Source organism: Haemorhous mexicanus, chromosome 6, assembly GCF_027477595.1.
Source record: "Haemorhous mexicanus isolate bHaeMex1 chromosome 6, bHaeMex1.pri, whole genome shotgun sequence".
Taxonomy (NCBI): domain Eukaryota; kingdom Metazoa; phylum Chordata; class Aves; order Passeriformes; family Fringillidae; genus Haemorhous; species Haemorhous mexicanus.
In genome coordinates this window covers 34,227,178-34,371,356 of record NC_082346.1, presented here as the reverse complement: position 1 = coordinate 34,371,356, position 144,179 = coordinate 34,227,178, and the positions used below count along the sequence as shown (strand labels likewise).

The 144,179-nt window shown below is 37.3% G+C and overlaps 3 protein-coding genes and 1 long non-coding RNA gene across 5 annotated transcripts in view; 2 read left to right on the top strand and 2 right to left on the bottom strand.

Moving 5' to 3' along the window:
- Positions 1-41,959, top strand: part of SPRED1 (sprouty related EVH1 domain containing 1) — a 58,019-nt gene extending 16,060 nt beyond the window's left edge. Inside the window, exons 2-6 of the mRNA XM_059849802.1 lie at positions 18,327-18,501; positions 25,993-26,161; positions 27,422-27,471; positions 35,444-35,602; positions 40,192-41,959. Coding sequence (XP_059705785.1) covers positions 18,327-18,501; positions 25,993-26,161; positions 27,422-27,471; positions 35,444-35,602; positions 40,192-40,851 — 1,213 coding nt within the window. The 3' untranslated portion in view covers positions 40,852-41,959. The remainder of the gene's footprint in view (positions 1-18,326; positions 18,502-25,992; positions 26,162-27,421; positions 27,472-35,443; positions 35,603-40,191) is intronic.
- Positions 41,960-64,703: 22,744 nt separating this feature from the next.
- LOC132329102 (uncharacterized) lies at positions 64,704-68,881 on the bottom strand. 2 transcript variants are annotated; one of them, XR_009486962.1, is made up of 3 exons: positions 68,769-68,881; positions 67,640-67,808; positions 64,704-65,101 (listed from the first exon to the last, which is right to left on the bottom strand). It is a non-coding gene; the product is annotated as an uncharacterized LOC132329102 (long non-coding RNA). The 2 variants fall into 2 exon arrangements; XR_009486961.1 differs by having other exon boundaries at positions 68,612-68,834.
- On the top strand, positions 68,872-86,208 carry FAM98B (family with sequence similarity 98 member B). Its single transcript, XM_059849801.1, has 8 exons — positions 68,872-69,027; positions 69,763-69,911; positions 70,739-70,873; positions 71,572-71,750; positions 78,351-78,431; positions 78,814-78,930; positions 81,273-81,440; positions 82,928-86,208. Exons 1-8 carry the CDS (start codon positions 68,963-68,965, stop codon positions 83,315-83,317), a joined length of 1,284 nt encoding a protein of 427 aa, XP_059705784.1. The 5' UTR covers positions 68,872-68,962; the 3' UTR covers positions 83,318-86,208.
- A 917-nt stretch (positions 86,209-87,125) lies between these two features.
- Positions 87,126-125,078, bottom strand: RASGRP1 (RAS guanyl releasing protein 1). The gene is made up of 17 exons (XM_059849800.1): positions 124,689-125,078; positions 122,276-122,445; positions 109,242-109,347; positions 107,067-107,129; positions 105,834-105,965; positions 104,615-104,768; positions 101,335-101,508; positions 100,491-100,607; positions 98,526-98,801; positions 97,257-97,337; positions 96,516-96,620; positions 95,415-95,524; positions 94,623-94,767; positions 93,896-93,932; positions 93,168-93,314; positions 91,576-91,949; positions 87,126-90,217 (listed from the first exon to the last, which is right to left on the bottom strand). The coding sequence occupies exons 1-17, from the start codon at positions 124,718-124,720 to the stop codon at positions 90,083-90,085; spliced, it is 2,358 nt and encodes a 785-aa protein (XP_059705783.1). The 5' UTR covers positions 124,721-125,078; the 3' UTR covers positions 87,126-90,082.
- Between the last annotated feature and the right edge of the window lie 19,101 nt (positions 125,079-144,179).

Genomic DNA, 144,179 nt, shown 5'->3' with positions numbered 1-144,179 from the left:
AATGTTTCATTCTGCAACTGCTACAGGATGGGCAAGTAACCATCCTCATACGAGACAAAAATATAACTCCATTAGTCAGCTGGCGTGGGTTGTTGAAGCAAAAATGCAGGCAGTATTTTCTCCTGATGGAGAAAAATCCATCACATCCTATTAAAGTTGCCATTAGCTGACTATGGGGCAATGTACATTTCCTGAATTCATGATTGCCTGTTCTCCTTACTTTGATGGCTGTCTACTTTAAAACTTGTAATTTAGTCAAACTATTATAGGATCATGTTACATCTCTGGGGTTAATTTTATTTGACATATAATGTATCTGGGAAAAACTCTTAAGAAATAATGATGTTTGATGCTAACTGAACTTCAATTTTCCTAAATTATTGTACTGTGAATTAGAGAACCTCATTCCTAAAGAGGTTCCATGAGATTTCTCAAATCTATATTACCCTATAGGACTTCTAAGATCTAGTATTTAAACTTTTTGCTGTTAAACACAGACTTTTAAGTTTCTAGCAAAGATGGCATTGAGGAAGAAGGTTGTGATTTTTTTGTTGGGGTTGTTTGGATTTTTTTTTTACAGCTGTCTTCTGAAGGTTGAAATTGTGATAGGCTAGTGGCATCTCTGACATTCCCTTGCCAGTCAATATTCATTATGAAGTTTAAGTGAGGGAAAGTTATAATCCTTCAACATTTTTACATTAACATTTGAACTCTTTAAGGTTTTTGGATGTTTAATCTTCATAATGTGAAGTTATGGCCCAAAGCAGAACCAAGAAAATAAAAAGGTGCCGTCTTTTCCTAGCTGCTTATCAATGAAAAGAAAATTGTTTTTCTTTTGTATTGTGGAAGTGTGACTCTTCCAGCATATCTAGAGCAGTGTTTCAATAGAGGACAATGCATATGTGGTCAGTGTTCTTCTTAGTTTGGTGCTTAGGGATTTTGTTAAAATCCCTTATTTCTTTAATTGTTTATGGTTTTTTTTTTTTAATGTAATGTGGACAGAGGGAAATGTACAATCTCTTAAATTGAGAGGGATGAATATTTAACCTTAACAGGAAGATTGAATGGTTTTTTACAATAGCACTTCTGGTATTAGTGTATCAAATGTCATAGATCATTGGTGGCAGGTTACAGGTGCATTAACACCTATGAGTTAAAGGCAGACTATTATGCAGTGTGACCCATGCTGTGACCTATGCTGAGTGACCCATGTCTGTTTTCACGTTGTGTAGGATATTGATGAAGAAATGATGCAATGGAAAACTGTGGTTTAGTTTTGGTGTTTATTGCAGTAATATTTCAATATAGGCAGATCCTGGATGTATCTCCAGCTACTTGACCGTCCTTTGGTGGTTTTGATGTTTATTTAGGGCAGGTAATTGGCAGCACCTTCTGCAGCTTCAGTTTTGCTCCCTTCTCCCTTAAGTAAGGCAACTTCTTGTTCTCAGTAAGCTGTCTATGTGGTAGTAAGGGACTTAAGAACATAGCAGTGAGCAGAAAAGTTAAATAGGAAAATTAGATGACTGTGTTGTTATACAGATGTAATGACTCTACTAGTTGAATTAAGCTAAACAGGAAAAATTACATAGCTCCAGCTGAGAGAACTATTTTCTGTCGAGTCACTTGTTGCATGTTCATGTATGTTGCGTACCCTAAAACCTAGCGTAAAAATGTTGACAAAATTTTGTACTCATTTACAGAAGAACTTGGTTGCTGGGCTAAAAGGTGTTGTAAAATGCAATTATTAATTTATTAGATTGAAAATAAAACCTCTGTAAAAGTAATTTTTAACTTCCCAGGAAAGAACTTGAGCAGGATCCTCTTTCAGTGTATTTGATCAGACAATTCTAATTTTACCAGAGTTGAACACAGGTTTCATGGATGTAAAGGCTGGGCCCTTCTGGGAATCCTATCAGCTCTTCAGTGAGGGTAGTGGAATATCTCCTCAGGTGCTGTGTCTTGGAGTGGTTTTGCTACTGGATTTTTGCAACTTGGTATTTAAAAAAACTTCTATGCTTTCCCTTCGTGAAAGGAAGATCCATTTTCACTTTATTTCTGATTGGCCTGGTTTTGTCTAGCAGCTTCCAGGCAGCCATAGAGGTTTCAGAGTCTAACTTTTCTCTCTAGTCTCACTCTCCAGTAGTGGGCTTATCCTCTGCATGCATTGCTCATCAAACAGGCACTGTTTTTTCTTCAGTACAGTAATTTTCTTTATGTCAAAGCCTTCTGCATGCTAAACAATACCTCAGTCTTTGGTTTTTCTCCAGACCACTTGAAGTTGCATGTAGGCAGCTAGATAGAAGCCTGAGCGTGCTTCTGTGAGTATGGGCAGGGCTGCTCTTACCCTTGAAGTAATATTTTCTGTACTTCCTACTTGTTACATTAGGCATAGATGTAGTAGCTGCTCTCTGTGAACACAATAGGCGTGTGGACACTGGTGTCTGGAGGCTCTCGCTCTTACCTGTTTATCTTCAGATTGGCTTGGTAGGAAGCTTGTTTTGCCTCTTACGAATTGAGAGAGATTGCCATATGGTCTGGTATAGTTCATGTACACAACTGTGATCCAGTAGAGGAAAGGCAAACTCCCAACCCCCCTACTGCTGTTTCAGAAAGGAACAGACAGGAGGAAGTAGGAGTGAGAACAGATTTCTGGATAGATTGGTAGGCAGTGGGGTGAATTCTTAGCACTTCCCACCAGAAGTCTATTCTAATAAGCGTCGGGTTTTAACTGTGTGTATGCTGCTGAGGAAGCTGGAATACGAGTATGAAGAGTGAATGCATAAATAGACTTAAAGGGATAATTTCAATTTAAAATGATAAAAGTGTTTCTTTCATATCTGAAACAAGGCTGTGGTGCTCTCAGCCTCTAGCTGGGTGAAGTTAATCATGGCTTGAATTTTTTGGGGTTTTTTTTGTTTTTTTTTGTTTGTTTGTTTGTTTGTTTTGTTTTTAACTTGCATTTTTTTCAAACTCTACATTCAACTGAATGTATGCACTACTGGCTTTATCTAGAAAACGCTGCTGTAGCAGTATCCTGACTGAATGAGACTTTCCTAGGGTTCACACCTAGAAAGTACGTGTATAAATAGATCGAAAGTGATTGAAATATGCCAAATGCAAAAGAAATTTTTTTCTTGGTTTTTGGGCCCCTTAAAAAGCAAAGGGGTAATGTTATTTGTTCCCAGAGTGTACAGGAGGAACAAATGGATTTTTATGTTGGACAAATGGCTAGGATTCTGGTCATCAGTTTCAGTCTGATTTAAATCTTTAATGCTTTACTGAGTTAAAGTAGTAAACAAGTAGTAAACAGGTAGTCTATTTAGAATTTTAAAAAATTGTGTAGACTATAGAGCAACTTCTGTGGCTTTCCTGTGGATAAAATATTGTTTTATACATACATGTGTCCCCCAAAATGAATATTTTAGATAAGTCTTTAAAAACCTACGCAAACCTGCATTTCTAATGATGAGGTATAGTTTTGAGCTGCCAATGAAAGGCATAGTTGACATTCACAGCCTTGGCCCTAGACATAAGGGGCACATGACTGAAGGTAATTTGAGGCACTGATCCATCAGAGCAATCTTTTTGGGAGGATGGGTTTTCTGTTTTGGTTGCACAACTAGTTTTCTTTACAGTTATACACTGATTTACTGTTAACACAAAGGAGGTAGGAAAATTGTATCCCAAGACTGGAGAAGAAAGGGGTAGGAGTTCAGGCTGGATTTAGTTGCAGAGGTTTAGCTGTTTTCTCATTATCCCATAAAAGCAAATAATTTTTGCTGTAGACCTACAGATGCTGAATCACTGATAGAGCTCTGCATTTATGGCTGCTCAGACATCTCCTATGAATAACATCTTGCAATTAATAAGGAATTCAAAAAGTGAGAGATCGACGTAGCATTTATGTGCTATGCATAGTACAGTGTACTCCTGTCACAAAACCATTCAATGGAGCATCACCCTTTAATTTGTCTCCTGGAGATGCATCGTCTGTCTGTGTCAAAATGCTTACATGAGTGCAGTCTTTTCTTTTGAGTGCCAGTTTACAGGAACCCAGTGTTCAAGTTTTGAATGTGTGGATTTTGTATTATTTCCTGGCATTCTCAGCAAATGCTGAATAACTTCTTATAAGTAATGATCCTTATTAAAGGATGAATAGCTGCAAAAGTTGTAGAGTTTTCATGTTTGGGGCTTTTTTTTTTTATCTTGTTCCTCTTTTGTAGAGAGGAGATTTGTATTTCCTCTCCCTTATGTGCTTGGCATAATAATGCAGGAGCACAAGCAAAGGGGGGGAAAATGTTAACAAGCAAGAGTGGTTTATGATGCCAGCAGTACTATGGTTGGAAAATGTGTTTTACTAATAAATTGACTAATCTCAATTTAAAGTATCTCTTTAGCAAGTAGTTAGCAGCATAGTCACTTCATCAGGTTTTTTTTCCTTTATTGTGAATAAATGGTTTATAGCAGAAAAGGTTCAGTTGCCAAGTAAATTTTTCTAAGTTGTTTTTAACGGCTACTTTTCTATTGTAAAACCTTTTCTAGGTAATATTTCCACTGGTGACTATGCATCAGTGAAGATGAAGTGATGAATCACTTCAGGCAAATCACATTTGTTTGCTGTATATTAAACTTCTTCCAAACAGAGGCTGCTATAATTCCTTTCCAGTGAAAAGATCCAGACTGAATATTCCTAATCCTTCCTGAGATTTAGGGTAGTTTGCATTCAGACTTCTAAATTCATACAGTGTGACTACTATCACACTGTATGAATTTAGAATTTACTAATTAGTGCTAATGTATTGTAAAATTATTGGTTTATTAGTATAAAAATTTGGCCATATGTGTTGTATCAATGTTTTAATGTGCAGAAAGGTAGTACTCATTTCTTTTATATCTGCACTGGAAATGGTAGGTTTTGCATGGATTAATGATACACAGATTTAAAGCTACATGCAGGTTATATGTGCTTTTAAATACATCGCATCTTTTTGTGATGTATTCTCAATTGTATTTCTTGAAAATTGTTGTTTCTCTCACTACATTAAGGGATAAACTTTTCAGTGTTCAGAATACCTATTTTCTGTGCTACCAGAGCTAATCCTTTTGCACCTTCTGGAATCAAGGGTGCTTTCCCTTTGTGTATTCAGTCATTACATAAAGGGAGTGGTTTGATTTGTTAGCATATAAACTGGGCTTAACTAACACAAGGAGGGGCAAAACCTCTCACAGTAAAAATTGAGAGAAAGAACTTTTTTTCCATTACTCTTTTTACATGTTTGGTCCTCATAATTTCTCACATATGAAGCCAAAAAAACTTCATAATTAGATTTTCTCTTTATGTTTATACTGCAGAAAAAGGTCAAATGTACCAAACTTTGTGACTTAAATCCTGGGTGTTCATATTGTTAATTGTGTCCTAATCTCAAAATACATATATGTAATGTAGATAAGCAGGCAAGCTCCAACTGGGCTGTAATTTACTGATCAAGGCTGGATAATTGTTCTGGATTGAAGATGCTCTTTCTTCTGGATTATTCTTGATTCACATCAGGTTTCCCAATGTTGATCACTGGAAAGCTGCAGAAGTGGTGGAGAAAGTGCATGTAGAAATAAATGATCAGGGCAAGAGAAGGATGGAGAGTGCTTCTGGCAGCAGTGCCAGATCACATTACTTTAAAGGGCTTAGAACAATAATTGTAGTGTAGGTATGCAAGTTGCCTTGGATTTATTAGGTGGAGATCATGTAGATCTGTCAGTAGCTTTGTGCTCTCTCACAAGTCTCTGTTAAAGGACCTCCTGAGATCATGCTTCAGAGAATAGTTTCAGAAAAGATTAAAAGAAATCTGATTGCTCTGCATTTTCAACTGTCTCTGCTTACTCATTGGAAATACTTCTTAAAACCATTCTGTCCACTTCTTCATGATGTTTACCAGTTTTCCACCTGTTAAAACTGTTAATATGGTATAGATTTTGATACAATAACTTGTATTTGCTGGATATTACTTAATGAATATACAACTGAGAATGAAAAAATTCTATCTTACTCTTGGTTTTTTAATTGGAACCAATCCAACCATTTTTTTCCTAACTTAAATTTGGCTGCAAGATTTTATACTGCCCATTTAGTCCAGAAAAAAAACCAACCCAGTGTATTATAGAAAGCCATATCATAACAATTGCATGTCAAACAATGATGTGTGCATTGTGATTATGCTTGTCATTGATGAAGGGCACCTAGTTTTTCCCCATGTGTCTGCTTCTTGTTTGGGAAAAGGAGATACTGTTTCCTTTCTCTTTCCTACTTCTGCATCCCTTATTTTTCCTCTCCTTTTTTTTTCCTCTCCTTTTTTTTCCTTCTCCTTTTTTTCCCCTCTCCTTTTTTTTCTCCACTACTGTTATTTACTTGACAGCAGACAATCTATACAAACCATATTTTTCCCCTCAGTCTTTTAATGTCACTGACTTTTGAAACATCTGTTACTTCACTTTGGTTACTTGACTTCTGGCATTTTAGCTCTGTCTTTTTCCCCTTAAGTAACACTTTAGGCAATCTTTTTTTTGTTTGTTTGTTTCTTGGGGGTTTTTTTGGTGCTTCCTAAAGAAACAACTGTGTCAGCTGTTTTTTGTTTGGTTTTTTTAATCATCTTTTTATGTAGAATAGGCAATATTAGGTTTTTACTCAGTCTTCTGTGAAAATGCCTTGTATAGATGGTTGTATTGAGTACTGGGCACACAACACTTCCCAGTCAACACAGGGGTGAAGAAAACAAGGATGAGCTACAAGGATTTAGCTACCTAATGGTATCTAAAAGTAGAGTGACAGTTTTAAAATTCTTCTACTCAAATAATCGCTTCTCTCTATCAGTATTACTATTTCTAAGAATTTACTGACTAAAAACGTCTTTTATCCATTCCTCCTGATATTACTGAACTTATAGGGAAATGAATCTCTCTAGGAATTGCTGCATGACTAGAGAAGAGTCTTTCTTCTCTTCCAACTCAATTTAATTTATTGATATTTGAGCAACCAAATTTAAGAAGCAGAGCCCTCACAACCACTGTTTTACATCCTGTATGTAAAGCTCATATGTGATAAATGCATTCCTAATACTGAGTTTTGAGCAAAATGTACAGAATTCTGTCAGATGAACATCTGTGATGCAGCTGCTACTTGAAGCCTAAATTCCTAAAGAGTGAACATTTTAGCTCAAAATTTAGAGTTTGTTAGCACCACCAAAGCAGTTACTTGTAATATGCTGTTGGACTTTAAACTTTGCTTTTCAGCATGCATAATAAAGTGTTGATTGCTTTTCTTCATCTAATAAAACAGTTAATGACTTCTCCTGCCTTATTTGAGTTACTTGGACAGTATCCTTGCAGATAAAGGTACTCAAAATTCGTTGTTGTTTATAGTAAAGGAAAATTATTTGTAATCATCACTGTTTTGATAGTAGACCCTGTCCTTGGAATATAAATATAGAAGGTCCTTCTGTTGCTGCCGTAAGAGCAAAGATCTGTAACAAAACACATGGGTACTAACGAAAGAGCCAAATTGAAATTCTTGAGTTTGATCTTCTCTACCTACACCTATTTGTCTGTTCTACGAGTTTAATTTCTCCTTATTTTCTGAATATATAATGTCTTCGGTCTCTCTAAGCGGAGATACTTAATTTTCTGGTTGTATTTCTTCAATTATGTAGCCATGATTAATTTCCAGTACTGTTAAATACAAAGACACAAATATTTTTGGAATGGCTTCATGTATATCTCATTAATTTAGTAAGGTTTTTTTAGGTTTGTACTTTAGCCTATATTTTATAAGCTATTACACTTTATTTTGTATATTAAAAGGGGGAAATGCCACTTAAAACATTTTTACAGTGGATATCAATCAGCTTTGTCTAGTAAAGCTGTGCAACACTGATTTCAGAGCTGCAACAGAAAAAAAAACCTGCTTAACTGTTCCTATGTGATGTTTCTGTTTCATAGATTGACTGTAGCTAAAAGGCTGTTGTTTCACTCCTTGCTTGGATTCTACTGTCTAAAAGCTGTTTTGAGCTTGCATTGTCTGCAATGTTGCACTTGCTTTCTTGGTGCTCTAATCATGTATTTTGTGCAGTTTGATTTAGCTGTCTCCATCACCTTTTTCAGAATTTCTTCCTTAGGGTGAAGTTCCACCCTAATTTATCATAGAATGATTTGCAATCAAAGGGAGCCCAGAGGTCATCTAGAGGAAGATTTGGGCAGGGGCATCTTCCACTAGACCAGGTTGCTCAAAGCCCCATCCAAGACACCCTTGAAGACTTCCAGAAATGGAGCATTCACCACTTTTGTGGGAAACCTGTTCCTGCGCCTCTTCACACTCACAGTAAAGAACTTCTCCCTAATATCTAAGCCTATCCTTCATCAGTTTAAGGCCATTATCCTTCTAATGGTATTAACGGTTTTAAAAGTCCAAAAAAGAAACAAGGAGATGTGATTATAACACTAAATTATCTCATTATCTCATCATTTCTGTTGTAAACCCTTTGTTTAGGGTTCTGTTGTTGCCAAAACAAGGAAAATGTATCTGGTGGGTCCCCTTTAAGTTGCTGAATAGACAGAGATTCAGTGATTATTGTAGGAGTTCTCATGACTATCATTTATAAGTGTGAATTTGTTCTTATTTTGGTTTATTGCATATTTGATGAAGAAGAAGAATGCGTGTGTAGTCCTTACTCTTTTTCTATGCAGTTGCTAACAAGTTTCTAAACTTTTCTTCTGGAAAAGCAGCAAGTAATGAAACTTAAATAATCTTCATTTTGAACTCAGAGGCCTCACAGTGCCTTATTATTGCTTGTCTCTGTGTTTATATTCATACACGACCCATGTATTCATTACAGGCAGCTTTTTGTAGAAACTTGTGAAGAATAATATTTTAGCAGTAATTGGAATGGGGAATGTAGTAAACCAAGGCTTAATTATTTTTTGGGATGTGCTGTTAAAATTCCTATGTTCTCCCCTTAGGGCCCATGGGTCACCTATTTCTATACTTAGAATGCTGGTTAGACTGCTTATTATTACTGAGATTATCAAACATAATAATACAATTATATAATGGCTATCTAAGTTACATTATTCATGTGGATGTTTGACAAATATAAAGGGCATACCATTGAAACATGTTGTATAATCTTACTAATTTTTTTTTCTGGAATGACGGACTATCATAATAGAAGTATTTGCATTTGTCTTTCACTTGTTTATTTCTGTTTACTTCCTGTCTCTGAAATATTCATGGTTTGTTAAAACTACAGAAAGGACTGGTTCAAGCCATGAAATGCGGTGCTGTGTAACAAGGGAATGGTAACTTCTTTTTTTTTGGTCAGTGAACATATGCCTTTAAAAAGGTTCTTTAAGTTCATAAGCTACTTTCTTTTTTACTTTGACTTTGGTGTTGTTAAGCGTCTTGTAGTTTGGTTTGAATCTTTCTGTTTTGTTAGTGCAGACATTAATGATTTATCCATTTGTGTATGTTTGAAATGTCCTTTTGGATGTTTACTGTTTTTTTATTACGTTAAAAGGAGAAATTTAGCATTAGGGATTTTCTTAGAATATAATTACTTTGCAAGATCACTTACATTTATATCATGTGGTTCAAGTCCTTGAAAAGCCACGTCAATGTAAATGTTAAGACAAGCTTTAGATTTAACAGTATCAATGAATGATGCCACAGTTTCAATTTGCATGGGTTTAACCACATGAACGCTTCTTGTATACAATATTCATTAGCAATCTCACAGCTCAGCAAGGCTGTTTGACTATTTTTATAAGTGTGGATATGCTTTATTTGGTTCCAGGTTCTGTTCCTTTTCTGTGCAGGCTGAATGGGAAATGCGTGCCAGAAATGACCTGTACCTTTTAGAAATTTCTTTTAATGTGATAAGAATAAAATTTAGATTTTGTGCTTGCCTACCTAATATCAAGGATTATTTTAGGTGAGTAAGCTTAGTAGGTCTGATGCTTTTTTCTTCCATAATGCATTGCCAGAAGTTCAAGAGTATGTAGCAGTTCACCCCATAAGCTCTGTACACCTACAAGCAGCTCTGAGCTTCACTGGGTGATGCTCATTACAGATGCTCTGTGGCCCAAAGGGTCTGTAGTCTAGGATGACCTGACAGAAATTCAGGCAAGGTAAATACAAAAAATATGTGATGATGTTTTCTGACCTGTTTGTGAAAGTATAACAGCTTTGTCCTTTATTTTTGCTGTATAAATTCTTAGGTGGAGGAAAATAATAGCTATCTGAGCATTTGTGGAGTTCTATTCCTAAATACAACAAGCAGTGGGACAGGTGCTTGTTTGAAAATAATATACTTATTGTACCTTAAGTGAGGTGCTTATTGTACCTTAGTCTGTGGAACCTTAGGGTAGTTAAAATTGTTTATAAGGAATGTGTTAGTTACCTTCATCTTATTTTAGTGGTCTAGAACTTTATTTTAAAATGGCTAGTTGATTAATGTATTCACATCTGTTAACAGGGTTTCCAGTCCTGAAATCCATAACCTCAGTGGCTAGATGACCAGCTTTGACAATGAGAGTGATCCAATTGCACTTGCATACTTCATACTTTGACTTTGTGAGCATATAAGACTGGAAGACAATGGCTGTGAGAGAAGAGAGACTTCTGACCTGTTCAGATACAAATATTACCTAAAATCTTTCCATAAATTGTTTTCCTAGATTATACTATTCCCAAGAAAATGAGAAGTGCAACTGAATCTGCAAGCTTCACTTTAAAAAAAAATCTAGACTGGATGGTGTTGTCTGATGAAATTTACTGGAAGTGTCAAGTTGTCTTAGTTTCAGTGGAATCTGCCTTAGGCTGCAGACTTGTGCTTGTTTGCTAAGGAGCTCAAGAAAATGAAAAGCTTGTGTTCCATCATTTCTTAAGATGTTTCTTTGTTTTTGCAAGGTTGGAAAGAAATGCTAACTTTTCTCACTAAAAGCACCCAAACTAAACCTCTTTCTCTTGTTTTATTTGTGGGCTTTTCCATCTTTTTCTTCACATTTTCATGGTAAGCAAATCAGAATTAATACATGGCATCAGTACCCAATAGCTTGGTAAGAAACAAGTAATGATTTCACAGAATTAAAAGAGGGTACAGACAGTTCTGTACTATAAATGGAATTAAGAGATTCCTGTGGATCTTCAGAAATTCTGAGATAAGGAAGAAGCAAAAACTATGAGAATATATGCAGAGAAGGGAAGACAGGCTAGAATAGCAAGTGGATATTTCTGTAGTTATGGCTGTTAGCATTTAAAAATGAGGCAAATTTGGGGTTTTTTTCCAGAAAACCCATTAAACTTAGAGGGTACATGAGTACCAGGATCTGACCACTTGAATTATGTTACCCATCTGACTAAAACTGGATGGAATTTAATCCAGAAGTCCTTGGTACCAGCAGTCCTCTGTTGTGAACAGGCAGCTGTGGAAGTGATCAAAAAGCATCTTCCATGTCCAGCTTATCTCATAAACTACTACAAAGGGAAATTACATATTATATGCTATTTATTTAGTTCTGCTGCATGGTGTCCAGAACCTGTAGAGCTGTCTTCAAATGCTACCTTGAGTCTTTTTAATTTTTGTGGGGAAGGGTAGAAAGAAAAATAAGTTTTTTGGGGTTTTTTATTTGATTGTGCATTTTATATTAGATGCCATTTTCTAACTAATATGCCTTGACCAGATGGTGTTAGAGAACTCTTTCTATTATGAAAATTTAGGCCTTCAGAAGGCAGTTTCTTTAAAAGGAGTAGAATCCAAGTGTGTGTTTATCTTTAGTGTGATAAATATTACTTTATTTAACCAACCCTCATAGATGACATACAGAAGTAATAGAAACTAGCTACAATTATCAAAGAAGAGAAAATGCTGGGGAACAGAGCTAAAATGTTTTCATTCAAATGTCAAATACGTACTTTATAAGTAATTTTGATGGGTTTCAAATCTTAACAGCTTCTCCATTCTTCCTATGTTCTTGTGCTTTGCAAAAGAGTTTACAGCTGCAGCCTTTCTTCCTTGCAGCGTTGATTACTTTACATGGACATAAATCTTAAATTGTCTGTATTCAAATAGGAACACTATAACCCCATTCCTACTTTTAATTTTTTTAAAATTATTCTTATATTGTGTCCAAAAGAACACTTCCTGACAGCAATATAGTATTTTGACACTTGTTCATTTGTGTCTCATTTTCTCTTTTGAATTGTAAGTGCACTGTTAAACAGCTTGTTTTATGAACCTCTTCTACTAAATAATAATTGTAATAATGTATTTTTGGCTCTTTCAGGATACCAGTTATCCTTTTGTAATACTGTTTCCCATGTAGCTTTTTCCTTTTGCCATTTTGGGTTCAAGCTATTTTGCTTGATAGCTCAGGTTTCTGTACATATAATTTCTTCTTGTTGTTTTCTTTTGGTTTTTGGGGTTTGTTATTTGAGCAGAAATGTTCCATTCAGGTTTTTTGACAAAATCCAAAGGTCTTCAGTAAATCAGTGTGGTTACCAATATCCTAATTGTAACAGCATTTGTCTGTAGTTCCTTCTAGAAATCCATGTCTTTCTTTGCTAAACCCCTCAAAGAAATAAACTTCCCAGGCATAGTAGCCATGCACATTTGCTGTTTGTTGTGAGGAATACCTCTTGCCTCTTTTTAAAGAGAAAATCTGATAAGTCTTGCATTCTAGCAGCAGAGTTTGGTGTATATTCTGATTTGTTGATATAATTTTGAGAGGAGAAAGGTAACAGACATTTTAAGCAAAGCCTCATTTAGTAGCTGTTATTATGGCAATATCCTCTTCATTAAAAAATAAGAACATATGCTGTCATACATTTTCTTGATGTAAATTATGTCTTCTTTAGCACTTGTGCTACTTCTGCATCTCCTTCTGTTTTAGGTAAGTCATTAATATTTTGTGCCAGTGGCACTCATTCTCTAAGCCTTTAGTAACAAAGGGTTTATAACATCAGCAGTGTACTGATAAGGTCATCTGGTATTGGTGACATGATTTTTCTTTCTATATTGAGTCAATGCTCAAAAAATGCTATCTGCAAGTAAAACAGACTTTAGCGTAGTGGTCTGACAGTACCTTTTGGTACATGGACATGCATGTACTCATGAGCACTTCTCTATCTGGGAATCATAAAGTATTCTGCTAAGCTGTTTGGATAATAAGAACCATAAAAAGCCAATGTATGCTCTTTTGGTAAGGCTACAAACACAAAAGTATATTGCACCAGAAGTTGGAGGGAGTAAAGTATGTGTGTAAAGTGCCAGTCAAAGGTAAAGAGCCTTGATCCATGACCATTTCACATTTGGAGGCCAGCCTGAAGCTGTTACGTGGGTGCCAGCAAAGATAGTGCAATTTCATAGCAGAGTGTGTCATGATTTTTCAGAATGCCTTTTTTTTTTTTCCCCTTAGCCTTGTCAGAAGTGTTTAAATAGCAGTTTGCACAGTGACAACTCTTGCTTCAAAGTATCATGAATTCTTCTAAATTAACCCATATATTTATGGATTAGATTTATGAAGTTGTATTTTATTGAAATTGCTGTGCTTTGAAATATGATATTAAAGAAAAGAAAGAATAATTGAGCTTGGAGGGCATCTCCGGTTGTCATCTTCCCTGCTGCTCAAGGAAGGGTCACCTAAATCTGCTTACCTGGGACTGTGTCCAGGTGGATTTTGGAACTCTTCAAGGATGGTGACTCCACAGTTTCTCTGAATAACCTGTGTCAGTACTCGGTTATCCTCACAGTGAAGAAGTGGCTGCCGATGTTCAAAGGGAACTCCCTGTGTTTCAGTTTGTGTCTGTTGTCACTGGTGCTCTCACTGGGCACCACTGAAAAGAGCCTCTGTCTATCCTCTTTGCACCCTCCCTTTAGCTATTTGTATACACTAATACCCACAAGTATTTTCTTCTTCCGCCTAAGATGTCCCAGCTCTCTCAGCCTTCCCTCATGTGATGGATGCTTCTGTCTCTTAATAGTTTTTGTTGCGCTCTGCTGGGCCCACTCCAAGGTCCATGTCTCTTGTGTACTGGGAAACCCAGCACTGGACAAAGCTCTCCAGATGTAGCCTCAGTAGGGCTGACTAGAGACAGAGGATCAGCCTCTGTGACCTGCTGGTGAAATTGTTGGCCTCCTTTGTCCCAAGGACATGTTTTTGGCTTGTGTTAAGCTTGGTGTCCATATGAAGCTTGAGGTCCTTTTCTTCAAATCTGCTTTCCAACTTCGAAAGAAATTTTCATTCTAAATATTTTTACCAAAGCTGAAAGAGTCAGTTTCTCTTATGGTTCAGTTTATACTTCCACTTGCAGATTTAGGTTTCTCGATGGTAATGGTAGTAGCTGTACAGTACTAAAAAAAAAGAATTTGCGATTACAATACAATTGTTTTAAGCAACATTTCTGAAATCACTTTTGTTTTTCAGTCCTATATTAAACTGTGCAAAATGCAGTACAAGTAGAAGAATGTCAATGTTTAATATGAATTAGGAGAGAAAAGATTTGCAGACTGTTGAAACTAGGTTAAAATATATGTAAAGCAACAAGATGGCTGCTTCCCCACTATCCAAACATCTCTTCCCCTTTTTTACAATTGTGTTTATTCCCCAGCCACCAAAAGCAGGTTTGTTCCTTAGTTGTTGAGCTGAAGGTCCCAGCCTGTCTTGGCCACTGATGTGTCTCCTGCACTTACACAACAGTTTAGTCATCCAGCTTATAAATCAGTTTGGGCCTGAGCATTGCAGTGATATAAACACACAAGGATTGTAGGTCATATCTTTCCTCTTCTCTTTCCTGTCCACTTATGGTTTATAACCTTTTGATTTTGCCCCTAATGCTTTCTTAGGCTGCTTAATTCACCCCACTTCAGATTTTGATTTTGGTATAAGAATAATCTTCATTTGATTATATTTTTAGAATGAAACTTCACACAACATATTTATTATGCTATCTTAAAATTGCTTTGTTTCAGGTTTACTAGCTGTTGCACTCACATACTGTACTCCTCAGTAAGTCTTCATTGCTAGAGGGAGAAAACAGTGTAGATAACCTTTTTTTTTCTCTTTCTCCTTTATTCCAAATTATAATTCCCTTTAATCACATTAGAATACCATACTCTTATCTCCTACCTGAGGCACTCAGTTGTTAGAGAGATCTGTTTCCTTATTAAAAAGTAAGGACATCTTTTACTAAAAAGTAAAAGATCTTGGATTCCAGTCCTTGTCCCCAGTCTTACTGATTCTCAGGACTGACTTTAAGAAAGCAGCATGCTCCTTTGTCCAGAATACCATTTCCTCTAAACCTTGCTCTGCCTCAAGAATTTCCAGTGGCCACAACCAAAACCGGCGAATCTCAGGAAAGGTTGGCTGTACAGTAGCTTTGGACCTGCTGTTGCAATGCTGCCTTCATGCTCCATTTCACTCTCTTGTGGTAGCTCTGGTAAAGGTTTTGTAAGAGCAATGCTCAACTGATTGCCGTGTTTGTTTGGTTTTTCCTTTGTTCGGGTATTCCTGATAAAGCTGCTAAACATGCAAGAGTAGGTAAAAACCTTAGGCTGTGTTAGGAAAACACTAGAGCCTCCTCTGCCCTTTTTTCGACTGCTAAGGTATACCAGCAGTTTAACAAATCGTTCTAAAGTTCCCAGGAGTAGATGGGGCTATAATGCTTACAGATAAGAGACTTCAAAGTGCTTTTGTGGTGCCAGTAGTGTGACATGCAGATCCTGTTTTGTTTGCAGAGGATTTTGGAAATGGGAATCATTTATAGGTCCTGCCGCTGCATTCTGGTCAATTGCAAACCAGCTTGTGGTGTTGTTAAAAATAGCTATTGTTACCAATTGTGAGTTCCATTCAAATATAAAAAAATACTTAAAAACAACCACCAACAGAAACATAAAACTAAAAATCTTTTTGTAGAGTTAGGCATTTTTACAAGTACAGAATTTGTCCTGTTAGTCTACAGGATGGTTATATGGAAAAACTGGCTTGTTTCAATTTAAAAGATTGTTCATTAAATATTACCTTCTGGGGAATTTTATTTTGGACTAATGCAGTGGATTTGATAGTAGTTTCTAAAATATTTGAAAGGGTAAATGTTTAAAACATTCTTTTGGAATATATGGAAAGCAAATCAAAATATTGTTAACTAGACCAGACTAAGCATCTCATTATAGTATAGGGGGAAAAACTCACCACTGACAGAGAATTCTATTGAATGGAAGTAGCTTAAGCCTCTGTCTTTGCTTCTTAGCAGTTCTTGGAAAGAAAATGTATATGGAGTGTGAACTTCCATTTTAAGAAAAAATTAATATTGTAGGTTTTTCTCAGGTAGCCTAAGGGAAGTTCTCCTTAACTGAATTCTAGCTGCAGTTGGTTGATATACAAATAAAAGCTCTAATATTCAGATTTGCAGCCAGATTTTATAGAGTGAAAACCTTAAAAGCTAAATTTGTGGTTCACTTAAATTGAGAATACAAAGATAGTTTTTAGGCTTAACCAATTGTTGCATCCTATTTCTTATTGGTTTAGAGGGGAGTCCTGGTGTCCTCAGTTTCTGTCAGAAGAGGCTCCTCTGAGAGGAATGAGATGAAAGACTACCTATGTATGAAGTGCATAACTACAGTCTGACCTTAGCTCTGAGTGAAACACAGTGATAGAGACCAGTGAATGAATGATTCAACTTTCAGTAATAATATTCATCATTAAGATGTAGCCAGTTGTGTTTGCAGATACTGAAATTGTGATAGATGCATACCATGAAGGACTGGATTTTTCTTTATTTGTCTGCTGTGTTTGAGTACTTTACTAAAAGATGTTGGCAAAGAAATGGTGAGCAATATTGACTGAACCATCATTTTAACTATGAGATTTAGAGAGAGGAGGGGGCTTTGCTCAGAGGCAGCGAACTAAATACAGCTGCTTACAAGATAAAAATTTATAGTCTTGTAAAATTTTCCATTCTACAAACTGGTATGTACTTAGGCTTTCCATGCTTGCAGCAAAATTCTTATATATATGTGTGTGTTTGTGTGTATATATATATATGCACACAAATGAATCATATTTATGAATCATACATGTGTGTGAGAATGTAACATATTAATTATGCAAAAAAGCCTACCTTTGTTATTTTTGGGATTTTCAGGGGGGTGTTGAAAAGAAAGCAGTGATCTTTTAAAAGTGCAACAGCTTCATGAATAGTTCTATCTCAAATATAGAAGGAACTTTGATTTCTTCTAATATTTCTTCTTCAGCCCTTAAGTTTGGCATCACTGGTGCTAAGTGGCATAAATACTTAAACCCTCAATGAGGAATATGTTGCAAAAAGATAACACCTTATTTTAAGGTGTAGGGATGTTCAGTCATCAACTGCTACATTCATCCAGTAAACTGTACTTCAAATATAGCCTCTTATCCTTGGCAAGCCATGGGGTTTTCCAAGTGATGTAGTGGCAAATACGTAACCAAAACTAAAAGTTTTCATTTAATTTAAAAGAAAAAACTTAAAGTAAAGAAAGAGGGAAATGGCCAAAACCTCTTTTTCCAATACTCTCGAGTCTGGCTTTTAAGTAATGACATGGTAATAATTTGTTTATTTTATAAAAATACTAAATGATGGAAAAATATGTTAGATTGTAAAATTAAAGTAATTTTACACACGATGCAAATACAGGAGAGAAGTGGCAAGTAGACACTGCATATGTGGATCTTAAGTAGTTGTAACTGGTTCTGTTTCCAAACCCCACCATGTGTGTCCTGACCTACCCTTGCAAAGAACGAATTATATGCATGGGGAGGAGGGATGGATGAAGGGAAGCAGAGTTTCTGGCTAGAAGCCTGTTCTTGTTTAGATTTCAGTGACAGAAGGCCTGACCTCTTTCTGTTTTCTTATTCCCTTTTCTGTGCGATTTCATGATGGCTGACTGGCTTCATGATTAGTCTAAAATAAATCAGGAGTTGATTCGTATTCTCTTTCCTGCCCTTTAGCTAGATCATTGAGTGTAAAGTTTTTTGGACGAATATGAGTTTTGATTTGGCAACTATCTTCTCTGGTTAAGCCTCTTTTCAAAAGATCATGACCTCTGAGAAGTCCTTATGAAGGCACAAAAATACAGAGGCTGGTCTTAAATTGTTTTATTCTAGGTGATGCTTGTGGAGAGACAGTGCTAATTATTATGATCTTGGTTGTGGGTTTGTTGGTTTTGTTTTGTTTTTTACTAGGCTTAGGTTTTACTAGACTTTTTAGGTTTATGGAAAACTAATGACTTCTTTTGCTTCTCTTTCAGTAATAGTTATGCACGAGTGCGAGCTGTGGTGATGACCCGGGATGACTCAAGTGGTGGATGGTTACCACTTGGAGGGGGTGGACTAAGCTGTGTCACAGTCTTCAAAGTCATTCCCCAGGAAGAAAATAGCTGTGCTGATTTTCTTATCCATGGAGAACGACTCAGGGATAAAACGGTAATAATTTTTATCTATTTAATGATTATACTAAAACTATATTGGACATAGGTATAGATGCTTGCTTATTATTGCCTATGGATTACAAGTAAATTTATAGTCTCAGTCTAATGCTGCTGCTGAACTTCTCTATACCAATGATTGTGTACCAAAAGAGCCAGTTATTTTATTTGATTTTGATTCTGCTTTTTTGGAATCAAGCGCATTGATTTTTATATTTTTGTTTTAGGAACTTTCCATCCATTTTGGGAAAAATTTAGCTATGAATTTTTCTTCCAATGAAAGATCAGAGTTAAATCTTGTTTCTATACCAGTGATACTGCATTTAGAGGAGTGTTGGAAATGAGAATTTTATTAAGAACAGGAACCAGGTGGAATTGCTCAGTAGTGATTTGGTTAGCTGTGGAATATGGCTATGACAAAAAGAAGCCATTTTAGATGAGAACAGCTTCATATTGAAAGACATCATGAAGTTGACAGGTCCAATAATTGACCTGGTTTGATGAATACATAGACAGTATTCATTCATCAGCTACCTTACATAAAATACCAGTAATAAATGTCTCTTAAGAGGCATCTTGAAAATCAGCCTCCCAAAAGGAAAATTGGTGCCGGATCTCAGCCATTTCTACATGCAGACCTAAGGAAGACAAAATGGGCTTACTAAGGATTGCTTGGTTTACTTGTATGGCGAACAGATTTCTGAATGGGGCTGTGTTTTACTGTGGAAACAAAGAGAAGTAGAGAAGGCACAAAAGCTCCATCTTAATGACATTTTTCAATAATTTATTATTTTCAGCAAATGAACGTTGACTCCTCTGTAAGCTTAAAAGATAGAATTACTTCTTACACTGTACTGTTGACCCTTCCTCAAGCACACCAGTTTCTCCCCTGAGGCAGGACTGCTGAGTTTTCTGCCTTGACTGTGACTATTGTAGGAAGAGAGCATATAAATAGAAATTCTGCTGACTCAGTTGTTTCAGTGGGGCGTAGCGCAATTAGCAGAGTACCCTGTGTTCCCGCACAGCTACGTGCACCTGCAGTTCCTTCCTCACTGTGCAGTAGTTCCCTTCAGAACTTTTTTTAGCCTTGTTGAGGCTTTTTTTGAGAAGCTTAATTGCATTTATAGATACTTGATAATTTTTTCTTAATTCTTAATACTTGGAATATTCACAGATTGCCTTAAGAATAATAAAATGCTCTGAAGTAAAGACTGGTTTAATGTTTTGCCTGCACGCATATAAAAATGTCCAGTCATCAGTGTCCTGATCTGTTTGCAGTGTCCTCTCTCCCATTTCCCCTAGGCAAGACTTGTTTTGTTTCCCCTTCTGGTGGAAGGTTTTAAATGTTTCTCCTCCTCTTCCTGTGTAAAATCAAGCTCATGTTAGCATGAATATTTTTTCCAAACCTTTATTGTCTTGAACAGTTTGTTTTGTTTTTGGCTTTTTGGTGTGTGTGTCCCATCCTGTGTCCATCTGTCTTCCTTGTACTTGTCCCCCAAATGTGACCTAACAAGATTGTAATCTTGTTGTAGTTATGGGAAGTTGCTGTTGGAAGTCAGCCTCTCAAAAACACGGGATAAAATGTGGAAGAGGTGCAGCTAGGATGAGCATCTCTCCTGTGTATATTGAATAAAGCTCAGGGAACGAACAAATGTAAATTTAGGGTGTGGAGAAGAACACTGGAGAACCAGTAATTAATTGATAACTGAATGAAAGTCACTGTGTATTCATGTATTTCTACTGACTTCAGTTAATGCAATTATAAGCAACAGCAAATGTGTAATGAATTAATGACCAAGTTGTATGGAATGCAACACGACCCCACTTGGCACAGAAGGAACAAGATCCTACACCAAGAAATGTGATGACAAAATTAGGTCATGGCGCTTATTTATAAGGGCAGAAGATAGCAGGCACTGAAAAAGAAATTCTGTTGGACACGTCACTGATTCTAAAACTGTTCTGATCATTATGCCTTCAATATGGTTAATGGTTTTACATTCATTCTTAGGATATTCCTGTGGATTCACTGTTCAAGCACAAATTTTAACCTTTTCTTTAATGAAGCCAAACAAGTGGGGTTTTAGTCCAAATAGAAGTGACTGGTGACTATTATATTTCATAATAATTATATATGTTAATTAATTAATAATCTACTGTAATATCTACATGGTCACTTGGACCATGGTTTCCATTTCACTAAACCTTTTGCCAGGTACACACAGCGGTTTCTGAAAATACTTCTATGGATTAAAAGAGAGAGTCATTTTTTATAAATCAATTTCCCCATATTCTCTAAAGTCACATTACATGTTGCTAAAATACCTTTCTAATCAAGATTATATCTTGATTTTCTCTGGCCAATAAGTCTCTTCTTTTGTGAACTGACTTAGCTTCCAGAAAAGGTGCAGAAATTCCCTTATCCTGGAAACCTAGAGTGTGGAACTTGGAACATTTTTCTGTGGCCTGGGGAAGCATAGGTTTTGAAATATCTTAGGTTATAGAAAATAAATGGAGTTCAGATCTATAGCTTTTACCTAAGATAAATAGGAGTCATAATGCCAGTATAACTGTTTAACCAATGTGTCAGTAGAAGGGTGAAATTCTCTCCAAACCAGCTTGAAATCCATAGGTGAGGTATTTACTGGAGGTATCTTCCAGATGCCTATTAAATGGTTATACTGAAGAGGAATTAGTTTTAGTTGCTGCTTCTCACACTACATTGCAGTTCCATTCCATTGTGCCAGATATTTCCATGTATTTTATAGGCTATGCAGGCATTTAATTATAAAAATAGATATCAGTCTGTAAGTCAGCTGTATTCTGGAATGAACATCAAAATATTGAAGATGCTTGTTGGAGGGGGCTTGTCTTGTTTCCTTTTAGACATGAGAGACAGGTCAACTTCAGACTACATGCAGACTTCCATAATTTTTGTGCAGTACACAGCTATTTAAAACATCTTGTGGCGTTCACAAAAAGCATCCTAGTTATCTGAGAAGAAAATCAAAGTGGTGGCTCCATTGAATTAATTTGAGAGAGAATGCTCCACACTAGTTTGCTCAGGTTGTTTAGATTTGTGTCGGAATGTAAGGGTATTTCATGAAGACTTTTCCCATAATTACACATTTCCCACTTGATTATAATCACCTTCCTAGATCAGGCTCCAGCCAGTCTGCTTGGAACAATTGCACTCCCTCAGAACCTGGTCAGATCTGCTGTTCTCTCTTTCTGTGTTTACAGTAGCTCTCTTCTATCTCAGTGGCTATGCACATATTTGGCTCAAACTTACTGGTTTTTAGGCTTTGGTGAATTTTACCTTCTTGAATGCAAAGTCTAATAGACTTCTGTGGTTTATTCTCCAGACTTTTGCCATGCAAGTTTTTATCAAAGGAGGAAAAAAAATATTACTAGTATCTTTTAGATCATGAATCAGGAGTAACAAAGTTTAAAATCTTTCCTTTGAATAAAAACTAATTATGTAAAGGGAGAGACAAAGCTAAAACTGAATAGAAATACCTTTCTCTTCTAAAAATATGCTTTTTACAAACTTAAATATTTACTTTTTAAATTGTGTTTGAAGTTTGAGGGAAGCTTTATTCTGATGGGCTGTAGTACAGCCCAGTACATCATCTTCTTCTTTGAACTGAATCAAAAGTATGCATAGAATAATTATGTCATACGGTTACTGTGGCACTGGGTTCGTATACTCTGTAGCATGAATATACTCAGGTCATGCTGCTTGTTCCCAGGAGTAAAGCAGAATAGGCATTGAGGAACTATGTGCTTATATGTTTGTAGGTTTGGGTTGGATTGAGAAACAGTGAACCTATCTTAAATGTGCTCTTGTAGGCTTTGAAAGTACAGCTAGAAAACAGTAAAATAGTATCTAGGATCTCAAAATGTTCCATTATTGGGTCTGTTACCAAGATAGAAATTTGCATCAAATGCAAAAGTTTTGTTAGGTTTTTTGGTTTTTTTTCTGAAATAAGCTCTAAATGATGATGTCATATCTTCAATACTCATTTCTGTTTAAAAATATTTGGGTTTTAAGTGCTGAAGTAGAAAATTTTTGACTCTGGGGATTGATCTTGTCTACGTAAGCCAAAGAGATTTTATTACCTTTAAAGATTTAGTTTTTAGAGGTGAGAAAAGAAATATTAGGCAAGCAAGTATTTTTGAGTAGCAGTGAATTCGTTAGTGTTACATTTAATGACATCTAGATATTAAAAGGAGCTTTTTTATTAAATAACAGGAGACATAGAACATAAATAGGGCTCTATATTTATGCTCTGAGAATTTAAATTTTGGTCATATGGATCTGATTTTCTTCTGTCTTGAGTCTGATGATTCTGCAACATTTTCCATGAAGTGCCTAGGTAGATGTTTCATATTGGTATGGAAGTCTTATATTGAAGTCTCCAAATGAAGAAAACCTTCAGAACAGTAACCCATGGGGTGTTTTTTGAAATGAAACTTAGTTAAGCTGTAGGCATTTTATTTACAATTTTTCAGGCCTTTGCTGTGCTTATCCCTGGAGATCCTGGGGAAGGTCTACTTAAAAAGGTTTGGGAGTGCATGTTTTGGATAACGATGTGGAAGAGTATGTGACCTTCACCTGTGATGTGGAGAGTTCTGAACCATAGCAAAGCGCACTAAAAATAATTGGAGTTTTGGATTATATCTGCATTCAAAAAGCTTGGTTTCCGTTTCCAGGCCTTGGAGAATATGTGTATGAGGATACTTCCTCCCTAGGCCCCATGATAGCTTACATGCTTGAGCATAAGGTAGCCTTTGGCAAAATTAAGTTTTACAATTTAAAAATTCACTATTGCTGCAAAGCATAGAAGTGTTTCAGGGAGAGAAAAATGCTTCTGGGGATGGTTGGGATGATTTTTAATTTGAATTGCATTTTTTGTATTTCTGAATGTAACAAATACTATTTAAGTGCTGGATGTTTATAAATTTGTGTCCCACTGCTAATTGAAACCTTTAGCTTTTCAGCTTTCTCTCAGGTAGGGCAGGAATCAAGTCTTGCTTAATTTTAGTGCACCATATTTTTCCCTTCTCAGTGCCTTTTCACTGATATCCTCTGTGTTAAGCAGTTTGTTTTCATACAGGTTTAGATGGGAAAAATCAGTGTCACTCCCTCTAATGTGTTGTTTCCTTGAATCAAGTTGGAAACAATTACAGTGTTGGATGGGATGTTTACTTGTTTTGTTAATCAAAGCTTGTTATATCATATGTGAGGGTTGGAAGTAGGGGGGTGAGTGTTGTTTTTTGGACTGGAGGGAGTTGGTTTGGGAATTTTCTAGTTTGGTTTGTGTCTTTGAAAACTGTAGCTTCTACTCCGTGAAGTTTTTATCTCTAGTGGTAACATTTTTATTAGGTATGAATTTTCAGTATGAAGTAATCTGGATTAATCCCTTGGGCACCAGAAATTCATTGTGATGCTATAAAATCAAGCTTACAGTACTTTTTGTTGATGTTTTGGATGACACAGCCCATAAAATAGACTGTGAAAATAGTTGGTGTTAATGTATTAGAGATTTCCCCTAAAGAGCTCTCAGATCTAGAAAAGGCAGTGGTGTGAGAAGCCTTCCTTTTTAACTGCTCTTTGAAAGAGGAAGCAAGTTTAAAATCATCCAGAGGAACAAAGAACAACTATTTGATGCACCTTTGAACTGCAGAATAATCCTTTTTTACTTCCTGCAACAACTTTTCCCATAGACCTACAGCAAACAGATTCCTTTTTATGTTTTCTTCTAAGCAGTTGTACCTACATATTGTTGACCATTTAGGGAGATCTGAGTGGAGAAACAAAAAATTACATTAATGCTGAAAGAGTTTATATGTGCAGATAGATTATTATCCTTCTAGAGGCAGAGGTAAAAGGCCTCTTTTGAGAGGAGATGATTACTGGTGGGTTGTAGGGGGAGTAAATAATGAAGTGCAAGGGAAAAAACCCATTTGCCTTTGTAATAATTAGACAATGAAAGGAGAAGAGGAACACAAAGAATACATAGGAGTAACCCAAATACAGAAATATATTTATATTTATTTAAGTTTGAGGGGTTTTCTCAGTTGTTTGTACTTAAACTAATTTTACCATATCCTGTGAGGAATTTTCTTTTTTTTTTTTTAAAGCCACATATGTAACAAAAAATGAAAAAATTCTAGATGTACATCAATGAAATGATAGAATATTGAAATTCCTCATTCATCTCTCAGTCAGTGTAGGCCTCCATCATCAAATACCAATACAGAGAGACACATCTTGCGGGGAGCTTTATCGTACTACAATGGGAGCAGATCTATGTATCTCCCTCCATACTTTCTTGTTCCCATTGGATTTTTTTTAATCAATAAACACTCAGTGCAACAATGTTGCTTAAAATAATTTTTACCAGTAAAATAAATATGCAAATATATTTTTAAAACCAGTCTGTTTAAAGGGGAAATGATAAGGCTTTCCAGTACCTAAAGGGAGCCTGCAAAAAAAGCTGTATAGGGATTATTTAACAGAGAATATAGTTAAGACAAGACAAGGCAGAATGGCTTTGAATTTAAAGGGGGTGGATTTAAATTAGATACTAGGAAAAAATTTTTTACTGTGAAGGTGGTAAGGCACTGGAACAGGTGGCCCAGAAGAGTAGTGAATGTTCCATTCCTAGAAGTGTTCAAGGTCATTTTCGATAGAGCTGTGAGCAACCTGGTCTAGTGGAAGGTGTCCCTGCCCATGTCAGGGGAGTTGGAACTGGATGCCCTTTGAGGTTTCTTTGGACACAAACCATTTTATGATTCAATGTGAAGACTGTGACTTTGCTTTAGAACTGAATGTAAATGTATACCTCTAATGATTTTGTAGCCAAATACTTCTGTTAATAATTTCCAGTTACTGTTTTTTAATAGCTGTACATGAGCTACAAATGTATTTTTGTCTAGGTGCAGGCACTAGTACACTCATAAAGATTTTAGGTTTTATTAATCTCATTTTTAAAAGAATTCTCTTGTATGACTTTCACTTGTCTAGTAGCCTTTCTGAGAGAAATCTGAAAATCTGCCTGAAAGCAGCATGAAGTTAGTCTCATGCTAAAAGATTTTGTAGCTCTCAGTGATACAGTAAAATTTGATATCAGCACACATAATGATTTTTGGGGGGATGTGACCTGTTTCATTTGTTGAACATCTGCCAAGTCTGTACAGGTTGTTGCAGGTATGAGATACTTTTATGGGTATTAGATTTTTGAACAAGAAGGTTGACTCAGTAAACAAATAGCGTCTTAAACCCATACCATTTATCAGCAACTGATAGTGAATAATTTGGCCATAACAGAAATGAAGTTCAAATTACATCCTTGTAGCAGAAAGAAATTTGAAAAGAGACCTCTATGATGTATGTTTTAGGTATTTCACAAAGACTACCCTTTGTTCTCAAATTTGATATATTGGTCATTGATATCTTTTCCTTCTGTTTTCTTTCTGAAAGGTGGTCTTGGAATGCACATTAAAGAAAGACCTTGTTTACAACAAAGTTACTCCTACTTTTTACCACTGGAAGATTGATGACAAAAAGTTTGGCCTCACATTTCAGAGTCCTGCTGATGCAAGAGCATTTGATAGAGGTATTCGGAGAGCAGTAGAGGATATTTCTCAAGGTACATAATTCAGGTGAAAGACTTGGTGGGGTGGATGAATATTGAGTCTTTACTAGAAAAGATGTCAAAGCACTTTGTATAACATTTACATTGACAGCATTTAAGGATGTGGAGTAAACTATAGTATATTGGGATTTTAACAGTTTTTGAAATAGTACTTCTGGCATTTCTAAAGTGCCGTTCATTCAAATATCTTAAATTGTTTCACAAACACTAATAAGGTAATTTCCTGAAACATCCCTACATAATAAAGCATTGCCTCTTTCTTTTAGACATGAAGAAATGGAGGAAGCTGGAGTGTAATATTCTCTCACTTGGATCTTAGAAGCTTTTTGCAACTCCTGTGTTCTTGTAGGATAAGCTGGGAAGTTGAATAATTTGTGACCTATTGAGTTCTCTTTTTATCTGCACATACTTTCAGTTAATAGTTTTATTTTTTACTAACAGCTGAGTTAGTAGTAGTTCTGCATACAGCGTGGTTCTGAGGACAGGTTTTTTTAGGAACAGAAGAAGAATTTACTCAGATAGCAATATGGCCCACTCTGGAATGAAGTTCCAGAGCTTCATTGAATTAATGGAAACCAGTGAGCAAACTGACAGATATCATCAAGCCTAGATTCTGAGCTGAAAATATGATAAATGTATTGCTGGATTGAGACAGGGAGGGAAGAGAACATGTGTCTATTGAATTGAAAGAATGTCTCTTTCAGGCTTGTAAAAAGTAACTTTAGGGATTTTATGTGTGTTATCCTAGTAATGAAGGGAAATGCTTTTTGACATACTCTAATGACTGCTTTGGAATTTTGTTGATATGATCCATATCCCTTCAAGACAAATATTTAGAGAACATGAGAGTACTTTTTTTCTCTTAAGGTCTCACACTTTCAATTTCTGCTGATTTATAGCATGTGCATTCATGCCAACCAAATGTGTCTGCCTTTAATTTTCAAATTGCTACATTAAAAGGAATATACTCCCTTGCTTCTGACTGCTGATAACACTTTGGAAATGCTTTTATAAGGAAGGTGGGAACAAGAGAGAGGAGTGTTGTTAGGAATACTCAGTATAGAAAATGCAGTGTAGAAATAAATGATGCTGACTAAGTCAACTTGAAATGCAGTGATCTATAGGTTAAAACTGTAAACAAGAATATTTATATAATCATCACTGGATATTGAGAGATGATGTGGATAGCTAGAAGCAGTAAGTGGTAAATATGAAGAAAATAACCTTGTCTACTTTTTTTTTCTTTATATGAAGGTTATCCACCCTCCCAAAATGATGTTGAAGTGGCAGAAGACTGCTTTCAAGTGAGTAAATTTTTTAATTAATTGTGCATTTTTTCATTTACAAATGTACTGAAGAGATTTTGCTGTCATTACTGAGAATAAGCAAAATAAGAGCAATAGCAAAATTCAGTTTAATGAAATAAGTTCTAGAAGAATTATCTAGAAGACTTATAGTATTATCTGTCCTAAACAAAGTAGTTATTATTTAATCCATAGGTTTATTAAGTATCCTGAGTTTAATTTTTAAGTTCAGTGTGTGTTCAAGTTATATGTCCTCTTTGATCTTATTGAAATAAGAAATATTCTTTTGGGAAACAGAAAATAGAGGAATGAAGACTCTTTCTACTTGTACATCCTGTTTGTTTCCTTAGATTTCCCTTTACAGTGATAGAACTCTTCTAATATCAAATGGTTAGAGTTGAAAAGATGCTGAGACAATGGTTGAGAGGATCTAGTCTAAACAAAGACAGAAGTTCAGACAATTTTTAAAAACACACAGAAGATAAAGTAGTCACTTGTTGAGATTCAAGTTTTTATTGATCATTTTTTTGCATCTTCAATTTCTGTAGGTCATAATAGCTTAAGAGATAAAAATTTATGTCCAACCATACTTCACAGTTACAGTGCTTTATAAGTATACCATATCATATACCACAAGTAAGGTAACACTGATGCATAGCACTGCCTGGCAATATCCAAGAATCATGTAATTAAAAAGCCAGTAGAAAAAAAACATTATGGATGGATATATAGATTAGATATAGATACAGATATAGATACACACACATGCAGAGTAAATAACTAGAAGTGAGTAAGTCCTACTTGTGTCTATGTATGCTTGTCATTTTTCCTATCTTATTTATGGTTTTAGGGAAAGCTGTGTCTTCATTCACACATATATTCAGTTTTCAGAGTGCAGAAATTTAAATTAATATGAAGATGGCAAAGAAACAAGTTGACTCAGGGGTCTTAATGACTATTCAGAAAAATAGTGTTGCTAAGTGAGTTCTTCTGGGAAGGAGTCTTGTCACTTATGCAATAATAAATCCTGTATCAGTGTAAATAGATCCAGTGTAGAACCTCTAGAATACAAAATCAAGAAAATTAGCAGCTGTCTTTGAAGATATGATAGGAGACTGAGAGTTAAGTATTTAGAAAGAATACTGCAATGCAGTGGCAATACAGAAGTCTCCTGATATCTTTTCATGTTATGGCAGAAGAAATGTATTACTTTGTATAAGTGTTGGCTGTGTAACCACCTGTTGTTCTTTACTTGCAGTGCTTTATTTTAAGGCACTTGAAAGTAAAATTGCTATGAATATTTGATATTTCAGATTTAAAAAAGAAACTATATTTTTACAGGGTGAAGGAAATATGTGCCAAAGTTAATGCAGTCCTTAATCAGCTCTTAAAAGACTTGCTTAAACATGCTTTGTTTCAAGGATTAATAATTGAACAGTTTCTACAGGCCTAATGAGATTAGAACAAACCAATTACCTCTGATTTTGCTGCCTAGTTATTACATTTCTATATAAGGATGCCAAAATTGAGGAAAATGTCGGAGATTCATTATAGTTACAAATTTGTTACTGGGAAAGTGGAGAAAAGTGTATTTACAACATCTATTCTATTCTATACATGTGAATATCAATACACCACCTATTTACATATGTAAATATATGTTTACTTTATATCCCATTTTAAAAAATATATATATGTATTTTTTTAAATGCCTTTAGACCAGATTTTATATGTATAAATACACACCATATATATATATTAAAGGGACAAACAACTTTGTGTGGTACAAACTGCTGGCTGAACTATCTTGTACGTTCTAGACAGGAAAACATACTTAATGACTTCATCACAATAGACATTGTTTAACTCTGGATTTGTGCTGTGGATAGATGTCCTGTTTTCTAAAAACAAAAAAGCAAAAAAGCTAGCCAATGTCTCTTACCATATCTCTGCACAGCAGAGTAAAATAAGTGATACTGATACTAGCATTTATCAGAAGGAAGGGGGAAAAAAAAAGAAATGCAGGGAAAACTGAATCAACCCTGGTTTAGCTATGCTTCATCTAAACCGGATTTATGTATCAATAATGAAGTTATAATTGCAGGCTTATGAAGATGCGTGTAGAAAAGCTATACCATTTTAGTTACAGACATCAGGTCTAGTCTCCAAGAATACCTTTGAAATACCAAGTAGTCCACATTCTCTTTCAAATTATTAATTCCTTCCCCTTCCAAGATTGACACTCTGATAAGTGACACTGGATACCCCAGGGTCCTTTTAACTTGATGCATAAGACCATCATTCTTTAAAGAGAATGTATTGAATATTTGAAGAGTCATGTTGGCTTGTTCCCCACTTTTTGCCACTTCTACGTAGTTTAAAAGGCTTAATGGTTTTTTTGTTTACCTGTTTATTTTATAAGCCCTTTTCCAAAGTCTCCATTAGTATTTTTGAGTGTGTTTTGGAGTATATCTATGCAAGGGCATTTTGGAGTGTGGATAGAATATTAAAGAGTAGTTTTTCCTGTACTGTTCTAGTCATCTTACACAGCAGGAATCCTATATTTAGTGTACATTTGAATTATAAATATAGTATTTGGTTTGTACATAAATTTTATTAATAGTGGCTTGTTTTTGTTGTTTGGGGTTTTTTTTAATGAAGATGACTAGATGATGAAGAAAGCTAAACATGTTTCATAAGTTATTTTACTGGCTGGTTATATTTGGTGCTACAGAGAGCAAATAAAATGATCCAAAAAAGATAAAAAATTATCATCTCAGTGTGAAATCTCAGTGCTTCCTTGGAATAAGTATTATCACAATTTATGGAAGTAGTTAGCAGAAATAGTGATTGTCCAAAAGTTGTATGTGCATATCTTAAATGTAGATTCAAAAACTGAACTCATCTTGTGCCTTCTAGGCTAGCAATTGGCTTGCTATGTTATACCTAGGTTCACTAAATTTCTGATTTTTTTAATTTACATTTTGTAAATAAAATCTCCCAGAGAAAGCATTCCTTTTGCTGAAGATCAAATTTATCATTTTAAGAAGACATAGCGTCCTTATAGTTTCTTTAGCCTCTCTATTGTTTACAAATAATGTTAAAATCCTAATATTAAAAGAATATTATCACGTAAGGGTTTTCATGGTTGCTTAAATTATTGCAATTATTTTTGGTTGTTTATTTAACTTATTCCATGAAAATTGTTCATATCATCAAATAAGCCCTAGTCTTACCAGGTTCATTTCAAACAGAAATACACAAATGAGTTAAGGCAGAGCTGACTTCCTATAATGTTGGTAAATGGAACCTGGAGAAGTATATGTACTTACATGGAAATATACATTGGGAATTTGTTCTGTTAGAAAGTTTAGATGGTTTTGGTATAAAATTTTGCATTTTGAATGTAGGAGCAGCTTGTGTAAGTCAGTTTGCTTGTTTGTTAACATAATGGCTCTGGTTATTTTCCTCTACCAAATATAAACTTATTGCTCTAAAATTCACCTAGTGTATCTGAAAAAAAAACAAATTTTTTTTTTTTCTTTTGAAGTAAATTTAAAATAAATCTAGAGCTCATCCATTTAAGATTATTTTTGTGGGAGTTTTGGATCCTGTAATGTATAAGTCTTGCTTTTGTGAACTGAAAAATAGAGTAGTTGAGCTTTAATTTCTTTCAGTTTTTGTTGATTCAGCCATATTGGTGTTATTTATAGGCTACCAACACATTTTAACAGTTTGAAGTAATAAGAATTGGATCACTTATGCTTTTGAGTTTCTTACTACTGGCAGAAGAAACTGTAGACTGATAAATTGTAAGCAGAAAATAAAAAGTTTGCCTTGTTCTTTCAGAAGTAAGTACACTGGACTTTTGGTTAATAGTAAGAAGGAAAGGCCTGAAACTTACATGCATCTTAAGTGGTTTTGGTGCAGGCAGGGAAGACATTAATTGTTCGTGTGCTGCTCTGTAAATACACTATTTTGTGACCTCTTCATAAGGGCCTTCATGGACCACTCAATATACTTTGTCTCTAACAAAATGTTTGCAGAAGTTTTATTTTATAAAAATAACATTATGGCTTTTAAGAAAATGTGAAAAAATTTACCCTTGATGCACTGAATTGTTTTATGGATAAAACAATACTACCTGGTAAAACACTAAAGATTAGAAATATTTAGTGCAGATAATAAATTGCTTACTAGAAGTAATATTAATTCATATTATCAATTTCAAATAAATATTAATATAGTGTGCTAAACCATTTTGGTTTATTAAGCTTTTTTTGTTGGAGTTGTATATAAAAAACGGGAGGAATTTTTTTTTCCTCTCACCTGTATTCCTAGCAGCCTCTTTATATGTAGTGTTCTCTATATATTCAGGTAGAAAAGCCTTTGAAGAAAGAGACATGTCAAATATCTTTTTTTTTTTTAGTTTAAACTGTATGAAATATTTAGAGTAATCTAGGTAATATTTCAACCTATGTCAGAAACACATACCTGAAAATAATAGAGCTGCTTTGCCAAATATATTGCTCCATCAGTCTCAGAAATAGCCAAAGCAGAAGGAAGTCATTCAGATGTTTTTGAAACCTGTATAATTTATTCAGAATTGAAAAATTAAGGAAAAAGCATTAAAACATTTCTTGTGCTGTAGCATCAAACAGCAGATTTTCGGGCCTCATGGGAAGTAAATGCAAGAACTGGGATGCAGCGGAAATGTGGTTTCTCATCCATCCTTCTGTGTAATCATTAAACTTACTTAGAGGAGAACATTTTTAACAATGTCTGCAGAACAATGTTGAAGTCTCTCCCAGACTTAACTCTGGCAAACTGGGAGAAGTAAGGAGAGAAAATTTGAAGAACAAGAGAAGCTCAGTCTGGTTTTCATTTTCTCTACAGCTGTCATCTGGCTTTGAATTCTGCTGGAGAGCTACAGCTGGAGTCATTTTATTGCTTTACCCAGCATCCTTTTGCTTGTGCGCACAGAAATGTTTTAGTAGTCTTGGAAAAAAATTCAGAGTATCTCTTAGCAACCATAGGACAGTAATTATTATACCAGCAGCTGGGAGCAAACCAGATTTCCGTTGTGCATTAAAAACTGGCGTAGGTTACTTTACAGATGATACTGAATAACCTATGCCAGTACTGTACTTTGCAGGCTGTGGTTAAAGAATATTGAATGTGGGCGGTGTAATTGCTTTGGACAGTAGAAAAGGAGAATGTGTGCATCTGTGTTAGCGTGTCATACTCTGTATATTTGTTCTGTATATGTTCTTGTGGAAAACTTTATATGTTTGCTTCTTACTTAAATGCATTTTCAACACAATACCATTTTTGTTTCTAGGGCTTTCTACTTCAGACTGTCAGTGTTTCCATTATAAATGTGGGTTTTCAGATGTTTCTGACCTTGTAATTAAACATCACACTGGAGCAGGAAGTTGTCCAAGGAAAAGGTTTTTGATACTAATAAACGTGGTTTGTCTGTATCAAAACTGCAGTTTAATTAAAAGCAGAGAGTTCAGCATGTTCATCTTGCATTTCTGTATTTCAGCATAGTGAATATTTATGGGCTAAAGGACTGACACGATAGCTTTTTATTTTAATACCAGAAGTTAGTCTGTGTCCACTTACCTGTAGGGTATAGGATGGTAAGCTGAGCATTGTGCTTTCAGAAATGCTGTCTGGCGAGTTCTTGCCTTACAAAAGGTCACCTGCTTTTTTCTCTGTCTACTGCCACACTGAAATTTGTCCTTGAAGTCAGTTAGTTTGAATTGTGGTATCTGTGTTGGAATTTTCTAAAAGCATTCTTTGATAATTGCTGTGTATAGGGCATGAAGGTTTGCTTTAAGATTAAGGTTTGGGTTTCGTGCATCATCTGGCACTGCTAGTTAGCACAGTAAGAGGTGATCTGTGTCTGTGTCCTTCATTAGACTGAGCCTTCCTTGACTGCCAAGGGGAGTACTTGTGTGTGCCTGTGTGAGCATGTGCACGTGTCCTTTTCGCTCTATAGTGTAGACAGTTTCTTTTTAAAGAAGAAAGGTGTGAATCACCTGCAGGGACAGGAAATAATGCAGGCTCCTGCAAATCTCAGCTAGGGATAAAAACAGGCTTTTGGGTAGTATGTGTTTTTTCCCTGGGAAGGAAGGAGTAGAAGTTTTTGCAGCTTGCTCCCTTCTTCCTAGACCACTCAAGTTTATAGCCAGAGGAAGGGGAAAGGGGTAAGGGGATGCTTATCAATGTAGTTTCTGTAAAATGGCTTTTGGCTCTTAGCTTAAATGCTTGTAGTAATTTTAAACATTGCTCAGACCAAAAATGGTTATTCCTCATTGAATACAGCTCTTCTGTAGTTTGAGCCACTGTTTTGGAAGCATTTTATGTCATTGGGCAATGTATCTGCAGGAGTACCTCCTGCTATGAAGATGTTTGCTATTGCACTAATATTTGATCCTTTTTGCTGTTAAAATAAATATACATATATGAAGTCTAATTCTTTTAGTCATTCCAATATTTCTTTTATACTCGTTTTCCAACAATGTTTGATCAGAAAATTTAATTTTGACAATAACAGGGTCAATTACTTTGTGGTGGTGTCATGCTTAAGGATCTGCCAATAGTACTTTTTGGTGTTTTGCCTGTCTTCAAAATTTTTCAGGGGGACTTTACCGTGATTGAATCAGATTTTGTCTTTCTTGGGGTGTATGCTCTGTAGTATTAATTACACTGATCATGAATTAATTACTAAATTTAATGTTTTCCCACATGGTGCTTCTGAAACAATATATATAAATTTAGTGATGTGATGATTTTCTTTCTCCTACAAAATCAGCTACAGACCAGCTACTTCAAACTATCTAGATCTCTTAGAACTTGATACATTAGGCTTTTATGTATGTGAGGTACTAATGTAATCCTATAATAAGTTCCTTCAGTACTTTGATAAGTGAAAACTAACGATTCTGAGTCAATATTTAACCTGTGAAAACCTTAGGTTTGCCTCTGCCTCAGTATTTTTCTGTAGTATTCTTATTCTTTTCCTCTAAATGTTTTCTTGATGCATACAAATCCTCATAATAAAGCTGAAACATTCTCATTGCTGGAAGCTGGATGATGCCAGAATTTTCTCAGTGCTATCCATGATGACAGCCAGTTAACTTTACAGCATCCCTCAATGCAAACAAAACATACAGTACATTTTTGGCAGCTCAAGGGAACTTATATCAAAATGCTGTGCTGTATCCTAAGTATGTCCCAGTCAGTCAAGCTTAAAGAATGAGAACTGTTCATTTTTCAATTCATTTCAGAAACTGAATCATCTTACAAGCCAGTATTCCACACAAACATACTTCCTCTTCCTTCTTTCGAATAGCACAGGTCCTGCAGCTATCTCTTCATGTTTTGCTTCAGAGTCTCACTTGTATCAAATTGCCTGATACAACTTTAATTGCAAAATGACAGTCATCTATGTTTAATGCACACTTGCTGCAATTAGATATTTTTATTGAGCCAGTATAGGTTAAATTCTTTTTTCTTCCAGCTGATTTTGCTTTTAATTTATTAAAATACCTGAATAGCTTCTGCCTTATTAAATAGTCTCAGATTTTTTTTTTCCTCCAGTTGTGTTTTTGTAAATACTGGCAGCCTCGTGGGTAGTTAGAAAAAACATTGTCTCAGAGACAGGTTAATCTCTATTTCCTTAAAGAAGTCTGATTTTGCAACTGTATTTCAAAGGCACGTATCTCTAGTGCCCAAGTTGTGTACTGTCTGCAGAGAAATTCTGTATTTGCAAAGGCTGACTCAAAATAAAGAAAATACTTGCTTACTTCTAAATGCTCTAAAAAATGTCCATTTAAGAATACTGGTGTTAATAGATACCTCTAACACATTATATGGAATTACATTTATGTATGAACTTGTTTGGTTTGTTGTTTTTATATAAATGCAAAAATCATTTCAAGGAAGTTCTTATGTGTTCTAGACGGCTCAAGAAAATACATCAGGTTCACTAATGAAAGATCACCTTTTTCAACATGAAACTGTGGTAACCAGTGAAACTTACAACAGTGCAAATTTAAGGCCTTCAACATTTGAGGATTTCAACACCAGGAGAGCCTGTTTTCCTAGCCAACCTAACCAGGTAAGAATACCAATAAAAGAAGCAGTCCTTACTTTGCTTGCTGTAATAAGGGCACAGTATGTAGTTTCTGACAAGAAATCATTGTGTTCCAAGTCCATATACTTTCCACTTCTTGAGATTTTCAATATAAACTTTGCAGCTGAAATATTATAGCATTATTATGGCAGAGGTAAAGCTTTGTGAAGATATTTACCTATCATTGTAGTGCACCAGACTGCATGAAAAAATATTTAATTTCTTTGAAGTCTGTTTTTTGTATTGCAGATTTCAGTATCTGCAGCCTTAAAAAGCTGTTTAATTTTTTTCAAAAAATGTTAATTGGACATTAGCCCAATCTTAGTTACATGTCTATTAATACTGTTTTGCTTAGAAATATTGAAAAGTATTCAGCCATTGGTACAGCTATATAGCACTATACTTTTTTTTTTTTTTCTAAAGCTAAAAAAATCTGACAAATTTTTTAGCCTGTAGAAGTAGTTTAGGTAAGTTGGATTACAGTTAATTTGATGGTCTTATATCTAGAACCAAAGACATGGGAAGCTTTTAGAATATGCTGAATAACAGATGTCAAAGCAGAATGCAGGTTCAAAAGTAGTTCTGAAGACTTATCAAAAATAATTCTGCTGCTTGTAATAAAGCTTTTTAGTAGCTTCAGTTATTTTTGCAGAGAAAAATAGGATTGTACTTAAGTCTTATATCAGCTACTCTTAATCTGCTTTATTGGGCAAAAGAAGCAAGCAGTGCTATCTTGAGAATTAAGAAGCTTGAAATTATTAATTTTTTATCTTTAATCATTGATCTACTCCAATTATCTCTTTGTGTACGTCACCTCTTTTTCTTTTTTTTTTTTTTTTTTTTTTTTTTTTTTTTTTTTGTTAAGGTACATGTTTAACTTTTGTTTCTGTTAAGGCACATATTTTTCCCTCTTCCTATTTACTTGCAAAGAGAATTGTAAATATTTTTTAGAATAGAATGGATTGGTGATTAGGTTATTGCAGCTAAAATTTAATGGCTAAAGTACCCAGTGATATATGTCCTGTTAGTCTTCCTTGCATTGTAAAGAAAAGTGCAGTAGCTTGAAATGCCATTATATTTTAAAAGCATGTATTAAATTGACTACTGAGAAAGTAATAATTTACATTGTGTTAAACTGATTAATCTGTGTCTGTCTGATAGAAATTAAATAGAAATTTCTTTCAAATGACAATGTTAGAATTCAGTTCTTGAAAAGTGAAGTTACGGGGGATTCCATGAAAATTTAAGTAGGTATTCTTTAAAATATTCTCCTATTGTAGCACCACCTGCAAGCAACAGACACACTCTGCTTTTTGCATCGTCTTGTGGTACACACATTTAGAACATAAACAGGTCACCACAACTTCACATTCTGTATGTGCACACACTGCATTGGCTCTGCTAAACTACATGCATGTGACCAGGTGGCACTGCAGTTATCTTAAGCTAATTACTGGGTTTATTTCAACTTTGTGTAAATAAGTTTGAACACTCTTACTTAAGAGTATGCTCATAAGTTGAATAGCTCAAGAAATTATTAATGACAATTCAGATTTTTCCTGTGATATTTTGACTGTTAGTGAAAAATACTCAAGTCCTTCAGCTTTCCAGCTTCTAATACATGGGTGTATGTTAAACTTAGTACTTTGCGATGATGTAGGCAGCTGCCGGTGTCTTCATACTGAGAAACTGCAAGATGAGCAAAATCAGGTGTAATTCTTTGAGGAGAAGCAGCAAAGGCCACAGTACCAAGGAAGTGACTGTGCCTTGTTTAAAGGTGCACCCCTTCAAGTAAGGTGCGATACTTGTGGGTTCAGTTACATCAACAAAAATTTTCTGGTTAATTTCTGGTTGGCTAATCATGTTCAGAATCAGATTCTCTGTGGAATTTCAGTTTCCTGTAACATTGTTCCTCCCTTCCTGCTTCAGCTTCACATAGATGACATTTGTATTGAGTTTTAGTTTTGGCTATTTAGAGGACTGAGTGCATTATTCTCATTAAATTTTGCTGCTTTTTGTACCTATGTGAATTTGGATTGTGAATTGTTCAAAAGTTTTCATGTACTTCATGCATTCATATAGGACCCATTGAATACCCAATGAGTAAGCTCTTTCCAGTGTTTCTTTAGTTTGCTTATTTTTCAGCATGTTCTGCTCAAAAAATATTTCTTAATATCAGTGCCTTAAAGAATGTAGTGATGCCTTATTTGTAACATGCCAGTTAAGCATTTTTAGATACTGGACACTCAAGACATGAAAAAAATAAATGAGTTCTCTGTATGTGGTGTGTTCTGCTCAAACAAATAAAAAGCCTTCAAAGGCTAAGGAGAGGTCAAATTCTACCATTGTTAGTATTTGTAGCGATCTTTAATGGCTATTAGCTGTCTGGGCAATGGGAAGTTGAGGGTTTTTGTATTGAGGATTCAGGGTTTTTTTCTTCTAAACAATGGGTTTTGTTTACTGTCTTAAAGTGCATGCATAATATTCTATGTGGACGGCAGGGTAAGGATCCTTTATGCCTGTAACATATGGAATTCTAATAACTTTTATGGCTTTTTTTCTTAAATAAATTTATGCTGTAAAATGTTGAAATAAACCCGTTAGCCATAGTTAGTTATTTTGGCTAACCAATAGATTCTTGCTCTTGTTTGAAAACAGAATAAGGCTGAGAAGCAGTCTGCTTTTATAAGCAAAAGGGAAGCCTAACTGCTTGTATAGGAGCCTGGGGAAGTATGGAAGAGAAGCAATGGTAGCTGAATAGGGTATAACCTTTTTTCTCCCTGTATCCTTGAAACCTTGTGGAAGTTCAACTATGTGGCTTGGAGCCAAGGAAAAAAAAAATTGTTCTTGTTAGCATACTCCAATTGAATGTCCCAGGGCAAAGCATCACTAATTACAGCTCTGTACTCATCACACAAGGATTGTTGAGCAGGGAAGTGATAGTTAGAGCAGGCTACAGATATTCTTACATAATCAGAAGACAGCATATTTTAAGAAGCTCTTCCTTCCTCTTTTCCAGCTGCCTTCCCTTTTCCCTTCTCTGTCTCCTACCCCAAAATCAGGACATGCAGACTTCAGCACAGTAGGACTATAGATGCATGCAAAGTGACATAGAAGTGTTTTAACCTAAAACATCATCTTCAGTAGTTTCAGACACTGCAACAGATTAGGAACATGCAGTTCAGTTGTTGTACTTGACTATGAAATGGTGACACACTAATTCTCATTAATTTGAGTATTAATAAGATAAACCCCTCTCAAAGCAACAGTACTGATGTCAAAGATTATTCCCAAGTAATTCATGATTCTGGAAGAATTTGTAAGACTAACAGGTTAGAGTGGGGAGGGGTATTTTGTCTTTTCTGAGAAAGGGTTTACAGGCTGTGCACCTAGACAGAGAAAAAGGCAGAATTTGACTTGAAGCCCACTCATAATCTGACTCTGATTATAATAGCCCTACAGTGCAGGAAAATAATTGTCTGCCTGTAAGGTAGAAATACTGGGGCTTTACTGAGACCCTTGCTTTTTTGCTGCACTGCCTGCTATTTTCAGGAGCTACTTTTATACATATGTGCTAAATTTTTATCCTGTAATTATTTGCACCTTTTCTTGCAAGTGACTTGTTATGTGATTTCAGTAACATTTAATGGCTATTCACTACCTTACACTTAGATATCTAAGGCCTGCAGTATTTCAGTTTGGATGATTCTCTGAATTTTGTCATCTTTGTGAACTTTTTCATGTCCCCACATCCTTTCATTGTAAGGCAGAATAAACAAGAACTCTCACCTTATTTCTGTGATGGTTTTGTATGTATTTAGCACATTCCTTATTACTTACCTTTTGAAGTAAAAGGTCTTGAATTATGGTCAGTTCATTACAAATTGAGAATTTAAGAAGGACTTAGGTCTTTGCCTGCTGGTGTCCTAAACCAATCAATGTAAGTACTATATATTATCTAAGGAGAGACACATTCAGAAGAGGCTGTTATTGATTGATCATCATACTGAATGTTCTTCATACTGCAAAATCCTTATCTAGAACACAGCCCTGATAATTAGTTACCAGTATTCAGTACTCTTCTTATGAATTGGAGAGAGTTTGAAAACTCAGAGCAAGAGTTAGGGAAAGCATCTCCTGGATAACACAATAGTGAATGTAGCAGGGAGTTAGTCCTAAAGCAGCAGATCATCACATGAAATCAGCACATAAGGCATAATTAGTTTGTGGAATTGGTTTCCACTTTAAGATGTTAACACTCTAATTTTGAGCATAATTCACAGAGCAGCATCAAGTTTTATGTGGATACCAAAACAACCAAAGCTCTTATGAGGCACTAAAAATTCAGGAAAGAATACTGAAGCTCATAGACCTAATACCCTGCAGAGGACTCATTATTGTGGGGATGTTTGTAAATTTTAGTAGTGAGAAAATAATCTGAATTTTTTTATCCTCAGGCAGCAAAAGAAAAAGTCATGGTTTTTTAGTTTTCTAAACTAAGTTTTACATTGTAGGTGGACATAAATTTGGGACTTCACCATAGTAAACTTCTCTTGCTTTGCCTTACTTTTCAGGTCCCACTGAAGTCAATCAGACACGTTAGTTTTCAGGACGAAGATGAAATTGTCAGAATAAACCCTCGTGACATTTTGATACGTCGTTATGCAGACTACAGGCATCCTGACATGTGGAAGAATGACCTGGAGAGGGATGATGCGGACTCAAATATACCATTTTCTAAATCAGACAGTAAAAAATCTGACTATTTATACCCATGTGGAGATGGAACTAAGTTGAATTCCCTAAAAGACTCAAAGAGTTCTGTGGTATTTAAAACTCAGCCTTCCTCATCAAAATTTAAAAACTCAAAAAGAAGAAAAGAGGATGGTGAGCGCTCCCGCTGTATATACTGCCAGGAAAGGTTTAATCATGAAGATAATGGCAGAGGAAAATGTCAAGATGCGCCAGATCCTATTAAAAGATGTATCTACCAAGTTAGTTGCATGCTTTGCGCAGAGAGCATGCTGTATCACTGCATGTCAGACTCTGAAGGAGATTTCTCTGATCCTTGCTCGTGTGACACTAGTGATGACAAGTTCTGCTTACGCTGGTTAGCACTGGTGGCACTCTCGTTCATTGCTCCATGTATGTGCTGCTACCTCCCCTTGAGAGCATGCCATCACTGCGGTGAGGTGTGTGGGTGCTGTGGAGGCAAGCATAAAGCTGCGGGATGAATCAGTCTTGTGCCAAACAGAGCTGAAAATCTTTGTTTCCAGGAAGCATCTAACTTGGATTTGTGGAAGCTTTTTGGCAAGCTGAAGGGAATCTTCTTTCACGTAAGAGATGCTTGATGTGGAGGAAGCAACGAGACTTGTCAGACCTTGGCATTTTACAAGTGCTAGCCACGCCTAACTATTTCCTTTGAGTGCGTGGCATTTGTTGCAAGTTGTGAAGGAGATTTTGCGAAGGAAAGCCTGTTCTTATTATTGGCTATAAAATGAGCATATAAACTATGATTATACTAAAAGGGATTAACTTTTGCCACTTTGTACATTCATGGTTTAGGTGAGGGGGCTCTTTTAAAAGGATTAAAACTTATCTGAGGGGAAATTTTAACTAAAAGTGCACTAGTGACAGTTGATTTAAGATTAAGAAAAGTTAATACTCAGCAAATGAGAAATGAAACTGATTTTAAGTGCAACTAAATCACTTATTAATAGTTTTTTGGAAGCAACTTTATGTATAAATAACAAATGTTTATATTTAACTAAATGTGTAAGGTACGAATTATTACTTGTTAAACTTTCCTTCCCTCCGATATAGTAGGTATGGACCATATCTACTGTCACATTCCATGGTAGTATTTTAAATAGTTAATTTAGTTGCATTTTTATTCCAGATGGACAAATTGATATTTTCAGTCCTGGTTCCCTTCAGCTACAGTTTGTGTTGAGTTGTATCCATGCATTCTGATAATCTAAAAACCTTTAAAATATTAATTATTCTAGTCTTGAGTGACCAATATTTTTTTTGTTAAGCACAGATGTAATTGTCTAAAATGTTCTTGTTAGAACATAACATTTATTTTTATATATAAATGACTTTGATTTCAACATAATAGCAAAAAGGATGTTGTTTCTGTTGTTCAACCAGCAAGTTGTTTTCTTTTGGGGTATCCTCCAAAAATACTTTCTTGCATATTCAAATGTTCATTAAGCAAAGGTACATTAAGGCAGTTGTAACAAATTGTCACCAGTGTTCTTGTTTATCCTTCTGTTAAACTAGGATCCTGTTCAGCTGTTTATCAAGTACTATGATTAAAACAAAAGATTAATAACAAAAGTGAAATTGTTTTCATTATTTTGAACCACAACTTTTTCTAATTTGAAATGGGCAAGAACAAAAGTACTGTGTGTTTTGTTCAGAAAGAGCAACAAAAGACTTAGCTTGAGAAATAAATTACAGCCCAGGCAAAACTGAGTGAACTTCTTAATTGGGGAAATTTGAAGGCAGGGCTGGGGAGGGAGGCTGGAGAGTGTGTGTGTATGTATGTGTATGAGTGCTGGTATATTGTGTATGGTATTTCTTATGGTTTTGTACTTAGTAAGTCTAACTTTCAGGTAAGAATTAATCAATTAACCCACAGAGAATTTTTAAAAGCATGACATGTTGTGCTGTGTTATGAAATAAGAATCATTTACTTCCTATTAAAAACATGTAAAACACTAAAAACCAGTCATAATTCATTAGCAAAGGTGCCTGTTTGACATCTTGGCTGGAATGGGTCAAATTGTCTTTAGTATACCATTGTTCTTAAACACAGAACCAAATAATTTCATTTTAAAAATGCGTTACTTTTCTCACTTACATGCATTTTTTCAATATGTTTTGTGTAAATTTTTTTCTGCACGTTATCTGGCCCCTTAATTTTCCTTTGTAGCCCAGAAGTAAAATAAGCAAATGTATATAACTATCTGTCTGTAAAATACTTTTTAAAAGAAAACATTTATATTTATATTACAGCTTGACTTGACCACCTTGTGTACATAGATCATCTCCAAGTATTATTTCACATTGAAAAAGATGACAAATATCTTGATAACTATAGAAGTTATGGAAGAGCTTCTAGTTTTGTATTAATAGTTGATTGGATGGCTGAAGTCCAAGAATATGACACGGTAGCAGCAGTCTTGGGTTTTTACTGTTTATGTATTTGAAAGCTGCTACTCTGGTTGATTTTCATGCTTCACACATTTTCAGCTAAACTTGGTTGCCTAGAATAGACTGTTAACTTTAAAAACAACTTTCATTAAAAAATGGTGATGTTTTTCTAGTGAATGAGAGGAAATTAATATTTGTAAGTGCTAAGTTCCTAATTCAAGGTGGAGAGGTATGAACAACCTAAGAAAAGAACTTGCTGGCTGTATAAGAAAATGCTATATAATCATACTGTATATATACTTCAGAAAGAAATTAGTTTTAGCAATTTCCTCTGAGCACTATACAACATAGTGAAACTTCTGGTCCTGTACTGTATTTTATATGACACATATACTTTAATATTTTTACTAAATGTGTGCATTAATATTTTCACCTTGCATTTAACCACTTTGCTGCTAAAATGTTTTCACCTTTTGCTTTTCTCTTTGAAGACTTGTATCATCTAAAAATGGTTACTGAATGGGCCCATGCTTCTTTGTTCCTGTTGTGCAGCAAGTGTCAGCCAGCTTGCCTGGTTTGAGAGACCAAACAAACGCAAAGATCCGAGGTTGCATAAGGATTGGTTTTAGTAGCATGCACATGTACTTTTTTTCTGGTGCTAGGGATCTTACCCACTGTTACATTTAGGAGATGAGCAGTGGCAGGTAGACATCCAGTAAACCCATTCCAGAACAGCTTGTTGCATCCGTACATCTCCTGGTTTTGGCGGCACATAACATTCATTCTATCTCTTCTGAAATACTTTCTTGCATTTGGAAATAGAGAAATTTCTTCCCCAGTCCGTAATCCTTGCCCTTAACATCCGAGCTGTAGTTTTTCAGGCATGTAGTAGCAGAGCTTTGTGTTGCTTGGAGGGGACCCGAGCTTTTGGAAACAGTCACTGAATATTAAGTTCCTCGCTCGCTGAAAGCCTCAGCTACCGTGAAAATTGTTTCCCCTTGAAAGAGGGGAAGTTAAGGGAGCGCGGCGCTCGGGCACCATCTACTGGGGGAAAGCTCGGCGGCCTTCAGGCACCGCTCCTGATGTCATCGCAGTTAACGGGCTATCCGTGCACGGCTTAAGGTACACGATTAGGTTATGCTTTAGCCATGAATTTACAGAATACTCACTTGCAATCTGACTGCTTTAGCTCACCATGCCTCTTAAGTTTCATTATTAATACTGAAGTAAAAATCCTTTAACCGTATATTTTGTCAGGTTTAAATTTGTTGTGATGGCCTGTTACAGGAGCGTAAGAACCAGGAATGAAATGAAAATTCTTTTAATTGTGTCACTGGGCTTCTAAGAAAGGGGGTTTATTATTATGATTATTTTATTTATTTCCCCTCTTGAAGTTCTTCCCACATCAAAGTGATGGAGTTTTGATGGTCATGCAGAGGGAATTTGGCCTTTTGTGATACAAATCAAGTTGTGAGTATGCACAGGTAGGTGAGTGTGTGCTCTCACACATGAAATTCAGTAGCTGTGAAGGATACACCTACAGCTGTGTGCATGGTTAAAGCAATATCTAATGATAATATACAATTATTATGGTAACTGTTTAGTAAACAGCATGACATCATAAAACTCTTCAAGAGAAGAAGTTTTAGAAGAGATGTTTCAGTCTTAACCAATGCAGTTTCCTCTAGAGAAGCAAATGTATTTTGACGAATGCCTTACTTGTGCATGCTGGAATATAACATTCCCATTTTGGATGACTTCTCCTTGGAATTATATGTTTGTGTGTACCTGGAGGGTAATGTTGAACGCTTATGTAAATAATGCCCAGGTTTAAATTAGACTTTAAATCTTTACCAAGCTTATGGCACAATGTGCAGCCAGAACAGCTATACATTCATATTAGTAAAATGAAAATCAGGATCACCGGCTGGAAAAAAAAGCCAAGAACTTGAAAAAGTTGCCTTATAGTACTATTAGTCCAGCAGCTGGGTGGATAAAGCTTGTTTACTTTGGTGCATTTACAAATATAAAGAGGGGTTGAGGGGGATGTTGGATTTTCATTTTGTTTTTTTTTTTTTCTTCTGAAAGTTCCCCTTAATTACAAAAATTGTGGTTAAAGAAATCAAAGCATTTGGTGAAAAAGCAGCCTTCATGTTTAAAGCTGTGGTATAAGCTGTACATGGTTTTCCTTCTTTTGCTTGGTGCCATTTGCTTTTCACCCTAATGACCTCAAAGTGCCTCATGTGTATATTGTTTCCATTAAACCTCAACTGCTATTTGTGTCTACTAAATGATGTATAATTTAATTACTCATCCCATAGGTGTTTGCATAAAGAAAATGAATATAGCTTGTTACTTTGAGTATATAATGTAAATATGTCTTTAAGTTTGTAACTGGTTTGTTACATCATATCCTTCTAAGTTGCCGAAGTAGATAACACCATACAAACCGTTTCAATGTTTTTCCTGTAATTACCTGATTAAAACTATCTTGAAATGAAAAAAATATGTTATTCCATTCTGTGTTGGTGTTGCTTAGAACAGTGCACATGAAATAAATTGTTGCAGCTCAAGAAGCGAATAAAAAGAAGTAAATACTGGTATTACCTTCAAACTCCAGCATCTTTGATTGTAGGAACCATTTTTAAGAGTTGCTATAATGTTTTAAAGAAAAATGGGCTTATACCAGTTTACTTTGTATGCACAGCAGTACTTGTCATTGACATCATGCTGAGGAGGTCAAGATTCCTTTATATAAAACATATTTATCTGAATTCCCACTTGAACCCACTACAAAAATGCGTATCTCTGAATTCTAAGCTTTGAGTAAGTTAGAGAATAAGATATACGCCAGAAAAGGAAGGAAAACTAATCAGTCCATGAAGAAAAATGAGCAAGTAGAGATCTGTGAGACTGTAATTTGAAAGTTCAGTGGTCAGGATTTAGGATAGATTATTTTAAATTGAATTGTATTTGCCTCTAGGTTTTACAAATGCTTTCTTATTGGTTACAGGCAATAAAGTAATTCTCCCTGTTCATTTGATCAGTTGCTAACTTGAAGAATTTTTATTGCCAGGTGTAAATTTTACATGGACTATTAAGTGTAGATACTTGAGCTTTTAATTGATGATGTGAAAATGCACCTCTACCAGAGAAATGAAACAGACAAATGAATTGAATGATGAATAAGGTGAAGAGCTAGTAGAGAAAACTATAGAACTATGTGAAAAACAAGTATGAGAAAGCAGTTCAGCAATAAATATGGTTTCATATGATTTAGAAACCTAGTGTTACACTTTGCACAAATCCACCTTAATGTAATGATTAATGCACAGCCTTCTGTCTTTGAACAAGGTAAAAGGATAGGTAAGGGATTCTTGTTCTTTTCTTTTTCTTGTTGATTTCTTTTTCTTGCTTTTTTTTTAACCTTTTTTTTTCCTTCTTGATTTGTGGTGGTGGTGGGTTTTGTGGGGGTTTTTGTTTCTTATTCTTTTTTTTTTTTTCCTTGTTCTTTTTTTCTTTACAGCTGAGTCAAGCTTAATTGCTTGAGTTGACAGAGCTGGTGGCCAGTTTCTAAAGACAATTCACAAAAATATCCGAGTCATTTACCAGTTAATACTCAGACTTTTGTATCACTGTTTCCTGAACCTTTTGGCTTACTGTCCTGGATCACTATGGGATCCTGTGCCAGAACAGAAAGACTTCAATCTGTAGGGATTGTATCATCACTTCCATAATTTGAGAACACTGAGCTGTAATTTAATTTGGAAACAGACATAGCAAGTAAATGAATGACAATAAAAAATTATCCACATTTTATACCTTTGATTTGAGATTGGACAGTGCGTATACACACACAATGGGGTCTGACTTAACTGTGCTTTGAGTAATGTGTACTGTGAGTCACTAACAATACGTGGTTTTACCTAGAAGGAAAAGGAAAGAAAGAGATAAGTCAGTTCTTCAAGAAGCTTGTATCTCTGGATATCCATGCCCTGACTTGAGGGGTCTCAGAATATTTGAGAATGTAATGTCTTTGACAGAATAAGCTTCTCAGATTAATTGTGATTTCAGCTAAGTGGTGGTTTGGCAGACTCCAGGCACATCTCAGTACCCACCATATTAAATACAATGTTTTAGCAATATGCATTTATCTGTGTCAGTTCGAGGTAATGCACAGGAACAATTATTTCACGTTTGGCATTTGTTGCTTTTTTATTTTTTAAACCACCAACAAAAACCTCTTCTGCATTCTGATTTGAAGTAATATGAATCAAGGTAAGTAAGCTGACCAAATAATAACTGTTTGAAAGAGGATTTCAATTAACAATGCTGTTCTAAATGTAGACCCAGTACTGATCAATCAAATCTGTTTCTGTGGTCAGTGCTAAAAGTAGCTATAAGAGAGCCTGTTAAATTGATTAAACTTACTGTTGCACGTAAAACTGGCTTTGAGTTAGGGGCTAATCTTCCTTACTCCAATATTGCAACCTGCCAAACCATTGCTGTATGAGCTCTCTCCTTCCAGTACTGCATTTGTAGCATACAAATCTATTTACACCTGACACCTCCTTGCTCTCCGTGTAACTTGCCATTTTGTATCCCATGTAAACAGCAAACGGTGTAGTGAACTACTTCTCTCAAACTGAAAATATGAAAATATTGTTTCTGAAATAGAAAGGGGCTGTGCAAACGTGGCTGCTGTCAGCAGTTACCAGTGCCCTTTGCTGGAGCTGGCTGTCTCTTTGTACCTGACAATGTGCTTTGGTGCTTTTCTGTTGTTGCTTATATTGCCTGTGAGCGAAGTGTTACAGTGACTTGCTCTTTCCTGTCTTTTCTCCATAACTTGTTCCCTTTTTCTTTCTGTGTGTTCTGAAGTTGTCTTCAGCTTTCTCTGCCAGCATATAGAGTTTTTAATCTGTGTGTGCATCTGATGGTGTTAGCTGCTAATTACTAAATGCCCATTATAAATAGTATTTAAAAGTTGTATTGCAAGCCTCAAAAGAGTTTGAAATACTGCATCAGTCTCGAATATAGTAATGCTGAGAAGTTGTCTCCATTAGGTGGGCATTCAGCCACAGACTGACCAATCCAAAGAACTGCTTTCCAAGTCTGATATGGTTTTACCTAAGTTTTCTTTTGTCTTTTACCTATTTGCATTTAACTGTTTATAAGATGGGCAATGGGCTGGATTCTGCAAAACATTGGGAGACTTTTCAAGGGGAGCAGGAAAACTAAAACACTGAAGCTCTAAACAACTGATGGTTTGCTCTCTTGTCCTAAAAGTCACATTGGTAATAGAGTTAAATAACTTTAACAGTTGTTGGAACTATGTTGAAACCAACAAGGTGGAACACAGTAGTTTGGGAAGGGTGTCACTGTTGGCCTTCAAGAATACAAGAGTCACCAGCTGTGCAGGATCCACTGTTCTTGTTTTCCATGACTCTACAGCTAAGTGTTAAAAATGCTGCTTATGAAGGAAAGAACTCTTTTTCTTTCAGGCTACTTCTCTCATGAGAATGGTGAATGACTCTTCCTGCTTCCTTGGGCTTAGTGGTCTTCTGTTAGTTCTTGGAAGCCTGGAAATTGGTGGAGACATGAGAAGTGAAAATGGTGTTCCCTGCAAGGCAAAGAGGTACACTGTGGGACAGAGGTTAAATCACCTCTGTCGAATCAGGGGATTAGGGAAGGGGAGAAGAGGAAGAGAAGCATCGTCTGGGTCTGATGTGTTCACAAGTAATGCAGCATTCACAGGAAATTTCAAACATTCTGAATACAGCTATGCAGCTTCTGACTTCCCCAGCACCTCTGAGCCTTTTTGTGTACCTGAATTAATAAGTAAAGTCTGATAGAGTCAAGGTCCTGGCTCTTCCATAACAGGGAGTGCTTTAGAAATCTGCCAAATCCTAGTCCAGAACACTCCTCTGTACATGGTGCATGTCTGGGATTTGCACAGATGAATAGCTAATTGACTAGTATTGAAGGTTGACTGCTGTCCAGACATTTGAATTAACAACGCTGTTCTAAAATAGCGGCTCTATCCAGACTTCTGATTAACTCTAGTTTGTGGCAGACTTACACACATTTCTATGAGTCAGCTACATTAGCAAACTTATATTTCTAAAGTCATAGTTCTGAAAGCTTTAGTGCATTTGGAGCTGGTTGATCAAAGAAGTGACAAGTCTCCATCCTCTGAGACATTCAGAATTCACCGAGGCAGGTCCCTGAGTAATCTGCTCAAACTGACCCTGCTTTGGGCATTTGAGGTTGAGCTAGGTGATCTCCAGAATTCACTTACTGCATCAACAATTCTGTGGTTTTTCAAGAAAATTATGAATTTTGAAGAAGCAAGATAGTTTCAGAATAAGTGATGTGGTTCTGTGCCTGCTAAACCTGATCTCTAATTTTGAGGCAAATCCTACTGTTATTGCTTGAATATTTCAAGTTAAGATCAAAGAATTGTCATTTTAGTCGTGTCATCATTATAACTCAATGTTTTTCACTGTCAGAATTTTTAAAATATGAATATATTTGATGAACAAAGGCTTTTCAATATAAGTAATAGGTATTAGCATGGTATTGAGGTGAGGGGGAAAGCTAAGTGTTAGTAAGCTTAAAAATATTCACAGGTGTTTGCATAAGTACTGAACAGCTGCTTCATATGCTCTCTTGGCACAAAAATGTTTTCAGAGAGTTGCTAACTTCAAGATAGTTTACTTAAAAAAAAAAAAAAAATTCAGTACCTCCAAACCTTTTCCAGATTACCAATCTATCTTAAAAGCACCTCTAAAACCTCTCTGGAATCTGGGGCTTGAACCAAGCCAGGTAAAAATGCCTGTGCACAGTATGTTTGGAAGGCACACACATCTGCTCAGGCTGAAGCATTAGCAGCAGGGTGAGACTGGATGTGGGTGAGTACAGGCAGAGCTGGCAGGTAGTCAGTAAATCTGGGACCCTGTTTCTTCTACAAAATTTAAACTGTTCTTAGTAGCCAGAGCCAGAGGATGGGTGGGGACTTGAGAAGACTGAGTCATTCCCCTTCATGCCACTACTAAAAACTCAAAGTAATGTTTCTGCACACAAATATTCATCCCATTTTTAGTCGGTCATTTTTCTGAAGTGGTTACTAGAATAGATTTTAACTATCTAATTGCCAGTTCACATTTCTTAGTCCAATTTCTCTCTTATGAAGTTAGAAAAATGAAATAGTCTAAAAACTTTGGCCCTTTTTGTGTTTCTGGAAAATTCACAAGTACCTGAACTGCATCGTTTGCTGGTTGGGTGTTTTGTTGCCAATGGATTCCTGCTGGTTTACCTCCAGCTAGCAGTGAGGTGGTAAGTCTGGCTCATCAGCTTACTCAATAACATGCTGATTGTGACTCAAGCCCTTCCTGCAATATCCTTGATGACTTCATGCTCACTGTAGCTTTTCTCTCCATTAATCTACCAGTGTCTCCAAAAATGCTCCATTATTGCCTAAGGTTTCTCTTCCCTTTAGACCAGTCACATCTTTGCTTTCCCCTCAGTCCTCATTTGTTCAGCCTGATAGCTCTGAACTGGCTCACATTCATGAGTGTGGTGGCAGTTCTCTCTACCGTCAGTATTTTCCTCCAATGTTTATTAATTGTAAATATAATTTCTTGGTAAATGCTGCTGTGAGGCTTTACAGTAGTGTAAGGAAAGCAGAAGGATTTTGCCCCAAGATCAAACGAAAAATCCCCTACTCGTCCCATAAGGTGGGAAGTAAGCTAAGGGAGGGTGGGAGTGATTATGTTGGTTGTGCTTTTCCATGCTATCACTCCTCAGTCTTGCAGTGATATACCTTTGGCACCAGAGTTAGGAGTGTAAGGCACTGGAGCTGTAAGTCTCACTTTGACTTCACACTCTGAATGTGTGGCCCAGATGTATCTACTGAAACTCCTTGGCTGCAGCAGTTACCTCCATTCCCTCTGAATTTCTTTAACATAAACATTTACATTTAGAGGGAAAAGTAGAGTGAGAACATTAGCAGATCTGTATTGTAACAGTTTGTTAGGACAGTTCGTTATTATTGGAATAATTTAGAAAATGCTCAACCAGTTGACGTCAAAGTGATACAGATTTGTAAATGGACAAACTAGGTCCAGCTATGTGTGTGGACCTCTTCTGGGATTGTTTGCCTTCTAAAAATTTTGGGTAGCTGAAAAAATCTCACCTTGTGTAATGAATGATTGTACTGTAGAAAAGATCTTCAAGCATGCCCAGTTTAAAACTGTGTGTGTGGCAACTGGACATAAGAACATTTAAATGGAACTGCTCCCACGTGTTGCAAAGGTCATTTAGGAAAGGCTGACATCATTAATGACTCATGTCTGCAAAAACACAGCAATTGACATACTATCACAACATCACTTGAGATGAACGTCTTGGCTGTCAGAGCACACTGCCAGGACTTGGTGGAACTTTGACCTCTGTGATGCAGCCCAAGAGGAATTTCAGGTTACATATTTACATGGATGATTGGATGGCACCACATCAGCTGCAGTCACCTTGCCATGATCTTTTCTTCCCTATTTCCACTACATGGTGGAGTAAAGGCTTAACTATATCTCTGACTGAAGATCAATTCTACTTGCAGTACTCTCACCAGCTAGTGACATCCTTGGATAGTCACTTCCTAGACTTCAAACAACTTCTGAAATGTGGCTGATAGCAACATGCTAATAGAATTTTCAGTGAGTTCTTTTATTCCTTTTTTGGACAGCAAGTAACTTGTCAATAACACATCTACAGTGACAGTTTTAAAGAAGATCTTGAAAGATTGTCAGTTCCCTCTTACCTAATTTCTTACAAAAGTGGAGAAAGCTAGTAAAGAGGTAGGTATCATCAGGTGCTGCTTAGTGTCAGTAGGCATAGTCTAGCTATGTCATTTATAGATATAGATAGACATGGTTATGTTATGCAGAGTTATTCAAAAGCCTGCCATGTCATCATGTCGATCAGCACAATACCTGAAAACTTACCTTTGTCTTTTGATACTGACTGTTAAATCACAGCTGACAGTAATTTTGATGTCAAATCAGGACTGAAGCAAAGTTCTTTCTCTAATGTGGTTTTTTTTTCGTAGTATCCTCCAAGTCAGCTATATGTTTGAATATAGGAACTTACAGTGATCATAGATCTCAGGAATTCAGAATAAAAAATTGCTTAAAATCTTTTAAAATTGCTTAAAATCTTAACTGGGCTCATATACAATGTGGTGAATGCCAAGGATTGCTGAATGCACAGTCTTGGTTTCATCCAAATACTCGTGCTTGCTGAAGACTTTTATGTCCACCCAGTACGTATGTCAGTGAGCAAGCAGCAGTTAATCAGTCAGCTAGATAGCATGTAAACAATGTCTTATAGTGGTTTATTGACAGTCCTCTCTAGATGAAACAGCTCCAGATGAGTTATTGATGGCTAAAGGTGTATGTAATCTGCATAGGTTCATTTCAACGTTCTCAAACCATTACCTGACCAGAATGAGAAAGCTGAGCTGTGGTTTACCTTAGCAGCTTGGCACTCAAGCCTTGCTCAACCCTTGCATTAGTTCTGCTCATCTGTTTAACTCAAACACAGTCATTTCAGCTCTTCTCCCAATATAAATATTGCATGCAGCACTCTGCAGGAGCATGGCATGAAAAGTTTCTTTTCAGCTGAGCAGAGCTTAGTGAACCACACAGCATGTCCCAAGGAATGGCAAATACACCCAGCCTGATGTTGAAGCAAATTGTGGTATCTTAAGCAAAATCTCCACAGCCAGGTAAACAAATTGTGGTGTCTCAAGCAAAATCTCCACAGCCAGGAGATTCTGCTTCTCTCCCACCAGCAAATACATCCTAGAAAAGTGTTTGGGGTTGTTTTGTGGTTTTTTTCTCTCTTATTCTTAGTCACTTCTTTGCTTACATACATTGTTCCCTGAGCAGCAAGTTTAGGCTTTTATGCTGCTTGCTGCCTGTAGCTTTAGAAGAGCATCACCTTTGGGAACATTTGTACAAGTGCCTCATCTATATGCATGCTGCTCTAGAGTTCTTTTGACAGTGTCATGGACAGCTCTTTAGGAGATCTGTTATAAGCTTGAACTTTCAACAGCAAACATCAGGCAAGAACATGATCAGCATCACTTGTAGTCTCACGGTTCCTGTGCTGTGACTTGAAGCTTCCTGATGCTTTTTGTTAATCTGGCAGTGACAGAGTTACACCTCATCTCATCACCATTCACCTCAATGATGAAATTGCAAACCTTGTGCTAAGATGTACAAACCATGACAGTTTTCTTCCAATCATCCCCTAGGAGCAAACAGAAAAAAATTGCCTAAAAAGATATTCCTAAAAAATGTTTACAAGGTTTCCATCTAGAATATCACACATAATAATATCTATAGTTGTCAGGTTAGAGGGCAATACACCTTCAGCTTGAGGTCCCAGCAGAGGAAATCGATCTATTCCTTTAGAAATGCTGAAATGTGATTAGTTGGGCTTCCTGATCTTATATTCTTATTCTTCTTCTAACACCATCCTTTCTCAGTTCTTAGAACCTCCATTGTGACCCCACTCACCTTTTGGTATTCTCATTATTTCATTACATTAATAAGCACTACCTGCACAGCTTCAAACGCTGCAAGGCTAATCTAGCTTTCCACTACTCCCCTTACACATCCTAACAGGCCAGGTAGGAACCCCTTACCAAACATCCCAAACACCTGATCTTTAGAAGTTACTCTTAATCATTAGAAGTTGGATTACAACCTGGAGAACAGCCCTGTAAATGTGTGACCCTCCTGTGCATTGGGTTCCAACGACCTTGTTGTGCTCTGGTTTTAGCTCACTTTCAGACTGTGGTTGTCCAAAGTCCACTTTCCCTCTTTGTTTGGTCCAGTACATCTATTCCAGCTGGGAACAGGCCTCTGAGTTTGTCACTGCTCAATGAATGAACCACATTGATAATGTTTTTGTAAGTTGCATGGAGAAACCCTGTTGTGCTTTTCCTCCCTTACCCCCTCTGCTGTAAGAACCTTGCATAAATTTTAGTGTCACTTAGTCACACATGAATAAGACTCTTTCAGTGCCAGGGAAAAAAAGTCATTGAAAGGCTAGTTGCAAAAAAAAAAAAAAAAATTAATATCTCTTAAATCTAGTAGAAGCTGTATATATTATTTTTTAAACTAGGTCAGCCCTTTAGCTAGTAGAATTTATTATTTAGGTGCTGTTATTGTGTCTTACATTTTGAGTAAAGCAAAACTGCATGGATTACAATGGAATTATTTATGGAATGTGGAATGTCAACAAAGAAACACACTGAATATTTCAAAAATTGCTTTAACCCCATAAGTGGTTAACATTAACATTTGTTTAGTGCCAATGAAGTTAAATTTATGTGGCACGTAATTTAGGAAATTGAGTAGGCAGAGAGCTGGTAGATGCTTTTTTAGTTAAAAAAAAAATGTTCATTTTCCGTTAAACGCTCACACATTTGTCATAGCAACCTTGAAGGTGGCCGTAATGCTAAGCAAAATAAACAGTCCTAGCATAATGTTCACTGCAATAACATGTCTCATGAGCTAGTTCAGTACTCCTTTTTATTACCTTATTTTCATTGCTCATTCACTGTGTTGGAGTTCTGTTTTGTGGTTTAATCATTATTACATCATTTTCCTTTCTTAATTTAAAGGTGCTGCCCTTTTCCTGTCATTCCATGACACCTCTTTACTACATGCACGTATCCCTCTTAATTTTATTTTTTATTTCTTAACAGTAAGTTCTTTATTAATTCTCAATAAAGACTAATAGTTGGGTATTTTTTTAAAAAAAAATCTAATTTGACTCTGCTTTGTCATTAGGAGAAAAAATACAACAAGAAGGGCAACAGGAAAAGGGCAATAGAGTTAAAAGAGTATGACAATACAAAATGCATAGAAATGTTCTTCAAAGTCTATCATAGTGACATCTGTGCATTACAAAAAGTTCTAATGTGTATAGCAAATTTTCATCAAATTCCATGAATCATGGACAAAGCACCCAATATTTTGCACAAATTCTGAGTTTAAAGGAGAAAAGCTGTTCTCTATTCCAGCAGTCTTTTTTTCTGCTCTTCCTTTTGGAGATGAAGTTATGTTGGTAAAATCGAGCAGAACCACATAATAGAGATCTGCAGCAGATGGAAAATTTCTGTTCTATGTGTCTTTCCTGTCATTCCTAATATACACAGGAAAATCCCCACTGTCTCTCCCTGGGGATGGCCAGCTGCCAGGCCAGGACTGAACAGAGACAAGGATTCAGGGCTGGCACCTGATTTTAGCATTTTGCCCTTTAACAGCTGACATATTGAAATAACTAAACTGTTCATTCTTAAGCAACATACATGTACTACATAAACAGAAAAAAAAAATAAAATACTGTATTATCCTTTTCCCTTGGTAGAACATGCTAGTTCATGATTCAATTGAATATTTTAATCTGGTAATCATCCTCATCTGAGAGCAGAAATTTAGTTTATCTCAGATAACTCAGGTAGATAATGAATACTCACTTTTCAAAAATCCTTCTGAGATTCCCATTTACTCAATTCTAAGTTAATTAATGAAAAATAAGTAGTTCAGGTTTTTTTGTTGTTGTTTTTTTGTTTGTTTGTTTGTTTTTTAAGTCCCATATTGTCCGTCCTCTGATATTCTGTTTAGGTCTGTGGATAAAGGCATGAAGAAATGGCTTTTGAGACATCCAGACATCCAAAGTACATCTTAATGATATTTAGCCATAGTGCCATATTCATGGAAAGACTAAAAATGATGCAGAATCCTCCAGGATTAATGAAGAGCAGAAGAAAACAACAGAATGATCAGAAATCAAATTTGCTGATACATTATGGATATTTGCTTTATAGTACCCCAATGAAAATGTCACAAATTCTTCTCCCAAACCAAAAATATAATCCAAAGAAAATGTACTTATTCCCAAGAGCTTTTCCCAGGTGCTGGTGCTTCAGCAAGGTTCCTTTCACTTAACTGTCTGCACTGAAATTTGGTATCATAATTATTGCAACAGTTGTGTGGCTTTTCTCACTAATCCCCCACTCTCAGTGCAGTACTCAGGTACCAGAATAATAGGGAGGAAATGCCATTAGGCAAAGCTTGTTTCCAAAGGCCCATCTGTGTGAGTAAGATCTGCTTGCAGGAGTGTAGATTGGGTCAATTTTGGATAAAGCATGAAAAATTATTTATGGAATTAGATTTAATTGAGTATATGAACCCTAACCTTTTCATGCAATGGTATTCTGGAGAAAATAAGAGATTAGCTAAGAACTGATGGGCTAATGCTGTTTGTATTTGTTTTATGATGTTAATTAGGTTTACATGATTATCTGCCATTTATCTCAGACCACAGGATTAACTAATGCCTTCCTATTGACTCCCTCATCAGAATTATTATCATTGCTTTTTCCATGCAGTCAAAATTTACTTTAATTTCCCCCAAATATTGAATAAAAAATGTATTCATTATACAATGCATTTACTCTTAGAGTCATGAAGTCATGAACTCATTTTAAGGGCTGAGAAAAAGAAGCAAATACAAAATTATTATGGGCAAGACATGCTGTCTGCCTCAGCAGTCAGTTTAATGTCTGTCATGGGGAAATGTATTTTCAAGGCCAATTGTGGCACAAGTATTTTTAACTTGCCCTTGCTTACTCTGGTTTAAATCTGGAATAACTCACTAAAGTTAGAGAGTAGAAGCCTGGATGAATTCCACAAAGTGAGAAATGAATTTGGCTGCTAGCATATAAAACTAAAGCTGTTAATCTTCCTTTTGATTCTCAAATTGGTCATTTCTATATAAATGTTTACTAGAGTTGTAGAATCTAGGAAGAAACTTACTTAACATTTTGGTTTGAAAATGTATTTTTGCCAGCTGAAATATATATTTCAAGAAAGTGTCTTATTCTGTCAAGTGCCTTAACCTGCCCCCCTTTCTGTACAGCTGTACTGCCTCTGCACTTCTCACTGTAACCAAGTGGTTTCCTTTACAATACTTCCAGGAGGTGTTCCCTTTTCATGGACAGCCAACTGTGTCTCATAGGGATTGAGAGCTAAATTCAGAGCAAGGACTTTTCTCCTCAGGTGTTTCTGCAGGCACTTACAGACACATTCAGTTGCCTTATCTACTCCACACTATAAAGCACCTGAAATCACTCAGTGCCTAGTATTTAATCTCTGAATTTATATTAAATATTGCCTGAACATACAGGTGCAATCATATCAAACAGCTAGTTGCTGGGCAGCCCCAGGGATCTGCCAGGATTCACAAAAGAGAGGTTACTCATGATTTATCTATGATTCTTGATTTACTAACTAAAATTCTCCAGTAAGGAGGGCATGTGAATTAGTCCCAATAGTTCAGCCTGTCTGAGTAACCCCTTGGGCTTCGAGTGCCAGGCTTGGACGCCAGCAGTGCTGGTGTCAGTGCTCCTAAGTGATGGTGATTGTTCTCTCCACTGGGCTCTCTGAAAAATTTCTGTAGTGCAATGTACTTTCTATAGAACAAATATGTGTCCAAAAGGCACATTTCCAAGGCATGCAGCTAGGTGGGGGGCAGACTGAATTCTAGAAATTTCTCAGTGAAACCAATTTATTCATAACTGACAACCTTCAAGAAGAAGGCTTGCCTGAGAAAGCCTCAGCCTGCAGCCTGGTGGGAAAGGGAAGGGACATGGTGGGGGCCGTGGCTGGGGACGTGGAGCAGGGGGAGCAGGCGGGGTAGGGTAACACATGATGGGCTGATGGGGCTTGGCAGAAGGTGTGGGGGCATGACCTGAGGGGTGTGACCAAAGGCTGCACAGTGCAGGTTCAAATTTGGATCTCCCACAATACAGAAAATGCAGAAATTGTGAGTTAGAATATACAACATCCATCCCTCTTTTTTTAGTGATTAAGAAACACAAATTGACTGTTACTTAGCACAACAGCCACCCTTGGACCCTTGCCTGCCCCTTGGTGTTTCTCAGTGGATAACTAAGCTCTCTCTTGCTCAGATTAATCAGTTTTATAAGCTTTACCCTTCCACATCTAAGACTTTTCATGCTTTATGAAAGATAGGCTGGGTTTTCACACCACGGCATTGCAGCTGGTAGCATGCAAACCCAGGGCAAGACTTGGGCCCCTCCATTAACTTCAGGAAAACTGACAGAGCTGAAAACTGGCCTAGAAACTGCTCCAGCGTGTTATCCTGACTCCTCCCTTCTGTCCACCGTATTCTTCTTCTTGAAATGCAGCAGTGTCTTGGTGGAATCACCAACTAAACCAACTCCTTCCATCTAAAAATACTTTTTCACCATCTTTATGTTTTAATAGACAGCAAGGAACACCAGCCCTCTGTTAGAAAGCAGTGGTGAGAGGATCCCTGGGTGCCTACAAGGCGTACTCAAATTGTCTTAAAGGAGCTTTTCCATTGTCCCAGCTGGGCCATTGACATCTTACATGTCAACTTAGGAAACAGCATACCTTAAACTTTGGTCATGTCTCAGCACTACTTACTTCTTACTCCTATTTATGCCTGGAAGTCTTCTAGGTAGGTTAGTATCTAAATGGGTGCCTATATATTGCAAAAAAAAAAAAAAAAAAAGGATGAGCAAAAGCTCCTACAAAAGAAGTCCTAAATAGTACCAATATGTTAGAGGTGTCCCCTAATGTTCAGAACAAATAAGAGAATTATAATTTGGAAAGGTCAGCATCAAGAGCTAACACAAAATATATTGAAAGTAAATTATTGATAAAATGGGGTTTTAAAAGACTATTAAGGAATATCATTCCTAGATAAGTACCTAAATGGATCTAAATGCAACATGTAGCTCTGTGTATGGGGCTTACAATGAAATTCAGTTAAGCTGTGAAGCATAATTTGTTTTTACTTCCTACATGATATTTTGCTGCAGGAGCCAGATCTACTGAAGCAAGCCCCTCTGTGAACACACCTGAACTCAAAGATGAGTGAGAAAATAAGGGGCAAAACATCTATTTTCAAGTAATTGTAAGTAGAATTGTGAATAGCTTGAATTTAACATATAGGTTTTTCCCCAGAACTTCTTTCCACTGCACCAAGGGAAGGCTACATAACAATCACCATCTATAAAACCATTCTATGCATATCCATTGTGTGTGTAGACAGTATACAGAGCACCATCTACTGACATACAAACAGCTGTAATACTCTTCCTTCCTAAATTATCTTCATTGCAGCTCATAACTATTTTGAGGTTTTAGTATTGTTACACCCCACAACCTGTCTTTGATTTAGATATGTCTTCCAACTCTAATTCACACTGTAAAATGCAAAAGGGTTATGAGGCAAATAAAAATGCGTTGGGAAGTAATCAGGCTCAGGACTTTCTCTTTCTATGTCTCCAGCCAGCACACCCTGAATGTGATGATTTCTTGAATAATCCTATCATGTACATTGTAATAAAAATATGAATTTAAAAAAAAAAAAAAAAACCTTCTACTGGCAGAGAATAACAAGTGCATTTGCAGAGGCCATAATCTTTCTTTCATTTTCTCAGTCTGCATAATTTACATCAAATCCCAGCTTGGATTAATTAATCTTTCATTACAGTAGTCTTAATTTTGCTTGCTCACAGGAAGAAAACCCAGAAAGTAATATATTACATGTATCACTTTATCTGCCTCTCCTGTTAAACTGAGTTTAAATGTTTTAGTAGACTGAGAGCTGTTGATTAGGTACCTCTGTCCTCACTTCCCTCAACAAGAAGAAGCAGTTTATTTTGCAGTTTTTATTCTTCTGGCTTCACCCCAGTTGAGTTTCCAGACTGCTTGTAGTGATTTCATTGCTGTCACCCTCCAGACATGAGGGGCTGTGCCTGAAGTGGCTCAGATAGCTGTAGTTTGCTGATGTGAGATACTGCAGCTGTGTGAGAGCAGCAGAGAGCTCTGGGGCATCATGAGTGTTTCTATCAGAGGGTTTTTCCCCCCCAGTTTTATGGAACTGAAATGCGGATCCACAGAAAGAAGGTATGAATGACAAAGATGTCTTGGAAATAGAAAGGAAGTACGGTCTTCCTTATTTCTCTGTTCTCTAGTAGAATTATTTTTTTAATATCAAATAAAACAATAAAGGGAGCAAAAAACCCAGATCTTTTTCCCTATCTGTGTCGTTCAGCCATTCCTCATTTGGTGTATGAATTGCCAATGCAAATAGTGAGAGGGAGAGGAGTATTTAGAGAGTAGCTGGAGGATTTGTGGAAGCGGTCACGAACACACGATGACAGAGTCTTGGTTTCACCCACGTTACTCCCTCTTCTCAGTTACAGAGCCCCCAGCTTTCTGAGGAGCAGCCATATGGTTAGGGAGAGGGGAACTGATGCTGCTCGGACAGGATTTGGGACTGGTTTTCCTTCTGCACTCTCAGACAGAGAACTCCTTGAGGACAAGCTGGGCTTAGGTGGCTGCACGATTTTACCATATTTCCTAAGTGATTTTTGCAAGATCCTTTACAAAGGCTTGCACAATTCTACTTGCCATAGTTTATGATCTTATCTTCTGGTTTCCGTCTTAACACTTTTGTGAAGGTAAGCTGTTTGCAAAAATCTGTCATTCAACAGAGATAGTCCTTCCCAGCAAAGCCAATATTTTAAATGATTATACTAATGTTAAGAGGATACACACAAATCCTACCAGATTCTTTCTGAAAGAACTGATAAATCCCTGAGCTTCCTGAGCATCCTCAGCATTCCCCAAAGTCATTAAAAAATTAAAAAATCGTTTGTGGATGACGCTTCTGATTTCACCTCACCAACAGTATGTTGACAGCATCTCAGACTCATGCAATGCAGGCATTTAGGAAAAGGGAGAGAAGACTATTCTTGAAGAGTTTCAATGGTGCAAAAAATTACTATCATTACATGTTACCAGTAAGCTTAGAAAAAAGTTAGAACCATCCTAATAGCATCAGCCATGATACAATTAAGTGAAATTGGACCCCCAGAAAGGAAAGCATAAGCAACAAATATACTGGAAGTCAGATGAAGAATTCAGCACTGTCAGAATGGAATGGGTCTTAACATTTTTTCTGATGGGGAAAAATAGCCATTCAGAAGATGATTGTTGCTATTTATGAACATCAGGTTGCTAAGTGACATCGTGTGATGTTCACCACTTCATCGACCACCCACAGTTCTCAAGGAATAGCAACAGAGGAGGTGAAAGGGGTGAAAGAAAACCAAAAGGCTGAGTTACTATTAAAAAAAAAAAAAAAAAAAAAAAAAAAAAAGGCCTACAGTTCAAGGGCAAGGAAAAAAAGCTTTCCAAAAATACCTTATTCCTTTTCCTGGGAGAATCCAATAGAATTATGATAAGTAAGAACTTTTCACAAAAGCTGTACCTAGGTGAATCATTTGAAAAAGAGAAACTAAGAACCAAAACCTCCCCTAGTCTGAAATATAAATTAAGGACCTGCTTTTATATATACATATGTATATGTATGGATGTGTGCACATGTCAGTTTGTATAGAATTTTTTCCATGAGAGGAAGACTCTATTCATTAAAGGCCACATCATACTTTTTTTTTTTTTTTGCTTCTAATGCTGTCAGATTTCAATATTCTGGGCTCAAATGCTTCACACTCCTTTAGTTTACTAATTTTTTTATTATTCCAGCTATATCACTTCTACTGCCTCACACAGATTAGACTATTTAAGCACCATTTCTCTGAACCTCTGTCACTTCCTGTGATTTGCAGTCTCTTGAAGTTTATGAGGGGAACGAGGACAAGGTTGAGATTGAGATGGAGAGGAGAGAAAGTCTGGATCAAACACCCCACAAAAGCATGGGTGAGAAACTGATGAGCGCAGATGTAGAAATAGAGAAGATGGAGAAGAAACAACAAACTGCACAATTCATTTCTTTCTGTTGTCTGGTAAGAAAAACTCTGATGGCATAGATTGGTGGTCAGCATCCAAATCCTCTTCACTTCCTGTTTGGGACACTCATATCACTCAGGACTTGAGAATCATGTTGCATAACACAAGCATGTGTTATGCCTTTCATGCTAGTGTATGTTTTTAGCTGGTAATGGTCATGTTTTTAATCCCACTTTTTTTTTAACCACCTCTCCCATCATGAAGTCTTGTTGATGACTTTTTGACTGCTTTATTCTGGACCATAAACATTCATTTTAACTTTACTGATGCTTTGCTTTAACCTTCAATACTAATATATAAAATGATTGAAAAATATAGATATGCCCTAAATGTCTTGTTCTAGAGAGGGAAAAGCAAGAATTTAATTCCATGAGCACACTTCTCTGTTGACATTTTCATTTTGCTGCTGAAAAAGAAAAACCCAGCAAAAAGGCAAATATGCCCTCAGTTCATTTTCCCATGCTAACAGAGTAGCTTTTTTTCGCTGTGGCAAACACACCTTCCAGACAGGGAGTTGCTTTCGGACTTTAGTGGTTCACTCCCTTCCTGTTTGAGACCAATTATGTCTCATTTGCAATACCATTAGTCAAGGAAGTGGCTATCCTGAGGTCACTTCTCAGCCCACCCTTCCTAAATGGCACTGGTATGCCTTTCTTCCAAGCCACCAGGACGGGAGGCTGGGCCCTCTGTGTGGTGCAGGCTCCTCCAAACGTACAAGCAATGTCAATCTTTCAGGACTGGCCACAACTAGTGCGAGCTGAAATGCTCCAAACTAATTTGAAAGCTGCGGTTTGAAAAATGATGCTGGCTATTTATTAAAACAGCAAGCATGATCAGACCAAGCCAATTCACTGGTTTAACAGATGGAAGCTTGTTAAAAATCTTTATTCCAATATGTTAAGAATCCAGCTTTGCTATAAATTGTGAAGTATGACTTGTGAGTCAAGCCCCAGTGGAATGGATGCCTCATACTCTTAAAGTCTCAGCCTTACATTTAAGATCCAACATTTGCCACTTTATGTTTCAATTCAGGGATTTTTTTAGAAGTCAATTATTCCCATCATTTAGTAATATTCCATGTTTCCTGTCTTTTCTTTTAACTAGGATAGACAGTCTGATACTTTACATTTTATCAATCAAGGACAGTATGATGATGATTATTATTTCTTCTATTTATTAAATTCTGGTCTATCATCTTTACTACTCAGATAACACTGTGCTTTTACACCTGAAGTACAGAGTTTTAACTGATTTCCCAAGGATACAGTGTATACATGACTAGCAGAGAAATAAGTTTGTCTAACTATATGCAGTTCTTCCTTTCTCTAGTCTCTCAGCAGGGGGTTAATAGGGGAAAAAACCCACAGAAAATTCACTTAATTGTGGGAAATCCATGGAAAAATAGAAACAGGTAGTGATAAAAGAGAGTTAAGAGCTGATAGAGGGAGCTGCTGCAAATCTACATCCTCAGTTTCCCAATGGAGGCAGCACAGTGTCTGTGCTGCCCCTGTTCACAGGCTTTCCTGGTCAGCCCTGCAGCCTTATGGTGTTACTAACACAGGCTGCCAGGACTCGGTAGCAGGTTTCTGACCTCAGGGAATCCCTCTCAGGTAACTCACCCTCCTGATCACATACCTTCTTTGCCATTTAAATATTCAGCATTTTCTCATTAAATTTGTATTTGCTATAACTATCTTAAGACCTTTCTCTGTTGTACTTGAAATGATAACAAAGTAGCAATCAGGCACCTATGACCACATCATACATGAGTATAAAAGCTTAAAATAAAAAGCTTGTGTATATTTATGAGTAAATCAACTTTCAACCAGAAAACCTAAAAGCAGGAACACTTTGTGCTTGGGTTTCATTCCCATAACTCTAGTTTTAAGCTGAGATTAATGAAGTTACCTTTCAGTGAGACAAGTGAAAGAGACAAGAATGGCTGTAATACATGAAGCTGATCCCAGTGAAGCCCCACCATTTAACTTCTAAGAAATAATGTCAGTGTAAATCATGATGTGATGAATGCTTCACTGAAATGATTCATGCCATATGGTCTGAAGAGCAAAATGGGCACAGCTAATTTTTAAAAGAATAAGAAATAAGAACTTGGAATATTCATTGCTTTGTCCTGCCAGGCTGAACATTTGCTGCAGCAGGGGCCAGACTTACTGCGGGTCTGTCTTTTTTTGCTCACTTAATATGTTGCACTAGTTTGTGGCTTCAATCTCATTCATAATGGAATAATGCCTACAAAATTACGATCAGCACTCTGCAGCCTCTTCCGCAAACAAATGTTCACTGGGCACCTAAGGGCTACATCCTCTTCTCACTTTCCCTTAAAAAAAACCAACAACAGAAATTTCAGATGTAATTAGTCCTTACAGTACAATTACTATCTTGGTAGCAAGAAGACAATTAAACTGAGTCTCCTGACAGAGGTGAAAGGTGCTGGCAATTCCATGTGTCACTCAGCTTTCCCTTTTGTAAAGGTGCTTATGTTCAGTGCCTTTCTTTCTGTGTTGTTGTGTATTAATATATTCCGTGGGAGACTCCACTTCAGCAAAAAGGTTAAAAATCTAGGTTCTTTAATAGTCATAATGCTTCTCTTGTAATGCACCACTAGGAAAAAAAGAGAAACAAATTATTCATATTTATTTAGTGATGCTGAAAGGTGTGAGCACATCTCACTGAAATATTTAGGCCCCACATCTACTACCTCAAAGAAAATGACAAAACTCAGTAACTTCAATGATGTTCAATTAAGTCTATAACCTTACAAAGCTAGACTGCCTTATTCATTTTGTTCCAACTCAAGGAGAGTGAAAAGACACCATCTTCTTAGACAAGTACTGGAAAAAGAGTACTAGTGGGTATGTTGCAGTGACTGTGCAAGGTGTCAATAGCTGCTTGGTTCAGCCCTCTCCCACCCCTGTGCAGAGAGATGCGCCATAAGAAAGTCACTTGAGAGCAGTCTGTTTTCAAGAACTGAACTTTTTATTCTGCAGAATTTATTACTGTGCACAGTGTCTTGAAAGAATTCATTCTGGACTGAAAACTTTGATGTCACTGCTTCAGGTGGCTTGATTTGGTCTGGAAGATGTTAGAAGGGTGATTTCTAAATCAAATATTTATGATGGGATGTCAAGTTCAATTTCAACAAGATAGCCAGTAAATGGACGGGCAGGATCCTTGTACCTAGTGGAAATCTGTTCAGGTTCGGTGACATGGATATCACATCGTTCACATTCATTGCGAATACTTCATCTGCGAGACTGATGTAATTCAAATACATAGATCAATGTCAACTTCCAGTCTGATTCCACGATGATGTAATGAGGCTCATACTGCCTGGGGCGGCTACTCCTAAATCATCCTTAAAGATAAGAACAAGCTTATGGAAGGATTAAGAGCAACTTAACATTAGCTTTTAAACAAGGAAGCTACACTTGTTTAAATGACAGCAAGTCTGAAGAACAGAACCCATTTTTTTTTTAAACAGGATAAAAGAATGATTAGCACCTTTTTACAGATGGAAGCTGAACAGACTTATTCTGGAATAAGTTAAACTGATGAAAAAATATCTGTGTAAAGAAGCTATTTGATTGTAACAAGTAAACCTGTTACTGATGTATTTTAAATTTAATATAAGCTTCTTATATCAACCCAAGTACACACAGAGTGCAGAGTTCTGTCTTTTCTCAATAATTTTTCAACTGTGCACATACAGTTCAACATTGCACGTAGGCGAGCTTGGATTAGAGGAAAGCATTTATCATGTAGTACATTCAACTCCTTCTTCACTCCTATGATCCCCTCTAGTGGTCAATTAATTGTCTGCTAAATGTTTCTTAGTACTACAAATTACTTGCACCTCTCCTGCATTAAAACGGCGTCTGGCTCCATTCTGTTTGAATGCAAGAGACCTCATTTTTTATTCCTATGCTGCATATGTGAAGGACAAAGCAATGAATCTTTGAAATGTGCAGCTGCTGCATCTGTGGGCAGCTTTATTTTCCCTTCTAGGAGCAGACAGATTGTGCCCACCATGTAGAGCCCAAAGCCACCTCTGTTGGCAGTGCAGACCAGGAGGTGATGGCCCTGCTGCAGTAAGCAGGACCCTTCACCCCATTCTTGCCACTAGGCTGTCTGAGAATGCCCATGGCAAGCCTGGCAGTGGGAGCACTTCTCAAGCAGTTCTGAACAGCATAACAATTTGTCACTTGTCATATTCATGCAAGTAAATGCTTGAGGTTTACCTACCTCAATGGAAAACTGAGTCATGTATTTTGGTTTTTAGCGAGATTACAGGCAACTTGTAATTCAGAGATTTCATACATTGTGGCAGACCCTTCCCCAAAATTCCCATCTTCACCTTGCCGTACAGACAGACACAGCTGCCATTTTGTATCAGTTCAAGCCGATTCAAGTCAGTGCTGATCCAATGCTATTTTCATTTTCTAATCTTGGCTGTGCACCTCTATTTCTTCCCTGTGCTAGCATCAAGAATTACCTGACTGCTGAGGGAGATGGCTAACTTGCAGACCAGTGAAAAAAGAAATTCTGACAAAAACTGAAAAGCTCTAGGGCACTGGTGACCTAGCTAAAGTCACACAGGCCTTCTGTTGGAAAGTAATGGCTGTGGAGAGCCAAGACCTCTCCTTTTGGTGCTCTCACTTGCATGCTTCTGGTTTGGTGTTTGTGTTTGTATATTGCAAAGGGCATGGGGCAAAGGCAAAGTCCCCACCCATGGGCACAGATGGTTACAAATCCATCTATGTGTGTTTTAGCCAGCATACTCATGATTCTTTTTCCCTTCCCCAGAGATGGGAAACTCAGGAATGGACACGGAGAAAGCTGTGGACTGCATGAATGGTAACACCATGAGAGGAGCATAAGTATACAACCGCAACCAAAATCGTATCTCAATTGTGGGTGTCAAGAGACAGTTTGGGAAACTCAAACTTCTTCTCCCTCATACACAGAACATCTCTACTACATAGAAAAGTTATGATTTTTCAAGAACGCCCTGTGGAATTAAAACAATGACTGATACACATGCTTGGCTATCACACACACACACACACATATATACATATGTATAAGCAATGCTATCAAAAGACATTGGGAGAAATTACTAATTTAGGTGTCTTCCTGGAACATGAATTAGCAAAAGACTTTTATTAGGAATATTTACAGCAAGACCCAGTGCTGCCATCTACTTGTACCACAAAGTATCTCTTAATCACCAGGTTTCTTTTTAGTTTTGATAATGTTATGCTAGTTTCACTTCCAGTAGTTCCCAGTTCTTTGTCTTAGCCTGCATTATTGACTGATATGAAAACAGTTTTGGAGAACAAATGCACAGTGATGAATCACTCTGGGTGGCATAGAGATACAGCTTTAAAAAGGAAAGGAAAAGAGAAGTGGCTATTTCTGTCCAGTTCTGCATATCTTGTTTTCTCATTCTACCAATTGGATGTTAATGTTTAAAAAGGAGAAAGAGTTCATGTTCTGAATCTCTGCTCTCAGATGCATCCTCCTTCATTTAGAGAAATTCTGTTAGCCCATTTGAAACAAAAGCTAATCAAAGTTCTGTTACATGGTACAAGCCAGTTGAGAGCTGTGAAAGAGATTGCTGAGGTCCTGGCACTGATGTACACATATGGTCAGCATAAGTGTGTCAGCCTTCAGGATGCTCTTCCTTCCCCTGACTGCCATAAACAATGTTTTTAATTTCTGGATTTCTGTCTGTACGTGTGGGAGGATGTCGCAGCTGTCCCGATTCCCGCTTTTTAAAGCTTAGCACTCAATAAAGCCACGTCTTCTGTTAAACAGAAATAATTCAAAATAGTTGCTTCAAAAATTGTAGAGATTTCACGCATTAAAGAAAATCTATGTTGTAATTACTTACATCTGATTGTATGCCTTTCTGGTCTTCATCATAGATTTAGCCACTAGATTTTCTGAAGGTCCATGTAAGAAAACACTGGTTAAAAAAGGTCAAAAGGGCTGTTGTGGTTTTACACCAGCTGGCAACCAAGCAACACGCAACTATTCACTTGCTCCCTCCTTCTCTCCCTCTGCAGAGAGAATCAAAAAAATGGAAACACACATAGGTTAAAAAGTAAAGAGCAAAGGCTAGAAAACTTGTGGGTTGAGGTAAAAGACATAATACATAAATCAGAAGTCGTGCATGCAAGCAAAACAAAACAGGAATTAAGTCACTGCTTCCCATGAGCCCACTGGGAGTGTTCAGCCATCCCCAGGATGCGAGTTATTCCGGAACACAAATGCCATCATCGCCAACTCCAAACATCCCCCCTTATTCCCTTTACCCTCAGCTTTATATACTGATCATGATGCCACATGGCCTGGAATATCCCTTTGGTAGTTGGGGTCAGCTGTCCTGGCTGTGCCCCTTCTCAGCACCAGGCGACCCTTCACTGGTGAGGTACTATGAGAGTACGAGAAGCAGAAAAAGCCTTGCCTCTGTGCAAGGGCTGCTCAGCATAACAAAAACATCTCTATACTATCAACACTGCTTTCAGCACTACCCTGAAACACAGTCCCATACTAGTCACAGTGGAGAGAGTTCACTCCACCTCAGCCACAATCAGCACAGCAGGGCTGAGGCACCAGCCCACAGTGGAAAACCTGCAGGTTCCCGGGAGATACGGCCTGCACCATCTCAGGCAGAATTTCTCTGTTTGAGAGGTCACAGAAATAACGCAGAAGTCCAGGCCTCAACACCTGCTTTTCTGAACCCCGTCCCAGAGGGGGCTCGGGGTAGGGGTGGCAGAGCTGGCTGCCCTGGCATGAGCCATGGAGCCCCAAAGGGTGGCTGCGGTCGCTCCCGATCCTGTACTTCTGCAGGCGGCCGTACCCCGTAGGCGACTGCAGCGGACAACGGTTTGGGGCCGAATGCGGAGCACAGCCGCAGGGCCAGGAGGAGACGAGCCCCGCCGGGGAAGGGAGAGGGAGCCCGGCCGCTCTCCAGCACGGGCGGAAAGGCAGAGTCGGGCTGTATGGAAGGTCCATACCCAGACATGAGGCTGGGGCGGCCGCCGAGGCGCTCGGCGGCCCCTCGGAGCGGGGGTGGCCGCCGAGGGAGGGGCGGGTGCAGCCCGGGGCCGTCCCCCGGCCGGGGCTGCCGTGCGGCGGCAGCGGAACGCGGCGGCGGGCGCGGGTTGCGGAGGGCCGGTTTCAGGCGGGCACCGCACGGCGCGGCGCCGACATGAGGGAGCTGCCGCCGGGCCCGGGGATGGAGAGCGACATTTTGGACGCGCTGGAGGCCTTGGGGTAACCGGGGAGCAGCGGCGGCTCCCCCTGCGAGGGGCCGCGGGCAGCCGCAGCCGCGGGCGAGAGGCCGCGCCGGAGGCGGGAGCGACGGGGAGCGCGGCATCGGCAGAGGAACGGGCCCCGCGCTGCGGCTGCGGCGGGGCCGGGGCTCGGCCGGGAGCGGGGTCACGGCGTGGGCGGTGGGCTCGCCCTGGCTGTAGCGCGGGGAGGGCAGAGGAGCCCGGGCGCTCCTGGGGTGCAGCGGCCGTGGTCGGCGCTGGGGCGGCCGCTGGAGGCTGGCGGGGCAGCACCTCGTTCTTTGGTGCCTGCCCACCTCCCGCGATGTGCTTCGGATGGTGCGGGACAAAAACTGTGCGAAATTTAGTTCTCAGTCATGTTATTACCCGTTCTCCAGGGCAGTCAGTTGTTACTGTTAGGAGGAAGTTTGACTAAACACTTGAGTTAATACTTGAGTTCTTCTCTGTCAGGCGTGTTCTGAGAGATCGAAGTGTTTTCACGTGGACATGTGAGAGTGCCTGTCTCATATTTTCTGACAAGCTGTTTTGTATATAAATGACCAATAACTTTTTGGTGTGTTTAAAAAAAAAGAAATCTGAATTACTCCTTGATGAAAGTAATGTAGGAAGATTAATTCCTTTAAGCGTAGTTACTAACCAGCTTACAATAAAATAATTTGAAAATGTGTATTTTATGTTATGCTTACTTCTTATTACTAATGTTTTTCTGTGTATGCAGGTACACGGGTGCCCTGTTGGAGGAGGAGGCCCTGAAAAAAGCAGCAGAAAATGGATTGTCTTCACCAGAATTTTTTGAGCTTTGCATTTGGTTAGGTTCCCAGATAAAGTCACTTTGTAATATGGAAGAAAGCATCACTGCAACAGATGGTATATCAATGTTAATTTAGTATTTGTTCAGTGGATTTAGACCCATACTGTTCAGCTAATAGTGAAGTTATGGTGTTGAAGTTTACAAGAAAGCTGAAAAGTAGCCAAACTCAGGCTGATATTTGTATATATGTGGCTCTTAGATTAAGATCTTCTGTTCTGAAGACTGTTTCGAAAGGAAAAAGAAGGTGATTTGGGGTGGTTTTAGATATACATAAATGTGAAAAGTACATTCATGCCTGTAGTCATATTTTGATGGCATAATTTGCAGTGCTGGATGTTTTCTGGCTGTTGTTCCAGCTCAGTGCTCCAGTCAGCATGTGAGAAGTGCTTCTTAGCACTGCCTGGCTGTTTCTGCCAAGGGCTGGAGCTTGGATGAGATTTTATATTACTTATGTTTTCACCAAAAAAGTAGTGGAACTAAAACTCATCACTAAAAATAATGGGTTCATTACTCCTGTCACTTCTTCATCAGAAAATTAGTTACATTGACATGCTATATAGTGACATAAGCTGTTCACTTCCTGCTGATGGTCATTTGTGTTCATGTCTTCACAGACTGCTGTAGCATTACCTCATTCAAAGCATGAATACAATATACTATTAGAAGTATACTATTAGATATACTATTAGAAGTATATTGTATACTATTAGAAGTGTATATATATCCTCTTGTATGTAGGACTTTTTAAAGAAAAATGTTACTGGTGTGGTAGGTAGTTAATCTTTGGGCTGTTGACATCTGCCATAGAAGTGTATGTTAAAAAAATTAGATTGCAGTTTGATGTTTCTGTAACAAGCCATTAATTGTGCATTTATTTCCATAGGTGTGAAAGATATAGAGAGCTTCCAGCTTGAAATTAGTGGCTTTCTTAGAGAAATGGCTTGTCCGTATTCATCACTGGTGTCTGGAGACATCAAAGACAGATTAAGAGAGAAAGAAGATTGTCTTAAACTCCTGTGTAAGTAATAATAATTTTTCCCATTTATAATACAGTATTTTATGGGATGCTTTATCATAACTGAACGATTTACACCAAAGAGTTCTCTGTGTATTTTTAAGTTGATGTGTACAGTCATTACATACTAGCTCAGCATACATCAACTCACTTGTGCAAAGTGAAAAATAGAGCAGCAGTAGAAAGCTGTTTAGCAGAAACTAAAATTTCTTTTTATAGCATGGTGCAACCTACTGAGGCCTCCAGATCCCTCTCTTGATCCAGTTGTTCCATCTCACCTAAACTGAGACCTTGCCTTCTGTATTTGTGAGCGGTTTCAGGGCAGCTTGAACAGAAATGCTGCACAATCTGAAGGTGCTGAAAGCAGAATTGAGAGAAGCAATGTCTCGGTGTAAGTTGAACTTGGACAAAGGAGTGGCAGCCTGAACCAATGTGATAATATGAAACTAGCCAAGGAACTTGGGATCTGGTGGCAGGAGTTGAACAGTTAAATGCAGTGTGTAGACTGAAGGTAGGAAGTCAGGTGAGAGGAAGTTGAGTTAAAGAATAGAAAACATACTGACCTATTCAGGAGAGAACTGAGAAAGTCCCTTTTATCATGATTATCTTACAAATGTAAGATATTGTAGCTGTACTGAGAATGTGGATGCAGAAATGCTTAAGTGTCTCTAAATCTGCTGTAATGATGCTTTTTTCCCTAGTATTTCTAAGTACAGAACTTCAGGCTTTAAAGATACTGCAGAGCAAGAAAGTTAAAGGCTCTCATTTGGAAAAGCACAATGAAGTTATTCAGGAAATGCAAACTATCTGTGATGCACTGGGTCTGCCAAACTCCTCATCTTCTGGTATTCCTCCCTTGTTAACCAGTGTGGAACAAAAGGTATGGGCTTTTACATCTTCTCACTACTGCTAAACTGTAAGCCCTGTCCCTGTAAACATTCGTCATAGAGTTAGGTACCCAGCAGTCTCACCCATAAAAACCCCATCTGACAAGTGCAAAAAAAATTTTAATCCTGAAAGCCAGCTTAGTGTTTTAAGTTAAACTGTTTTAGTTATGAGGTGAAGTGTTTCAGCATTTCCTTGAGGTTGCAGTGTACCTGATCAGACATATTTGCCATGCAAGTTTAAGGTATAAGTTTTCCTCTTACCCATTCAGATATGCTGTAGCAAGCAGAAAACTTTGGGTAAAAACTGATTGTGCGTTTATATACCTGTAGTCATTTCTGGAATGTACTTTAATATCAAAGACTTAAATCAGTCCTTTTTAGTTTATTAATTTCTTAATTGGAAGTGTGGGTTTGTTGCAGAAGAGGATGAAAATGCCTGAATTGCCAGTATTCAGTGAATAAGCCAACTTAAAGCTTAGTCAGCAAGATAGTTCTTTCTCTTGTGTCCCTCCAGGTTCTAACTCATTTCACTGATGTGATCCTTAATCTGATTTCCTTACTGCAGAATGTAAATAGGCTCTTGAGGTGGAATTTATCTTCTCTGTCAGACAGCTAAAAGTTTTGCTCTTCATCTCTCTCTAGTGTTTGGGGAAAGAGGGACTGATCCCCCTTGTAGGGTAGAATAAAAGCTCCCTCTGCTTCTGAGTCTTCGAATTAAATAATTTGACATGATTGTGCTTATTTTTTTCATTCTTCCTCATCAACAATCGGGCAGTTGAACATTCAGAGATTTTGGGGAGAGGGCCTGTTACTTGCATGATTTTCTTACATCTGTCTTCAGTGTGACAAGACAAAACCTTAAATAGGTTAATTTATAAAAGGCATCACCCAGGTGCAAGTGGAACTGCCTATTCCTACACTGTATCTGTGATTGATCTGTTTGGTTCTAAGGAAATCTTTACATTCAGTAAATATTTTTGAAGGGATGAAGAAGCAATTCTAGCACTGTTTTGGGAATGAAAATGTCAGTTACAACTGATGACTAGTGGCCTGATTGTGCTGATCTCCCTCTGTGAGTGATAGCTGTGTTTGCATCCATGTGTGTTCATAGGCTGCAGCTATGGTCTGTGACCTTCCTTGCTCAACTCCTTCCTTCACTTCTCTGGTGCAGATTTAGTTTTAGTGCATTGTAGGGACAGGACTCCAGTTTTGCAGTTGTGGGACAGCAAGACCAAGCCTGGAGCACCAGTTCCTTCATACACACATAATGATATAGAATGTTTTCTTTGAATTATTGGACTCCTGGTGTCTGCCACCTTTGGCAAAGTCTGACATTTCCTATCAGACAGCATCACAGGCTTGAATTGTGCATGGTGTTGCCATCCCAGTGTGTATAAACTGTTACACTTTCAGAAGTACTAAAATGAGCAGAATCTGAAAAGCATTTTGTCTTCAGTTTTGGTTATTTGTTTTTTTTTATTAATGCTGCCTGGACTATTTTCCAGTAGTTTTCAGGTCTGTCAATTCCACAGTGGTTATACCACTTGTACTCACTTCAGAGTGTAGAAAGGTGGCAAAACTAGTTCATTCATCTTCTGTGATTCCAAATTAATAGTGTAATTTATTTTCTGTGTGTTTCATTCCTTATGAACAAAGGATTTTTTTCTTACCTTACAGGAGATTTCGTAGAATTTCTGCAATGTGTTTACTTGTCCTTCATCCATTACTTTAATATAGGGCAGGTTTGATAGATGACAGAGTTAGAGACCTAAATTTACAGATATAGCTGCTTTAGAAAGGTGGTGCCACCAATTAAAGTTCATTGGCTTTGTAAACATTTTTAAGAGCATCATTTTGTTACTTTTTTTAAATATGAACACAAAAATTCACTTGAAATTATATCTTTATTTTTCCAAATATTTTTGTGTTTTTGATTTCATTGGATTCTGCATAAAATTGCACTGTTGATATTTAGTATTATATTATTCATAATACAGACTTACATACTTACCTAGTATTTTTATTTAGTGTATCTGCAAATGTATCTGCAGCATTTCAACATGTCTACTCTTTGTCTCTGTCTAGCATCTTCAGCATTGTCAGTAGCTGTGGGAGTAGTTCTGAGAATAGTTTGGCTGTGCAGCAGCAACCTACCAAAGGCCAGATCACACACTGTATTTTGGTATGGAACATTAGAACATTTATTGTTTTAAGTGATTTTCCAGTTTATTTAAGAGATTATTATAAAATCAGGATTGCTTTCTTCATTCAAAATGAGTTTTATAGTAGCTCAAACTTTGAATGTACAATCATAGCAAGTATCTTTTGCATCTCCTGTAATTACCTAGGGTAGTGGTTATCAATATAACTAAAGAAATGAGAGATAAATGGACAGTATGACAGCCTTCTATCACTAAGTATATCTTATTATACAGTACTGAAAAACTAATGGTAATTTCAAAGTTGTTTAAGATGCTGTTCCCTTGTAAAGTATATTTACAAAGGGGGAATCTAGGAGTCAGTCTGAAATTTAGTGCCAAAACCTCCATAAATTCTAAATGAATATTGATGAAAGATTCAGAAAAGTTCATGCCAGTGTTGTGCTTTGTAACTAGTGCTTACATCTGGCTGTTTTCCAATCAAGATAGTGTGAATTTCACGCCTAATTACAAAGTGACATTCTAATACTGTTTATTTGAAAAAACTTTTAATGTGATGTTATTGAAAAGATTTCTGAACCTTTTTGGCCCACACTATTGAAAGTACTCCGCTACTTTTCACATCAGTGGAATGAAAAGAAACTTCAAAGGGCTGCTGAGCAAACGAAGTCAAAATTAAGCTAACATAACACTTAAGTGAAATGTGAGAATAATTTTTTCTTAAAATGTTTGGGTAGAAATCCTATAATTTATTATTATTTAAATTAATGTGTTTAATTTAACTTCTGATCTATAGTAATTTTACAGATGCAGTGATGCCTGGACAGTAAGGATTAATGTAATTGCAGAGAACAAGACCAAAGCATTGTCCTGTTCACTAGTCATCAGGGTCAAACAAAAATATATTTAAAGTTAGATAAATACTAAATTTGTCTGCAGGTATATGAAACAGGGGCTTAAAAATATTTTGTGCTTAAGATTTTGGGTGATCTCTATGCAACTGTACAGTACACCTTATGGCTAATTAAAGAGTGCACCTTATGACTAATTAAGACAACATTCTTTCCTCAAAGTGTTACTATTATAAATTAATAACATGACACCTTTCCACAGGTCAGGTTTTTTCAAAATCTCGAAAAACTCTGGAGGTGCATACATATATGATGTTTTTCTGTGCAAATGGTGTTAAATGTAAAAATTACTACTCTGTTTTGACAGAAGATGAGGATATTTAATAAATACACTGAACATGGTAATGAAATGGGAGCTAAATTTTTTTTTCAGTTGTACATAATTACAAAACAAATGAAAAATGTCATGTTCAATAAGGAATACACTGTATTTGTTAGCAGTACAATAACTGTTTCTTTTTATGCAGCAGATTTGAATTTGGTTTGTTTGTCTCAAGCAGATCCAATGGCTTATTTGTTTTCATTTTATATTTAGAGACTGTGTGAACTCCCAAAGCAATCCCATAAATTTTTAGTGTTACCAAGGTCATTGGTTACACGGTATGTCAAATAGTCAAATATACTTGTCTACATCTAGTTTTAATTATTTGGTTTTATTTTTACACCTGAGTGTGTAAAAACATTAGGATGTTTTGGCTATTACAGTTTGGTTTATGTTTCTTTGAGTATGTTTTCGCTGCTCTTTTTTCAGGGGACTGCATTTGGTTTTGTTTCCACTTACACGTGCAGACTTTTTTCTTGGTTGTGGTGGGTTTTTTAAACTCCTGCATATCCTTCTCAATCCAGGGCAGCTATCATGTGTGGAAATACAGGTTATAGCATAGATTCTCACAGCCATTGTATTCTTGTCCTCTGGCAGACTGTTGTGTGTCAGAGTTCCTGTGCTCATACCTCTGTCATCAGTCATGGCTGGACAATGTATTCTGCAGCTGTAAGGCAGCTCAGATTGTTTCATCATAATAGCTGTAGGATTTCCCCATGAGCCCTGCTGATGGGAGTGAGGAGTAAGCAGAGATTCACTAATCTGAATATGACTTTACAGTGTGTCAAAAGCATAGACCAGTTCATGAGTATAGACCAGTTCATCAGTGAAGAGATTCCTTCTTAACTGTTACTGATTAGTAAAGCTGTGCTGGATAAAAATTACATAGGTGTTCTCTAACTTGGAAACAAAACATGGCAGAAATTTGGGGCAGTTTCTCAGTCATTAAAGGATTGTTTCATTTAGCTGCTCCTGTTTCTTCTAGTTCTGATTTTCATTTAGTATCTTCCTTAATTGTTCTCTCTAAACTTCCTTTCACTTTTCAGTTCATGGAAATCAGGAGTATGCAGCAGCGATTGACTTTTGATGGAAGAATGTGTGGCTTTCGTATGTGGAGCCCAGTGTTCTGTTTACCTCTTAGTTGTCCTTGCAGCTGCAAACTTAAAATAATTCTAATCTCTAGGTAGTATTCAGCATCACTGGTTTTCACATCTTGCACATTCTAACTGTAAACTACATTGAGGATTTTTCATTTTGCTGTATTGGTTTTTGTTTCAGCAACTGGTCTCATTTTGATAGACTCTCTTTGTTTTAAACTTTGAGGTAATATTTCTGACCACAGTGGTATATGAATAGACCTCTTGCCCCATAGAATTTTTAATTTGTCTGCTGTTCATTCCTTCTTCTATACTCATTACTGATCTGTTAATCTCTTGTTGTCATACTGATCTTACTCTATTGTTGATTATTAACTTTCGATTTTGATCTTCAAACATTTATTTAAATTCAAACATAGTTTGTGCTTGGGTGCATTTGCATTTTGGAGTGGAATATGGCACTGTGTACGTGCTTCAGTAAAAAAAACTGGCTACATGAAAAAGACAGACAACCTTGGAGTGTTTTTTGTAAAGAAAAAGGTTATAGAGAAGCAAGACTTACCAGAGAAGGAGGAGTGTTGGGATCAGTATGGTACATGGAACTGAACTTCACCCCTTATTGTAACCTCTTTTGATATGAATTGAATATAACAACAGAGAGTATTACACTAATTAGATTGCCACTTTTCAGATACTGCTAGGCTGTCTTTTCTGTTAGAGTCAAAACAGTGTTTTCCCTTAATTTGTTCACTGCACAATATATTTACCTCAGACTTTTTCTGGGATATTGTGTTTTTAACCTGCCAGAATGCTGCCCAGCAGTGATGTAAAAAGAAAGAACATAAACTTTGGTTTTCACAGAAAATTTGGGATCAGATATTTTTCTTCATATACACACCCAAAAAAAAAAGAGATAATTATAAAAATCCTGTCGTATGAGAGTTGATTTTCAAAGTATTTCTTTTAAAAATTAACTCAGTGCTCCAGAATTTAGTTTTTGACTTCTGGAATTTTTTACTTAGCAGTCATTAGAGATGATATTTCTGTAACATGTGAAGCTCAAAACTGAGCTTTGAACCATGCCTTTGTGACAAATGTAATGTAAATGCCTGTGTGCCTGCATGAAGTCTTATAATCCTTGCAAATGTACCTAATGGCTGTCCCCAGTTACAGGTTTTACTGTAGATCGTGCACTACCTTAATCCTTCCTTTGACATATAAAAGAAAATTAATTCTAGTTTTATTCATTTTGCTTGGTTCCCCATGGTTATTTACTAAAGCAAATAAAGGTGTAGTTCTCTCCATCAGACTGTACAAAACATGCAGGAACAATCACATGCATGCAGTCAACTCCAGCTGAAAAATCAGTTGGAACATGTTCAAGCTATGTACAAGTGTTGTGGGCATTCATGGTCTTGATTTTAGAAGAGCTTTGCCAAAGGAAGCTCACTCAAGAAGAGGAGGTAGAGATTTCTTGTAATGAGAGAGGAAAATGCAGTGGTGTTTGGAAGGCAGAGAAAGCATATTTCATCTCTAATTATTGAGGGCAAGAACTAGTGGAAAAAATATGAGCAAATTTGATTTGGAGTGAATGCAAAAGTTTTAAACATGTTAGCTGGAACCAGGTGTAGGATTAGAATAAAATTAATGAGAAAGAATGACTGCATGCCTGTCATATCTCCTGCCTTTCTTAATAACACCCATCCCCAGATTTTTTGTAGCCCAGTGTAGCATTTGGCAACAGAACTCCAAACTTCTAATTGTTTTAATTGCAACACTTAGTAGTATCTAAAATGAGTAATTTAGCTATTCCTACTACCTGTATGCACTTGATAAATTTGCTATATAACTGTAGTTCTGTTAATGGGAGGACAAGTGCTGTGCCATTAAAATATTTTTGTATAGAGGCAGGTCATCTTACAGAAGTATTCAGGAAATCTTTTTTAGTGGATCATAAGCTAGAAGGTACGTGTCTGTTTTCATGAGTTGGCTAAAACAAACGTGCTGTGTTTGATCTTCCGAGTAGCAAAATGAGATTGTAAGAAATGTTGCTAAAATTAGTCTAAATATCATTTCTGTTCTGAGATGTATGTGTTTTTTTCAGGTGAAGGACATTCTCTCAAAAGTTAAAAATAACCCTGTGGGGAAGTCACTGCTAACAAAACCTCTGAACTCTGACCAAGTGGTAAAGACAAGTTTCTCCATTTCTTTTCAGTATTTAACAGGATGGTCAAAATGAATGCATATGGCTTCGTTTAACTTTGCCTTTTTACAGTCACTGTTCTATTGCTGAATATTAATACTAAAACTCAATTGCTAAAAACTAACAGTGATAATCAGGTATACTTCTAGAATTGACATTATAAAACAGACCTTGTGTCGATTCATCCATTGTTCATTTTCAAATCATTTTGTACATGCATCCTACTGCAGCGTTACAAAGATGCTATGCAGTTTGTAGTGGTCACCTCAGGATAGACATCTTAGTTGATGGATGGGGTTAAGTTGAATTGACCTCTATAACTTTATATATTTGTCTGTTTGAATTTCTTATTGTAACACTGCAGGAAAGATTGGAAAAGATCAATGATGCTCTTTGCAGTGAGTACGAGTGTCGACGGCGGATGTTGATGAAGAGGCTTGATGTGACTGTGCAGTCTTTTGGCTGGTCTGATAGGGCAAAGGTAAACGTGATGTATTTTTTGCTTCCTGTAGGTGGGAGTCTGCTACTGTTCCCCAAGTCTTCCTACAGAACATGCATGCCTTGTAAATACACAAATACACTTCCATCACTGTTACCTGTTTTTCCAGCCTGTTCTCATCTCAAGTTGTAATATCCAAATCCTAGGTATTGAGGAAGGGGATGGATTTAATAAGGCGTGGCACAGTCCATCCTTTGTGATTGTTTATAGCTTCACAATTAGAAATTTTAGCATCCTTTGTTGGGGTTTTTCACTTTAATTAAAGTTCCCATCTCCCTGTTTTCTGTATCTAACACCTTCCAATGAAGTAAGCTAGGAGGGAACCTGTGCACCTCATGCAGATTCAAAAGTAAGACAAATACTGGGCCTTAACATAGATTGGGTATAAAAAGTGACAGTTCATAAAGTCTGAGAGGTTGCAGTGACTGCCCCCTATCCTAGATTCTACTAGATGAACAGCTGTTCAGTTGAACAGGTTATTTGAGTAATAGCTTGTGTGAGAAAATCACGCAATTGCTTGTAATCCGTCCAGTCACTAAAAATTCCAAAGCACTCCTCTGTATTTGTTCTGCTGGTATTGCTTTAATTGTGATAATTTCATTTGTACTGTTTCCTAGAATTCCGTATATTAAAAAATAGTCATCATATTTCCAAGCTGGAAATATATCTTGTTTGTGTCCCAAAGAGAAGGGAAATAAGACACACAAAGTTTCTAATTTGATGAAGACATAAGTGAGAAGCTGGAAGTAGATGATTTTGTTCATTGGCAAGATCAGCTTTCCTTCCAAAGGTTTCTTTAGAAAGCTTAAGGTGAATAAATCTTAAAACTTGGAAAGCTTACTAAAAGTATGGATTGTTACAAGTCTTTGTGAGGTCACAATTTTTCATTGACACATGCAGAATCAACTACATGAAGTTCACTAAGTGTCACTGGAACACATGAGTCCAGGCGCTACTGTGCTGCGTTGGAATAGCTCACTGTTTAATTTCTGAAGGGGTTGTGAATGTTTTATGCTGCAAGAAAGGAAAAGGGAGGCATTTAGCTCAGAGAAGCCAGGAGATGTCCCTACTTGTATAACTTCCTTACAGCTGTACCAATACAATTATGTATCTTCAAATTTAAAGTATACTTCTAAAATGTAGTTGATGTGACTGATGACTAACTTAAGCAGACTAAAAAACTTTGTCACTTGCTATTGTTCCATAAAAACAATGAATGCCCTTTTGAAATAGAACATGATAAAGTAGTCAGATGATTCGTTTTCCTGTCTAATAAAGACTGTTGATGTGAAATATATGAAGTTACAGAAATAACCAAGTTACATAGAAATTCAAAATAACATACTGTTTTAAATCTTTTCTTTCCCCCCTGTTTCTCTTGAAGCTGTTCATAACTTCTTTGAGAAGGTTTTGGGGATTGAAAATGTTCTGGCATTAATGTAATTTGGAGATTTTTTTTTTTTCTAAGCCAAGGGGCAAATTTTTGTCTTTTTAAAATTTGTTAGCTTGCCTTTTATTCCCTACCATTAAATAGATATTGATACATTTCTCTGCTTTTGATTGTATGGCATTTTGGGGATTTCTTTTTTGTTTGTTTTTTTGTAACTTGTTCAGCCTCCAGGAGGGCTAAGTTTGCAGACTGAAATGGGTTCACAAATGATGGAGTAATTACCTAGCAGAACATTCTTGTCAAAGTTCAGTATGTGTTATCTGGTCTAGCCAATTTCAAATGTTTTATTTCATTCTGAAGGTCGTTCTAGATTTTCCTAGAAAGTATATTTATTTTTTTCTGCTAAATAAATTAAGCATCAAAGCATGCTTGGAAAAAATCTAATGTTGTCCTCGTCTCAGTCTCACTTTTTCGTGGCTTGCAAAAGTGTTTTGCTGCATTGGTATATTTTCAGGTTTTTTCCACAAATTTACTTTATGTTGAAGCTGCTCTGTTTTCATCATGTTTAGAAGCAATCTGTTGAATATTGTTATGTAAAGCTCTTGGGAGACCAGTAGGGACTCCTTAAGTTTTAGTCTGTAGACATGTTGGAAGACATTAAAGAATCTGTTTGATGCCAGTGGATAGAGGATTTCCTTTTGTACTGGTTTCACTATCAATTAAACATAATCAGCAGCACTTTCTGTGTAATAGCTCCACCAGCAGGAAGAGAACTGGTGATAACTGGCACTGTGTTTTGTAATACAGCTTCTATTTTCAGAAGCTACACCTTGTGTTCAAACTGAAACTTGCTGTGACCAGCACATGGTTTATAGTAGGTCTGTTGGCATGTTTGATACCTGGCAAGTAAGTAGTGTTTGATGTTACCCTTTAGGTGAAAACAGATGAAATAGCCCGGATCTACCAGCCCAAGCGCTACGCACTGTCTCCAAAGTCCACCGTTACACTAGCTCACCTTCTTGCTGCTCGCGAGGATCTGTCCAAGATCATAAGGACCAGTAGTGGGTCAACACGGGAGAAGACTGCCTGTGCTATCAACAAGGTACGCTCTTCTGGCAGTGATAAGTGGACATGGGCATTTGCAGACCTCTCAAAAGCAGTTCTGGAATTACACTGGTTTTGCTTGGTACCTTAATTTCATTTTTTCCATTTGAGAAAGGAAGGTTTGCAGTATTCTGGTAAACTTTGTAGAAAGTCCTTTTTCTGATCTTCCTAGACAGTCAGTCATGCAACAGGAGGAAACAGAGTATTGTAGATGAGGGGGAAAAGTTGGGCGGGGGGGTTGTATGTGTGTGCGAATGACTTATTGAGTTCAGTGGAACTGCACACCTCAAGGATACGTAAGTATTTGTGGTATCAGTTCCTGAGCTACCTTGCCAGGATATTATTGTTTGGTTTGTAAACCCACATCTCTAGTTCATCAGTGTGTTATAAATCACAAAAGTTTCTGTAGAAATGTCATTTTGCTGCAAAGTAAAATGACGTGGTTTGGCTGCAGTAATGAATCAACATAGTGCTGCTTTCTTGTGTGTGATAAAAGCTGAAGCTTGCAAGTAGTGACGTGAGTTTCACCATTCAAGTGGTGACTAAACCTGATTTTATTGATCCTGTATTTACAGATTTTTCTAATGTTTTTTACCTCATTTAGATACTTTAATGTGTTTTGATTCTTAACACTCTGAAATTTCTTGATTATTTTAGGATCTCAGAAAAAGGTGGGGTTTTTTTGTTTCTTGAGAGGACTTTAGTTGGAGTGCCTGGGACTGATCAGGGAATGTTAACAGTGATCACACAGAGTTTAGAAAATACGAGAGACGAGAGCAACAACAAAAAGACCTACTTGGATACATCTTTGTTCTTCAAAGATGTTTGTTTTGTTTAACTTAGTCCAGTGCAGTTTCTCTTTATACACTGAGTAATACCTGCCATAGTCAAGATGCCTTTTTTTTTCCCTTTTCTTGGAAGTGTTCCTGCAGCTTATTGCATATTTTGTTTGTTCTGGCTCCTTGCTGAGTGTCGGTAGTTTCTAATGTTAGGCAAACATTAGATGTGCCTTTGAGAACTGCCCATCAGTTTGCCAGTTGTTTTTTTTTTTTTTGTTGTTGTTGGCTGATTAGGTTTGAGCTTGAACTTTGAAATTTAAGTAGAAGGACCACATCATAAGGAGTCTTTTCTGTATGAATATATATGTGTATTTGTATATATTATATATGAAGTGTGTTTATTGCTTATTGCAATACTAATACTTCAGGTGTGCAGTGTTCTTCATAAAAAATTCACAAAAATAATATGAGCCAGCTAGCTGCAGTTATTTCTGTTTTAGAGGTGAAAAACGAGAACATTTTCAGAGTTCTGTTGTGGTGATACAGGGGCAGGAGATAGTGATTCTGCTGTCAGGCACTGCACTGAGGGGTCAAATTTCCTGAAGATAGCAGGCAGCATTTCTCTGTTCACAGGAGAAAATCCTGTGTTTCTTCAAATTATTACTACTGTTTTGTAACTCTGAAAATGACCTATTTTTCCGTACAGGTTCTGATGGGGAGAGTCCCTGATCGTGGAGGCAGACCAACAGAGATTGAACCACCTCCTCCTGAAATGCCTCCATGGCAAAAAAGACAAGAAGGTGGTGGAAGAGGTGGCTGGGGAGGTGGTGGTGGTGGAAGGGGTAACTGGGGGGGTGGAGGGGGTAGAGGAGGAGGAGGTGGAGGTTTCAGAGGGGGTGGAAGAGGTGGGGGAGGCTTCCAGGGTGGGGGAGGCTTCCAGGGTGGGGGAGGCTACCAAGGTGGGGGAGGCTACCAAGGTGGGGGAGGCTACCAAGGTGGAGGTGGCTTCCAAGGTGGCAGGGGAGGCTATGGTGGCAGGGGAGGCTATGGTGATCCGTATGGTGGAAGGGGAGGGGGAGGCTACCGAAGATACTGAAGTACTGTAAATCTTAACAGAGTAACTGGCAGAATATAGTGGTGGTGTTTACTGGTACTAGGAATTTAGATATGTTGACTTGGGTTTAGGTTAGAATTAAGTATGACCATATGAGTAATTTCATTAGACCAACTGATGTTCTCACTGAGTTGTTTTAGTTAACTGAAGTTTTATACTAAAATCTGATGACTGAAGTCCTTGTTTTTCGTACTGCTTATATGGTGTTTTTTATTATGTCATTTTATTTAAAATAAGTCTCAGAAAACTGAATAAAACCCTTTCTAAACAAACTAAAATATGTTAATGGTCAGACCTCTCTAGTTATTGCATGTTGCATTTCTACTCTCCTGCTCCAAAATGTTGTGTAGAAAAAACAAAGTAGGCCTAAGAACTGGATGAAACCACTTTTAAAAGACTCAAGAATGCTGCTTTCAGGCTTGTTCCTTCAGGTCATTGTTTTTCATTCATAGTTTTCATGAAAATGAATTCATGAATTCATTCATGTAAATGAATTTTAATTTCAAATGTTAAAATCCTTAAGGCTTTGGTAAAAATTATTCAGTTAGATTTGATTCTTGCAGAACTTCACATTTTAGTAACATTGTGAATGAATACTCTGCATAAATTAATTAGATCAGGTTGTTTTTTGTGTTCATAATGTATCAGACACTCTTTAATGGTCAAAGCATGTACTGTAAACTCATCATAGTGAGTTTTGATAGTGTCTTATTTTCATTTTACCTGTTTTCCATTGCGGGTGTTTCATAAAAAAAATAATTAAACCAGATTGGGCAGAAAACCTGCAGCCATCACGTCTACCATCAAATATACATGAATTTACACCATCACGGTATAAATTCATGTATATATCCTTGTGTGTCAGCTTTGAGACACAAAGCTGGAATAAGCTGAGCTTTGTAAGAAAGAACATGACATTTCTTCTCACCTTTTTTTCTTTCCCTTTGTTTTTTTTAAATTATTCTCTTCTCCCTTGCCTGCTCTGTCTGGGAATCACCAATTGTCTGGTTAGTCAGTTAACAAGACACCTCATGCACATCACTTTCTCGAAGTGATTTCTGTCTCTGCCAACCTAAAAGAAGCCCTGTCTTGACATGGTCTGGGTGCCTTCTCCCTCACATACACTGTTAGTCTAGAAGGAGTTAGCTGACATACCATCGTGGCTGTAAATATATGTAAACAGGAATTAAATTTAACGCTGTCACTTGAAGAAGTCAGTTTCTGCTGGCCAATATCTTTTAGATCTCCCATGTTGTGAGGCCACTCCTGGGTACAGAGGTAGGAAGGGGCTGCTGCCTGAGTAAGTTCTAATGACAGCATTTATCAGGGTCGCTACAGAGATTCAGGAAGGGATCTGATGAACCTGGTGTGTCTGATGATTAAATTGCACAGCAGACTTGAAGCACTTGTAACTGTAGGCATAACTGCAGGTTGAACTTTAGGATTTGATTTTGGATTTATATTTCTCAGTTACAAGTTCTTTCTGCACAAATTTCCTATTGGTGTCCATTGGTATGCTTTAAAGGTGTTTTTTTACCTTCATAAACATACATATCACGTCCTGTTTCATTGGCAACTTCATGATGAGTTTAAAGTTCTGTTCCTAATCAAATTACTATCTTTCAAAAGCTTTTCTTCTGTTATTTCCTCTCATCAGTTTGCTTGAGAGCGCTGCTTCTAATATGATGTATATGACTTTACTTGGGTTTTAGGGTCGCAGCAGGTGCCTGACAAAAAGAAGCAGAAGTTTTGCTTGCTAGAACATGTTAGCTGGGATGTGAACTTTTCCAATAATGGCTTAATGTCACCCAACTGCTAGCACTGTAGTTCCTTTGCCAAATTTCTCTATGCTTCTTACTGGCCTAAGCTCTTGGCAGCCTCTGCAGTTGTAACAGAGACCCCTCATGGGTCACATGGGAGCACAGTAATGGTCTCTTGATTCTGAGCTTGGTTTTTGCCTAAGGCTCTGGAATAGCTCCCAAACCAATGACATACCAAATGAGACTGCTGGCCTTGGAGCAAAGTGTTGGTCAGCAAAGGAATAGAGAGTAGTTTTTACCAACCAAAGCCTTAAGATTAAATTCTGTTTGCTCATCCCAATGTTACTTTTTGCTACAAGTTATCAGCAGTCAAGCATGTGGCTTCATCAAGGAACTACACTTGGAGAAACAAACGACTTGCCTATGCTTAAAGGTTTCATTAGTCTTAGGATGCAAGATTGCAGCATTTTAGTTGGATTGTTGTAACTGAAAATGTGGATGTGCCTTGGTGTTTTTACACTCATCAATCCATCCTGTTTGTTAGTAGGCAGGACAGTTCTGAATGAAGTAAATCATCAAGTGAAGCAGGTACATGCCCACTTCAATTCTAACAGTTAAATTATTTCAGTATCATATTTTAGTTATGTGTATGTAGACCATGTAAAATATAGAAATACAAATATGCTGGAGATTTTCTTTTTTAATCTGGCTGCTTCAGTCTTTCTTAAATAACTTCAAAATGTGAAGCTGGTAGTTAAAAAAATAAAATAAGCACCACCATATTTCATGGAGATATCCTTTGCTGTCCTTTTGTCAGAATGTATGCTTTTAATTTCTCAATCAATGCAATAATACTATGAAAGTAATTGATTTAAACCTCAAGTTTTGTCTGGAAAAAAAAGTTTTTTCAAAAATTTTGTTGTAAGTAAAAGATTTTCATATATATGTCTGTGAACATTTTGTGTTTATTAGCACTTAATGGATACCTAAGTTAATATTGTTTTGTTTTTTGAAGATCTGAAAAAAAAAGGTTGGGGATTTTTTTCAGGAATTGAGAGACGCTTTTGTCAACAACAGTAAACACTGAGGAATAAAGTAATGTATTTGAAATTATTTGCATCATCTGTGTGTATTGTGACTTGGATCCACTATCATATGTTCCTCTTTTGTTTGTAAGAAAGAATTCCTGCTGGTGACTTACAATAGTGGTGAAACTTACTTTTTATGGTAATGGAAATAACATGTATTTTGACCAAAATGGAGACGGCAATAGGTAACATTATAGAAAAATTTCAACAGGCAAGGTATGTCTCAAGTCTGGGATTTTGTCTGGGATTACTAAGGAATCCCAGTTATCTTAACTGAAAAAAAATTTAAAAGCATAGTAACCTATATGATCACTGCTTTTGTCTTTATGTAAACTAAGGAAATATCCTCCAATTACTTCTCAAGTTTTATTCTATTACTTTCTATATACCACTTGTTTTGCATAAGACTGTAGAGCAGATTTGCCATACAAGTAGGAGTTTCACCTCTTCTTGTCTTCCCTCACGTGATTGGAGACACCTGAATGCATGCCCATTTCCCCATATAAAATCCCATTTAGGCTATGGTAGTTTGAAGTTTACTATAAGGTAAATAGCAAGTCGTGAGGGTGCTGCAGTTCTGCCTCTGCAACAGGGCAGCAGTAGCAGACACAAGCCTTGTTTAAACTTGGCTACTGTGCTGTGAAATCTTTTCCAAATTAGTATTCTTAAGAGAAGTGAGAGAATATGATACTAAAGACAGGTGCTTTGTAATACTTGGAACAGTGAGTAACAACACAGTGTTTTTACTGTGTCAGCCACTAAAATACTCAACAAATAATCTGCAAATACCGAGCTTCCTAAGTTTTCCCAGGCACCATTCCAAGGCTCAGAGAAGGTGAAGCTGGTCTAAGACACTGGTACTAGGTTAATGCTGCAGAAGGGTCTCAGATAACAGTCAAGGAAGATGAGTATAGGTTGTATAGATTTCTCTGAGACACAAAATCAGAGGCGGCAGGAAATGCAATTTTAATATTTTTCTATTATAAATATTAAACCAAAATCTTACAATTTATGTAAAATCTTTACAATCTGTACACTTTTTCAATCTTCTCAGACAGCATTAAACTTTTTCAAATTGCCACAGAGATCAGTTACAACAAAATAACAGATGCTGCTAGAACAAAAAGGTATTTCCAAAACATATATGAGCTAATCTAAAAGCAACTGTATTTAACCTGAATGTAAACAGTAGGCCTGCCTTGTTAATTATGATACTACTCAATCTATTTACTTTTATCTTTAAACAATCAGAATTCATGCTTAAAAATAAATGGGGAATGGTGCTTGTTCTTTCTGCCTTCTTATAAGTAGAGCTGGACCTAGAGAAGGAAGAGGTGAGGGTTTCCATTTGACTTAGCCATGACAAGGTAAATTTCAGTATCGCTGTTTGGTAACATGACTTCTACACAGCCCTTATACATGTGTCTTTTTCCTAACATAAAGCAGCTTGAAGATTAACACAAAGGCAAATGATTTTTTCGGGGTAGCATTGTCAGTTTTAACAGTTTCCCTACAGTCAGGTTCCACTGTTAAGTCTTTCATGCAGGAAAAAGAAAGGGAAAAGAAGGGACTAACAGCACTTTAGAGAGAAAGAAAGAAAAAAAGGGTAGGGGGAGGGTTGGGTGGGGAGGAAGGAGGTAACTGTTAGGGGCTTTGGGCAAACAGAGAACCTGAAGGTACTTAGAGAGCTCTGAAGTTACCCAGGTATCAACTGACTTCTTTGAAGCAGGAAGTTTTCAGCACACATGAAACACTGCACACTTGTTCTGTAAGACATTCCTGCAAACAGATCACTTTTAAATCTTGCAAATTGAACAAGCAAACTTCACAAAGAAACATTAAGTTAGCACTTAGGACTGTACAAATCTGTGGTCATAACTCACTTTGGAGTATTAAGTACCTAGTTATTCAGTAGCCTTTGGGCCAGCTGCTGATATTAGGGAATTTTCCTTTTAACTACAAGGTTTTGTTCATGCTCTCCAAATTCCATCATAATAAAATATATGTATATACACAAACTCTATTCAAATCCAGAGTTTAGACCACCAGTGAGCACCTACCTTGGCTGTACAAGATTTATGACTCTTAGCTGCTCCTCTGAGGTATTTTTTAAGTAAGTGAAAATATATTCAACTTTTATCTTGTTTAATAGTTTTAGAAAAAGACTTTTACTTGTTAAATGCCTATTAGAAATACACCTTGCTGTAGTTCCCTGAAGAGGACAAAATCAAGAAGCTCACAGAAAATGGGCGAACCAAGTTTGCAGGCATGACCTGACAGCCATTCTGATTGCTTCACTGACCAAAGTGCAATTCCATGTTACTTGTTAATAATTCAGGTTTAGTGTATGAGTTTGAAAAGCTGCACAGTCTTCAGAGCTATTTTTTTCCTAAGCATTTCAGTTATTTACAGTAATGTTACAGAAAATCTACTATCACTACCCTTTCTCTCCACTTGTTTTTACTGATACGTGGAGTTGCAAGTACAATCCAATTCCCAAGCAATTTTGAATCACTAAACTGGCAAGTACTTTCAAATTAACTTTTATAAATAAAGCATTCATATACCTGATAATGACTGTAAATTGTGGATGGAATGTATATTTATGCCACTTTGAACACAAAGCACAGATGCTATTGTCATTGACTAAATTTCAACCTATAATGCAACTGGAAACTTAGAAGTGTTGAGCATTAAGTGGACTTTGTTTATGATGTTTGTATGTGTGATGACAAACACACAACTCTAAGTGTACAGATTCTCTTGGAATGCAAATGGAATTTTCAAATCGGCTATTTTGACAAGTAGATTTATCAGTAACTTGAAAGGCTTTTATTTAAAAATATATACACTTTGAGTCTTTTAGTTACCTCCCTCGCACCTTTTACTATACAAAATTTACAGACATAGGAGCACACTCATCTTGACTCTTAATGTAAAGTGCATGTGAAATCCAGGAGAGAGAAAATGGAGAAATCTTGTTAGGAGCTCTGAAATACAGTAGCTATTGCACAGGGATTACTGTACAGTTTCCTTCATAATATGGCTCTAAAGATTCTGCTCAACAATGGCATCTACTTTGACATGAGAGAAATATAATCATTCTTGTCCCATATCTATTGTATGTGGACAACAAGTTACTCCTTAAGCCAAATAAGGGGAATTAAATCTTCCAAGTCATGGCATGGAAGCAGTATTCAATGTCAAGTCTCTACAGTCTCACTTCTGTTACTTTAATAAAGGTACGTGTTTGAGCAGCACAACTTCTAAAGCTCTGAAAGATGTTTAAAAAAAATTGTCAGTTTATCTTAAAGTGTATGGATCAGTCAAATATCATTAGCTTAGCTACTTTAATTTTCTTGTTAATTATTGGAATTAAATGTGACCATTCACTTCATGTTTTTAATTGGTTTCAGCTCCAAGAAGGAATTGTTTTTCTTAATGTAGTTTTTCTACAGTTTTACTTACTCAGCTTTATCACACATTTGTTTCTATAAAACTGAGTTTGGGCCAAATTTGAGGTGACCCAGTCTTATGAATATCTACTTTGTCAGAACATTTGTACAGTAAGGTGTGCTGTGGCAGCCAAGTAAGTCGCTCCAAAATCAATATGGTCTTCAACTTGAACAGAGACTTCAGCAACACTCTCACTCCTTTTAAAAGCAAACCCAGAAGATACTATTTTCATTGCACAGATAATGCTATACTACCTGACAAGGTCAAAATTATTTTATACATTTGGGAGTGCATGTTTAAAAGGGAAATGTGTTGGGTAAAGAGAACATTTCTGCTTAATATCCTTCAGATTCTCTCTCCAGTTCACTTGGTAAGCAGCTTTATCACAGCCCCTCTTTCAGTCTTACATTCTTCCATTCCATAGGAGATTTTCCTCTCATCTGCTAGGAACAGTCTCTGTGTTGCAGACTGTCAGCTACATGGTTTCTTTTCTGGACTGTGAGAGATTCAATTGTTTTGTGTGCCTGTTCCAGCTGGATCTTTAAACCTTCATTGTCTGCCTTTAGAATATTCCTTTCCTAAACAAACAAGAAAAAAAAATAGAGAATTGTATTTTATAGTGCAATTGTTTGAGGACTGCCTGGTTGTATATTTAGGTTGACTGCCATAAAAATAAATTGGTGTAGCTCTCATCAGAACCAGTAACTTATCTGAATATTTCTACAGTCCCTGCTCTACCCTTTTTGTATACTCTGACAACTTTCCACCAGCTGGTATCTGACTCTTGTCCACAACCTGCACTTATCCACCCTCCAGTGCACCTCTCACAACAACAGTAGTCTGGGGAAACAACAACACAGGTCACACTTTACCACTCTACTGCTGCACAAATTGATGTAGCAGAAGCCATTAATTCATAACATCATCTGGTGTTTAGTAATTGAGGTCAGAAGGAGGGAGCAAGGGCAAGTGTAAATTACAGGGCTCACATGAATGGGACATTTTAAAGAATACGTTGTTACAAGTCACATCCATGCTTCACATCCTTGTTGTATTGAATATACTCTTGATTGAAAGGGAAGTGGTTTGTACTAGAAGATTGTCTTAATCTTGGTCTTAATAAACCACTCATCTTTGATAAAACATGAGTTCACTTTATCAGCACCATGGGATACTTTCAAAGTTATAGTCATCATTCAAAGATTAGACTGTGGTCCTGTGGTCATCACAGAATAGTGATAAATATTGAGTAAAAAGTATGAAAATAAGTCTTTGTTCCTCGTAATTGTAGCTGGATCCATCGTCCATTAGTTGCACCTTTGGAATTGTAATTGTCTCTCTAATCTGTCTGGAGAGGAGTTTGTACAAGCCTGAATCTGGGCCTCATGTTGGAGGTGACACAGTGTTATGAATAGCTATTTTGCCAGAACACTTTAGAGTAAGCTGAGACACAACGGGGCTGATGCAGGTGAAATCTAGCAGAAAGTATCCTGTCCACAGCAAAATTTCTTGGTGGTCCTTACACTTGTCAGTTGAACAAAAGCAGAGCTCCCTACCCTCTCAGCCCCATATATCCTGTCACTTGGGGGGAGCAGAGGCCACCAAAATCAGGAAGAAATTCAGAATTATGTTCTTCATTTTATGGAGTAACATTCTGTCCTGAGTGATTGGATTATGTTCACATTCTAGAACAGACAGGGATCAGTGTGAACGTCTTCAAAGCCCTATACTAGCACTAAAAATTATCATTTAAATGAAGCATTGCTGGAGGTTAAAGTGGCTAAGATTTTATGATGCCATTCATGGATTGTTTAATTGCAATTAAATTGGCAACCACTGGAGTAAAGTGACACCCTTCCACCCAGCCACTCCCCCACACATCAACCACTTGACCGTACTGTTGTGTAAAACAGAATTTGTTCCATCATGTATGTACCTGCTCAAGTTCCTGGTAGGAAGGTTTACAGCTGTGATGCTCCTCCTTCATTTTCTGGCTGGAGTCCTTGTTTTCCCATTTAACAAATGCCTTTCGGCGGCCTAGAATTGGGCTTGGAAACGTGGATGCTGGAGCTGCCTGGAGATAAGGATTTTCTGGCATCCTGTGTTCTTTCTTCTCTCTCCGCTTACGAGATACTTCACCAGCCAGCAGTACAGGATCAGTCTGTGTACTTTTATGAATCACAGCTGGTTTCAGTCTCACTGAGATTTTCTGAGCTGAGGAGCCCATGAGCATAATGGTTCGATCCTTGCTGTCTTCACTGTGCTCCATTACTTCTCCATTAGGAAAGGTGAATGATCCTTCTTCTTGTCCTTTAAAATATATATGGTAAATTGAGGCAAGATCTTCTCCGAGAAAAGGAGAAACAGGAGGCACAGTAATTAAACATGATTTTAATAAATAAAGCATTTATTCCTTACTGACTTTTACATTCATTGCTCTCCAAAACAGGTGCCATTAGAAGTTTCTCAATGTTGTGTCCCTTGAAACAACTCTTAGCCCTGTCTCAGTAACACAAATATGGATCAGTAAGAAGAAAACAGGAGTGGCATCAAGGTTAGCTTGAGAAAAACTCTGATATGGGTAAGAGGTGGTTAGTACATAGTGCTGCAGTCATTTCAGACACAATCACAGAGATGCACATAGTATCAAGAGAAATGGGCTGCATTGAGCTCTACATATATGCTAACAGGAAGCCTAAGGTGGAATCCAGCAGTATGAGTCTTAAATATACCACAAAAGATTGATAATCAAAGGGGCAGGAAGCAGATTTGAAGAACATTAAATACAGGCAAAGAACAGGAAAGAAATTCAAAAAAAAGTGGATATGCAAAGAGTTGGAACATCAAAATCAAAATAAAAACAGAAGTAGCCTGGTGTTTTTCAAGGACAACATACCTTCTTTGGAAGCCTACACAGTAAAAAAATTTTATACAGTTTGTTTGATATAAGGAGAAAAGAACAAAGAGGTGTAGATTTTTCATTTCCAATTCTGTGGAAGATGGACAGATAGATAGGAATTAGAGATTCAGCTACTGAAGTGGAAAAAATAAAGACAATTAGCTGTTGGCTCTCCTAGCACAAAGATACATAGGAAAACTGGCTTTATGAACTCCACATTAAAATTTGAGTCAGAATTGTAACACTGCAGTAGTCAATGTTACAACCTGCTAAAAAGAAAGACTTGCTTGTCACAAGGTGAGAGAGTTAAGGAAGCCTGTTAGCTCTTCATGTCATATGGCATCTAGTTCTCATGAGAGTCTGGCAGAAGATTTACTCATTATTTGGTGGAATTTGTGCACCATACATTGTGTAGTGTGACTAGAGATCTCCAGGAAAGGGAGTCCATCCTTAGTCTGGAGCAGGAATGGTGTTACTTGATACAAGCTAATATACATCTCTTTCTAGCTTCTATGTAGATAAAACATTGCAGTTAACTTACAAAACCTAAAAGGATGCTATACAACAGCTTTAAAAGAAAAGGGAGCAAAGAAAGGAAAGATTATCTACATATTTTGATATTTTCTCACCATGGAATTGCTCTTTAACTCCTACTGGGCAGAGGCTTGATGCAAGAGCAGATGTTGGGCTGTTGTCTGCAACTGAAATTTTGGGTCTTCTCTTGCACTCTATCACAACCAGGTCTTTGCATTGCTTGTGACAGTTCATCCCACAATCTGTAAAGAAAACAACATTTACATGATTCAGTGGCTCTGGTGTAGCATCTAAGGTAGCTCTGACACTACTGCCCTCCTGGGAAGCAGGAAGCCTTCTCTGGTGCTCTCCACGTGCATTACCTGTAACAACATACATCTGTAAAACAACATCCCTTTGCTGTACATGCCTAAAACTCCTTTTCATTATGAAAGTACAAAATGGCACCATTCAGCCACATAAGTGCTCTGACTGTAGGAGCTGCAGAGAAAGCTGATACCTGTATGAGGAAGAAAACTGTAAAACAGGTGTTAGGAATGTGCTGCACAATATTCACAGAATGGTGATGTTTGTGTCCAAGGGTCTGTTCCCAAACCCTCTGAATTAAGTCATGTCTTGCAAAGCATTAGAGCTGTCAGTTACAAGTTCCTTCATTCTCTTCATTTCTTGTATCTGTCATACTATTCTAGAATCAGTCTTGTCCTCCCTGGGAGGTCAGATTAAATGGGACCATAGATACAGCCATGAATCTCAGCATGATCACAGGTTTTTGTCATTCCCTATCAATTATGGATTAAAATTAACAAAGTATAAAGTACTTTACCTTTGCATCTGTATCCTTGTTTAATGACTCCCCACAGCTGAAATTCAAACAAAGAAAAAGCCTACGTATTAATATATTTCTCTGCATGTTTGCTACCCCCAGATTAAAAGCTCTACTCTTTTCTAATATCTGAGCACTTGCAGAATATCTTGTTTTCCTTCACTTCTAATCATAATGTCAAAATAGAACTATTTACCCCTTAAGCATAAGGTGAATAGAATATTTTATGTGTCAATGACAAAATATCTTGAGCTAATCTACTGACTACATCAGCAGATGTGGCAGTTCCTCAAGAAGCTGTGGAGCTGGAGTAGATGGAGAATTCTTCTGTCTCAGCACTCTTGTATGATCTCAGCTGAATGGAAGATTGGTAGGAATTTATAACAGTTTTATTAAACCTTCTGTGCCTCAGGCAGAGGCATGTCATGTCTGTATCAGGACATGAATTCTAGCAGCCCCAAGGAGGGGAAGGCTCTGCATTTGGAAGTCTTGCCTGAGACTGTTTTTGGTGACATAACCAAACCCCACAAAGTATGAACCATGTTTGAACATACTGGCACTGCCAAGAGGGGAGTAAAGGGTACCTTAAACATCTACAGAGGCAGAAGTCTGGTGTTCCCTGATGTTTTATATAGATCCATTTCTGTATATGACACAAGGCAATTATGAGATAAAAAAGGCATAATTCCAAAGAAAGTTAACATAATTTACTAAAAAGTAAGCTTACAAATCCAGCACAGTTGTCGCAGAAAGTGGGCCTTAAGTAAGTGGTCTCTTGGAAGTTGTGAGAAAAGCCAAGTCCTAATTTGGAATAGATTGAGCTAGCCCTCATAAAGTAAGCTGTTATTTCATCCCTGCTAATCAGACCTTCCCTGGAAATAAACCAGAAAAGTTGTTTGTGAGACACAGATTTCATTAAATGCATAAGGAGACTTAAACATCTTTTTCTTCACGTTTTATAATAGCAATAGCTTAATACACAAAAAACTAAAGTGATCTCAGTAATCTTGCAATGGCTTCCAAGATATACAGAAGCTTGTCTACACATTTAAACTGCAGACGGACAGGATAAATGGAATATCTGCATATGTGATGCAACCTCAAAACTACTTCATACTAAACCTCTGAGAAATCACTACTGTATTTTCCCATGCTCTAATATGTTAAGAAAAATATACCTGATTTTATCAAAATATACATTTTTCAACTCTCTATTTTTAAGGGACATCTTTATCATAGGAAAATTCTTTAGCAGTATATACTGGATATAATTTGAAAAATGTTTATTTTTCCATTGTCTATTTTTCCTTCTAAATGAGCTTGGATACCACTGCTATAAGGCCAATGAAGATGTCCTTCACAACACATTTAGAAGATGCTTTTGTCAGTTATGTTTTCACTTCTGTCTGTGCCTGAAAAGGATGCTTTTAACAGCCTAATGGTAACGTACAATTTAAACACAAAACCTGCTTAATCTCTCCCAAGACAGATGCTACAAAGTTGGTAAGCAGGTACTCACCAGTCCTTAGCCATTACACAAAACGAGAATGGGAAACTGGCAGCAATCTTTTCAAATTCTTCCTGGGAAATGTATCCGTCCTGATCATGGTCATAATTTTTGAAGACAGACTGTGCAAGGTAACAGCAAATAGTTTACAATGAGGATGGTCTGAATTACCACTTTAAAAAGCCTCCACATTATTTATGGATTTCATCTCCCATCTTCTCCCAGTGTCTATTAAACAGTGCAACAATCTAATTGTGTTTTTTGCTGGAGACTAAAAAAGCATTATGATTTCTCGGTTTGCAGCAAAACATAGGTAAGTCCACATAGGCTGGACTAAAAGCTTCACAACGCAATGACAGCTGTTTTTTACTTCTGCTTTAAGACCACTGTGTCCAGGCTCACATATACAACTTGTACTAATGCTCTCAATAGTGGTTTCTGTAGCCAAATCAGTGTAGCTGCCTAGCTTATTTTATTGGGTCAGTGTTATGAGAAAATCAGTTATAGGACAGAATTGTCAGGCAGACACCTATTTCCACTCATGGAATGTATTACTGTTTGTCACTGGCCACAAGCCAAGGAGCAAACCCAGAACAAATTTTAAAATAGATTCCAAAACAGCATGTATCAAAGGATGCCTCAATATAAGATATGCTTAGAAGGAAAAGAGATGAAGCAGGCAAGCAAAGATGAACTCTTTACATCTCTACCTCCATCAGTTTTGGAATCACTTTACTTAGTGGTTTCCCATAAAGCAGGGGCTAAAGAAAAAAGAAAAAGAAAAAGCAATTGTTGCGTGTAACAAAGCCACTGAGAGGCCTCCTGTCAGACTGCATCAGTAACATGATGTTGGAGGCCCTGGTAGAAATGGACTCCCTGGCTCCCTGAAAGAGTGCCTCTGCAAGTACACAAACCAGCATTCACACCTCCTGCTGGCCCTTTACCCACTGAAGGAACTTCCATCCGTGCCCCATGGCTGCTGCTGCTATTTACAGGTAGGCAAAAGTATCTGTTTGTGAGGACAGAAGTCCCATCCCCATATTTTCTCAAACCCTGAGATAAAGGCTGTAAGGATTTACAATAATATGAGGTGCACTGGCCAACCTTACTTACATCTACCATCCTCTGAACGTGTTTGCTGATGGTTTTTGGATCAGGTTTTGGGGCCACTCCTGAGGCCCAGTCTGCAACTACTGGTGGTTTGGAAGGTGTCATAGGCTTAAAAAAATTGAAAGGAACTTCATTAATACCACATGGAAAGATTTTCAGTATTACACTTCTTCCATTTGTGACAGTGGACTGTGTGACACAAGACTGCAGAAATGACCTGTTGGACCCAACATCACTCTTTTGGTAATTACATGGTGGTTAAGCTCTTCCTTGAATTGTTCAAATGAGCAGTCATTCCCTAAATCGTCACAGTTCACTGACAGCCCTGTAAAATCACCATCTTTTCCATATTAATAAAACAGGAACAAAACTACCACATAACACTCATGGATTTCATCATTTGAATCATATAAAAATTCTCCATTTGAATAAAACAGTATAAACTGCCAAGATTAAGACTGATGTCATGTCTCTACACAGCAACTTCATTTGTCTTTGTGTTCATATTATAAAACCTGATATGGTGTCAACTCTGCCATATATTTCACTTTAAACTTCATCATTTGTGCTTTAATAGATTTCATTTCAGTCTACAAAGCTAAAATGTTTTCAGTTAATCATATAACAAAATAAAATAATAAATTGAATGCAAGAGATAAAATTTTCTTTTAAAAAAATCCTGGTTTTAAATTACAGTCACTCATAAAAGCCCTGCTTTTGTAAAGAATCTGTAAAGGCCCTTACAGCAGCTCGGTGACTTCGTGGCTCTCGTGCATACGAAAGTTCATAAATTTCATCTTCTGTGTAGTAAAGATCAAGGGACAGCTGAAAACAAACACATTAGTTTAATCCCAGAACAGTCACTACTACTTTATAAACTTGCTGCTGGATTGTACTCATATTTTTTGGTGCATTATTTTTTAATTTAGATTACACCTAGGAAAAAAGGAACTTGAGCTGCACAGGTGCTCACAGTGATTTGAAATATGTCCAATTCTACATTACAGACTGTTATTGCCATTATTGGGAAATCTGTAACAGGGAGTATTGGGAGTTCAGAAGCTCCTGCATTGAAATGAAGTATTTCTTCTCATTTATATCCTGTTATATATACCTGCATGAAATTATGACCTAACTTCTACATATTTGTAATAGCCGTTTTTATAAAACATTATTTAGAAGAAAAAGTACTTAGAATAATTTCAAACAAAACATTTAAAACTAATAGGAGAAAGAAGTAAGAAGTTCAACATTTCACATAGCTGTATTTCAGGCTCTGGGCATGTGTGCTTAATCTTACACGAGGGTGCTCCCAGACAGAACAAATAACCTCAGGCACATTACCATTTTTATCGATTAGCTTTTTCCTGAAACAGGGCTGGTAACCAGAAAGTGGAAGCAGACTATCTGGTTTTTCCAAGATGAGATACTTGTTAAGGCCAAACAAAACTGAGTATAAATAAGAAAGGAAGATTTGCTCTTTTAATAGAGGGTAGTATTTTAACTTACTAGGAGAAGCCAAAACTAGTTTTAACAATGTCCTAGGTAGGATCAATTTTTTTAATAGCATGGCATTGACTAGATAGGACTGGGAGTGAAATACATCAACTACATTTGACTAATGTTTATGTCAGACAGTTTCTTAAGTGTCAGAAGACACTTGACTAGAAATGCTGTATCTTGAGGGATTGAACTTTTGTGTGCTTTCTTTTTCAATACAAGGAATCTTCCTTACTGAAAGTATAGGGAGTAATACAGTGAAGTAGAAACAAACATTTCCTTCCCTTATAGAAATAATTTGAAGCCTGCTGCTGAACTGGCACCTCCACCCTTGCTGCCACATAAATCATCACCAGTTTCTTCTCTTCTATTCCTGTACATTTCCCAATTGGGGAAAAAATATTACAATTGTATGTATTCATAATTAGTTAATTAATGGAATCCTCTATTTAGTTATTTGATAGGTATATGACATTTTTAATTGGATATATTTATCTTTTCTAACACACTTACTGTAAGCAAATGAACAAGGTCCATATTAGCCTCCAGGGGAAGAGGCATTTCCTGGAGTTGTATCAGCTCATCTATGTGGTTATACAGAGAATATAGTTTGTACACATTAATCTTTTTGTCCTCCAAGTAGTCTGGCATGCCCTCATAAAGGGATATCAAGTCTTTCAGGTGGACCCCAAGGATTGGGATCTTAAAGTTACTGCACTCATTATAGGCACGTCGGTAACTATCATAATTTCTGTAAGATGAAAGCAATTCTGTCATTTCATTAAACACCTAAAAATAAAAAGAAAACAAAAAAAATCAGCATTGGTTACCGTTTCTGTTTTTGTCATACAGCACAAGAACTTCCCATGTTATTGTTAAGGAATTTACTCACGACTCTTGAAAAAAATTTTAAAACGTCGAATGAAATCTAGGTATTCTAGATTTCCTATACCCATAAATTAGGTATGAATATGTAATTATAGAGGTTTAATATATAGTCTAATCTATAATGCTGGTCTCCTTACACTCCCCATTTAGTCAAATGAAAAGAAATATGATTTTCTCAAATCAGGGGGATCTGAATGCCGTCAATGTGTAAGCATAGCACAAGCTCTCTGACATTCATAAGAGCAGCCATCTTCACATTCGTAGGTGGAATGCATTTTCAGATGGAATTGCTGAAGAGGTCCTGGCAGTGAAACCCTGTGCTGTACCATGACCCCATCACGATGTGATCAGAAGTCATGCTATGGTTCAAGGTGACATACCTGTCTTTTTAAGAAAATTTTTCCCATGGAAATTAATTAGAAACAGTATCTTGGGTTTTTTATAAAGGCCAAAACAATCTTCAGTCTACCAGTATAAACATTTCCCTTGTTTAAAATTATACAGGTACAAAGTTGAAATCATTAACATAATAAAATCAATGGACTAATGTTTTCTCTGGGAAATTCCTGCCAAAGTTCTCCACTTGTAACCTTTACAAACTGTTTAAAGTAGTTAAGCCTCAAAGTGTGTTTTCAAGTCACTAATTACCAGACTTTTATTACCCGCTTTCTTTTAGCACCTGTATACAATTTCTTGAAACAAAGTTATTTAAACGATGCGCACACATGCAGACCTTAAAATGACAAAATTTGAAAAACATGTCTCTAAAATAAGTTTTCTAACTGATTTTATAGATTATGATAGCTGTAATCATTTCCACTGGGAGGTCACACTTCAGGTCTTTACTCCAGGTATGCACTGTTCATTTAGGTTGATCATACTGTGATCAAAACAGGCTCATTCGATACCTTCATGGACTCTTTCAGGCCCAAAAAGAAGAAAGTATCTTATTCTCTTAAGAAGTCTCTTAAGCCACATGAATGCCTAAGAAGAATTGCTAAAAAATATGCCTTCCTTCCCTTTTTAATAGCTTTCATTGGTATTTCACAAGAATTTAACTGAAAATTAAAACAGATTCCTAACAGTCCACCACACTATGTGGGCATTAGGGCTAAATTTTTCAAGTCTAAATTAAATAAAACCTGCCAAATGGAAAGATCAGATGAACAAAATCAGTCCTTCCAAAGTGCAGAGCTCTGTGCTAGCATTTTACAGACTAAGGATGATCAATATTACTACAGAAGACAATAGTTTGGTTTTCAAGTGTTCTAGGATCCAATTCTTTGTTTTCATGTCTGAATATTATTCTGTACAAGTGCATGTAAATGAAAATGCAGCTCATGACATCTGAGACTAAAGGAGAAACCTTACAGAATCTATACAAGTCTTGAAGAAAGGTGGGGTTGCAAGAAGTGTAGGACTAACTGGTGATGTAGAAATAAAATAATAAATAAAAACCCTTCCAAACAAAAGAAATTTTTGTTCTGTCTTTCCATCTTATCCAAAGAAGTAAGGTTACTTTTGGTGTGTGAAATGACAAAAAAAGTTAAAGGTTCTCTTATTTGTAAAACTTAGAGGAGCAATACTAACCTTAATTACATCATGAGGAACACATGAGCTTGTTTCCTTGAGCCTGGAAATGGAACTGTGACAGAGACCTCCTATCACTGCCATTAATGTGTTAAAATTCTGCAGCTGGTGGAGCTTCTGTTCACATTTAAAAAAAAAAAAAAGATCAGTATAATTTAAAGGTTCAGGTTGTTCAACGTGCACACCCAAATTTGAATTTCCTCTGTTGTCTTCCTCCTAAGTCTTACAAGTTTGTGTCATTTGACTTCATGTATTTTGGTGATAAGCTGTGATTTTACTGGGTGTAACATGAACTTACTCTACTGTTATTAAATCAAATATTAAATTTTCAGATACAGTAAGTCTTTAAAGTACCTCCTCAGTACTTCCCCCTTTTCCCACAGTCTACCACAAGTAGGAAACACTGCCTATTATCTTGGTTATGACTGCAGTTGAATTAGTATGCAAAGAATACAAACAGGACCATAGCTCTCCTTTTATTCAGAAAGGTGTTTCTGGTGGAATGCTTCTAATTACAGCCAAAGCCATGAGAGATGCTCATGCTTTGGAAAGCTTCACAGCCACACCTGGCAATCTCACATGCTGATTCAAAAGCAAGTCTAGTTTTACAGTGAGAATAATTTCATCAGAATGAACATGAGAAAGTCCTGGTGCCATGACTCTAATATCTGAACACTTGGTAAGACAGCACACACACACACAAATGCACAGGTGGTGTGCATGAACCAGCAGACCAGCGCCAACACTCCCAGCTCACCCTACAGTAATAGTATGGGAAGAGCAGAAAAAGAGCTGCATCAGAGAAAGACAAAATAAGCCCCAAACATGCTAGATTTTAACTGACCTGTGCAACATGGATAAACTTGATGAACACTTCAGCCCGAAGCTGTGGTGTTGGTCTGCTGAGAACCATTAGCTGCACCCACTGAGAGATACCATTGCAAAGAGAAATTGATCTTTCCATTGTTGGGTTCTCTTTCACACAACTATTCACAATGTAGTTCTGATAATCTGAGAACTTGAACAAACAAAAGAAGCGTAAATGAAAATTCATGTAGTTTCTTATGTCTCATGATCTGTGTGTGGACAGAGGTTTGCTTTGCAAATAAAATAAACCATATATTTCTATCCATAAAACTGAAATCTTTCCTTTGTAAAAGCTTTGTTAAGTTCAAAGCAGGGGCTTCCACTAATTGAATTAACTGAAAGCTTCTTTTTGTCATATCTCAGAAGTCTTGGCTCTTAAAAATCCCAGGAGGAGTAGAACTGGGGCTTCCCTCCCAGCCTCAGCAGCTTCATATATTCATTGACTTCTATTGGGAAGGTTAAACAGAACTTAAATTGTAATCTAATAACTCAGTAATAGTTTAAGGGAGTTCAGTGGTCAGTTTATGTATTCTGTATCTGGGGCACACTTCTGAATTAAGCTACATTAATACAAAAAGCAAGTTGAATGGGATTAACACGAAACTGAGATAAAACCCTTAAGACTGAAGGCTGCAGACTCCTTAATACTTTTAATACAGCTAGTGAGCTTATTTAATCAAGACAATCTAAAATGGTTCAGTAGATACCTGTAACACGCTTTTTTTTTTAGCCATTCTTAAATTAAAGAGAATAAATAACTTGCTTTTGTTGATGCAATTCTTGTCCATTCTGTTGATTTACACATTAACAGGAATACACAAGAATTTCAATCATCAGAAAACGTGACATGGGATTTTTACATCTATTCTTTACTATGACCACTAACATCTTACCAGAAACACTCATACACACTGTAAGAGATATACATTCCTTTCCACAGGAATATGTGGAATAGCATTGATCTTTAAGCAAAGGTCAGGCTGTTTGTTTCTTATACTCCCTCTCTCACCTTCTTGCAACTTTGTAAATTTTTTCCATTTAATAAGAACTACTAGCACTTTCAAAGCTGATGACAGCAGACACCTCTAGATTTGTCCTTATTATATTAAAAATTGAAGAAATATTAGTAATAAGTAGAGCAGTCTCTGAGATTACATAGTACTTACATTACAATTATTCTTTGAATTTTGAATCCCAGCCAGGTTGGCTGGATCTTGAAATTTAAGCAACTACACTATACAGATAGATCATTTTTTAATAACTGACTACATAATTATGAATGTCATAGCGGTTTCAGTACTACTATGAATCAGTTTATATTTTTTTTCTCAGCAGTCATCTCCTTCAGAAAAGTTTAGGGTTTTTTTAAATTCTGAAAAAATTAATCTCTAAAATGCTACTTGAAAGTTTTGAATTAATTGTGGTACACAAATAATTTGAGGTCAACTATAACAAGTTCGTTAGTGGCAGATGCAATATTTAAATACCTAAACTACTTTAGTGTAAGAGTCTGTTATTGTGATGATTAACTTAAGAGCCTCAACAGGAATCCAGAATCCAGATTCTTTCAAAAGACTGTGGCCTCCCTGTACTTTACGACTAGAGATTAAAATACTTTCCAAACACCAGCATGCCTCCAGTCCTTGCTCTGTGAACAGCACTCCTTGCATTTTAATTTGCTGCAAGATAGATGGTATCTCATGGAAGATTTTGCTGTATGCTGTGTATGTGATCAAATATTCCCTTCTGACTTTCAAATGTCCAAGCCTGTAAATAGTTATTCCAGGGACTAATAACACAGCAGGTAATTTTCAATCTTTCTCCTGGTATATGATGCCACATTTGAAAAACAAAAGGATTCTGCGGTTTAGCACACCATGAACATATTCTGCAAAGATTTAATTAATATAGCTAATTATAAATTACATATCATTTTCTGACCCAAAATCTTGGTATGCTCAATTTATAGAAAAAATATGCAGGCACCCTGCATATGAAATGTATACATGCATGTAGTAACTGTTGGAACTCCATGGCACATCTGACACTCTGACTAAAACCATACTTGTTACACTCATTAATTACCTTACATCTGCACAGAGGTTTTGAAGATGGTAAGTTATATAAGCTTTGCATATTATTACTGCCTACAGGCAGCAATCTGTGCATGACTTCAGTTCTACAGCTTTTAGAGTTTAACACAAAACACAGAGTCATGTACTGACACCAGCTCAAAACAAAGTACATGAAAACATGACTGTGAAATCTTCCACCATCTAGTGAGAGCCCCTTTTCTTGCATAGGTTCAGCTTCATATTCTAGTGGTACCAAAAAAGTCCAACAAAACCAACTAAGTAACAAGCAACAGCAAAAAAAAAGAAAAAAACACTGAAAAAAATCACTTTGCTTTCAGTCTTGTTATCACACAGACTTTGCAACCCTCCTAGATTTTGGTCCCTAACATTCATTTTTCCATGTGTAAACTGTATCAGGTTTGAAAAGAGGCGATATTGTAGCATACAATGATGCAAGTGAAGCCAAGGTGCATAGGGAAGTTTGCATCTTATCAGCTACAAACGTTACTGAGAAAATAAATCAAATTAAAGAAAAAATATCTTAGATAAATCCTTAAAAATTGTTTGTGTATATGAAAGCTTGTATAATAAAAATATGTTTAACTACTTTATATCAAAAATGGCATTTTCTAAAGTGCTTTCTTATCTCTGGTCTTTATTATGTTATGAACAATCAAAAAAGACAAGCAGAGTCCAGTGCCCATCTTCAGTGCAGTCAATTAATCACCGCACAGGATTGCTGCACTGTTCACTACAGCCACAGAAGGTTTGCAATATAGGAGAATATTCCAAGTTTCCTCCATCCCATTTCAGCCTGATTACTGATTTGAGTCAAAGGAAGCTTCTTGTGCCCAATGGCATCCCTTGTTCTAGCAAAACGAGCTTCTTTGGAACGTTTTCTCCTCTTCCTTCCAACTGATCTTGCCCCAACTCTCCCACAGTTGAGGTTCATTCTCTCACCCATATATGTTTGTAGCAGAAGGGTAGCTACTCAGAATCTAAGTTACACTGGCCACCTTCAATACTAGTAAAGTAAAAAAGTCTGGAAAAAGACTCAGCATGTCCAACATCTTGTACGGCAGAGCTGATCCTGTACTGTTACCTCTGCCGTATTTCCTACGTCTTCCCCATATTTGCTTAATATAAATAAATAATTACATAAATACATAAAAAATAACTTACTGATATTCTTCTGAAAGATTTAAACTCAAGATAGGTAAGGTGGTCTGACAGCTCCTCTGGCTCAAGGTGATCAAAAAGAAGTGAGACTTTCCGTTTCTTACTGGTGTTGGCCTTTACACGCTGTGTCAGCTTTCTAGACCAGTCCCTAGAATTTCTTTTAAAACACAATTACTGCAAGTTATTTACTGAAAAGCAAAATTTTCCTCTTTCCCTAAGTCAGAGGTAACATTGTTTTTATGCCTTACTGCAGTAAAAAGTGAATTATTTGAATTTCAAAACAGAAAACTGCTTTTCATGCATTAGAGATTATATGACAAAATATTATTGTAAGTCTTTATTGTATTGATGTAGCACTTTAAGTACAATACAACTATCTTACTAAACAGCATGAGAGTCGATATAATTTCTGCAATCAGTTCTGTTTTCAGAATAGCTATCTGTAACTTTGTCTTCACTGAACACTTCCAGAGCTCCTGCATTTAATAATCCTTAGATATCCTTGAGCAACTTCTGAGTATGAACTGTCCCCCTTTGCTATTGACCCATAGAGTAATAAAATTTATTTCAATTTGAAATGCTAAATATCCTCTTTCATAACCAGATAAAAATGTATGCCAAATTCTGCTCTGCTTTAGCCTGTGCATTTCCAAAGTACAAACTGACACTTGTTTTGTCAGTTGTACTGTTCCCCAGAACTATCTCACTCTCGTGTAACAGGGAAACATGTCCTCCCAAGAAAGAACTCTGTGATATACAGCTCTAGGATTTATTCTTGTCACAACACGTATTTTATAACCAAAATAATCTAAATAATATCAAGAGTCCGACAATGTAATAAACTATATCCTCACTTACCTTTGTTGCTAAAATATAAACACTTTTTTTTTACCTCATCTGTTACCCAATCAAATTTTATTCTCCTTTTTCAGTGATTTCAAGTGATCTCACAAAACCATTAGGCATCTACAAATTTTCTAAGTTCCCTGGACAGGGTAAAACCTGGCTGTCATAGAGAATCAGCCCAAAGTCTACTCTGCAGCTAACTTCAACCTAAGCCATTCCTGAAATGTTCCACTACATAATGTATATTTCATCTGTAATGAAGTATAAATTCTTGTAAGGACAGCTAACTTATGACTTATGAGAGACATTATAATCGAATAAAGGAAATTCTGAGCAAAATTTTATTTTCTGAGTATATTGAGACTTCGACACTCACATTTGAGATGTGTCAATTAGACGACAATGTAACTCCTCACCATTAGCTCGAACCACTTCTTGAAATTCCGCCATAGCTGTGGATAGTTTAGAGTCCATTTTGAACATAATCCAGAATTCTGTAATCCAATACCTATTAAAATTAAAACACACACACACACACAAAAAAAAAAAAAAAAAAATGTTTTGATCTAGTTAGGCTGAAATTTAGTATGACCCCGTATGGGTTGAAATGTTCCTTTGATCTGTTCAGGTCAGCTGTTCCAGCTGTGTCCCCTCCCAGCCTCAAGCTCACCCCCAGCCCACATTTTGGCAAGGGCAGATGTGAAACAGAGGGCATTGATGCTGTACAATCACTGTTCAGCAAGAGGTAAAATAATGCTGAGTTTTACTCTCAGATTCAACACACAGCATTATAGAGGCTGCTATGAAGAAATTTAACTCCATCCCAGACAGACACAGTACCCAGCACTATACATGTAAAAACCTGTGCTTGTGGAAAAAATGGAAATGTACATTCTTAGGGATACAAATGTGTGTGGATTTTCCTGGAAGGAGAAATGTTACCAGATCTCGCACAGTACTAAAGCATGCTGACATAACCAATAATAATCTGCTCTGAGATAATAAAATCATCATTTAAACAAATTCTACTCACCTGTTACTAATAATTTCCCCCTTTGTGTAAAAAAGAGATATCCTCAATCTATTAGAGCTGAATATTCTCCCTCTCTTCTGTTTTATTTAAACTGAGATATCAAACTTTATTTTACTTAATAGGTAAAAATTAGAGTGTTCCAGGACCACTGCAAGTAGAATTACTAAGGAGAATTACCTACCCAATGCAATGGAGCTTTGCCTAGTACAAAAATATCTGCAATATCCCACCTAATTTTTAATAGACCTATATAATAATATTAGACACACTTCTATCATTTCCTGAGCACTGTCAATTTTCACAGATGTTTAAGATACAGATTCATACAGACTCAGTTCAAAACTGTGACCTGACAACTCTTGCACTGATTTAAGCAGATCTGCTAAAAGCCAGTTGGACCTTTTTGTGTAGAGCTACTAATATGAACCTTGCAAAGCTGAAGCAGAATACCTGTTTCTCTTTTTAATATCCATTTCAGACATGCAAAAACATATTTAAATTATATAAAACATATTTATATTTGTCACATGGATAACTGCAAACTAACTAATGGCTACCAACCACGAACATACTTACCTCACAAAATAGCAGATCTTCACACACAGCATTGAAGAGTTATTTTCTAAAGCATTAAGATAGGTAGAAAACTGTTAAGGAAAACCACATCCATTCACATATGATGTAAAATGTAACATGCTTGATACTTCCCAACCTGTGAGCAATAAAGAATCATCCTGCTGATGGCAAATATTATATCGGGTTTTATGAAAGTATATAAAAAGTATATCCCAAGGTTGTTACCAAAGTTTATTGCAACTATGACTACTATGAGTAATAGTGGTGCTGTTGCCAGAGTACTGAGTAGTGTCAACCAGTGAAGGGATTCTGTTCTCTACATGTTTCTTTGCAGCATGCCTCGCAATTTCTCATAAAACTTGTGAACTGACACATGCCATTAAAATTTGAAATATACATACCATATTTATGAATCAATGCACTTATGAAGCAATCCTTCTCAGTTAATTCACTGGAGATTAAGGAAAAAAAAAAGCTTTTTTCTTTTAAATATAACCAGTTGTAGACAATGGCAGAGCAAAACGTAACATGCCTCTCCATAGTAACCTCACCTTTCTAGCTACACAACAGTTTTCATTTAATTTGCTCTGGCAACTGAAAGAAACAACCATATTTTTAGTCTATTAGCTCTTTAAAACATGTTTTGATATTGTAGCCAATGTCTGTTGAAGTAATGGAAAATCCATTTTGAAAAATGTATTATGCATGTCTTGATTCTTCTGATGGAGGTGACACACATATTTTCAGGTCTGAAAAAAAAACATAATTTAATGAAAATACCTCGTGGATCCACTCACAATCTGATTGCCATTAACTGCAGCCTAAATCTACCACAGCTCAGGGGACATGCCATCCACCCTTTCAGCATGCTTACACGACGCTGACTACAGAACTGGTGAAGTCCGAGTAAGTTCCCAAATATTTTTAAGGGCCTCTCTCTGAATGACTAGAATTAGATGACTTACAAAGAACCTGTAACCACCTGAAATCACTCCCATAATTTAGGGGATGGGAAACGGTGCAACTGGAACACTTGCAAGGTTTTGCAAAATACAAGAGCCCAGACTACCTGATCCATTCAAAACTGTCTTTAACTTTCAATGTCTTTACAGGGAGCTACACAGAGAGTTAAAAACCAAGCTTGCAAATTATGCAAGTCTAATAAAAGTTTGAATTGCTTTTCCGGTTGTAGAAAACGTTCCATCTCAGAAAGAAGATGCAAGCACTGACTTTGTTGCATTTTCCAAGAGCCCAGGAGCCTAAGTGAAATGCAACACTACACCACAGCTGTAGCTTAGCACACTTGATCCAACACCTGCCATTAGAGAAGCAGCAAGACAGTCCTGCTACAGACAGACAGACAGTCAGTGTTCCAGTGTTCTATTGTCAAGGATGCTGCTTGTAAATGCTTCAAAGATATAGAGTTTGAGGAAAGAAAAGATTATTAAATTGAATTGTACCAAAACTGGATGGAGATTCTTAGAATGACAGGTCTCCATCTTGTACTGTGCTTATCTAATTAGGAGTAAACATTTTGTAAAGCTAAGAAGACAGGTAACATATTTCACAATTAAAAATTCCAAAGAAAGGCCAGTATTGTGAATATGATCTAGTAGCTACACTGTGAAAAATCTAATGAGCCAGAAACACACACATATGAGTCCAGGCAGTCAACTCAAAATGGGAACAAATAGCAAGGAAAAGCTTATGACTTATTATAGCAATTTTGAGTGTGTGTGAGAGAAATAATTTTCATTTAAAATTTTTACACCCTGATGATCCGGTTTTGTTCTTTGTTCTTTGACTTGATAGTGGACAGAGAGAGAGACACAGATCTAAAACTTGGACCCAGGTTCACAGTACCTAACTGAGGTACCTAAATTCATCCAACACCTGCTAGATAGTCCCTCCCCAGCCAACAGAGGGTGATTTATCCTACTTAAAACCTGACTTGGGAGTTTCCTCTTTTCCTCTGTGTATAACAAGCTAAACAAAAACCGCCAACCCCAAACCAAACAAAAGCACACCATACAACCAAAAACTGTAAAGAACAAGTATACAGATTAATTAGTGGAATACTAATACACCCCTCGATTAAATATTTTCTACTTACCCATCTCAAACTTGTCAGACTATCAAGTTACCTTAAAAGCAGGCAAAGATTACAAAGGATATAGATCAACAAGTTTCTGAAGCATGTCTGCAGAGGAGATGAAAAACTGATGCATGGCCAGAATTATTTTTAGCAGCTGGTTGTTTTGACATGCATTTCCTTCTAAATCTAAAAAACAAAAAGGATTATTCATATTGAAATCTTGCTATACCTTCATAAACAATTTGCAACAGGCTTTTTCAGAATCCTAATTCTAATCAGGTCTGTTCATGTATGCTATTTCAAAGATAGCAGTAACCTCCAATTTAGAGAGTGCATAATTTTTCTGGTGAGAGCCACAGAACAACTACTATACTTCACTACTGTGTTTGGAAGACTCTTAAAAATAAAAAAAAAAAAAAAAAAAAAAGGCAAACAAAAAAGCAGATGTGTCTCAAAAGTAATCAGAATGCCCAGATAATTATACATGATGATCTAAGCCCAGCAATGCACTTAAATGCTTAGCTTTAGGCATATGAATATAAACTTGGAAACAAATCATTGAACTGCAGATCAAAATAGTTCAGTTACTGATCCATCTCAGCCAGTCATTGGAATGACTACAGTTATCAAACAGAACAGCAATATTCACAATTGTTTGTGAGCTTTTTTGTACAGATGACAAACATAACACCAGAGTGCACACACAGCCTAGGATCACAGATGTGCATAGATACATGTGGAATGAGATACAACATATGGTAGAAACCCAGAGGTAAACCTGTGCATACCCCCTGGGCTGGACTTAAATGTACAGCACATCAACTTGAACTATCCATTACAGGGATTTCAGCAGAAAGGCTTTAAACTACATCTCTCATCTGGGTCTTGTGGGGTTTTTTTTCCATATGTCAAAAAGATCAAGGACAAGAAATGTAGCAGAACACTTTAAAAAGTTTCCATTTCTGCAACAAACAGTAGTGAAAGTGTTTGTAAATACTAACTGACAATGTTCTCCCACAGCCAGTCATAAGAGAACCTAAGTAGCTTGAATGGGAATTTGACACCCTTTCAAATACAAAAGAAAATTTATCTTCTCAAATAACTTTAAATAGATTAACCTCTATGGGAATAAATGTCATTCTCTCTTTAGAAAGCAATAGCAGAAACAACATAGAGAAGCAAAGCCCAATACAGCAAAATGGAAGAGGGATGTAAAACAGCAGATTTCCAGCATATGAAACGACATCTACTGCTAGGGAAGGCAGGGAGAAGGCACTTTAACTTGCACATCATCAAAATGGAACTTTAAACATAGCCCATTTGCAAAACAAGATAATCCACATTAGTTACTGGGTGAGAATTTCCATGCACTTCTACAGGAAGATACCAAATGTATCCACCTTCAGTGGTAAGGACAAGGGGAAAGTCTGCCTGTCCTACAGCCCCATGAATGGGAGCAGCATAGACCCCAAGTAAAAGAAAGTTCTTGATCTGCCTTTTGACTTATGTTACGAGTTCTGTTTTACAGCACGAACCAAAGTTTATGTGTCCCTTGTTTGTGTCCACACAAAATTTCATTCCATACTGAAAGAATCCTTCTGAGATATAAACTGCCTAGGTACTACAGCATGAGCACTGAGGGCAAACCAGCAGGTTATTCAGCTAGAGAAGTGGGAAATCTGCAGAGGAAGGCTGGGACATCAAGAATAAATACTTAACCAGGCCTTTAGTATTTGGCATTTTGTACCCTTTGAGTGTCTTCACAAAGAGCACAATTATTTTAGGCCTTGCACACAGAGGCCTGTATCAGTTTTCTTCCTTTGGCAAAACTTGGCGCTCTGCCAGAAGCTCCATCCACTAGCTCCTGTTTAAACAGGAAAACAGTTCAGTATATGCTTAACTTGGAAGCCAAACGGATATGTGCACACATACTCTTAGGAATATACAGCGTCTTGTAAGCGCTCAATATAGATCATTTCCAGACAACCAAGACAAAAAATAACACTCTCTCTCCCTGAGCATTTTCATTGTGTGCACTTCATTGTGTGCAAAATCTTCTGCTGTGACATAACGCAGGTATCACTTGGCCACAGGTTCCCATTTGAATTTTTGTTTTCTAGAAGGTCTCTCTTCCATTTAGCTTTTTCATGTCACAAAGGTACAGAGAAAAACAGTATGTTCTGTCTAGTACTAGTAATTAAGTCAACACATTTATGGTGTTTTCCTGCATAATGAAAGTGTATATATGCTTCACCACATCCACACCTAATTATCTTGCAACAGAGATACACTTCATTACAATGGCATGCAATTATTTTGCACACATTAAAGCAATACCAGCAATATTGGGGCTATCTGTTCTCTCATCCAACTAAAAGGCTCGCCTTCACAAAAAACCCCGTTGTATTTGTGATGGCTTAAAAAACAAAATAAACACTCTGCAAAAAGAAATCTAAATGTTCCCAGTGCGGTTGAGCACTGAACAGCAAGCCTGCATGGAACTGTACCAGCACACAATTTACAATGGTAAAGCATTTGTACAAATGGTGGAGCCAGTAAGAGGGCTGGCCTGACTGTGCTGCAATTGTGCCTCTGAGTGCCTCTGCAGCACTCTCCTGAACCCCCAGCAGTTTGTTTTAAAACTCCTTTTCATTTCCGTTTGTATACCTGCTTCTAACCACACAGCCTACTGAGCAAAACCACCGAGTGAATACTAACTAAAGTGGGATGGGTGTGCTTCAGTTTGTCAATTTACATTAAAGAAAGCTGCAAATTACTGCAAAAGCCTTAGCTTTGTCTTACTGCAGCAAAATACAAATAACCAACAGGTTATTTGTTGCATGTTTTTCTCCTGTAAATTCCCCTATTGTATTAAGATTTTTAATAAATATACTCTGAAATAAAAAAAAGCAGAAGTTGAATATACTTTTCCAGCATTTAACTCCATGAGTGAAAGCACAATGACAGTTAATGATAAGTATTTTATGATCCATGTCGTAGCACAAAGCCACTAAAAACTACAATTACAGAAGTTCCATTTCTTGTGCTGGGCTCAGAACACACAAGGGTAAGAACCTTCTAATTTAGGCCCATCAGCCACTCTACTGCATGATCCAGTGAGTGACTACTCGTAATCCATGATTTAGAAACAGCTTAAGTATCTCGAGGTCCTTGAATGCTTTAGAGAAACAAATTGCTCAAAAGTCAGTAAGCAAGGCTTTAAGAGCAAACTATCTGCTTTTCACCAGGTCCTGATGGCCACGAGCCTGTGGTAAATATACTTAACAGAAAGACTATGTTCATTAGGGAAGATCGCTGCACTGAGACCTTCCCTCTGATGCATGAATGCAATGATAAGGCAGTAGTAAGACTGCCAAGGATGTCTTAACCAAACTGAATTTTGCAGGAAAGAAAAGCTAGCTTTTCTAGGTCTAAGAGCCCCTTATTTCATAAGCACCATCTTTATTTCATAAGCAGGTTCCAACTGTATCACCTAGAGTACAATTTGAAATGAATCAGAAGTGAATCACGGAGCACTGACATCACATGATCAGTGACTAAGCTACTAAGAACACGAATAACTTCTTGTAAACTCCCTTAAGTCTTTCAGTGGTTATCAAAATGCAAAAAACAACGCAGTGCAAGAAAGTATCAAGCAATTGCCAGAAGTTAAGTGCAGAGCTGAAAGTCGTGGGTTGCTATTCTGACGTGCCACATAGAATTCTTCAAGACTTCTGCATTTTTTTTCCTAGTAGTTTAAAGAACATGGTGTGAGGATGGTGCTATAAACATCTGCAAAGATTATTAAGTCAACATGTGATCTGAAAACTGAGGGAACTTATGTTCTTAAGGCCTCAAAGTTTCAAAGACCTTGATAAAACACACAGACATGTAAGAAATATGCAGATACATGTGGGAGTACATGGTAGGGTTTACTGACTGAAATGAAACAGCCATAAGTCAATGCATCTGCCCCACATGCGAGGTGCAGTACTGCAAGATAACTTTAAAATGGCTAGAAGCAACCCAAACTAAAAAAAATATTTCATGAGTATTTTACAGATACTCCCTGAAAATTCCCTTTACAAACAGGAAATAGTCTGTTCCCCTTCAACTTCAAACTTATGCAACCCATAGTAGCCTTCTTACTCCAGGCTTACTACTTCTGTGTTGGAATTTGATATCCTGTAACAGACCTAGTCATTTAACTGTCTTCATTAAATTGAATAATTTGGTCAGAATGAGAAGCAACCATTCTCCATATCAGTTATGACACCATTATTGAGGGTCAGCAAGCAGATTTAACTTAAACTAATTTTTTAATGACAGCTGAATGCTCAGTTGATGGCAGATGTCAGGGCTAGGAGTCAATATATTGTATTCTGCTGCTCCAATACAGAAACAGCCTTCTCAAAATCTTGCTTCAGAACCAGTTTAATCTGCTCTTAAAATTCTACAGTGATGAGGACTTCACAGCTTTTGTAGGTGACTTATTCCAGTGCTTGAGTTTCTCTATCATTTAAGAATTCTCCTTTCTGTCTAATCAAACATTTCAGGTAACTTGGGCTGCTTAAGCCTAGACTCCAGCAAACAGAAAAAAAATTTTCTTTTCCTTATCAGTATCGTTTCTCTTTTTAAGGGTTTCATCCCTCATCTATTTTTTGAGCTAAGAAACCTCAAATCTGTCATTTTTTTATTCCTCAGAGGCAAGGTTTTCTAGCTCTCTGGTCAACTTTGATATTGTTTTCTGAACGCTTTGTAGCTCGCACCACTGGGAAGAAAACCCGAATTCAGTACTACAGAAGAGATCTAAGCACCAGAGTTAGAACATTATTCTTAATATCGTTTACATAATACCTTTCTATACACCTACATTTTAATGTAAGTAAAGGTATAATGTATATACAGAAAATATGAAAGTACACACATCCTTCCATGCACACGGAGTTTCTGCAGTGATACAATATCATTATTGTAATTTATTCCATTTTCACTTTTAAAGTCTCTCTTCACAATGATATCCTTTTCTGCAGAAATGCTGTATTTGAAGGACATTACCATACCATTTTTACAGCTGATTACTCCAAGTAGAACTTTGTACTTATCCTTAGTGAATTTTTCTTTATTTCAAATCATTATCTTAAGTACTTAATATCTTTCAGAAATAATATAACTTAATAAGAATGTCCTTGCAAAGATGACACAGTAATTAGGTAATAGAATGCTTTTTTTAGTTTTAGCTGCAGCAGAAAGCTGGTGGAATATTGAGCTCTCCAGCTTCCATTTAATTCTGTACAGAATGGTGGTATTCCCCCTCATGCCACAAGAGTTACATGATGTTTATCAGACAGCATCAAAAAGCCCAGGGAATTGCACCAAAGTTTTGGATTAGTTTGTTTGTGTCTTTTTAAATTGGCTTATTGTCCATACATTCCTGCAACTATTGAGTTTTACATAAATTTATTTACACAAGTAATTGATCTTAAGAATAAATGCTCTAAAACTAAACTTAGAAGAAATCAGTATTTTCCTGAGAGGAAAAACTGCACTACTTTGCGATCAGTCCTGCACCAACAGCTCTCTAAACAAGCCAAGTTAACAAAAATGTTAGAAGAAACCCCATAAAGTTGGTGTTTCTTCACGTCTATTCCATTTAAACTCCCTACAGAATAGAGGAGGGGGGAACCCACTCCTGTTCCTCCAAACACTCATAAACAATGCAGATATATCCAAGACAAAATGATGGTAATATGTATCCAAAAAGAATAATAAGACTGTTTTGTGTGAGGGTAGGGAACATTAGGGGAGAGAAATCTCCAGGGAAAATCATTACCCTCTCTCAGAAACAGCTTTTGGAAAGCTACATCTTGCACAAAGAGCTCTAGGTGGGTAATTCTTTGAAATGAAAACAAGGAGATAAAAGCTCTTGTCAAAGGGAAATGGGATGATTTTCCGAAATTAAAATGTACTTTGAGAGAAACCAAATGCAATGTGGGTGGAAAGCATTCCATTAGCCTTGGAAATTCAGATGAGGTACATAGAAGAAGACAAAAAGTTTGCACACATGGATGCACACCACACTTCCTTCTACAGCATATTTAAAATATCGATTTTAGCAAATTTAGATGCAAACTTTTTAATAAAATAGTCTTTTTCTGCAAAGCCTACAAAACATAATTTTAGTAATCAAGACTTTTTCCAAAGCTTTAAGTCATGATGCTGGAGCCATGTGAATTTTTTGAGCTGCAGGCAACTCCTGAATAATTCAACTGTAATGCTTGGCAACACAGCTGCGCTAGCATAGGCCCTGGTGGATAGGAAAAAAACAGACTCGAAGAACAGAACCATAAACTTCTGAGGCCAGTGTCCCTGTCTGACTACTGAGCCCAGATGTGTGCTTAACCCTTACTCTGCAGTGTTTTACAACAAGCTCCCCTCTAAGGCCATGACTGATCCTGGGGCAGTTAGTCATCACATCCAAGGAAGCAGGAAGCCTGTCCCGCACAAAGGTTCAAACTGCAACAGACAGGTACACACCAAGCTGCTTGCCTCTGAAGGGCTTGAAGAAGTTGCAGATCCCTTGGGTCCCACTTCCTGACCTCAATTTTCACTAGTGCTGCATGCTCCAGCTCTAACAGTTCCTCACTGACCGTTTCACTCACATACTTAAGCTTCCTAGTCTTTGCTTTAACTTCTAGCTATACTTCTGGAACTGGTGTTTACAGATTATGGCAAGCTAAGCTCTAACCCAGCAGCTGGGGATGCCTTCTCACACTGCCCCACCAGCAAGGAGCTTGGAGGAACAAGCCAGAACAGCTGACCTTAGCTGACCAATGGATATTTTGTGTCTTATCATGTAATGCTTAGCATCTAAAAAAAGGCTGCAAGTTTGTCAGGGCTGCTGTTGCTTGGGAACTGTCTGGGTATCAGCTGGTTGGTGATGGGCAATTAGAATATTTTGCATTGCTAAATAATAGTTATACTGATTTTTCCTGAAGTTATATTTAGATACATGAAGGTAGAATTTGCAGTCATATCCCAGTAGTAAATATAAGTAAATAAGAGACTGCATTATAAAGAAGAAAGTCTAAGTTTTCTTCATTTTGTTTTATTACTTACTTCTTGGTTTTGGAAAATTATATTGAAAAAGTAAAGTAAAATTTGCTATATAGAACTCTATAACACATATATATAAACATATCTAAAGTTCCTTTTCTTTGGGAAAATTTTTTCACAGACATCAGGTTAAAAAATAAATAATTTCCATTTTGGTACAACCACAATTAACTTTAATAGTTAGCTAAACAGCACTTAGAATTCTCCAGAGCAGTAACTACTTTTCTCTTCCCACAATGTCATGCATTCTACAGAGCAGTAATGACTCTTTTGTTCCCACAATGTCATTAATTGATCATTAACATAGTTTCTGTTGCCAAGCAATAGAAAGGTTTCTGCACTGTATTTGACCAAACAGCACTCAGATTACCTAACACACAATGATCAACAGCATTTTCACACAGAACAGCGTCATGAATAAAATTTAACCACTTCGGGGGGAATTGGAGACCTCAATATTCAGCTCAGGCTTCAAGAGCGAGGGATAGAACCCTGCAAGTTTGTGCAGCATGAGACAAAACCAGGTGATTGTTCTGGCAAACCTGAGAGGAAAAAAGCAAATGGCCACAGTTGCATTCTGTGGGTGTGCATATACCATGAAAGAATTTATTGCCTTAGAATCAGAATTCTATATAAGAATTTGTTATATAGTAAATTTGATAAAAGGATAAACTCAGTAATTGAACTGGGATTGTTTTAGTAGTTAATTGTATGCTTGAACTAGACTGGAAGAACATATTTATGTTCAAAGTAGAGTGAGTTTTTCCAGATAACTGATATGGGAAAAACAGGATGGTTTTCATTTTTTTCTGTATTTTAGAGGAGAAAATGCCTACAGCTCTAAAGAGGGAACTCTAACTTGCCTACTTTGTTGCTTGTAGGATGGATGCAATATGTATCTGACTCTCAAAGAATTCCTAAGTCTCAATATGTTTTTTGCATGATATTGATATGAGCAATATAAAAACATTATCAGTTCACATAACTACACAACTCAATAATGCAGTTATTTTTTATTCCATAAAATGTGAACCATGATTACCTTTTAGGTAGCTTACACCTAAGAGGCCACCAGCATCTTTGTGTGATTTTTTTGGTTTCTATCAAAACACTTCCATGGTATCTTTCATCCAAATTAGTCTGAATGTAGTTTCCAGTATTTCTAAGGTTCGTTTACAAACATGTCACTTTATCACACAGTGAGGCAACAAGCTCGTTTAGCACAGATCAAACACTGCAGAACAACTTAACATCACAACCTATTCCTAGACCTAGCTGTATATGACTACCATTAGAAGCTGCAAATTGCGTTAGGTTCACATAAATTCTATTAAGAATATTGCTGATCTTTGTAGTTGTAATTTTCTACTTCCTTTAATCCTCCATGGGTTAAAGCTGGCACATATGTATAAACAAGTAGCTCCATTGCAAACAGTTCATTGTGGATGAAATTTCACATGGAATTATGCTACATGGTCTCAGAAATATTTCTGTTGCTTTCCTAAAGCCCTTTACTTACATCTCTTTAAAGAAACCAAACACATGTAGTGTGACATGCATTTGAAGACAATACTTCTTGATCTCTTTTTAACTGAAGTGTCTGAACTGTAAGATAAGCATAGGTCATCCATATGCTACAGTAAACATACTTCTAGCACTCAAATGTAAGAGGTAAAGAGTAAGATCTTGTACTCACAGGTTAGGAACAAAAACTTCTTCATAACAACATCTTGAGCTCTTACAGAAGTCTCAGCTTTTAAATGATCCTCAGATTTTTTTAGCAAGATGTGTTTGAATAAATTATGGCTTTCAAGTGCACTACTGGAATTGTTTCTTAGATAATTCTAGGTAACATTTCAGGACTTTATTACGGACAAAACAAGGAGATATCAAATTGGCAATATGTTGAAGACACATGTTGTCCTGATTGCAATAGTCTTTAAACACTTGTAAAAACAATTTAAACAAATATTTTGTGTGGGCAAGGAATAGGCCCTCTGACCCTACATGGTTTATAAGCTTGAATGCATGTTAAAATAGCTCATGGGATCTTTGAAAGGTATGTCTGTTTAAAAAAATAAGCACCCTTAAACTTTACTCTAGATAAAAAAAGTAGATTTATAAGATAAAAATAGACATAAACGAAGAAAAGAAACAGAGACCTCTTACCATGCACTAAAATATAGTGAAGTTTCAAAAAAAATTTTTTCTAGATTATAATTTGACTTCACAACACATATTCAGAACTTCAAGTTCACAGTAGCATGAGGATACCCTAGGATGATAGATGTCATGAACATTTAGCAGATATAAAATTAACAAATCAGGTATCCAGTGAAGGGAACACTGCTAATACATTTTTCCTCTCTGATCTGTAACACTTTCTGAACTAAATATATGCTATCATTTATGTAGTGTCACAAAGACTACTATAAGAACTAGACATAAAAGTATGGCTGTGCTACTAAGCATATGCTTCCTGTGTTCTACTGACCTGCCAGCAAACTAGACCCTACTCTGCTGGTTTCAACAACAAAGCTGATAGACTAAGTGCCTTTACAACTAGCAACAAAATAGGAGACAAAGCCATATTGATTTTCAGAGAACTGTCAGCCGGGCAAAAGTACATTTTCCCAGGCATTTTACGTACTACATAATGGAAAAAAAAATGGATGCAGGGTGTTAAAGTCAATGTCCTATGCAAAATTCCACTCCAGAATCACAGTCACTGATGAAGATCTCCTCAGGAAAAAATTATCTCCCTCCTGAAGCTGTCATATTCTGGGCCAAGATCTATTAACTACTTCTTTGCTTCCTTGAACTTACAACTTCAGCCATTTTGTTGCCAATGGAAAATCTACTTTTAATTATCTCTTCATGAGCTTTTTGTTCAGGATTTATATCTCTGATGTAGCGGTTGCACTGAATCTAACCTTTCTGCAGCTACTGTCTTTTCTAGTTTTTTAAATCATTTTACCCTTTCTCCTGCTCTTCCTTTCTTTCTTTTTTCCTCCCCTTCTTTTCTAGGCAATCACATACGATGCATTTATTTGTGCTCTACAATTCTTCTTTTCAATCCAGATCATAACAGTAACACCATCCTGTAGCTACTTATAATGTTGGGATGTCTTCTGAGACACATTTTCGAACATGTTTTGAATCACTATTCTGTATAACCAAATCTCTTCTCTTAAATCTGGTGAGAATGGTTTCAAGTCTCAACATATCTTCTCCTAAGAAAGGACCAATATTCCTTTCTAAGACACTTCCAACATTCAATCTCCCATCATACTATTTTTTCCCTAAACTCTTGCCTTCACTTACATCCTTGCTTTTTTGTTGCCTTTACTTTTGGCAATTCATTTGCAGGATGATTCATCTTCATCATCCTGATTCAAACTTCCCTGGGACTTGAAGAAACCTCTACTTTTAGCATCTCCTCATCATGCTGTTGAATAAACACTGGTATGAAGCTACTCTTTCAGATGGAGTGACCACCTACATGACTTCAAATTACCTCTTAAGACCCTCATCGTTTCTGTCACTAAGGCACATGCCTGTCATTCATCAGTCCAAGCTAAAGAATATCCAAGTTTGAGAGAAGTGAAAGAGCACACACACTAATCACCCCAAAGCAGGATTTTAAGTTAACTGCACTGACTAAGCTTTTGGATTAACTTGGCTCTCCTGACAAAGTCTTTCATCTTGGAATCCATTTATAATACTGCAGCAAAGTTTAGGTGTCTCACTTTTAATTTCAATTTAGCCTATTACCTTCCTCCTTTCTTCTCCTAATCCATGTTGTAAGATAAACTACAACAATCAATACAACAAGAATCAACACAAACTTACAGCCTATGTTCTCCACGGCTGTGTGTATTGATTCTTCATACCTTCTTGGTTAGACCTTCTTGTGATATTCTCTGCATATACAGCAAAAGGCTGCCAGCTTCTCCTTAAACACTGTTGTTGACAGCAGCCTCTCTTACACACTGTTTGCTTTCTCCAAACTCGCATAATTGAGTCCAGGAATATAAACTCAGCTGCATCCATTACAGAGGAATTGTATTTGTACACATAACATGTGTAGCAAATGCAGTATAATGCTAACAAGATGCAGTATGTATTCTGAAACATGACACATCAACATCTCTATCTACTGTCTCTTGTTCTCCTGAAGACTGGACAGCAAATAAACCAATGGCTTTTTTCAGAAAGTAAACTTCAATACCTTAATGGGAGGTTCCAACATAGCATACGAACATGCATAATTTCATGCAAGATGTATAAATACAGACACTACTATGAATTGTCCAATTAAGGGTCTAAACCTTTGCAGCACACAACATGATTTTAGCAGCCCTTAGTGAGTTATAATGATGTTTGCTGATGCACTACAATTCACCTTGCTCAACTTATGTACAGCTTGACAAGGGTCAGGAAAACCCTATTGAGTGGATTACAGTAAATTTTCTAGCAGAAGTGTGAAACCCTTAAGAAAGATTCACATGCATGTGTAGCTGAACTGCAGGGGTGCACTTGCTTTTCTTCGTTACCTTAGCCCTTTTAATATACTGGTGCTCAGGAATCTGAGCACACCTAAGCATGTCTATATTGCTATACAGAGTATTAGCCAAAAATAATCTCCTTCTCAGGGTTTCACCTGCACTACTTTAAATCAATCACTTTAATAACTATACTATAATTTTATAATGTTACATTTATATTACCATTTTTTCATAAAAATGTGGAGATATAATTATTGGTCAAGTAGTCACAATATTACAGCTACCTGAGGGTCTTATGTTTTAGATGTCTTATCCCCCCCCATTGAACTGAAACTTATATCAATCAACATTTGTTGAGGAATTAGGGCTTTATAAGAGTTCAGCGTCTTCACAATAATGAATTGGGGAAGAAAAGAAGCAAAAAAGAAACAAGACTTTACTGAAAATTACATGTTTCACCAGCTTTTGTCAGACACGCATTTCTCTGCTCATGCAGATTAGAAGGCTTTAAAGTTAAAAAAAACCTCATTTTAAACAAATGTGAAAGATTAGTCATTGTTTAAACTTTATTTATGTACTGTATCAGTAGATCAGCACGATGTGTTACTATTTAGCTATATAGATAATTATTTTAGAGCTGAGTGGGTGCTCAAGTACATTTATCTTCTAAGGACTACTCCTGAAACTAAGACTTTCCCACATACACTTTGGGAGTAGCTCAAATCACTGAAAGACTCAGCATTAACAAACAGATGTGCTACTTATAAGCAAATTATTCAGAATCACTTTAAGTGTCTTCAGTAATAACATTTTAATAATATTGAATATAAACATATTTACTAGTGAGAAAGTTGGAAAAGGAAACTAGGGGTACATGGCTCAGGAAATGGTTACACTTATCCATATTGCAATTCTTATTGTAAAAGGACAAATAGATAATTGATACTTTTAAAAAAATGCAGCTGTGATTTCTGTTTGGATTCTTTCCTCTTAAAAAGAAACAACTTTAAATCTATACTGATAACACTGGATTGCTTTTTGTGTTATCTCACCTAGCTTAAAAATAGCCCCTCTTGTTTAAAAATGTTAATATAAATATGTTCCTTACACGCATTATAAGAATGTTATTGTAACATACAAAAATATAATGATTACTTGCTGAAGTTTACAAAATTGGTACTTGAAGGAACAACAAAACTACTCTTAGAAGTGTAGATGATTGGAATTTGTCTGGTTCTCTCAAGAAAAAGCAGTAGTTACTCTAATCTCTCAGCATATATTACACACATCTGCATAAACACATCCGTCAACCAAAACCACAATCACCTGTAGCACAGACAATTCTCAGTTAACATTCATTCTCATTAACAGTCATTCTACTCCACCAATAAATCCATTTAATTCTCTACTAAGGGATTTAAACATAGCCAATAGAAACATAATCATAGACATAGAAACAAATATGACTCTAAAAACCTCCAAGCACTCACCAAAAGACTGAATGCAGGTTTCAAGAAGGTCTTCCAAAGTGGCTCCTTTGGCTAGGTGCCCCAACGGCACCATCATGACCTGAGTATGGTTTGAGAGGCTGTGACAATGACTGGTCTGCTGCAGCTCCAGTGCTGATTCAGGGGCAGTGCTGCATGCTTGAGCAGGTTGCCTAGAAGAAAGCACAATAGTGAAGTAAATACGAGATAGAGTGGCAAATTTTACACTGCATGGGAAAGGAGGAGAGGTTTAAAGGACAATTAACTCATAGTTAGGGTGCTGAAAGGCATAACCCTCCCACTTGATGTGTACACCAAAGGGACTGCTCAGTAAGTGACTTTTTTTCTGCTAAATGTCAGTTGCAGAGCACATGGTTATAGAGCTCCCTGAATGATCTGTCAGGATTATCAGGACTCTTGTCTGTTTGTTGGAGAGTATGCAATAACCTACCACCAGATGTTTGTGTGTCCACCAAAAATAAAGGAGCAAAAAAACATTAAACATATTGGAAAACACCTGACTAGCTTTATTAATTTAATCTGAAAAGTCACTGTTAAGTAAAAAAAAAAATATCAGCACAACCCAAGAGTGGAGTACTTCAAAATCAAAACAAATATATTAATTTGCATCTATTTAATACTATTATTTCCTAGGTTGCTTTAAAATAGTATACATGAACAAATAAATATGTTTAATAACAATGGTAAATGAGACCAAAATAAAGCACATAACTAATTTTAGTCTTGTGTTTTGCCCATATAATACCTTCTACTGCAAGAACATGAACGTTTATGGATAATATTAAAGGCTATTCGTTGCTTGCACACAAGTTCATATTTCTGTATCAAATAGTAAATTGGAACAATATTGTATTAATGAAAAGTGATAAGATATATTTGCCTGCAAATACCAGGAATCACTGCAAGATCTGACTTCAGAGTATAACCATACAGCTCACAAAATAACAACAAGCACTGCCATTTCAATGAAACTTGGGTTTATTTCAGGGACTCCTGAAATTTCAGGGATCCTTTCGGTTTATTTCAGGCACTCCACAGCATTCCTAAACAAGTGACTCCAGTGTCTTTACGGTGCTATCTTAAGCCTTCACATAACTTTTCTTGGAACACTATGCAAGACTCTATTAATCAGCTGACAGTCTCAGGAAGAAAAGGCATAGAAATTCCTCCAGAGTGTATTTTACATACAGATAGTAGAAGTAAATTCACAGACATCCCCGAATAGGCACTCCTGCACAAAGTTAAAAAAATGCATGCCTTATGAAGACAAACTGGACCCTACCTCATCCCTGTCAAAGTCCAGCCTCATCCTTAGCTTCTGTCTCACTTGAATGCTGGGGAAGCCACAAAACTGATCACGGTGTCATTTACAACCTAACACTGATCCCAGGCCTCCATAATTTCAAATTCAGGAAAATACATACCTGACCCTCCAGAGGCAGTACTCATCACTGACTGAGCTCCTCCATACTTAGGCTGACAGTAGCGGACACGCAAGTATTCCCTTCCCCCTTTTTCTCAATTTCCCTCTTAGCTTTGTGATCTGACTTCCTGTTCTCATATAAAAAGAACAAGGGCCTGATCAGCTTTCAGTGTTTTCTTTTTACAAGCTTAAGCCCCTCTCCTAGCTTTATTTATGTCTCTTCAACACAGGGCAGAGGATCCCAGCAAGTAGTAACAAAGTAAGAGTTAAGGCAGAAGATATTTCAGACTTCCGCAACACCCAGGAGAAAACCCGAAGTTTCCACACCTCAAAAAAGTTTACAGTTATTTTGTGGCCGACTTGGCCAAGCTGGACAGGCAAAGCTCTGCCGGTGGTACCTGTGGTTATTCCTTAGAACAGATCCTCTCGCAGCAGTCACCCGACACGATAAACAGAGGAAAGGGGGACGGAGGTGCAGCGGGGGGACGCCCGCCCTGCATTTCCACTGTACGCCCTTGTCGGCGGGCAGGACATCACAAATAAGCGCTGACTGACCCGGGGCAGGTGCCGCTCGCCCGGCGGGGCGGTGCCAGCCGCGTTCCCGGCCGCCTGCCCGGCGGCCCGGCCGTGCCGCAGGTAACCGAGCCCGGGCGGCGCTCAGCCGGCACCGTAACGTGAAGCTCCTCCACCCCGCGCTGACCCGCCTGCTCGGCCACACTGGCACCCCAAAGGGTGAAACAAAATCCTCCCGCGCACACTCCCTCCCGCTCTTCTTTCCTCTCCCTGCCCCGCTCGGGAGTACCGGGGGCGGCCCCCTCAGGGCACCCCCCGTGCCCCACGGCAGCTCCCGCCAGCGCAGCCGCGGGGAGAGGCGCGCCCCTGAGAGCCACGCTCTCAGGCGTGACACCGACCCGGTGCCCTCCGCCGCGGAGAGGGGAGCGACGGGGGCATAAAGCAGCAAGGCAAACTCACTGGTTTTCTCTCCTCTTGCCTAAGGTCCCCATGCCGGTCCCAGCCGCAGCTCCGCCGCCCGGCTGGCTCTGCCGGCAGCGCCGGGAGCGGGGCTGCGCGGGGCGGAGGAGGCCGGGCGGAGCGGCGCGGCCCCCAGCATCGCCTCCTCCCTCCCGCCTCGCCGCTCTCCCGCTCCCGTCTCGCCTCAGGAGGAGTCTGAAACCGATTCAAGTAGGGCAGCGACAGCGGCGGCCGCCACCCGTGACGAGCGCTGGCGGAGATCTTATCGGCAGGAGGAAGTACTGAGCTGGGGCTGCTCTTCTCTGAAGCCGCCGGCTTTACTGGGTACCCGCACGCGCTCTCACCGCCCAGCTCTGAAGCCACCACAACTTTTTTCCAGGGCACCACCTGGGCAGGGCAGGGCAGGAGCTGCCCTCTCCTCCCCTCCTCTCCTCCCTGAGCAGCTCCTTCCGAGCCGCCGGGGCTCGCCCGGGTGCGGCTGGAGCGAGGGGCGAGCGGCCGGGCCGGCCCCCCTGCCGCCGGCCGCAGTGGGCGGGCGGGGGGCCTGGCGGGGGCCCGGCTCTCGGGGAGGTGCCCGGCTCGTGCAGCTCGCCCCGGGACACCCGGCTGCCTCACCAAGTGTTCCTCTGTGCCGTGCTGAGGGGGAGGCACAAAACCGAGGTGCCGCGTTGATGATTGCCGTTTTAAAGGCTTATCCGGCGCCTTGCGCTGTCCCTCCAGTTTAACTGCAGAGCAAGGAGAGCGGCCCCAGTGTTCTCATGGTTCTTGTATCACGATTAGGAGTTTATGAGAGCTCTTCCAACTCAACGTTGTCAGCTTTTCCGCTTCTGAGAAGAAATGGCCAGGCAAGAAATCTGAAAGGGCAAAGTCACCCTATATCTTCTAACCAAAATTTGCCCAAATGGTCTTTTTTTGAGAAATACACTCAACAGAGCAGTACGAAATACAGGGTCCTGGAGATGCTGCATTATCAAGATCTTATTTTAGAGCTCACTTTATGTTTTTAAACATTACTTAGTCACCATAATACCAAGGTGCTTCACAACAAGATTCAGACAGATTTCACAAACTAGTTCTTCAATTCAAAGAATAACTGACAAGGTTCAGATATTCAAAGTAATCTTCTGCCAACAATCAGGGCACATTTCTTTTCAGGTTTCCAAAATGATCCATTTTGCTCACTCGCTTTTCTCAGAGGCAGTGATAAATACCATTATCACAACAGGGACTGAGGCAACTTGACTTTTGCTTCGCTGAAGAACTTCTGGTAAAAGGAAAAACCCCTACATATTCCTGGCAATCATATTCAGCAGGTGCCATTCTTTTAAGTAATTTGTAAGGTCATTCCTAGCATAGAGCTTGGGGGCCACTGTGGTTTAAGAAACACAAATACATTAATATGTATTCAAGGTCACATATCACGTGCTCTGTGGCAGTTGTGTTGTTAAGCCAATCTCCTGGCTGAACTGTACTTCAGAGAAGTACATCGCAGCCATCTTTGCTTTTTCTTTAACACATTTTCCTTAGGAAGTTCACATGCATTCATAAACAAACACAAATAGATGGAGAGATGGAGGTTTGACAGAAAGAGTACTTTTTGGCTTTGTGGCCTGAAAGAAATCCATAAGTAAATCTTACAGTACACAATCTCATACAAATATTCCATTTTAGTTTATGTGCCCATTGAATGTGACATTCTTCTGATGAAATGGTCTCCTAGTAGATTCATGCTTGGTTTGTGTTCTCAGAGGATCAGAGAGATGCTCGATGGAAAAGCAAGATATTTCTTCTATTTCCAGAGCTCCACTCAGTAGTCAATTGCTTTAAAGTAAAACTTGCAATACTAAGCCACCATACTAACAGAGTTGCCAGATGCTAATGCCTAGGACAGACCATATTGCTCCCAAGGGAACATGACCAGCTAGGTATTTTTATGCTCAGATTCCTGGAAGATTTTGCAACAATAATAACTTATAAATTGGATTTTACCATCATAACCAAGTGGAAGAACCATCTTACTGCCTCAACTCAAGCTGGATCTTTGGAGTTCAGTTGTTGTTCAAGATACATCTTTTCCCCTCCAAATTACTGCAAGAGTAAAAACATAGCTTGGCCTTGAATCAGAGTAAAAGTAATTTTCTGAAAGCTGTGATTTCAAATCTATTTTAAGCTTATTCAGTTTGCTATTTTTCCTGGGTCCATACCTGCTCTTTACAATGGGCCCACTAGTGGTGCATGTGCTGCCATACAGTGGGTTGAACACAAAATCCAGGCAAAAAATAAACTAAGATAACCTAAATAAAAATTATACATGTTCTTTCACACAGTACTAATTATTTAAATCATTTCACTGCCCACTCCTATTAGCTCAGCTGTTGCCACAACCAAACAATGACATGAGAGCAAGACCACACATTTTTCCAGTAGCATTTACTTAGATCTCTTTAACACAGATCATTGTAAAAGCTCTTCGGTGTCCTTGTGGTGTGGGATCATGAATGAGAAGGGTCCTTGGCACTGACAGAAGATCTGATATGTGGCAGGGTCAGTAGACAACATTAGAGCAGCAACCCAGATAATAGAGTGTAGGAAGCAATTCCAGAAAAGGAGAAAGCTTGCTAACATAATTGGGAAGAAGAACAGAAAACAGAAACCTTAGAAGACTCACTGTAGGAAAAGTCAACATTGCAAAATATTATGTAAACTAGGTAGTAATCAGAGTCATTGGATTTAACAGATTGTCCTCAGTGAGAGCTTACTAGCAATTGCCTATGAAAAACTTCATCTGAGCTGTGATATACCTAAGGTGTGGCTGTCCTGTAATGTCTGCCCTCTTTAAGGTATCATCTAAATGTACTTCTCTGTTATAATTAAAGTTTGTAGATCTTAAAACTCTTAAAACAGTTTGTTGGTGTGAGTGTTGATTTCTGTTGTAGCTAGTAGAGCGGTTCTAGTGTCTGTTTAAAGCCTGAGTTATCCCTTTTGATCAGGATGATCCAGGCTTTGGCTACATTCACCAATTTATCAAATATTTCTATTTTTGGAAAGTTGCAGGGTCAGTGAAGATTTTGGTCTGATAACCCCATTGAGGTTATCAGACCTTGGGTAATTCTCTCACTACTCTATACTGACATTTCTTCTGTAAAGGTTGCTTCAGTTAAACATTAACATCCAGCAGTCAGCCTTTAGTTGAACAAGGTGAGACACAACCAGAATTTATGAAAGCAGAAAAGGAAAAGCTTAGAAAAACTGCCAGAACCTAGAGCAGAGCATGGAACACTCGGACTTGCTGGTTTCTGATTTTGCTAGAGCATTTTTTGGGTTATTTGACAGCCATGGATTTCCCACCATGGTCAGTGAACACTCAGGCTGGTGGTTACAGCTACTGTGAGTAACTTTGTTCACTTCAAATACCAAAGGTCTGTGGGATGGATTTAATGAGTCCAGTCCTAGTAATGACCCATGTGAGTGTAAATATGCTGCCACTTTGTGGAATATCTGTGGGTCTTAGTCTTGGAAATTATAGGCAAGACATAGCTTATGGTTACAGGCAATAACTCTTATCAGACCAATTGGCACAATTAAAAAGCTACAAAATTTTTATTAGATTTAACAAGAGTTTTTGTAGAGAGTCTCAGAATCACACAATGTCTGAATTTGGAAGGGACCTCAGGTCCAGAATTCTGCTCAAAGCATGATCAGCTTGGTTGCTCAGGGTTTTATTTAGCTGAATTTTGAAAGCCTCCAAGTCTGAAGACTGCACAGCTTCTCTGATCAGCCTATTAGAATATTTGACTGACCTTATGGTTAAAAAAAATCTGGAAAATGAAAAAATCTCTACATCTAATTACTGTCTAAGCTTGTTTTGATTTATGTGTTGTCTCTCATACTCCTGCTGAACACTGCTGTGAAAACATAGCTCCCTCTCAATAGCCTTCTCAGAAGTAGTCAGTCTGCTCTTGCATCTCCCCTGAGGCCATCTCTTCTACAGCCAGAAAAGGTCCAGTTCCTTTAGCATGTCCTCTCAGGACAAGTGCTCTGGCCTCCAGCAATCTCTGTGGCCCTCTGGTGAAGGCAATCCAGTTTGTCAATGTCCTCGTTGTGCTGGGATGCCCAGAACAGGATATAGTGGTGGTGAATCATTTCTCCCTCTCTGCTGGCTCTGTGAGTACAGCCCAGGCTGCTGCTGGCCCTCTCTGCTGTCAGAGCACACTGCTGGCTCATGTGCAGCCCCTGCCTGGCAAAGCCTCCACCTCCTTCCCAGCAGTGCTGCTTCCCCACTTGCCAGGACCCAGCCTACATTGGTGCAAGGGTCTCTTCCTTCCTAGGTGCAGGACTGTGCATTTGTCCTTGGTCAGTCCATTCCTCCAGCCTGCCTAGGTCTCTCTGGATAGCAGCCCTGGCCTGAGGTGTACTGAATTGTCATCCCAATTTGATGCTGCCTGCATCAACTAGAGGAGAGAGCACTGCACCAGCTCCCCCAGCATTGCTCGCTGCTGGTCTCCAGTTACAGTAAAACACCTACTCCCTGAGCCTGACCATTCAAAATGCTTTTTACTGGGTGTGTATCTAGTTGGTCTGGTCTATCCAGACCTCCCAAGCTGAATGCAGTAGTATTACAGGAGGTCATGTTGAAAGCTAAACTTTACTGAACTTAAAAAACAACAACCTCTGGAAATGTGTGTGCTTTTTCCTATATTATACTACCTGGTCTAATAAAAGGCATTATCTATCCCTAAAAACCTTGTCTTGACTGTGTTTTTAAGCCATTGCAGTTATGACAGTATAACCACATAGAGAAATCCTTTGAAGACCTGTGAACTTCAAAATTCATCTCTCATGTGTATGGGTGTCAATATTGCCTTTAACTAAAAAACAAGTTATCATTTCTTTCATAGCATCTCTGCTTCCATTTAAATCATAGTCTGGATATGTAGTGGGGGCAAACAAAGAGACATACTGGTGGAAGCTGCCATTTTCAACTGCTTTGTTACAGAAGTTAGATGGTTTGTAGCCACTAGGGAATGAGGATTAGAGAAGTAAAAATATTGTCCAATGACTGAAATAATTAGAAACTTCTTGTGCATCTTCCATGGGCTCTAGAGAGTTCTTGCTCTTTAAGCGATGATGCCAAAAAGAGCTTTCTACACATGTATTTGCTGTATTCCTCAGGTGCTGACTGATCCTTCTTTTACCTGCAGAAATTGCAAAAATCTGATCATTCAGTAGTGAAAATTAAATAAAAACCATGTTCTTCAATCATGCAAAGGACTAAGTAATGCTGATTAGTCTTTGTAAAATGTTCATATAGTCCAGGAATGCGCATGAGCACATGGTTTTGCATCCCAAAGTAGAGCTTTTCTCATTCAGTCCAGGAAATGTGAGACTGATAGATGAATAAATGCATCAGGCAGTGCATATATTACTCCAGTGTCATCAGTACTCTGATTGGGGTTCTGGGCAGAGACAAATCCCCCCAAAATGGCCAAATTCCTCTTCCCTTTTTCTTCTGTTTAGATAAATCTTGCAATATGAAGTGAGCTAGCACAGTAAAACTTAAATATTTCTAATATTTAAAAACTTAGAGGTTCCTTCTGTGTGCACTCTGGGTTCCCTCACAGACTTAAAAGTCAGCAGGGAGTCTAAAATCTACTTAAGAACTATGTCTAAGTTTATCATTAGGTGTTTGTACAGATAATGTGCAAGCTGCTGATTAGCAACAGTCTTGAACTATCAGCTATGTGTAATTGAAACTTAGATTTTGTTGTTGCTTTTAATCAAGAAAATTTTAAACAAAAATGGACTAAAATGAATTCTAGTAAAATTTAGAAAAAGCAATTTAGATGCATCTTGATAATAGATAAAAGCATCAAAAGGTCTGGTGGTTTAGGAAATGTTACTAACTGGTGGCATTCTTCTGAGTAGGTTCACACTGATTTGTGTGACTGTTAGGCTCAGTTCCCCAGCCTTTCTATTGATTCAAGATTTTGATATTTTGCTATTTAGGAGAATGCTGAATTGCAGTAAACATTGGTCATCTGCCTATAAGGATCATCTGCCTACCTTGCATGAATTCAGAAGCAGCACAGACTGGGACAATATGCAGTGAAAGGTCATGATATTGCAAACTGAAATCTGTATTCTGTATCAATAAAATCATGTTTAATTCTGGCATCAGAGAAAGCAAAAAGTTTTTATTTACTATATCTGAGTCCAACAGCATTGTTATCATAACTTTTATTTCCCTCCTGTAGCCCATAGCAAAGTAGTTTTCTTTCCTTTATAATCTTTGAGAATAAACATATTTGGTCAGATTTTATTTGGTTGCTTACATGTACATACAGTTTACTTACTGATTTTGATAAGAATAGCACAAAACACCTTATTTCTTAAAACACGTGTATAAAGTATGAATAGATAAGGTGAAAACCAGCTGGTACCCTTGAAATAACTGTCCAGAAACTCAAGATACAGAAAGGAAAAGCAGAACAATACTACTAAGAATGCTTCTTTTTGGTTCACCATCTGATTTAAGAGAACAAAATAGCTACTTGAACAGGATGCAGATAACATCACCCCAAACCCCCTTTGTAAACATTTTCCAAGGAGACAGTGATTAGCTACTTCCTTTACAGGATATTTCTTGGTCAGCAGCGAGAGGCCAGACATCATGCTCTAGAAATATACTAAGTGTATTGTTTAAACATTTTGAAATTGGTTTCACAGTTAAATTGTTGCAGATATAACAGTTCCTTTGAAAGTATAACAGGATGAAAGTTGGGCTCACAGAAGTGTTGGGGTTTGGTTTCTTAAAATTACACTGGTCCTTCAAGTTGGAAAGAAATGTAGACATTGCTTCCATGTGCTTTGTTTTTTGCAGAGCTGCTTCAAAGTTTCCAAACTTGAGTGGACAAAATTTGATTTATCACTGAATTTGAACACATTTGCAGTATTCAAATTCAGTGATAATAATTTTGCTCTCGTTATTTGCAATGTTAAAGTCAGTGACAGGTATTGTGTGAACAAATAGGAGTGGCAGCTCCTGCTGACTGTGAGGTGAGAAGTAAGGAGTAGTCATAGGGGTTTCACAGGACATGGGTGTAGTAAGTGATGTTTCTCTGCTCTTTCTGAGTTCATCTGCAGGGCAGGAACCTTTTCCAAGGGGAGTTCACCTTGGAATACAAGGTTGTGCTGATTTGAACTAAGCACTGAATTGAATGCTGAAAATGTAATTGGACGTGATATACCACAGAGATGAGCCCCATTCTTCTCTACTGAGGGCCTCTCCTGTTCCATCACTTTAAATGAAACGTTCTTTGCTCTTCTCACCAGGTTTTGCTTGCCCCTCTCTCTGTTTCTCTGGTATGCTCATTATGTGAGTCAAATGGAGAAGAAAGGGAGAGGATAGGGAAGAAGAGCATCTTCCCTCAAACCCATTCCAGCAATTCAGCGAGCCCATGGTTCTGGAGGATCAGAAGAAAGCAGAATTGAGCTAAGAACATGGTTACAGGAAAGAGTAAAGGCTACCAAAGGCTGGCTCTCTTCTGCTGTTATTGCTACAGGAACTAACAGTGAGTTGACCATTATTTAATAGGAAAAAGTAATCTTAGTGTGGGCTGCAAAGGGTAAATTTACTAGCCATGTGTGTGCATGAAGGCAAAGGTTAGGCTCTTCAAGACTCCATTTTTCCCTCATGTGTTCTCTTGTTCTCAGCAACTTTCTGTACTCACGGCTAGACCTGGAGGCTCTTTTTTCCACCTGCCCAGGAAGAAGAGTGGTAGACTGAGTAATTTAATTGCCTTTTAAGTTGAAGAGAGCTGATATTTCATAATATATTTTGAGCTATTTAGAAAAAATCCTGATGGTTTTTTCAAGCCTGTTTACAAAACATGCTACCCATCACAGTACTTTGTTGAATTTCTGTGTGGTCCCTGAAGAATATCATCAGGACAGGGCAATCCACTGGTCAGTCTCTATAGGTCTTACGGTTATGGGGAAAATACCTTCAAGAGGTGGGGGAGCAAAACTGTTCTCAGACCCTTCACAGGAAAATACTTAGCACTCTTTTGTTGACACCATCAAACTTACAGAAAGGGGATGTAAAACCTGCTCCTCAGTTTCGTAGATTTAATTGACACTTTGGAATAAATGCTGTTGGGAACAGGATCAGGAAAATTAATGCAATAAAGAACATTTTAAGTAAGCAGAGAGAAAATGGATATTGGTGGTCCATTGTGGATAGATGTGAAATGAATAGAGGGCAATGTCAATTACTTAGACCTAAAATGATGCAAATTTTTCTGAACTCCTCATATCCTTTCCTTTTCCCAGTTTTGTAACTCCTTACCTTTTCAACTTTAAAGCAATGTGTATTGTTTCCTGTTTTAAAGGACCACTCAGAATAGCAATATTGTTAAGTATTACTTTTCTGGATTAGAAGCCCTGTCCTTTGTTGGTTTCAGTTTTAATCAGGGAGAGTAGCTGTAGCAGTACTGAACAAAATGTAATGGTGAATATATACCACTATCAGTGTTCAGTAGTGTATAAATAATGGAATCATTTGAAGGTATTTAGACAGCAATTCAGCAAATTCTGTGTATTCACATGTAAATGCACTCTTATTGCAAAATGCCAAACAGGGAGCTGAAAATTCATATGCTGAAAATTAATCTTTTTTAAGATACATCCTTATTTATTAAGAGCTCCTCTAGGGCCAATATTAAGGGATCCTTGCAATGCCCTAGCCCGAGCATTGTTAGGTTCAGGAACTAAGTCTTGAATTATAGATGTCTCTGAATATCTTCCTTGGAAAACAATGCACAATTGTCAAGATATGCCAAAAACTTTAGGTGCTAATATTTTTTCTTGTCAGTCTACAAGAGTGTTAGGCACAGTATCTGAAGCTTTTTGTAACCTCAATTAGAAGATTTTTCAAAATTGTTTGTTTGCAGCTTTTTCTTTTTCTCCTTCAATCATCTGTGAAAAAGGTGACAGTACATTTCTCTATCCCAGCTGAAACCAGGAAAAACACTTCTGAAAGCTTCTTAAATCCTGTGGTATAAACATGAAGAGTGAAGTCTTATGACGACTTGAAAATAATACAGTAGTGAAAGTTAGAGTTTCTGCTTCTGTCTGAAGAGTGATTGTTTGAGTGTGTTCTCTCTATCTACCTGTCCTATTTTATCACTTCTTTGGAATTTTGAAAGGAAGATCTGTTAATGTTTGCTCAGGATACTCACAGGTTAAAAAAAATTGTGCTATTTCTTTGTCAAATACAAGTACATTTTAAAATTTGTATTTAAACTTAGTATTATCTTTAAAAGTTCAGAAAACAAAGAGGAGGGAAAAACATTGTCAGTAAACTGTGTGACTAATGAGTCAGAGTAACTGAACTAGTGTTCATAATGCAGATAGGTTTATGCTGCCTTTAAGAGCATGCCACACATTATTATTCTCAGCATCAGTCACAGAATAAAATTTCAGACTGTAGACAAAAAATAAATTAATTTCTAGTTCCCTAGCAGAACAATGACAATAAAGAAATTGTGCTTAGATGGACGGGTCAGATTGTATCAATATTCAAATCACTGTTTTAAATGGTGCAAAGTATTTGCATTCAGATAAGAAAGTTCTTTTGTCTCAGTCTGTGGTTGTGACAATGAAAAAGAATTCAAAGTTTTAATCAGAATAGGTCTGTAGAGCTCTTGGCTTTTTTTGCAGGGTAAGTGGCAAAAAATAGATAGTAGCACACTGTAGGGGTAATTGCTGTTTGGGTTTCACAACCTTATACCTCTTTAACCTAGCTTTGATGATTCCTCAGACACCCAGTGGGAAGCATGCATGTACCATACTGACTTTACAACATTCTTCATCACCACTAGAAGTTGGGAAACTGGGTAGATGTGCTAGACCATCTCATTTTCATGCAAAATTCCAAGATTATGCTGTACTAATTGTTGTGGTGGTGTTCAGAGGAGCAGACATAATTTTAATATTTGACATGCTTCCATAGGAAATTGCTCCTTTGGAGCTGTGTAGATTGCAGAACATGCTGATGTATACCCCAGAGAACTGGAGATTATTATTTAATTGATTTTTTTCCTTTTGTTTTTGTGTTTTATTTGCCTGTATTTACTTCTATTTGCTTTTATTTTAACTGCCTGTATTTACTTACATACAGTATGAATTACTTTGCAGCCACCTTTGCAGGCATTGTTTGTAGGTCTCAATTACTTTCTTCATCTACCTTATTTTCCTGTTCCTTGAACTCTAATCTCAGTGGCTTTGGAAATATTAGAGATAAGAGGAAATTCAGGAAGTCACTCCAGCTATTTAACAAGCCTATCTCAATCATGAGCTTTTTCTTTCTCATTTTTGTGCCATTTATGTATAGATCAGAACACATTGTTTCGGGTTTTTAAAATTTTTGTTTACCTGTTGTGCAAATACCTCCTTTTCCTTTTTTATTTCTTTGTATCCTGTCTGTCTCTGGCTCCCACAAGACAAATTATTTTAAAAAACAATAATTGAAAGCTAATTACAGTTGGTTTATGGAATATATTTGAAAAACAGCAAAATATTCCCAGTATACAAAGTCCTGGTGCGACCTTCTGAGTGATCAAACACTATGCTTCTGAGTGATTTAACACTATGCTTAATTCTTTCAATATTTTTCATACTTTGAAAAATTGCTTAAAGGAATCTTCTAACTTGAAGCTGTTTAACTTTGCTAAATCTTTGTCAGTTTATTTTATCATCCACGGCCATATGGTAATTTCTGATATTCTGACAATTTTATTATAGTTAATCACACAGAACCTGGGGTAATTAAGGAACTACCAACATGGCCATTTTACTAAATAACTGTTCAGCAGGATTGATACCCTATTCCATAAAGTATTCTGTCTTTCAAAATCTTTAGATCCAAGTTAAAATTCTTAATATTCTGACATAGCTGCTTCCTCAATCTGGTGGCATCTAAGTTCTGTTTCTGGTCAGGCTAGTAAGCCCCCAACAGTCAAAATCCATTGGCTATTTGTCCCTCTGGATATTTCTTGAATCTCCCTTTCCCAAGGAAGTGTTCTGGTAGTTGGCAGTGTTCATGTTTGTTGTGTGCATTCCCCATTTTCATGTTTGCTGTGTGCACACAAGGGGTTTTAGTTATTGAATAGGAAAGTATCTTCCCTTATAGCCTGGCATTTAAGACATTAGGATAAGATTTGAATTTTTACAAACAGTGGAAGGAATTGAACTTAGGCATCTCATAGAATGATATAATGAGTGTCAGAGTATTCTCTAGGAGTGAGAGCATCTCTATTAGGGCTCCTGGTATCTGAGCCCTTGAATTTAAATATATTACAAAATCAGACTGTTAACTTCCTTGCCACTTGAAGGGAATCTGTCTTCAGAACAAATTTCATAACCTCAAATTAAAGGAAATGTTTCCCTCCAATGAAGATTTCTTCTGCACCTCAAATGATGTTTTAGGATATAATTTATCAGAAAGAATGACCACTAATTGTGTTCATTTGCTCCCAGCTCAGAATGCAGTCTGTGGTCAATCTGAGTAACTTAAGGTTCTGGATTCTGTTCCATGGCCAAGCACCTAAAGTGTCTTGTTACTGCTCAAAACTGTTAGTCAGCTCTGTGTTTCATGGTTAAGAAAAAGAAAGCTGTGGAAGAGCAAAATTCTGATTTTAATGTAAGAAGCTGATGCAAAGCCAGACTTCTTCTTTAAAATATTTCATCATAATCTAATAAACACGTCTTGAGCATTCAGTTGACTTATGCTTCCATCTTTCCTTGATTACATCACTTTTTCACATTGCAATTGTATTGCTACTGTTTGAAAATACCACCCTCTTGAAATGTGCAATCACAGTGATTGCACAACTAGCTGTATTCATTACTATAGCAACAAGAATAAAAACCTTCCCTAGCCCATCCCATGTAAACAGTCTCTCACTGCATTTTATTCTTAGGCTGAATGAACATGTATGACACAATGGAAATTATGTGCTTGGGTTTGGTTGAAGGCTGCTCACAGTGAGGCAAGCAGAACTGAATTTTACTGGAACCCTTGTTTTAAAAGGGGAAATAAAATTTCTGACCTGCTCTGGAGTACTCAAATGAAACATATCCACCTGCTCTCCAGCTTCCATCACACCCTCCTGGCAGGGGATATCACTAGCATGACAGGGAGCAGTGCTTGTAAAGAAGCAAGTTCCAGCACAAGACATGTGTTCAAATGGAATATTCTAATGTTAGAACTTCAATCATTGCCTTCCTTGAGCCCCGGTGAGGCCTTGTCCATGCTGATAGTTTTGATTAGCTCTTGCCTCATAATGGCATCTGAGATCACTAACATAAATATTCTCCATCACGAACATAGCTTCATCCCTATTTTCATCTGTTTCCTCTTTCTTCCTTTAAGTACAGCAGTGAAGCTCTCTGCTGCCACCAGTTCTACTCTCTGAAGGAAAATCTGGAAATCTGATACCATCCTTCCATGAGCAGTTATTCTAGGTAATTTCTTCATTTGAGCCTCAGTTCATAATGTTGCATTGCTTTATGAAGTTTCATTTTGTTGTTGGGTTTTTAATTAATGAAGCTTTTAATATAGAGGAAGACTTTAAAACACAACTGAAGAAAGTATATGGTTCTGTTAATATCAAAACTAAAGTAATATGATTTCTGCCACGTGAATTTTCCTGCTATCAGGCTGGCACCTACAACTGTACCCCTCTTTTCACAACATTTGCATAACATTACCTTTGGGACCCAGAGCTTGGAATGACATTATCTGTGAGAGCAATACTTTGCCTGTACAGTACTTTGTACTGTACCAATTCGCTACAGTTTGCCAACAGGTTCAAAAGTTACTACCAGGACATGTGTGTGGCCACCCATACACACCCACGGCAATTGCACAAGTTTCATTTCCTTAGCAAACCAGACTGAAAAAAAGACACAAGACAGAGAACTCAAAACTGTTTCTCCTAATCCAGCATAATACCCACATTCTAGCAAGTGAAAAAACCCAAGTATTTCATTTCCCCTGTAAGCTGTATGTGTAAAAAGCAGCTTCGTTCCCTGCTTATCGGGCTTAAATGCAGGAAATCCTTTGTTTGCTATTAGTCAGTTGTGTAATTTTGGTCAAATTCTCATCTCCCTCATCTCATTTCCTTTTTTTCCTGTTTAGAAACAGTATGGTCAAGCAGGAACAAGCACTTTGTCCATGTCTTTACAGTACTTGGCATGCTGATGCCCATGAAAGACTCCAAAAATTAATTAATACAGCACCATCTCTTTTGTTCATTATTGTATAATTAACCAAAACAGAAACAATATTCAGTCACCAAAACACAAAATAATAGAGCTGTTCACAGCTAACTTTCTGAAATCTTCCCACAGTTTAGAGGGGATTTATTTATCAACTGGCCAAATTTAAGCTTGTACAACTTTTTCTGGATAATTTAAAAGAAAAAAAAAATCAAATAAGCTGCTTCATATGAAGAACTAATCTAAATTACTAGTTTCTTCTCCTCTTAAGTACCCTTCCTAAGGATTCTTCTCTTAAGCAATCATTTATTTGACTATTTAGAATATTGTCAGGATTCTAGGAAGAAAGGATTACTGTCTTTTTTTTTTTTTTTTCCTAAATTGAGATTAAAAACTACATTGAGAAATTCTGTCTGGTTTTGATGTTACTGGTGGTGCAAGTGCTGATAACTGAAGTAAAATTTTTTCAGTTCAAAAGGACTACACAAGCTTAGCTTACTCATTACCTCACTACAAACAGATCAGTGGATGGGTTCTGTGAAAAAGTAGTAAAGGCACACCACACCCTACACCCAGTTATAGCAGAAAAAGGGACAGGTTTTCACTCACACTGCTTCTCGGAGGTGCTGTTTACCTCTGCTTTTCTTTCAGCACAGACTAAAACCATGGATTTGTGCCTTAGGTTTAACATCTATAAATAAAGGTTCTGAACTGTTAAAAGGCTGTTATTGATATGACCATAACTGTTGTATTCTCATTTTGCACGAGAAATGTGTGCTGTGCTTTGGACTAATACAGCAGTGATCCCACAGAGCCAGTGCAAGTTATGAGAGACAGTCAGTGACACTTTAGCTTAGTTTGGATTAGATGTCCATCATTCTCAGTTTATGTCAAACCAGCAACAAGTTTTATATTGACAGAGTCACCTTCTTCCTTCAATTACTTTAAGGTCTCTTTCTTCTGTACAGTGTTTGCAAAGGCCAATTTCTCTTTCATTCACTATTTGTAGGAATTTCCAATGTTCAAAAACTTTTGGTAATTTTTTCCTATCTGATTGATAACTAATCAAAAGGTGTTCCTGATTCATAATTGGAATTCAAGAAAAAAACTTTGCAAAGGAGATATGACTAGCATACACAATGTCAATTACAGCCAATTACTAAACAATTCCTCTAAGCTGGTATTAACTGATGCTGCATGCAAATTAGCACGGAACAGAGGAGCAATGAGTACAGTAAAATTGAGGCTTAGGGCCTGGAATAATGAGAAGCAAATATGTTGAATGTGCTAGGAATGTGAGAATGGTCATTCTAGAGTGCATCAATGCTCTTTCCTTTCAACCTTGAATCTTGCATTTTCATCATGTGTACTTCTAGCCTTCATTGTAGGTTATTTTGTTGCTGCTTAGGAAAGAATCAAAAGAGTTGGAATCCAAGCTTGTGATGAATGCAGCAGTACTACCATGAAACAGGACCTCTTCAGATCCCCTAAATGAAAAAAAAAATCGCTTTGGGTATTATTCTATTTCCATTTTTTTTTTCAAGTGTCATGTGATCTTTGAAGCAGCACATTGTGCAAGTTTTGTGCACTAACTACAGAACAGTCTGTTCTTAGAAAATGGATAATGCCTCACCAAAGAGCTGAAGGATCGGGAAACTGGTATAAGGAAAGGCTTCTAAAATACCCTAGAGAGATGTTTTCTGTCAGTTAGATGCATGACACTTGTACCCACAAATCTGTACATGAAGCAGAGAAGACTCTTCTTCGGGTCTTGGGTAGGATAAGAGAGATGTGATGTATGTTTTTAGAACAAATTCTTACACCTGAGATAAGTGAAATTGATGTTTAAAAACCTTCAGATGATAAATATGGGAAAGAACCTGAAAACAAAGAAAATATTATTTAACATTCTTATGGAAAAAAAAACCCCACAGATATTTATCCTTTCTTACCAGCAAATTTATGAAAAAAATTAAATTACTGAGCTTTGCACATTTATAAAATCTAGCTCATATCTTACTGATTCTGCCATTTGTTAAACATTCATCATTACACTTACATCATATCTAAAAATGACTCCTGCACTTATATGTAGAATTTCAATAACATCCTGGTTGCTAGGCTACATGTGATCACTCTGACATATAAAGTACCTCTTAGAAATGGATTTTTTAAAGTATATAATGATTAAATTTGTAGATTTTTTTATTCAAGAAGTATTTGTCATTAGGCAAAACAGCATGACATTTTATGCCTCTAAATAAATATTTAGTTATATTGCTCATGATGTCTAACAGACACATATGACTTTTTTTTCCATTTCAGTAAACAACTTTTTATTTCTGCCATATGCATGTGAAAGAGTAGTTTCTTGGGTGATTTTTCACTCAAGAAACTTGACTTGTTTTTTCCCCCTCTGTCCATGCCTGTCAACATTATTACTTGTCTCTAACTGGTTTTTTATCTTTGCTTCAAGTTCCTCCTAGATTTTCTGAGGACTAGTCAAAGAAATCACCTCAAATATGCATATGGATTTTGATACATGCTTCTATGTCTTCGTCATAGAAGTACAGGCTTGCTTATGCACATGGCACTGAGTTTGTCCCTGCATTAACTGCTTCCTGGCAGAGACTGGGGAGATTTCCTGGTGCTGCCACTCCTCCATTAGTCCAGCTTCCCCAGAATTTGTGCTTATGACAACATCTGAGATTTGGGACCAGAGCTATCTCTGCCACACTTTTACTCAATTTTAATTTGTATTCTGGATAACCTGGGGGAAAAGAACACTGAACCTGCAAAGTTATTGGGTTAGGATATGAGAACACCAGAGCTCATGCATTCTGTAAAACCAGAGGTTGATTAAATTAATTACCTTTTTTGGTTCTGTTGCAAAATCAAAAAAAATCAGAAAGCACATTCCTTCTATGTCAGTCCAAAATACTTTTTTTCTTCTAGCCATTTTTCTAAGTATGGATTCACAAAAAATACTTCATTGTGATTTTATTCATTTATTCATTTATTCATTTATTCATGTAGCATTGGAAACATTTGATCTTTTCAATTTTTAAAAAAATTTAGTCCAGGCTTGATTTTTCAAAATGAAACTTCAAGAAATATTTCATCATTTATGAAACAAAATATTTTGCCCAAAGAAAAGCAAAAAAAGAATTTTCATTTTTCTGCCTCTTAGCATTTTCAGATTCAACTAATGTTAGTACAGTAGAAAAATATTTTTTTAGCGATTAACCCCCCCACCCCCCCCCCACAGAATTATATAAATGCTTATTTTGGTAGGTAAACATGCATCAATAGACAGTAAATAAGAACATATTATTCCTGCAGGACTCCTGCCTGATGTACCTTCAGTGCACATGATAATCAGTGCTTGCTAATTATTGAGAGGCCAATATTGTGAGGAGGAAAAGTGGCATTGAAAGGGAAAGTGCTGTTACGTGGTGTTATTACTGCAGCTCTTAGAGGCTCAGTCTTCAAACAACACTTGCTTTGCCATTTCATTCAACAGCTTAGTTGGGAGACACAGGAGTGTGATAAGGGAGTTTGCTGACAGCAAAATGTGTCTCTCACTAACACAGAATGTGGTTGCAATGCCCAGGAAGACCTGCATGACTGTAGGAACTGGAACCATACACAAGGGACAAAATTCATTAGTATCAAGTATGAGTGTTCTTCAGGACTAACACTGAGAGTTTCTGTTAATTTGTGACCTTACTGGTGGGAAACAGCTGTGGTGGGACACAGAGGTTGATCACAGAATGATTCATGAGTCACTGGGGTGATATGGATGTAGGAGAGAAGTGTACCAGGTGACAATGGCTGCAGCAGTGCTGGAAAGCAGTTGTGTTATTTGATGGGCAGGAGCAGGAGCTATCTCATCTGCAATAGCTCTAGGCATCCAAGCTCCAGAAAGATGATTCCAGAGTGAAACAAATGTTATGGAAGGAGGTGTGCCATTTATCTGCTCTAGTCCAACCTGTCATAAAACCCTTGTTCATTTAGCTGAATATATGACATTTCATTCTAAAAAAAAAACCAAAAAAACAAAAAAACAACATTAGCAAGCACAAGCAAACAAAAATTTTCCATGATGCAGACTAAGCATTAGAAAATTCTGGCAAAATGGTCAGTAGAATCTGGAGATGAATGGGTTATAGCTTTTCCTACTATGGGCAAGCAATTCAGTAATCCTTAAGATCAATTTGGAACATTTAGGAAAATAATTAGATTATGCAGTAGTCTGCAATTGCATCTTAGGTTTAGCAACCTATAGCATAAATTAGGTCTGGTAGTTGTATGGTCCTATAAGGAATTTCCCATTTCCTGTAGTATACTGCTCAGTGACTTATTTACAGTTTATTGCAGTCTGCACTGAATACAGGAATTAGCTTCCATTTTACAAAGTCTGATATTAATAATTAAATTTAGTAAAAATTGAAAGAAAACTTCTTCATGTTGTGATAAAGAAACCAAATAACCAAATTGTAAGAATAAAATGCAGAGAGTTAAATCATGTTGCATGTCCCATGTAAGATATCTATAATATTGTTTTCCAAATATTTAGAAATTTATATTAAAATCATACTTATCATTAACTTCTGCTGAGGAAACTCAGCTCTGCTAAAAGTCAGATCATAGGTATCTAATTTTTTTCTGTGTCTTGAATGATACTTAGATTGCAGAACTGTATGGAAGAGACAATTTAACGTAAAATCCTCCAACACGTTCTATAACACTAGTTCAAGCTATAGCTAAAGACCATATTTCTTTTCACCCGATTTGTCCCTATCAAATAGAGATTTTTTTTTAAAGTAATACTTTGTCTCAAGGTGACTGCTAAGGGTTGAAACTGAAATGATGCTGAGATACAAGCTGTGCAAAAGACTTAACAAGGTTGAATTAGTGTAATTTGATTGCTGCTCTGATCAGTCACTGCAATTGTCTGCCTGAGCCTCGTGAGAGGATAAGCCCCCACCGGCTCTATTTCCACTCCACAGGGTTTCAGTGGTAATGCCAGCCTAAGGCACTGCTGCCTTTGCCATGCCTGGACAGCCATTACTGCAGTGCTGTGTTCCACGTCCCCTGCCTCATACCTGACTGTGGAACAACATCAGACAACTGATATGCCTTTTTTGTGCATGTTTTCTTTCTTTTTAACATAAATCATTCAAGCCCTCCAGATCACAGAACAACTCACATTGATGCTCTGGCTTAACCTAGAAGGGGAGTCATGCACTACCACCTGAGTCCAGCACTTATCAACTTGAATAATTCCTCATAGAGCAATGACTCACAAAGCATGTCTCTGTTGGACACTAGATGTCTGAGCACTGCTTGGGGAGACAAACGAGTTTAACTGTGAAGTGCAGTTTGGTAAAAGTGGCTGTAATATATAATATATAACCACCAGACGAAACAAGTTTTAATAAAAGCAAGAAAATCCACACCATCACCTTGGAAAATTTAACAATATCTGACAAGACTGATTACAATTTGATCCTATTATTTAATCTTTTCGATCTACACAGGTCTACAACATAGACCCCATGATGTATTTTTGCTCGATTTTACTCTCAAAGGCGGTTCTATCTTGGTAGCTGAAATGTACAGAAATACCCAGCTAGCAGCCAACAGTAGCATGAAGAATTTCTGCCCAAATATTTGCAGTTTGCTAGTTAAAAACAAGAAAAAAATAATTTCTTAGTATGGAAAAATCATAAGGATTAGAACACTTACAAAATGCTAACCCTATATGCATTGCACTTATCATCCTATTTAAAAAAAAAAAAAAAAAAAAAAAAAAAAAGAAGGCAGGAATATTAGTTTTAAGCTGTGGTTTTACTCTGTCCTTACATGCTCTTCTTTGATTTTGACACTGCTTGTATGAGCGCTTCTAAAAACTGTGACCTGGTTGGTGTCTTCAAAATGGGCTTCTGAGAAATCCTTGTGCCTGACAGGTTGTGATTTTTTAAAATCTGACCAAATGGGAGGATTAACCTCATTACCAAAAACCAGTTTTTTTCTTCAACTTTCTTTCTCAGTCATGTGCAAGTAGTTTCTGTTTAGTCAGAAATCTTTCAAACCTGAATTTTTCTCACACTGAAGTGCTCCAGATTGCACACATGCATTTGAGAAGTTTTCTTTCAGATGTTCATTGAAGTCTTTGATTTGAGCTAGAATTCATATGTTCATGCA

Bases quoted from the DNA above. Each gene is read 5' to 3' on its own strand.
- FAM98B (XM_059849801.1), top strand. From the start codon at position 68,963: ATGAGGGAGCTGCCGCCGGGCCCGGGGATGGAGAGCGACATTTTGGAC. The intron at 70,874-71,571 runs GTAAGTAATAAT...TTTTTTCCCTAG, and splicing joins AGATTGTCTTAAACTCCTGT to TATTTCTAAGTACAGAACTT. The intron at 81,441-82,927 runs GTACGCTCTTCT...TTTTCCGTACAG, and splicing joins CTGCCTGTGCTATCAACAAG to GTTCTGATGGGGAGAGTCCC.
- RASGRP1 (XM_059849800.1), bottom strand. From the start codon at position 124,720: ATGGGGACCTTAGGCAAGAGGAGAGAAAACCA. The intron at 95,525-96,515 runs GTAAGTAAGGTT...TACCTTGCACAG, and splicing joins ACGTTCAGAGGATGGTAGAT to TCTGTCTTCAAAAATTATGA. The intron at 91,950-93,167 runs GTGAGAAAATAT...TATATTTTAAAG, and splicing joins AGTTAAAGAGCAATTCCATG to GACAAGAAGAAGGATCATTC.